Source organism: Anoplophora glabripennis, unplaced genomic scaffold (assembly GCF_000390285.2).
Source record: "Anoplophora glabripennis isolate ALB-LARVAE unplaced genomic scaffold, Agla_2.0 scaffold40, whole genome shotgun sequence".
Classification (NCBI taxonomy): Eukaryota; Metazoa; Arthropoda; class Insecta; order Coleoptera; family Cerambycidae; genus Anoplophora; species Anoplophora glabripennis.
In genome coordinates, this window is record NW_019416268.1 from 1,027,935 (window position 1) to 1,160,365 (window position 132,431).

At 32.8% G+C, this 132,431-nt stretch overlaps 2 protein-coding genes across 2 annotated transcripts; one reads left to right on the forward strand and one right to left on the reverse strand.

Annotated features, from left to right (window-relative positions):
• The first annotated feature begins 20,885 nt into the window (after positions 1–20,885).
• Positions 20,886–68,553, forward strand: LOC108903219 (dopamine D2-like receptor). Its single transcript, XM_023457327.1, is given in 8 exon segments — positions 20,886–20,912; positions 25,732–25,859; positions 42,661–42,913; positions 45,546–45,821; positions 51,715–51,740; positions 57,852–58,022; positions 62,691–62,875; positions 68,339–68,553. Coding segments are annotated over 8 exon segments (1,281 nt in total).
• Positions 68,554–80,865: 12,312 nt separating this feature from the next.
• Positions 80,866–106,590, reverse strand: LOC108903253 (transcription elongation regulator 1-like). The gene is made up of 3 exons (XM_018705354.1): positions 106,526–106,590; positions 103,248–103,568; positions 80,866–81,705 (listed from the first exon to the last, which is right to left on the reverse strand). The coding sequence occupies exons 1-3, from the start codon at positions 106,538–106,540 to the stop codon at positions 80,974–80,976; spliced, it is 1,068 nt and encodes a 355-aa protein (XP_018560870.1). The 5' UTR covers positions 106,541–106,590; the 3' UTR covers positions 80,866–80,973.
• Positions 106,591–132,431: the final 25,841 nt, after the last annotated feature.

Here is a 132,431-nt window from a genome sequence, read left to right on the forward strand (position 1 = left end):
AATGTTATTACTGTTCATTACAATTTTTAATTCTAAATAAACCTGTGTTTTTAACATTTGTAAATTATTTTAATTATTTGAACTATTAGCATTGAAAGATTCAAAGCCAAATATCTCTAAAACGGTGCGAGACAGCTACTTTCACAAAGTATACCGTTTTTGTGTAAAAAAAGTTGCAAAATAAGAATTTGATACCAAAGATGAGACACCTTAAAGTACAAAAAAGTTATGTCGTTTTCAATACATTCAATCTACGGCAGCTACCGCTCTCTATGAACTATAACCAAAATGTGATCAAATTTCAATTCCTCTACCCAAAGATCCTCAAACCCCAAAATCATGTGTGGATATTTGCATTTATTAAGAAATAAATGAAAAAAAAAAACTAAAACAGTATTTTACATTTTACACCCTACATCTTTTTAATTATCAACTTTTGGAGTAAGGTAAGTTCGGTTAAAACGAAATATTTTGCTTCAGGAATCTACCCATGAACTTTGGCCTATTACCTCGGGACCACCCTGTATATCAGGCAGAAAACAGTAAGTATGTTGCTTTCAAAGGCTTTAAATCAATGAATATGTTGTCACATCTGAAGTGCCTCAAGAAAGCAGATTAGGACCCCTACTATTTAATATGATATAGTGGATGTTATTGATATTAAATGTTTGTTTTCCGCAGATATAAAAAATTATTGTACTATACGATCCGTGAGTGACTACGTTCATTTGATTAAACTTAAAACGAATTGAAGTATGGTGTTTTGCAAATCGTCTCAGTTTAAATCACTAAATAATAGCCCTGGAATATCACTAACGTCAGTAAATTTGGTCTTAAAATAATCCTGGCACAAGCGGTTTTCGTGTAACGGCAGAAAAAAAATTGAAAAGAACATTGTCCTATATTTTCCGCAACTAAAGTCCTACAAATAAAGATAATATATAACTCTTGTTACGAATAAGTTAAAATACAGCATTCCTCATTTCATTTTTAGCTCAAAATTTACTACTTGATACCATCATATATCCTCGTCCTCGATATGCGCATGAAAATGTGAACCGCCGGCTTCCGCTATATTTACTTAAAATATGTGCTAAATCACTCCGAATCTATCCAAATCCTTACGAATTCTTCACTTGGGTATTCTCTTATGGGGCTCTTGAGATGGCACGGCTTTGCAAATATCCGTTATTTTATGTTCAGGCTTGTCTGAGAGCATCTTGGGGATTGATGCCGCTCTGACCCCTTACGTCTTCGCTTCTAATAGGTGATCTATATTTACCATAAATTCCTAGAAATTGCTGCCTACTCGCGCCGACGATATCACGGGAATACATATCATAAATTCGGAATTTTAAGAAAATATAGGATACGCACGTAGAATAGTGTTCCTTTTATACCTTGTTCAGGACCGTAACACACGATTGTTGGTTCATATACATATAAAATTCTAAGCCTACAAGTCACTTGACCCCCGAGCAGTTGTTAATACTAAAATCTCACTTTCCTCACTGTCAAAAGTATCCCTTACATCTCGAATATTTCTTTATATCTAATAAAGTCCAATTGATGAAAAAACTATATATTTTCCATAAATTAATATAATTGAAAAGGAAACGCAAGGATGTTTCTGAAGTGAATACCGGGGTTCCAGTTACTAATGAAGGCAATATTCTAAAGAAAATAAAAACATGTATAAAAGTACTTTATTCCGTCCTTAAAACGTCAATGCAGAAACCATACCTTTACAAAGATCACCCTCCTGCGAGCAACTAGGTATAAATAACGTCCTTTCACAAATTTTCTGCGTGTTGGCCCAATTCTGCGACCGACAAATTCTAAGTGATATTTTGGTTTCGGAATAAATTGGATATAAATTCATTTCCTTTTAATGTTACACAGGATATAAATCATTATCCTTCCTTGAGAGGACAGCCTTATTTGGTGCGTATCGGAAAAAAGAAATATACTTCTTTACTCTATTATAATTCTTTGTTGGAAAAAACGTTCGATAAGGAATTGTTCAGGAATTGAAAATAAATTATTCTGGATGGTACTACAGTTGATGGCAGTTTAATACGTTTTACTCTAGATAAAAGACAGAAAACTTTCAATATTTCGTCTGATCGGACAAGCTTTTGAGTTATTCTAACTTTTCTTTTTAGTTTACAATGTTATCTAGATAATTAAATAGTTATGAAATGCATGAAAAAGGAAATATTATATTTGAAATGTGCAGTCAATTTAACTCAACTTGCAAAATTCACTTGAAATACACTGAGGCTCCTCCAGCTCGCCTCTAAATTTGTAAAGTGTTTACAACGGTGGTTATGGTTACCATGACGCAGCAGTGAAAGACGCTTATTTACTATGTAGTTTGGGCTCTATTTAGTCCGCTTCTAATCAGATAATAACTATTTACTCCTTTTTTACAAGCTTTTTTTATATAACTTCACATGTATGTTTGTATGTTTACTCCAAAGCTTACATGACAAATTTGAACCACTTCCTCTAAACTGACAAATTTGAAATTTTGCATACTTGTTCAGTTCTAATGAGTTTTTTTAGTTCCAGTGATTCCCTGAATGCGATAAAATAAAAACTTTTCTCCCTGGCGCATTCGCCAAAATTACGAAAAGCTCCTATAGACTGATTATAGCAAATTTTTAAAAGCTTTTATACAACTTCACATGTATGTTTGTTTGTATGTATGTTTAATTCAAATCTTGAAAGCCAAATTTAAACAACTTCCTCTAAACTTACGACTTTGAAATTTTGCATGCATGTTCAGTTCTAATGACAATATACAGCCAGGATTGTCTTAACTTACCCCCTCAAAATAAAAATTACAATTAGGAAAAAACCTTGCGACAAGCTTTTAAATCGCATGACAACATGAAATTACTGATTATAGATATACACTTCTTTTTAATGCATTTTAATAAAAGCTTGTTTTTAAAATATTTTTTTATTTTTCATTTATTTCTTATTAAATTTTGTTATCTAGGTACTGTTTCTAGTTTGTTTTTTCAAAAGATTGTAAAGACAGACTTGCAATGTTATGTGAAATACCAAACTCAAAAAAGTAATTGAAAAGTTTATTTCGGACAAAAGCAGAAGAATGGACTTTACTATAAAAAAAAATGTTAAGCACATTTTCCGTATATTTCAATATAAATTAAAATAAAACTAAAACCAGTTATGCTTGATTTTTGTTTAATACTTTGTCCCTGTTATTGAACTCAAGAGCCGCCACTGCTCTTATGACATGTATTAACTGTGATACATCGATAAAAATGATGTATTATTACCTAATGTGACGAGAAATTAACCAATGATCTAGTATGTAATTTTACACAACATTTTTCCAGGTACACCGAACATTTCCGTGAATTTTAATTATAGAGCATTTCTTTCTCCTTTACCATAAACACTTTTCATATTGTTTTTTGGTTGTATTTTTAATCTTGTAATCTAATTTGCATTAAAGTTTTTAGCATAAACTAAATTAATTCAATTTCTTGCCGTTATTTGCTCTACGTACATAATGACGTCCCATTGTCGGTGTGCAAATAGAGATGAATATGTCTTTAGCAAATCTCTAAACGCCGAGCGAAACGAATAACAGAATGATGAATAATTCTATTCACACAGGCCACAGGAGTAGAATAGGGACAAGAAATAGGAAGTTGGCTCATAAAATATAGAATAAGGTGCTTGGAATATTTATAGCATCAAAGCTTTGCATACAAAGCGTAAATAAATCTTTAAAGAGGTGAAAAACCTAAAATTCGAAGCGGTCCAAAATTGGTGTTACCTTACACAGGAAATTTACATGTTCTTCATTCATGTTTACAGTGAAAAAAATGTTAACTTTAAAGTAGCAGTAGAAGACGTAGTTGGTTATCAAAAGTAAATTAACAGGCTTCTTAAAAGTTATGGTTTTAGCAGCCCTATAGAAAAATCTGTGGAAATAGTATTCTGTACGCTTATGTTGAAAATATATTTTAAATTAAACTTAGCAAATAGCCCTTTAAAACTACTCACATCAATTTATTAATCTTGTAATATCTCTATTGAAGCAAAAAAAAAACACTTTTAAATATTAAAATAATCCATTAAGTAAATGAAAGGAGTACCATTATGTTCCCGACTATTCTCTACTGTAATCTGAAATTGATCTTTGAAATTAAATAAGTCGGTACTTATTATGTAATGAGATAGGCCATAATTAACAAATGCATGCTCTATCTTTCTCCATTTTCAATTAGCTCTTCAACTTAAGGTTTACCAACAATATCGTATAATTTCGTCGTTGTTACTTTTATATTTAAGTAAATTTTTAATATCCTTTTAAAAATTAATTTTAAAGGAATATTTTAAAATTGTAGCCGATTGCAGCCGAAATTAATTTTAACAACCCTTAAAATTATAAATTAGAAGGAATTGTTAAAGAATAGACCTGTTAATATGTAAGTACATATTTAATAAATAAAATTCTATTAATAAAATGTTTCATCTATCTTTTATTATACAGGGTGGGCAACCAGTAACGCCTTGGTGGCTAGGGACCAAACGGCAAATGTTATAGAAACCTGTTTAGTGTGGGTACGTGTAGGTTGATTACGGCTACGTTTTAAAAATATTTTGAAATATACAGGGTGTCCAGGAAAAGCGTACCATATCAAAGTTATGTATTTTTAAATATAACACCCTGTATTTTATTGCATTTTTGAAAACACCGTAAAAAAATAGGTGAACTTTATTAAAGGTTCTGCATATCTAGGATTTATTGTTTGTGAGGTATTTCAATTTTAGTAAAAATGTAGGCTTTAGCGTAGGTAATTAATATTAGCAATAAAAAAATAATTTTTAGATATGCAGCTTTGGAGGGTGTATTTTAGATCCTTAAAGTTATAAATTATTATATTTGTCGTCACTTAGGATTGTACAGGATGTTCAAAAAACTGCTGAATACTTCTCTCAACTTTAAACAGCAATGACTTGGTTATGGGCCACCTAGTATATTTTTACTCTGGAATTAGGAAATTTAAAACTTTCGAACTGTGCATAGGTTCCCTATACCTATTTCTAACGGTATTGAAGATAATTGTGCCGTTTCTTTTTTATCCAATTTTTTTGTAAGATGTATCCAGGTGACTTTATGGAGATCTTTATTCAATTGGTTTAGGTTCTTCTTGATGGCATCTCTTTAAATATAAGGAGAATTGGAATTAATAAACATTAATACAACAAAATTATCTATAAAAACGCACAACTTTTAGAAAAAAAATACGTTTTGAATCGAGTAGATTAATTATTTATTAACCTGCCTATTTTTACCCTATTCTTTGTTAAACATTTCCTTTGAAGATTTGTCGTTTTTATTTTTACTAGAGGGAAGTTTGGCCTGTTTCGAGTGAACATTTTTGTTTAAATGCACTTCATATAATTAAGGTAAATATATTTGCAAAATTAGAAAATATTCAATTACGTTCCGGACCAAAACACAAAGGCAATCTGTTTATATTATTGAGAAACCGATGAACAAATTATCCATTTTCCTTTTACAGAGGATTTCATAAATTTTAATACGAATAAGAATTTATTCGATCTCCACGAATTTGAATAATGCGAGATTTTTTGTGTTATCAATTCGCTTTGTATTCTCTTCACCAGTCTATGCGTCTTTCAGATGCTATGCCGTTGTTCTAGTTTCCACGTTCCCGTTAAAAAATTCATGTTTAATGCTAAACAATCCGTGTCTGTGAGAAAAGCCCTCCATTCCCTCCAACATTTCGGTAAGAGAGGTATTTTTTACATAGAAAAGAAGCTACTTTATCTAAAAGACTTATTGATATTTATTTGTGAAGAACTCACTCAGACATTGCTTTTTTGCAGATATTTGTCTGATTTGTCATCTAACATAATTACAAGCAGTTGCGTTCTGAATTTTCCTTTTTGTTTAAGAAAATAGGTAGTAGAGCTACCAAAGTTTGTTTAGTTCTAAAGACCTCTCATTCCCTTTCCTTAACACATTTTGTCGGTGATGACTAGTGACGACATAAACACTTATTCTTTTCCTTATTAGCTTGCCGCTAGTTACAATACTGATATATTTAATATGTATTTACGATAGTTCCCATAAATCTATTGATAATATAATAAACATTGCGTACAATTGATAATTAGTCAATATAAGCAAAGCTGTATTATATGTCGTCATCTTCTACTTCTTTGGAGCTAATTTTCATCATCTAATGTTCTGTAGTCTTTTCGAATCGATTTAAATTCAAAGTACCTACTAACTCAAATGACATTGTCTGTAATGTTCTTCTAGTTTCTGCTAAATCATTTTCTGTAATTTCTGAATAACCAAACAATTTTAAAACAAAGAAAAAGGAAAAGGTGGTTTATCGTTCTTCTTCTTATTCTTCTTTGTTTAATGTAGATTCATATTTCGACGCTTAAATCTTCCAACTCCTTTAATCGTTTTGTTTTAAGAATTTCTTGGCTTGCCTCTATCTAGAAGTTCCTTGCCACCATTTCTAGGTCTTAGCTTTCTCATCAAGCAACGTAATTCATGCTCTGGTACCAAGGACATGCCCCTGGTACATTTGATCAGGTTGTTGTCTTGCTGACTAACTCCGTTAACTTACATACTTTCCGATAGTGATCTTTGTTAAAAAGAAAATATTGCAATTTTGTTATAAGTTTGCCTTATACTTTAATAAATTTTAAACAAATCAAGTCTTACTGATTGTGATGAAAAAATGTAAGCTCTCAATTAGCCTATCTTTTTAACACCCCGGCTTTTCTTACCCTTCAAAACTGATACAAATTAAATTTGCTGACGAATTTCAGAACATTTTAATCTACCTTAAAAAAGGCGATAACGGAAATATATTTGATTAAAGAATTCCAAGTAATTTCGTACATCCCGATCGTATCCTCAACAAAATTTACAGTGCTTCAGCAAAACTGAAAAAAAAAACGTAACAAAATCTAATTACCTTAAAATAAGGCTTCCGCTTTACTCGCTGAATTATTCCTGTACTTACTCGGCAAACGCCTGAAGGGTTTAGAGTTAATCGAATTTGCATTTTATTTTGCTAACCGATACTGACGGAGTGGCAGCTATTTGAAATTCTGCCCGGTTCTCACTAGTTGATTTAACGATTAGGCGAGTTCACTTTCTCCAATTTCCTTGAAGAGAGACGTTGCAGATGGTGATTTACACCGGAATCCACAAAACACTGCTAGAACATTTTCAGAAATTACTTTGAATGGGAATTGATATAAGGAGACCGCCTGCCATTATTTTAACAAGCGATATATTGGACTTAAATAAATAAATAAGTAATAATTTAACTATTTACAAATATTTTCGTCTAAATTAAAGCGCAGAACTTGGATAACATGCTCATACAAAAAAAAGTCCTAACCCAAAAGAGCTATATATAATTTCCGAAGGAATTCGATCCGCTGAACACGGTTCTGTAGTCAAAATTCATGACAAATTTCGGAGAAAAGTAAAATGTTTGGGTGAAACTGGTCCAAATATAGGTCAAAATTGATTTTTTACTAAATTTCCGTCGTATTTGGAGGCGCTAAACATGATGCCATTAGTAAAACTTATCCATGATATTTCTCAGAAAATTTTAAGTGAAAACTAGCGTAAATATAGATCAAAACTGATTTTTTCCTAAATTTTGCCCAAATATATCATTTTCGTAGTATTTTGAGGCAAAAAATATTGAGGAATAATGATTTTTTCATCTCTAACCCCCTGCATGTTTGTCATCATTTACTTTTGCACTAGGGTGAGTTGGGATTTCGATTCCAGGAACCTTCCATTACAGTATGGCCCAGTCGTTACAAAACACCCTGTATAAATACATCCGCGACTGCGAAGACGCTCCATCTTTGGAATGTCTTCTAGTTGGAAAGGTCTAAACTAAACAGAGACGGGGATAATCTCGAGAGCAACCTTTCATGCCCCGGCACTGAAGGGGTTGATCGCTTTGCACCGGGTCGGTTAATAGCCGCCCTAATTGAAAATATTACTGACAGCCTTCTAATTTATAGGGCGCTGTAAACGGTCGGAATTGGTTTTACTGCTCCTCTAAACGTAACTCTGCGCTGTCTCTCCAATAAGAGGATTTTAGAGCTGAGATGTCGCTGGAACGAGTCATTACTTTATTATACAGGGTGAAAAATTGCGGTATAAAGATTTTAAAATTCCAAAAGTGAATTGAAATTTTAATAATTTCGTATGGGGTACAGTAATCCAAAACGGGAAATTAAAAAAGATCAAAGACAACATTTGGCATTTTCCTTGTATTTATGCAGGTTGTTTTTGGAAAAGATGAACGTCAGAACATAAGACGATTTTCTTCTATAATAATGTATGGATCTATAGTATTTTATTTCTTAGATATGATTTGAGTTTATTGTTATTAGTTTTTGACTATGTGTTTTAATTTGCTAAGACCCTAGTACTAATATTTTAAGATATAACTGTGTAGAGGTTATGTTTTTGCGAAGGATGTAACTACTATGTATAATGTAAAATTTCATTTCACATTTAAAGGTTCCATGTTGAAAGCGATGACAACGTGCACAAAACGTGATTGACTGATCCAAAGTTAACGAAATTCTGCCACGAACAGGATGTCCAGAAAAGAAAGGTCCGTACTTGAATGCAAATAAAGCGGTTTGGATCATTTTCATTGAAAACTCGTTTTAAGCAAGCAAAATTGCATTACGGTAGTTTGATCTAATGCAGTTTATTTTCATCCAAGAAAGCTCCTTGAAATATGTCCCTTTTATTTTGAACACTGCATACTAAGGAATAAAAGCTGATTGACTTTGAAACAGTCAGATTTTCTTTCAGAAACGGTATGTTTTCAAAAATAAAATATTACATAATACATATACAGGGTGATTAACTTTTTATGATTAGGACTTTAACCATCGATAGATCTCGTCAAAATAATGTCATTTTGAAGTATACACTTTTTCTTCCAAAGACTTCCTTTTAGAAATATAAGCTCTTGAAAAAACATTTTTTTTGTTTTTATTTATTTTTTCTTATACCATGAAAGCCATTTGTTTTATATTTAGTATGAAGTGTACGAATACAAAGTTCCATTGATTTTACAAATTATTGCGAAAATAGATCAATCATAGGCGTTCGTAAGAGGCTCTGTTAACCCCTAGTTTTAATATAATTTCTACGCCACTGGAAATTTTTCAAAATTAATATATTTTTTTACATTCCAGTTTATTCTACAGCAAAAAGGTTTCCTACTATTTTTAAACTAAATGCTTGGTTTTTGAGAAAAATGGCTTCCTATGTATTCATTACATGTGAAATTATTAAATTTTTCAAACAAAGTAATACAGAATAAAATATTTAATATTGAGAAACAAACAGATATAACAATTAACAATAGAGAACAAAAGAAAGTATATCACAACAAACGATCGAAATGTTGTCCTCGAACATTAATGTATTTCTCACATCGCCTAATTAAGCTTAATTATATTGGGGTTGTGTTTAAGAATTTTACAATTATTTTCAATTCTTCTTCTTAACATTTCAAGAGTTCAGACTGGTGAACTATAACCGTTTCTTTAATAAGTCCCCAAACTAAATAATCCATAGGATTTAGATCTGACGATCGCGGCGGCCAAGCAATGGGACCGGTACCAGGTTCTGCATGATTCATTTCCAAAATACACCCGATCCGACGATGTGGATAGTGCTCCCCGAGCCACTGCCTAATTTGAAAACCATAATGAGCCGAGCGCCATCTATCTGTATCCACATATTTCTCCTTAAAAGTAATGGTAAGTCGTCGAAAAAAGTATTTCTTCTATATATATATATCTTCTTCTTTGTTTGAAAAACTTACATTTCACATATAATGAATCGATAGGAAGCCATTTTTCTCAAAAATTTCATTCAAAAATGGTAAGAGAAACTAATAATATTCATATTACTTTTTAACTTATTGACTACTATCTCTCTACAATTTAATTCATGTAATAGTATGCGCTAATTTGAAATTTAACTTATAGTAGCTCCATTATTTTCACTCAATCTAAAACAGCAGATTCGTGGTGAAACATTTGTAATAGCTTCCATTTTTTTACGAAAAACTTAATAGCTTTCTCTTTTCTGATATAAATTTTCCACATGTCATGCTGACGTATTTATATATAAAAATAACGGTGGAGAGGAGGGCTAGGATTGGTATTACCCGAATGTGATGAATTTTGTGCTGTAATATGAAATATAAATCTCTTAACAGTGCCGGAAATAACTTAACAGCTGAAAGGTCTCTCCACATTCATCCCATTCCAAACGTTGTTGAATTTTGGTCTAAACTATTTCGGAAGGCATAATTGAAAGCAGAAATTACGTGGATGCTTTATATTGTACCACTAATTATGTATCATTTTTTACTTTCTAGCTCAGCCACATATTTTACATTTTTTAAATGACATACTGCTAATTCATTCTTAGAGAAAAATATTTGACTTTCTCAGAACACTTTTTGTAAAAGAAATGGCGCAAACTGCATTGAAATCGGATTGTCACTAAGCAAGTTTCAGTATACCCATAAAAACCTTTTAACTGTAACCAAAAGCAGATCGAGAGCATGTGTAGCACTCATCTCTACAATTCATTTCCATCTTTTTCAGACATACGCTTCCGTCTACTTCTATCACCGGTGATTTGATTAGTGCGGCAGCTTTGCTTGTTCTACTTTTACATTTCTTTGAGTCAGTCGCTAATCCGCGTAGACTGCTCTCCACTTAAGAACGTGGGCAGGCGTTGTAAAACGGATTTGGAGCGTTTCATTAAAAAAAACTGCGCGAAAGGAATTATTTAAAAGATAATTTGCGATGACATGAAAGCTGATGCCGAATCAGAGAATCACAAGCCATCTACACAGTGATGTAGAAAATGAGGTTATGACTATTTGTGGGCTGAGTCTGCCATATGGAGTATTAAAAAAAAGTTTATGAATTTGTTGTTAGAATATGCTGATATTTGACATAGACATTTATTGGAATATTGCAAGAATGAGATGAATGTTCCCTAAGAAATACATACCTACGTAAAAGATCGAAGCTAACGCCACTAGATGGATATTCGACATGCAATCAGCTATTTCACTGTAGGTATGGTCAACTTCTCCAGGTTGAATATGACGTCACAACACAGCACTCAAGCCTTGTCTGAACGTGATGTTATCACCTTGTAACTTTTCTGTTTCAAATGTGTACTTTGCAAGTAATCAAAATTGTTCTATTCCGTGCCACCAGCAGTTATCTCTCTGACACAAAAATAATCAATTGGCAATTAATAGTTTTTATTGAAATGGCATGAACAAGTATACGCAAACACGTTAAGCGCGATCCGAAGATTAAAACAAACACGACGAATTATTTCATTAAAACAACCATCCGTTTGATTTGCGTGTAATTAATTCGCTGAAACGTGTAAGCTAAACGGAAAATATAGGCGTGATTTAAATATTCCGCTATTTAGATAGTAATATATTTCTCAGAGAGGGATTAACAGTGCGGGATGAAATGAAATCTGCTATTAGACTAGATTAAAATGGTTAATTAATTGTTATTTATTAAACAATAGATAATCTGTTTTGAAATTTGAAATTGCTACTGGATTATGTATGTAAACAATTACTCTCCTAATTTATAGGATTTAACTTAGCTCGCGTGTACATAATGGCGGATATTCGTTGTGCTTGTAATAAAACACGCCGTAAATATTAGCACCCCTTACTTTAATTTGTTGTAGTGGTTTTCAACTACATGCGAAGCTAGGTGCATAAAATTTAATGTATCTCTTTTAGAATTGTGCTCCTGAATGGCCTTTGTACTTCCTTTGCAAATTTTTATAAAATGCACCTCGTGGTACAGTATCAGGTCCCTTATTTATGCGTTAACGAGGGATTGGTCCAGATGACTTATAAATACTGGTCGATATGTTAAGTTCCATAAAATGGTCACATTATTGTCTAGTTTGGACCTTATAAGAACATGCATTTGAAGGTGTGACAAGTGCTGTAGAAAGAACGAACCATTAAGGTAAAAATTACATTTTCAGAAAATAACTGATGCATTGAAATTCGTTGTTGTTTCAGTAGATTTTGCTACCATTATTTGTTTTTTAGTTATTGCACTAAAATGTTTTCTGTGACTAATAAAAGGATAATTGGCTTTTTGAAGGAATACATTACTGGTATAGTGGTATAATGTGCTTTTCAGAAAGGAAATAGTTCTTTATCTCGCATAAAACTCAAAAAATGTGTCAGTCTTTTAAATCCAATCAGATAAAGTGATATCGGAGAAATATACAATAAAACATGTTTCTGCCTGATGTATTTTCATCACGGAAAAATGAGTTACAAAATAAAATAAATCTCAAAGCTTATTAATTTCTCAACCTCTTGACTTATTTAGGTAATATCTTATATTGTTACGAATTTATATACATATACCGAAGAAAATGTACAAAAATAAAATTGATTTTTTATTATTTACTCTATTTTAAAGGTATTGAAGTATCAAGCAAATCCAAACAATTTTTTCTAGAAAATCTTATGAAGTCAAACAATGCTCGATATCAGAAATCTAGGTATATAAAAGATGCCATAGAATCTAACTGCTCTATAACCTGATCCTGAAAAGTTGTCTTCTTTTTCTTCTAATTCTATTCGCTCTGGTTGACTGACTTTACCCATGCTCTTCTTTGTCACCGTTAGCCTTCTATTCCTCCATCGTATGTAAAGCTTAACATCAACGGTTTCTAATAGAGCACACAAGATAATAATATTTTAAACATTTAGACACGGTTTAAATATGAAAATACAAAATAATCACAAACTATAAAACAGTGAGATACTTACATAACTTTCCACTTCACACAACGCGGTATGATCACGTATCCCACAAAACATGTGTTTACACTGTGTATACTCATCCATCTAGAAGAAGCGTAATAGTCGATGCATACCGGACTGTCGGAAATTTTCATAACCGATTATATACGATCACTTAACCATTATAAGACGAGTTTTACAGGTTGAAATCGGAAACATAATCATTATGGAAACGAATAATTCTGTTACTACAACTGTTATATACAGATTCAGATATTGGTCTTTATACTACAAATCTTCCCTACTATACAAATGGAACATAAAGCCTATGATAATATCCTATGTAAGTAATTCGTTATAACCTTTATGTCATAGATGCATAAGGTGCATTAAGAGCTTTCCAGTTAAACTCATTTAATAATGAGTATGGAGATGAATGTTTTTTTTTTTTTAATAAAAATTGTATAATTTAAAAGTTTTAATATGCGTTACACACATTATTCTGGAGAAACAGTTTAATAAGCCCATTTCTTTCAGTGTAGAAATTTTGTTTGTGGGGTTAGATATTTTTGACAATGTAAAAAATTGCCTTTAATGAGCCAGCTCGTTAAAAGTTTTTATTTGAGGCTATTATCACACGATTTCAATTAAACGATCTATCAGTAAGATCATCATCAGTATGTTATTAAGTTTTAACAATGTGTACATTTACTTTGCAATTAACACAATTTTCAATAATAAGTCTTTGCAAGTAATTTTGTCCTTCTGATATAAATTCTAACTCCTTTTAGAAAATTTTCCATAACTTTTTTGCATAATTGCTTACTTATTTCGCCAATTACACGTCGTATATTGTGTTTGAGAGCTTCAATCGTTCCTGAAGCATTATTGTACACCTTATCCTTCACATAACCTCACAGAAAGATATACAGTGGTGACAAATCACATGATCTAGGTGGCCAATCGGAATCTCCGTGATGCGAAATGGCACATCCAGGAAACTGCTCACGCAATAAGGCTATCGTTTCATGGCTTGTATGGAAGATAACCCTATTCTGCTGAAAATAAACGACTTCCAGATTCAGTTCTTCAATCGTAGAACCAAAATGTCACTCAGCTTATTTCGGTACTGCAATCCATTAACTGTAGCAGCAATACCGGCTTCGTTTTCGAAGAAATAAGGCCCTATAATGCCCTAACTCCAGATACCGTACCATACAGCCGCTCGTTGTGGATGGAGAGGTTGTCTGGCAATCACTCTTGGGTTTTCGGAGTCCCAGATGAAACAATTTCGCTTATTGATATAACCTTATAAGTGCAAATAGCCCTCATCACTAAAAATGATTTTCTTGAAAAAAATCAGCATCAATTTCTTGCATTTCTAACATCCCCGTACGGCGATGTGCATGGTCCGATGGCTTCAAATCTTGGGTTAGTTGAACCTTGTACAAATTCATGCCTAGATCTTTGTACAAAACCCGGTGCATACTGATTTGTGAAATGCGATAGATAGACCAGGATTTTCCGTGACACTTGCAGACCCAACAGCAATATTTTCCTTTAATCTGACTGATCGAGTTGAGTTCTTAACATCGTAATCTGCCCTGTACATCCAAAAGCAACTAAATTCACAATTGCTGTACGACAATGTACCTGGTATGGATTTTTCACCAGACTTAATCTATCTTTATAAAATAAATATAAAACTGTACCTTAAAAAATCCACTTTTATGCATAGAGGACATGAACCTCATTCTAATTATTATTAAAGACACCCTAACAGTCCTGAGGTTGAAATTTCGTTATACAATATTTACACTGCAAAATTCTGTTCTGTCTCTAAACAGGAATTGAATTAAATGCGGGAAATCCATTAGGTATGTTGACTTGAACCCAAGTGGACATCTCCAATTTATATTTTACCATTGCTTAAATTAATGTAATTCGGCTGAAAATTTATTAACCCGATTTACGGTAAGCCTCGAACAACGCTTCCTAAGTGCAATATTACATTTACCCTTTTCTTTATTCGGCTTTGAATTATTAAAATGGTCCATATCAAACCATACCCACCGCTCTTGGCTCTCTAGATTAATTCTACCGAAAACAAAAGAGGAGATGAGATAGTGTATTGGTTTTTATTTAAGCCAGAACACTTTTATCATTAATATTAATTAGGAAATAATGTTGATTTCTATATATATAATGTCCCCCCTACGAGGAAGTATACAAATTTAAGGTAACATTTTTTAAATAAAAATAAGCAAAATATTGATTCCAAAATGGGAACCGTTTAATTTGAAATATAGGTCAATGATATTGTGAGAAATAACTACTCTGCTGACGAATGATCTTAGCTGCTTAATAGATATAGTGGGTCTGATTTATTGCTGGACGGGTCTACAACTTCAGAGCATTTTTTTCCCACAATATCATAGTTAAAATCTTCATTCAGCCTAGTGCTTTCATGGTACCTACAGATTAATACGTCGTTCTCTGACAATAGATGCAAAGCAATGTTTTGTGTCAGTAAACACTAAGTAGCAGCTATAATTAAGATGCAACACATTGTGTATGTTAGGTCTCACCCGTATTTAAAATTTACATATACATGTAAGTATAAGGAAGAGATCACACAGCAGGAGTGGATTCTAAATTTTAAAATATTTCCTGAAAGGTAAACTTATCTTAGTTAAAAATTGTTATTAAGAGGGAAGTATTTTTGCGAAAATGTATAACACAATATTTGTTGAGTCATCGATTTCTAATTTAATACTAAACGATTTTTGGTTGTGCAAAATTTAAATGTTATCATTTTTTACCTATTTTATAGTACGTATAGCATCTTTGTATTAAAAAAATTCTATATTTTTTTACGTAACATTATGCCAAATATTGTTGTTTATGTTAATTGTAGCAAACAATGCAAAACTCATTCTCTTTTAAAAACGACGTTCCACTTTTTAGAATTAGACAACCATTTTGTAAATGAACCTATGCATTGAATGTATAATTTTGTAAAGTTACATTTAATAAAATCGCAATCATGTTGAAAATGAATTAAATATGATTTGATGATTATCCAGGTTCAGGATAAATTGGATAAAAATTAGAACAGATAAAAAGTAACTTATGTATTGAAAATTTTAAAGAAATTAGGCAATCAAAAAAGACATGTTAATTATATATATTTACTATACCTTTACCAATTTTTTTGCTTCTAATTGCAAAATATAACAAAAAGTAAGTTTCAGTCTAGACCATGGTACCGCAATTAAAATTTTTACGTTCAAAAAGACAGTTTTCAAAGGAACGTAAATAGTACTTAATTACGTGAGATAAACACTAAGGTCGTCTCGTTTGTTTGTCATCATTTATTAGGGACTGTAACAAAAAACGCAACTCTAATCTACTTGTTCGCGTAAACTGTTCCCGTCTGCCCACAGTCCTCTGCTGAAAAAAAAAACGTTCATGTAAAATTCATATTTACCTGTATGGCTGTTGGGTTACATCGAATTTTCCTCGCTGCCATACCTCAAATATTTAAACGGTAAATTATTACCGTTGTTAGCATTGCTCCAAATGAAAATCAAATTGACACAGGTACCTATGTAGTCCGAAATTCAATTGGGTACGAATCAATAATCAGCTAAATTTGTGACCAGTTTCAACAAGTGCCGCTTTCTACCGGTTGATTAAAAATATTAATAGACCAGGCGGTATCTGTTTTGGTTTGGGTGAATCGTATATCCACGGAGATTTTTGGCTTTTTGGCTTTCAAATATCACTAGAAATGAAAATTTTTCTATGCGCATAAAAAAAACGTGGGCTTAACTTTTGGCGGCACAATATGTTAAAAAAATTCGAAAAATGTCATATTTTTCTTCCTATTTAATTATGTATCTTTTCAAGAGTTGATTTTAGGCGAAAATGGAAGAGGAAAAAAATGTTTGTAATTAAATTTTTTACAATACATGACTGGTTACAAATCGAATGAATCATGATTATTATGGTAAAAATCGAAAAAATCACAAAAATGGGGTTAAAAAACAATACTTTTTAGGGAATTTTTTTGGTGTATTTAAATTGGGTGTAGGACCTTTATACTTGGCTCAAGAAAACTTCATGTTATGTAGAATCATCACACCAAATTTCATCAAAATCGGTTCGATAGATTTTGCATAATAATTTTGCAATCCAGATTTTGAAAAAAAAATTGCAAATTTTCAAAATTTTGCACAGCAAAAACCAAGGCCCTTAGATACTTGAAAATTTAATCACATATAGAAGGGCTCTCAAGCTTTCAAACTTTTTTTGAAAAATTCGAATCCGTCAATTAGGAGAGCTCTGGCGCTTGTTTAAACATTGGTCGAATTTTTGTACTTATAAACAATTAGAACTTTGTGAATATTCAATCAAATCAAATTTTTTAAAGCAGGTTTTAAAAGTTCTTGGAAAGACGCTTCTTTAAAAAAAAACAGATCGATTGATCAATTAGTTACGTAGTTATAGCCGTCATTTACACTAAATGTACTGGGACATCCGGGCTAATTTTTCGAAAAATACCTTTGGTATTCCGAGTACTTACCAGGTCTAAGATTACAATACTTTTCTTCATTGGCAACCTACTTTAAAACGTGTTTAAAGTTATTTATGCAAGCGAGAAATTCAATAAAATCGTACGGGTGGTGGTGGTGGGGGAAGCAGAGAGCGCGGCCGCTTCGGCCTGCTCGAAATTGAATCGGCTATAACTACGTAACTAATTGATCAATCGTTCCTTTTTTTTTTTTTAAAGAAGCGTCTTTCCAAGAACTTTTAAAACCTGCTTTAAAAAATTTGATTTGATTGAATATTCACAAAGTTCTAATTGTTTATAAGTACAAAAATTCGACCAATGTTTAAACAAGCGCCAGAGCTCTCCTAATTGACGGATTCGAATTTTTCAAAAAAAGTTTGAAAGCTTGAGAGCCCTTCTATATGTGATTAAATTTTCAAGTATCTAAGGGCCTTGGTTTTTGCTGTGCAAAATTTTGAAAATTTGCAAATTTTTTTTCAAAATCTGGATTGCAAAATTATTATGCAAAATCTATCGAACCGATTTTGATGAAATTTGGTGTGATGATTCTACATAACATGAAGTTTTCTTGAGCCAAGTATAAAGGTCCTACACCCAATTTAAATACACCAAAAAAATTCCCTAAAAAGTATTGTTTTTTAACCCCATTTTTGCGATTTTTCGATTTTTACAATAGTAATCATGATTCATTCGATTTGTAACTAAACATGTTTTGTAAAAAATTTAATAGCAAACATTTTTTTCCTCTTCCATTTTCGCCTAAAATCAACTCTTGAAAAGATACATAATTAAATAGGAAGAAAAATATGACATTTTTCGAATTTTTTTAACATATTGTGCCGCCAAAAGTTAATCTCCGTGGATATACGATTCACCCAAATATGGCTTTTTGAAACAAATACCGTCTGAACTATAAGGAGGTTTATCTGATTTGGAATTGACGAACAAATATTCTCAAAAAAATTAATATCAGCTTATTAATATGAAGAAAATCCTCAAAAATTATGAGTAGTTTGGATACCTAAGAGACGAGATATTAATAAAATAATTTTTCACGATTTAGTACAGAGTCTTATAAGAATGCAGATTTTTTTTGTCTTTCCGCTTAGAATGCGCAATAATTGACGAACAGTTTCCACAGCAACTTGTATAAACGGTAAACCGATATCTAAGGAACCGTTTGACAGCTTGTAGAAATCGATTAGGTACTTGTAAGATACATAATTTATAATAATTCTCCTTTAAACTGCTGTCGTTGACTAACTTATCCTCCATATTATGCGTGATAGCGGCAACACCGCGGTCTCGATGTAGCGTATTATTTGAAATTCGCAGGTGTCCAAATGTAAAGGTGGTGGTGGTGGTGGTGGTGGATGATCGTTTCTATCTTTAGTAAATCTTATATAGCTCACTTTTGTCAGTTACATTGTAAACAGGAAAATTTATCTTGAAGAATTTCTATTTATTGGATTTTGTTTGCTTTATTCTCCAAGGCACCGTGATGTAATACTGTACTTTCCATATTTACATTTGACTGTACACCAACAAACTTCGCTTTATTATCGTTAATCTCATATTTCAGCAAGATCCTTTTGTTTTACATGTTTGTTTAATTTGGTGTTCACAGTGTGGGAGCATGGAGATTTTATGTTGTTTATGCTTTGTGCAGAAATATGGAAAACAGGTTCTAAAATGTATTGTATAATGTTTATAAATAAATCTTTGTAGATTTACCACAAATGTATTTAATATTTATCAAACAAATTCACAAATGCTTTACATGAGAATTATTAAACTATCTCTAAATTAACTATTAGTTAATTTAGTTAACTATTAGTTAACTTCGTTCATTTATTATCGTAGACAAAATTGCGATGCAAAAATGTAACAATGACAACCCTTACTTCTCAAGAATATATACAATACATATACGATAGTGTATTTATAGATACATTGCTGATACACAAGCATCAACATGATTACTGTCTGTCAGTTAAATCGAGGAAAATCGTGTGGAAGGAATCGACCGACAACTTGCTTATTTACGTCTCTGTAGATGCTTTTGCTTTATTTGTGCGGGCGTAATGAAGTTAACTCTAACGCGGCTATATTCTGCAAATTAAAAGTTGATTATAATATCACGAGCATTAAACATAAACTTGAAACGTTCAAAGAGAATGAGTTTATGTATAGCAGAGCGTTTTGAACCCGTTTGTGGAGGTCATAAAGAATTTAAGACAATTTGTTATTGAGTGACTCTCTTGTCTGTTGTTCCGGGATATAAGGGAACCTCAGGGGGCATTAGCAGGCTAAAGGACGACTTTATCGTTTCTTATTCAGTCTGGAGAGAAACAAAAGTCCCTTAATGTAAAAATGTGGGAGTTAATAGCCGCTTCCACTGTTAAAGGATTTTGTGCAAATGGACAGTAATGGCGATCCTCTCCACCTCGGAAGGCATTAGTGCAATGAATTTTTCGGCTAGATTTCACAGTTAATAACTAAAAGAACAAAAAGTACCAAGCGATCAAAAAAGAGGTTTTGTAAATTGTGTTTCTGCTGAACAAAACTTTGGGTTACCTTTTGTTAGCCTAATTTAATAATTCGGAAGCTATTACAAGATAATTTTTATTGTTTATTATTCACTGCTCGTGAAAGGTTTTTATTACTCTTTTTCTGAATTCTTTGTAAACGTGTCGAATCAGTCTTTAAAAATGCGGGTCCATAGACAGTATCGCATGATATGCTTGGAATATCTCAAACTTTCATCAAACCACAGACCTAAGTTTTTACATTCATTAGTAATTTTTATAGACTCATTTGCTATTTNCTGTTGAAAACATAAGAGGTAAGCCATCTCAGTAGGTTACCATGCACACCAATTTCAGACAATTTAGATATAAGTATATTATGATTAATTTTATCGAATGCTTTGCTAAAATCGGTATACACGGCATCCACCTGAATCTGGCTATCCATAGCACTTGTAATATATTGGGAGTATATTACTAAATTGGATTCGATAGATCTATGTGGAAAGAATCCATGTTGCTCAATAATTATAGACGATTTAACCGCGCTAAGTAAATGCTTATAACATATACGTTCAAAAATTTTACTAAGAATATTTAATTTACTAATTGGCCGATAGTTGGAAACTTCGTTTTTATCACCTTTTTTGTAAATAGGAATCACAAAAGCTTGCTTCCATGTGTCAGGAAAATCTCCTTCTTCAAGAGACTTGTTGACAAAGTGAGAGGGTTACAAAGGGAATCTGCACATTTTTTATAAAAAAAATTGAGGGAATACCGTCGGGTCCGGCCCCTTTGTTTTCCTCCAGTTCAATTAAAGTATTTAATACTTCGTCTCTTGTTACAATTACCACCAATATGTCTAGTAAGGAAGATGAGTGGGGAGTAACTCTTGAAGGTTCATTAACAAGCTGTTCCAAATTGTAAGAATCTAAAAGATTATGAAAATAAATTGATACCATAGCTATTCGATACTAAAAGATTAAGATTAAAATCTCCCCCGAAAATTATGTTTTCAGCTTGAGGTAACAAAAAGGATAAAGACTTATCTAATAAATCTGAACTAAGTAGTAATTTAGCTTTAGGTGGTTTATAGATAACACCAAAAATTTTGCGTTTACCTGTATAATTAATTGAAATCCACATTTGCTCAAAATCTACACTAATATTTGCAACAAAGGGAATTTCTAACAAAAAATCCCACGCCACCACCTCTGCCCTGCCGGTCGGCTCTTAAAAATACATAATTTGGAATGTTGATATGATCAGTGTTTACATCAGGTGTGGTCCACGTTTCAGACACAGCAGTTTGAGTTTTTTCTTATTATTCTGACGTAGAGAATCCATTCCTAGAGTTTGGTGCGATCCTTCCGACTCACCCTGTATAAAAGTGTCCCATTGAATAAGCAACATTTTGTTGTTTATCTTCAAAACGCAATAAAGTTTCCTAAAACATAGGTCTTTACAGTTTCTTTCTATCAAGAAAGATAAATCAGACAAGGGAGCTGGAATGTTATGTGAATTGTCCTGTACATGTCATTGCATTTCTGTATTTTTTTTATATAAAAACTCTTGCAAATGTGTAAAATTCAACATAAATTTCCATAATCTTATCGGCGTAGTTTCGAGAGCATCATATAAGAGCGAACGCGTTCGGAAGCGCTCTCTATCCTCATACTAATGTATCCAGAAGTTAGGTCCAAGTAAATAAATCCTATCAAGCGGAGTTAAATCTTCCAGACGTAATTTCGTGCTCTCTCCCGCTACTTTTGGGACGTGCAGGAACCGCAGAAGGCATTAATAAATTAAGGGGCGACTTTATCGTTTTTATTCAGTGCCGACGAGCAACAGATACCCCATAATGCGGCCGGCCAGGAAGTTGGGTGCTAATTATTCCTCTATTATTAAACCGTGATTTATAATGGATGCATCGCGACGCACGGCGCTTAATAGCCCTCGAGTCGGTCCTAACTTTGCCAGTTACACACGAGGTGGCTGAACTAAAAGCGAATGTATGTTGGACGGCTAATTTTGTTATTTACGAGTGGGAGCGCACGCTGACAAAAAAATAATTTAATTGTTGTTGTCTATTCTGCGTTCGCAGGCGTTTAATGTTGTTCGTATTTCGGTTCGTGGATCTCTGTGAGAGTGAGCGAGAAGGAATTTGACGAAAGGAGACGAATCCTGTTATCCTGCTGGCTAAATGTAACTACTAGAACTAATGGAAAAAAGTTCTGTATATGTTCATGCAGTGGGGTGTCATCTTTTTAGATATTAACAGAAAATGAAACACTGTGATAAAAAAACTTGACCTATATTGTTTATACAGGGTGTTCCACCTAAGAGGGATTCTTCTATAACTCTGCAACTGTAAAATTTATAAAAAAATGGTTTTAATAAAAGTTGCCTGGAATCATGTGGGCATGTAAAGAAAATATTTTTAGCTTTACAGGATGTTTCATTTCGTTTGGGCGCTACATAAATATGTTCTTTTAAATGGAATACCCTGTATTATTACATTTTTGAAATCCTTGGATAATATTAGGTAGAGTTTAATAAATGTACATGGTGTTTAAAACTTACCGCTTTCGAGATAATCAGTTCTTTTTGAAAAAAATCACAATTTCAGCTCTCTGAATGAGGCTAGATAGCGTCTAAATCGTAAGAGTTAGAAACCTGCAGTTTTCACAGTTCATTTTGGCATAAATTACTCTATCTTGTCATCTGTGAGCAAAACGTGTACGTTATTCAGACTCGGAAATACTGAGAGCTACATTTAATAATCTTACGAGTTGAAAAACTTTTTTTTTTCAGAGGAATGACTCATATTAACTGTCATGGGTGAATGCAAAATTGAATGCCCTTTCGGCTGATTTAAGGTTGTCCATACATGGGTATATCTAACAGTTTTCCAGAAGAATCAGGTTCTTTTCTAAAGTCCGAAAAAGTAGCTATGTAACACCGTCCAGAAGGTCTTGCAAAACTACTTTTCTCTCACATTTTATCAGGCCTGGGACTGATAGTGTCAATATTTACTGGCATGTTTAAAACGTGACTTGACAAACAAAAGTAAACTACTAACGACAACTAAAACAAAACGCTAAACGAAACAAACTGAAACTCGGATTACCACAAGGAGAAGAACACTTAGACCGCTGATTTATTATATATAACAATATTAAATTGTTTACATGGCCCACATGATTCCAGACAACTTTTACTAAAACCATTTTTTTTTAATTTTACAGTTACAGAATTACAGAAGAATCCCTCTTAGGTGGGACACCCTTTATGGGAATTTTTTTAAGTATGTATGCCGCGTCCTTTCTTGAAATACGTTTAAACCCTGAAATATGGAAGATATTGATTTACCTTATTAAATAGGTTTTATTATTGGTCAATACTGCTTCCGTTAGTACGACCAATGTATATTTGATTACATTTTTAGTACAATACTGTGTCGGTTTAATAATATCTGCATTAGTGATCTTATTTCTCCCTTTCCAAGAGAAGACAAATAATTATAGTCAACCTTATACGTATCCACTAAAAAGTATAAGAAACAGTTTTATTTAAACATTTAAAATCATTAATCACTTGATCACTGGTTTGGAGAATAGATATTAAATCAATTTAATTTTGATGAAAATATCGTTAAATGAAAAAATTATTATCAACACAAGTAGTCGACTATTAAAGTGCACCGTTTCTTAAAACTGTTGTCCGTTTACATTATGTTTATTACATTGTTATCGGCTTTCTATTCTTTTATCGAATATAGTATTACTATTTTCGGACCTAGAGAACGTATGCGATGTGTTCTTTCTTCAGTTTCAGTTATGGTGATATGTCAATAAATTAGTAGGTATAATACAGTGATTCGATCACAAGGAGAGGGAAAAAACAAACTTAATTTACGATACTCCGACATACTCAATCGGCGTTCCTGCTAATTTAGTTTAACGAGTTCGGAATTGGAAATGCTGAATCTGGAATGGGTTTGCAACTGTTGGAAGTTGTACCTATTAGTCGAATGAAGAAGGCATGTTGAAAACAAATTCTATACTTAGTGGTTACGTAGAATGTAACTGCATGCATGAAACTGAATTGGAATTCTCTCATTTTATATCTTTGTATCTGATAACTTAGGATTCAACAACTAAAGGTCATTATGATTTTTCAAATCGAAATTGAAATTTGATAGTATAAATACCTTGCTGATGCTTATTTATATTGATAGATGCACAGAAAATTTATAATTGGACTGACCTACTAAATTCCCAGAAGTAAACCCTATAAAAAAAGCCTGTATCGGGTGTGTTTAAAACCAAAACAACTTAGTCTTTTGACAAATGCAATCCCAAGTAAAACATGTTTTTCTTCAGATTTTCCGAAGTTAGATATACTATTAAATAGGCAAATGCATTTTTGCAATAGATTCGTTCAATAATAAAATTAATTTATAACTTTTGTTCCGATAGCTCAATGCGCAATTAACTATTGTCTCAAGTTATTTATTTGTGATATGTATAGTTTTAGTTTTTCCTTGTTTATAGGTACTTTTCTAAAAAAAACAAATAATAATTCAAGGAACTTCTGCGCCAAAATTTAAGTGTTATTTTTATCAAATTATTTTTGCTTGAATTGAAGACTGGTGGAAGAAAATATTTCACTTATTCCGTGCTGTAGATTAGCGCAACAACGGGACAAATAACGTGTAACTTATCATGTTTCTGTACCACATATGCCTTGGTTTTTAGCACTTGATATTTGTTCTGTCAGTTTATTTTACATATTGTTATTTTTGTCTATGGAAGAAAGTTTTGTATGTTATTTATTGACATCTATTTTCCGGCACTAAGTTTTCATTAATTATTTTAAAGTACACATTGTTGAACAAAAATTCAGATCTTTTCGGCATTAACTAACTATGATGTATACTTTCTAAATATTAACTTAAAAAAATATGCTAAATCAGCCCATTAAGGAGTGTGCTGTGCAGATTCAATCGAGTTGAATACGAATCTCTATTAAACTCAAAATTATTTATTTAATGAGATTTGGGAGTGGAGAATATAGATTTCATGTTGTAACGAGAGCTAACGTTTTAGCAGCGAGAGCTTTTAATTTTAAATGAACATTTAACTTAATTACCTCTATATAACGTCTGTCATTTTAAAATTCCATCCGTTTTTAATCAAATATGCCATTCTGCGGTAATCCGTTTACAATTAATAATGTTCCCCTGATTGGTTTGTTTTATTTTTCAGGTACATACAAAAGGTTCGCTTTGTATTTATAATTGAAAACACAATAAAAAAGAGGTGAATAACGAGCGTGTCATTGAAATATATTCTCTTTACATTGACTTTATTAACACATGTTTAGCAAACAATAATGTGGGAAACAACTATTCTGCGCACTGAAGTCCCCTCCAGCGTTGAATTACATCCACAATATCTAGTAAACCGCCAAGACCATTGATCAGTAGAATCATCGGATATAGACCGATTTGAAACTTATTAATTCTCAGCCAATCAGTATGATTAGATGAGACAACCAACGAATGAAGCAGTGCTTGGCACTTCCTGCCAGAGAGCGATCTGCTAATCTGTAATGCAGTACTTGATGTAACTACTGTTCTCAGAGTAGGTGTTTCCCAAACATTAAAAAACAACATCCTTTGTAGAAATTACAGTCTTAGTTTTTGTTTCTTTTTCAGGTGAACGGAACATGGGCTTTGCCTGGATTCGTTTGTGATTTTTACATTGCCATGGATGTGACGTGTTCGACATCTTCCATATTTAATCTGGTGGCAATTTCTATCGATAGGTAAGTCTTAAGAAACATGCAGTTATACAGGGTGTCTCACGGTGACGGCCCAATAGAATTATTTCAGATACTACTTCGACTTGAATTTAGAAAATTTGGGATACCGGGTTTCGGGCATGCCCTTCTCAACTAAAATAATGGCGTCCACGTACCACTTCCGGTTATAACGAAAGTCGCCATCAACTTGCTTATTTTAAATGGAACACCCTATATATTATTGCAATTTTGGATTCTACGTGTTATTTCAGGTGTGGACTTCTATGAAGTTTCCCTATGTCTAAAATTAACCGTTTTCGAGATATTTAATTTTTTTCAAAAGAACGGAGAGAAATAGTGGCTAGCTTCAAACCATGTGTATTTTATAGTCACAAAAATAAAGCAACAATATTTATAGGGGGGATAGTTAGACCCTTAAGCTTCCCATCCATACTTTCAAAGTGGCTTAATTACATACAGGGTGCTAGAAATTTAATGCCGAGTTTAAAACATTCATTCAAACCTTCATAAGTCGGTTTTTTTAAATGGAACACCCTGTATGTTTTTCTATATTCTGATACACAATTTTATTCTCTTTCGAACGGTATCATTGTTCCCTATACCTTCTAGTTTTTAAGTTATCTACTATTTTTTGTGTAATCACCTAAAATCATGTAATTTCTTGGGAGGATAGCTGTGGAATTTTTAGCAAAACTCTTGCAGTGACAGTGTAATTTAGTGTGTATAAAATATGGAAAACAATACTTATTCAAATGCTGATATTTTAAATTTATTATTCATTCACGGACGTTGCAATGGGATTATAAGTAGAACATGTACAGTTTTTAATAAGACATAGCCAAATTTGCCACCAATGATTAAGAAAAATTCAGCAAATCAACTAGAGTATGGTCGAATTTGTGGAGAAAGAATTTAACCAAAACCAATGACTTCAAATGAAGATAATATAATAAATATGTGCTAGCCTATTTTAATGTTCATCCAGAATCCTCAACTCGTGCCGCAGAGTATGATTTAGGCATTTCACGAGCGTCCATTCACAGGATGCTAAGACAAATTTAAGCTACTTTCTGCACTTCATCCGGGTGACGCCGTGCAACGTGTACAATTTTGTGAAACGATGTTAGTGCGATACCAAGAAGATCCACAATTTTTGCAACATATTATATGGACAGACGAGTCAAAATTTACGAGAGAAGGTATTTTTAATAGACATAATACTAATTAGTGGTCATCTGAAAATCCTCATGTTATCCGAGAAAGAAACTTTCAAAATAAATTTAGCGTAAATGTTTTTTGTGTAATTAAAGATAACCAAATTTCTTATCTACGAAGAAAATTTAAATGCCGCCAGATATCTCAATATTTTGCAAACGGTTGTGGCAGATTTTTTAGATAATATACCTTTAGACCAACTGAGGAAGTGTTGGTATCAATTAGACGGAGCTCCACCTCACTGTCACAAACAAATCGATCAATAGCTGACTGAAATGTTTGAAGATAGATGGATGAGACGCCATTAGATTTTTATGTTTGGGAGTAATAAAGCAAAAAGTTTATTCTACACCCGTTGCTTCAAAAGAGGATTTGATTGCTCGAATACGGAGAGCGTTCCATGAATTGCCTGCAGCTGAAATAGCAAAAGCGGTGACTGATGGTGTTATCTCTAGAATCCACAAGTGCTTAGCTGTTAATGGGGGTCATATTGAACACTTATGACTTTTTTAAGTCATTTTTTTTTATCTTAGTGCATTATTATTATTATCAACATACATAATTAAAATTGTGTATGTATGAAGTTGATTTTTTAGAATTCTTCTTAACTTTATTCTGCTCATTGGTGGAAAATTGGGATGTCTCATTAAAAACTGTAAATGTTCTGCTTAGAAACCCATTGCAATGTCTGTGAATAAATAATAATAAATAACTAGTGATAGTTCAGTTGTTTGTTTTGAAGTTTTGCTAAAAATTCCACAGCTATCCTCGCAAGAAATTATATGATTTTAGGTGATTACACAAAAAATAGTAGATAATTTAAAAACTAGGAGAGATAGGTATAGGGAACCCTGATACCATTCGAAAGAGAATAAAATTGTGTATCAGAATATAGAAAAACATACAGGGTGTTCCATTTAAAAAAACCGACTTATGAAGGTTTGAAATTAACTAAACTCGGCATTAAATTTCTAACACTCTGTATGCAATTAAGCCACTTTTAAAGTAGGGATGGGAACCTTAGGGGGTCTAGCTATCCCCCCTATAAATATTGTTGCTTTATCTTATTATCAAATACACACGGTTTGAAGTTAGTCACTGTTTCTCTCCATTTTTTGAAAAATATTAAATATCTCGAAAACGGTTAATTTTAGGAATAGGGAAACTTCATAAAAGTCCACATAAAATAACACGTAGAATCCAAAATTGCAATAATATATAGGGTATTCCACTTAAAATAAGCAAGTTGATGGCGACTTCCGGTATAACCGGAAGTGGTACGTGGACGCCATTATTTTAGTTGAGAAGGGCATGCCCGAAAACCCGGTACCTCAAATTTTTAAAATTCAAATTGAAGTAGTCTCTGAAATAATTCTAATGGGCCGGCACCGTGAGACACCCTGTATGTTATCTCTGTTTATTTGAGTATTTTATCACCTGTGGAAAAAACGAATCAATAATGAAATATACCGGTGCATCGAAAGAGCACTAAAGAATTATTTTATGACACTATGCTTGCTTAGCCAAATATTGCTTGGAATTGTAGAGTTCTATGTTACAATCTTCCAGAAAAAGGTAATTAACTATAAAGTCTTATTGAACTGTAAATTTGATTCCAATTAGATATTATTTCTTTTACTTTGTAAGAAACTCCGCAGGGTTCAGTGACAATACATACAATTGTAACAATTTACAAAAAAAAATTATGTAATTACATACCAACTACAAAAGCGTATTAAAACCACAATGAAATTGCTGTACAATATCGGTACCAAATACCATTTTACGAAGTAATTTGGCGAACTTTCACTATAATTCCAACAGAATCTGTGCGCCAATATAATATTCTATTATTATTTCAATTTCGGGCATTGAATTTTAAAATTAGGTCCTTCATTAATTAACATCCATTTTGAAATTAATTTATTACCTACAGGTATTTGGACAACGTAATGATTTCGATAGAATTAATGTCAAATTACTGATATGGGTCGATAATGTTTGCAGGACCGGACTACCCATTGCGTTTAAATTGATAGAATAGATAGATTAAATTATATATATGGGGCATTCCACGCCAAATCGGACGGTTCGAAAAATTAAAATTTTCGATTTCCTTAATTTTTTTTTATATTTTTTAGTACCCCTCAAAAAATCCTTTCTGGTATATTTTCAGATTTTTTTGATTACTTGTTCAAAAGTTATAAAATTTTCAAAAAAAACGCTCTTTTTTGGTTTTTTGGTCATAACTTTCTTAATAATGGTCCAAATTAAAGCTTTTTTTTATAAAAATCTTTGTTTTTAGATGGCCTTTACAGATAAAAATACAAAAAAAATATTCAAAGTGTTTTTGATTAAGATTTTTGAGTTTGAAATTTTAAATCGTATTTTTGAGTCTTTCGATTTTTGTGAAAATATTTTATTTCAAACTACTATTCTTTTAACAACTTTTAGGACCGGTCCGGTCATGGGCCCTCCATAATTACTATTTTTTTTTGATTTTTGAAAATTAAAAAAAATATCTATATAAATCATAAGTACTGATTTTTGTCACTGTCTACTTTCTTTTTACTTATTTTAAATTAATTTGAATACTTTTTAATTATTAATAGGTGTTTAAAATCAATAATTAAACGTTGTCTATTTATAAACAATTATAACAAACGTGTTTATTTATTTTCGTGTTCTTTTAAAAATTATTTTATCAATGCTATTTTTTGTTGCAAAGTATTTTTTTTATTTAAATAATAGTATCTTTATGAATTTCTATCCAATTTAAAAAGAGTCGCACATCTTATGAATATTGCTGTCAAATTTTCAGCTGAGAAACACTATTTAGATGCAAAAAATATTAGATTTGCGTTACAATACAGCCAAACCCAAACAAACCCAAAATTTCATTCAATCATTCCAAGGAACAAAATATTATTTTGTAAACTAGAATACTCCTTACCTAATATATTTCCATTGCTCCTTAGAATGATTGAATGAAATTTTTGGGTCCCTATATTGTATCGCAAATTTAATTTTTCTTTTGCATCTAAATAGTGTTTCTCAGGTGAAAATTTGACATCAATAATAATCATAAGATGTGCGACTCTTTTTAAATAGAATAGAAATTCATAAAGATACTATTATTTAAATAAAAAAAAATACTTTGCAACAAAAAAAAAATTATAAAATAATTTTGCAACAATTTTTAAAAGAACACGAAAATAAATAAAAACGTTTGTTATCATTGTTTATAAATAGACTACGTTTACTTATTGATTTTAAACACCTATTAATAATTAAAAAGTATTAATATTAATTTAAAATAAGTAAAAAAGGGTATACAAAAATCGGTACTTATAATGATTTATAGAGAAAAATTTTGTTTTAAATTTCAAAAATCAAAAAAAAAAAAGTAATTATGGAGGGCCCACGACCGGACCGGTCCTAAAAGTTGTTAAAAGAATAGTAGTTTGAAATAGAAAATTTTCACAAAAATCGAAAGATACACTCACTTTCAAAAACACGATTTAAAATTTTAAACTTAAAAATCTTAATCAAAAACACTTTGAATATTTCTTTTGTATTTTTATCTGTAAAGGCCATCTAAAAACAAATATTTTTATAAAAAAAAGCTTTAATTTGGACCATTATTAAGAAAGTTATGATCAAAAAACCAAAAAAAGAGCGTTTTTTTTGAAAATTTTATATCTTTTGAACAAGTAATCAAAAAAAATCTGAAAATTTACCAGAAAGGCTTTTTTGAGGGGTACTAAAAAATATAAAAAAATTAAGGAAATCGAAAATTTAAATTTTTCGAACCGTCCGATTTGGCGTGGAACGCCCCATATAAAAAACTAATAAATACTTGCAAGTATTAAGTAGAAGTAAAAACTCGATTTTATATGTATAATTTAAACAAAGCAGTAAAAGTAATACCAATAATAGAATAATATATTCTGGTTCTTTTCCAACTGACCTATCCCATAGTTGGTTTAATATTTAATATCAGGGTCTACAAAAACTAAAACCATCAAAACTTTTTTTATATTAATGGTATCAAGTAAGAAAAGAATGAACAAATCCTGATTTTGATAAAAAGGTGCCGACATGTTGAGAATTGGCAGTTGACAAACAACAAATTTTTTAATACAAAGCATGTACTATGCTTTATTAAGTACAAAACAGGACATTCAGTTGTTTTTCTTTTACCTCTACTGTTTACACCTTCTGCACTGAAACGTTTCTTTAACAAGATCTATTACCACAGTCTTCTACTACTGGACTGACTGCTTCCGTTCAAAAAATATTAACATATGGGGTAGAGACGTCTGGCATGGCAATTTTGATACAATTAGAAACGAATTATAGTTATAATTCTAGACCAAATCTCTATCTCAATCTTCCCAAATCTTGGGTAGAAGTTTTCTGGTATTTTTAAACAGATGATGTAAAGATTTTTTACCGTTGAGTTTATTGCCGACTGAAAGCTGCTTGAGGAGTGCGCTCAGTTTTAAATATTTCACAATATCTATATTATTATGGATACTAAAAGTATTTCTCAGCATTGAGTATTGTATACAATTTTTGAATTTTTGCACCGAGTCTTCCAAAATAAGTTTTTAATGAGTTTCGGAAAACGAGTTTGAGTTTTGGTCTCCATTACATTCCAAAAAGGATTATAAGCGCGTTGGCTTTTTGACGTTTTCCATAATAAATTCAATATTGCCAAGTTTGCTGCTTCTATCGCATTTGCAGGTATCAGATCTATATAATATCACCATCATAATCTATATTAATTATAAGAGAATTATCCCGTACAATTGCTGACAGGTTAATGACATTCCAATAGTCCCTTCATAAATGAGTACAAGCCACGAGTTTAGGCAACCAATATTGCACGACCGTTACTGTTAACTAAAAGCCTTAGGGGTGTTTAGTTCAACCTTAGTGTTACTAATATTAAGGATTCGTTTACAACGAACAATGACAAACCGTTACTGCTACGCTCGAGATAATGTGACCGATGATTCGTTAAATAAAATCTTCTGAAAAATTACACTAATCACCAGCTGGTTGTGTTTTAATGTAATCTCGATTTCATTGTTTTAGTAATTTTTATTTTTTTCGAAATATAATTGAAAATGTGATTGAAATATGGTTATTACAGTTTTATTTATTAAGGCTTTGCATCTGTAATATTCCTCAAACCTTGTGGTGTGGATAATATTCATAGGTCTAGTATTTATAGCTTTCCAAATTGATTTAATATCTCTCTATAGGATCAATATGCACCTTTTTCTCGACTAATCAGTGGGGTTATGCAAAATTTTATGATTCCAACAATTCATTAAGTATTCCTGAAATTATTAATTGTTCGTATTGATATTAATTAGTAATTATTGGTAGATATTGCACATGTTCGTTATACCTTATTATATTAGCTATTTTAGTATATTTTATGTAGAACGTATTAAAACAAGAATATGGTTAAACTATTAACACTGAAATTTAATACATTTGCAGTACATAAATAGGATATTTTCATTACTAAACGCGTTATCTCGAAAACGTTTCATTTTATCTATACAAACAAGTACACCTATTTCACTTCACATAAAAGAGTATGATCCTAAAAATTAAAAAAATTAAAAAGATAGTATACATATACAGGGTGGTCCCGAGGTAATGGGCCAAAATTCATGGTAGATTCCCAAAGGAAAAATATTACGATTTAGCAGAACTTACCTTAGTCAAAAAGTTGATAGTTAAAGAGATACAGGGTGTTAAATGTAAAATATTATTTTAGTTTATTTCCATTTATTTCTTAATAAATGCAAATATCTACACAAAATTTTGGGGTTTGGGGTTCATTGGATAGAGGAATTGAAATTTGTTCACATTTAGGTTATAGTTCATAGAGCGCGCCAGCTGCCGTAAATTGAAGGTGTTGGAAATGACATAACTTTTTTGTACTTAAAGGTATCTCATCTTTGGTATCAAATTCTTATTTTTCAACTTTTTTTACACAAAAAAGGTAGACTTTATGAAAATAGCTGTCTCGCACCGATTTCGAGATTTTGGCTTTGAAACTTCCAATGCTAATAGTGGATAATGAAATAATTAAAATAATTTAGAAATGTCAAAAGCAAGGGTTTATTTAGAATTAAATATTGTAATGCACAGTAAAATAGTAAACATTAGTAAAAAATATGCCTTTTTGACAATAATTGCTCAAAATGTCCACCTCTAACGTCAATACATTTATCAACACGTTTATTAAAAGATTGTCTTATTTTAAAGTATAAATCCTTAAAGCGAAATGACTTTGCAGCATTTAATACCTACTACTAAAGTTCTTCTCAAGTGTTTATAGTTTCTCCATAAACAACTGATTTCATGTAACTCCAAAAACGAAAACCTCGGCATTCTATCTCACATTTATGTATACGAGTATACAATTTAATTTGTAAGCTAAGATGTAATTTTAATTAGATATGAATAATACTTATAGAAATTAGCATACAAATGATAGCAATAAGATAAGTGGAAGATGTCAATTATTTGATTTTCGTCCAAATCCTACTTAAGAAACTTTACGGCTAAATTAATAATACCTGTAGATACTTAACTGTAATTTAATGTAACAGCACTGGAAGTTTCAAAGCCAAATATCTCGAAAACGGTGCGAGATAGCTACTTTAATAAAGTATACCTTTTTTGTGCAAAAAATGTTGAAAAATTAAGAATTTGTTACCAAAGATGAGATACCTTAAAGTACAAAAAAGTTATGTCGTTTTTAACACGTTCAATCTACCGCAGCTAGCGCCCTCTATGAACTTTAACCAAAATGTGAACATATTTCAATTCCTCTACTCAAAGAACTCCAATCCCCAAAATTTTGTGAGAATATTTGCATTTGTTAAGGAATAAATTAAAAAAAACTGAAATAATAATTTACATTTAACACCCTGTATCTCTTTAACTATCAACTTTTGGACTAAGGTAAGTTCGGCTAAATAGCAATATTTTTACTTGGGGAATCTACCCATGAATTTTGGCCCATTACCTCGGGACTACCCTAGACACTTGTAGCTTCAATTTCTTTTTTTTTTAGTCTCTACTACTTTGCCCTCCAAGTTACACCTCTTTGAAAATCACCCAAAATTTTGGGATTTTTTAATATCCCTTAATTTCTGTGCCTAGTGTCAATGCCGTAAGGGTAAGAGACTTTGTTAAAGACGGAGTTATTCGGTGCGTTCAATTTCCGTCTCTCCATGTTGTATTGCAACCAGAACTGCATTCCAAGTACCTCAAGCTAACACAACGAAAACTTCTAGGTTTCTTAATTCTCGAATAAACTTAGTTGTTCAACGTCTGAGACAGTCTTTGTATATCCTTGCTGATTTTCGCATTATTCAGAACGTGCTGCACCAAACCGCGGATGCATGTTGCTGCAGTGCGCGTCGACATAAATCTAATTTCTTACTCCGGGATATTCGCGAAACTTGCATGGTCATGAAACTTATAAATGTTGCACAGATGTCTCTGATTTCGCCCGTACCTACGATTCACATAAATCACCGGCGCTTTCAAACTGGCTCGGCCCTTTTGGCAGGTTAATGCCCCGGCCTGTCGAAACTGGAGAATTTGATTATAGTTTGCTGTTAATGCATAAATCTCGGCACGTTCGAAAAAAGGCACTGCATTTTGATTGTATGCTGACTAGACGGAAGTGTATAGACTCACGTTGGAAGGCACTAGCCAGTTTTTAAATATCCGGTAAAAAGTAAAGTGCTACTGTTTTTATTTAATTGGAATTTCTACCACTCTTTTGTTATATTACATTCTTTTACGCTCTAACATCACTTTTGTCAAAGACCAACATACGTGAAAGCAGCTGTCACAGAAAGATCTTACTGTTTCCACATTTTACTTAGGTTTGTTTCATCAGGTGGCATACTTCGAATGGAATTATAACATTGAGTAATGGAACAAAAAGGATCTTCTGCGAGTAAATGTACATAGTTTGATGGGAGATAGAAGACATCGAGCTGATTGTACCCCCCTTACGTACACTCTGAAGTAAAATTTTTGTCAATTTTTGTTTCCTCATATTTCTGTAAACGTACATCCCTGTGAGTGAAAACAATAAAGATATAGAGTGAATCCAATGAGTGAAATGATTGGCTACATTTTCACTCAATATTGAGCATTTTGATAATTTTATTCATTTGAACAAAACTGAGTATTTTCACTCAAATATAGGTACCCGTTAAATAAATTATCGGAGTAAATGTCCTCATTATTGACTGACCCCACCCTATTTTATGGTTGTCGTGCATTGTCTTTGTCTATCCCCATTCTCCGCATTAGGTTATCTCCTGGCGTAGTGTATGGCGTGTAACGCTGGATAAGTATTCGTTTATCTGTTTATTTTGGTGACAAATATGTTTAAATGCAGTGGTTTGATTACAATGATATATAAATTGAAATTTAAAGAGAATATAAACCAAGCCTGAGTAAAAAGTTACTCAATAACAGTTGAATTTAGAGAAAAACTCAACTCTTAATTGGTAGTTAGCAGAAGCTTGGATTTGAGTAAAATTCACTCACTTATGTTGCAATAGTTTCATTAATAGAGTGAATATTTCAATCATTCAACGTTATTGAGTAAAATTTAGTGATTCTTTTTTTACTGTGTAAGTCAGGTGTAAATAATAATAATAATAATAATAATAATAATAATAATAATAATAATTCTACTCCTCATTCTAACTACGAGAATTAGCCCAGAAGTCGGAGACTTGTGCGGGAGAGGAGGCGGCATATTATTATTACGCAGGCCGCATTTGCGCCCAGGAACGACTTATGTTGGTAGGCCCTAACCACCATTCAGTGCAGGAATGAGGGAAACCTGGAAAACCTCATTAATTAGGGGGGTGGTCAAATGCCAACCGGTGTCAATCTCTCACATTGACCCAAGCCAAGATTCTTCCACCCTACCATACCTGCACAGAGGGGGCCAATCCTCCATACAAGCATAGCTAATCTACGGTCTACCGGCCGCGGGATTCGAAACCCGGGCAGATAGCACACATCGATTTAAGTACTGACGCCTTAAACCGTGCGGCTATCGACCGCTCTCCGTATTTGCAAATATATTAATTATTTTTTAAATACAAGGTGGAAATAAAAAAAACGAAAAAAAAATTAACTGTCCCAAGGTCATCTAGGTTTTACTTCATAATATAAGGAGTGTCCGGAAATAAAAGAACCTTTGAATTTGATCTTTATTTGAAAATACATCGATTTAGATCTATTTTTTTTTTTATAGTTAATATCCTTAAGACAAAGCTTTGTTAAAAATTTAAATATATTAGTATTAATAATGAAATAAAAAGCATTTTTGAATGTCGGTAACTTTTCAAAGAAGCAAATTTGTACTAAGGTAACTTGATCTAAATTAGCTTATTTCCATTGATTTCTATTTCCAAATATTATCATTATAGTATGGCCCACATGGCTGTGGTTTTATTGATATTATTTTTATTCACAAAACTTATGTTCCATTGATGACAACAGTTAGTCTATTAATTCACCTTGTAATAAACCGACTAAGTATATATTAGAAATTGAAATTATTAAACGTTTTGCTGGGTTTTCTGATTCATATGAAAACACAAAAGATTTCCTGGAAAAACTTTCATTTATCAATGTAATACGTCTTTTATTAGTGAGCTTAAATATAGTTAATCTATTTACCAATGTTCTGGTAGACACAACATTAAATATATTCACATAAAATGACAAACTTATACGAATTTAAAAATAAATCAATATTGAAATCGACAATACGGAAAATCATTATTAAACACTGAAAAAGTATAATTGTAAATAAAAATAAAAGAATACGTCTTTGACATTTTATTGTGCCCGTTGCAACAATACATTTTAAATTTCAATACTTTTCTTGTACATATCTAGAACTGTTAGACGTGCATTGTGCTTTATATATTTTCCATTCTGCTTTGTGAACATAAATTGGGCCATATGCAAGCTGACGTTGCTCAACTAGCCAAGAGTCTGCCACATACATAATAAAAGTTCCTGATACTACCACCATATATGACACAAAAGGCGTACAATATACTAGACATATTAAAAATTCTGAAGTAATTCTAAAACCAGTTGCTACATAATATTAATTCAACTGTTTTGTACTACTTTGTCTACATATGAACAAATTGAATTAGTACAGTCATCTGAATATAATTATTGTTAGTAATATCACTAACACTCTATACATATTTTGAAGAATTTTGCTATACATTCGGGAATTAGTTATAATATGCTAAAATTATAAATATTGTTAGTTTTCGATGGTATAGAAGGAATAAGCGTCTTAATCAGGATTAAGTGTTAACTTATTGCTTTCCGTTTTTTATACAGAGTGATTTGCAATTAATCTTAAAAAATTGAGAATATTTGTTTTATTTAAAAATACTGGAAATATATAAACTGGGAGATGCGTATTTATTCAGTATTATTGCGGTTTCTACAGTGCTCTTATTGTTTACATCAGCCTAAGTGTTCAAACTGACCTATGGAAGCAAGGCTTAACAGAAATCATTTTAATATTTTATTGTTTTAATTTCATTAAAACAAGTATATTATTATGTACTTGCATTAGTAGCTTTTGTTTGTATGCAGAACGTTTTTCTTATCGCGGTGATTCAACTAGAACGTGAAAGAGGAAATTTGTGACCGAATAATAGAAGAGATGGAGGTCGCAGCTTCTACATCATATTGAAACAAGAAGAGGAACAAATTTTATGGAAGGAGATCCTCGTATAAGACCAAGGTATTTGAAAACATAGCATAAATGTCTAGGAACTTGTAAATACATTGGGTCGCTTGATTAGACCATTCATATTAACAAACCGAATTTTTTAGCATCTCGAGTTTTTATTTCGAAATTATGAGCCTGCACTTTTTAAAGATATACCCTTAACTTTTCGACAACGAATGTTGTTGCACGATGATTCATTTTTGATCAAATGTTTGAGATTACTCAAATGAAGACCATATGGTCTACTTAGCACTGTAAAGATACTGAAATTTGGAAAGATACATTTTGAGAAATTACAATCTCTCACGTTATGCTCAAAAGTTGACACTACTGTTTTATCAGCCAAAAGACCGTGGCAAAAACCGTGATACCGTTTTTTATTTCTGTCAGACACATGCTTCCAAGTTTGAAAAAGCTACGACATTTGATTGTTTCTATCACAGTGAGATGTATATTCAGTTTCCCGTGCTCTGATGTAGTTTCAGCAGGAGACGCAAGTACTAAAATCTACACCCCCGGCCCACTATTCGCGGCTTTGCCGCTATTTGATTAATGGCAACACCAGCTATTAACTTTGGCTCCTTTGTTGTACGGCGTACGATCCAACAAAGGGGCATCAATCATTCGAATTGGAATAAGCTGTATTGTTTAAAGGGTATACTCGTACGTAAAGCATTGCGATTTAGCCTAACAGCTAACGATTCTCCGTGTGAGCCCTCTGTCGGAGATGCTGTGCTAGAGACAGGGTTCGCTTATTACAATATTTGTCTTCCAAGTCATGATTTATTACTCGTGTCTATTGCTAGTAAATATCTTAGGAACTGGGTGTCAGAGATTTTGGATTGAAGCAGACCCTTGCTGGCCAAGGTCACGACATCTCGAACACATTTTCTTAGTGTACAACAATAAGAAAGTTATGCCAGCATTGTGTTGCGTGGTTAAACAAGCCTACGCATTTCTAATTTGGAAATGACTGCGTAAAAATCAAAGATAATATATTTAACACTCAGTATAATAATACAGTAACAATAATAGTAATAAGCAACATGCAGATATCTGTAATACTGACTACATTGCCAAATTAACAATTTTAATTTTAGATCGTACACGGAATATAACTGCAAGTGGTCAAAGTCGACGTTCGATCGCGTCTCTAGCGGGAACATTTCGAAACCTGGGCGATCTTCGGAACTATGTCGACCCTCGGGAATCTCGCGCTGCCCTCAATTTTTCTTCGCTTCTTACACGACAAGCCTTAGACCTACGCCTAATCTACCAAATATTTGCGAATTTTTGATTTTATTGCAGTTTCGGGTGCTTTGTAATTATTAGTCAAAAGTATAGTTCTCCCAGTGTACCACGATCGACTGCTGCGAATAAATCGCAGCCTCCTGAGAAAGGGACTTCACTGGAGACAGAGACGACTCATTGATCGCTGAGTCTTACCTTGATCACGGCGCATTAAGCCTTTGGGAGACCGAATGCCGGCTGCTGTCACTTATACTAATGAACTCATTAATGCCAGCCAAAGTGTGCGGATAACTCAATGTCAAGCACAAACTCATATACACGAAACGACGTGTAAGAACGAGCAGGGAGAAGAGTATGCCAGGCGTGTTTATATAGCCCTAGGACGTGACATGTAAAGTCATAAATAAGGCAGAAGGGTTCGAGTTTAATTACTTGTACTACGCTCTCCAGAATTTTGATTGAAATTTGAAGTATCTAATCGTCCGGTAGTTCCTATTCATATGCTGAACTGATTATTATTATGTAAGTTTCATTAAAATATTTGTGTTTCCGGCAGAAGACGACTAGACGCTTCCACTGACGAAGGACTATACACTTCCAATTTTAATGTACATCTAATCAGCAAAATAGCCGATTACACAGCCCCACAAAATAAATAAAGTGGGAGGTTCGAAAGACGAGACCATGGTAGCTGTATGTTTTTGGAATCGCTGGGGTTTGACCCGATTAGCTCTGGTTGAAGGTCAGTTCAAGGTTAAATGTAGAGAGAGAATCAAGTGCCAACCAAGTGAACCTACATATCTCTAGATATTTTTAAGGTCAGTGAATACGAATCCGGTGTTCGTTTGACTCGATCTGGTCTGGGTTAAGGTCTATTCAAGGTCAAAGAGAGGGAATCAATTGCCAGCAATGTAAACCAATGTATCTGTAACGTTTTCTGGATCACTGAATCCGAATTCGGAGTCCATTTGACCTGATTAGATCTGGTAGAAGGTCAGTTCAAGGTCAAATGCATAAAATCAATTGCCAACAAAGTAAACCCATATATCTGTATGTTTTTGGGGTTGCTCAATACGAATATGGTGTCCGTTTGACCCAATCAGATCTGAGTTAAGGTCAGTTCAAGGTCAAACGTAGGGAATCAATTGCCAATAATGTAAATTAATATATCTATACGTTTTTGGGGTCGCAGAATCCAAATGGGGGGACTGTTTGACCTGATTAGGTCTGCTAAATACTCTCAAGTTCTAAACTCAAAACACTCAAGTTAGGCATTTATGCGTATTAAAATTTGAGTAATAAATAAGAATAGATAAAGAAAGAAAACAGTATCTCAAAATAGATTATTTGAATCTATTCTACTTAAATACCAAAATGAGTAGATAGTCTACTTCAGTGACGGAAATATGCATTGAAATCTCTATGGAAAAATATTCAAGATGTAAGTAGAATATATTCAAAAGTGATAGAAGGCTCTCCTTCTTCAACATCTATACTCGAAAATCCATAGAAGAATAATTATTCCTTCACAACGATAGCTTCAGTTATAGTTTTAAGAGCTTATTAAGCCTCCATATCTGGAATAAACTTAATGCACTGTAATATTGGGAACCTTAATTTGCAATTTTCTGAAAAAAACAAATTATAAAGATTAGTTTGAGATGAAAAAGTATTTTTAGAAAATTTAAGTAAATTTTCATAAATTACAATTTATATTAATAAGTTTTGGAACTAGAACATAATGCTTGAAAAATTAGTTTTTGTGTTAGTTAAATAATATTTAAAGCATTGAAATATTATTAGTTTTAGCCTAAAATCAGTTTTAAATAACTAAAATAAATTTACTCACAAAAACATTATCATTCTTATTTTTTTGGTATAAGTTTCAAGATTGATCTTTTAACGTAAAAAATTTAATTAATTCGGAGAAACATTATTCTTTGTGTAAAAGCGCTGGCACAACGTAAGTCAGTGCAAATACAATGAAAATGGATAGCACTTAATTTTTTAGAAAGACCTAGTGAACGGTGAATTAAAGCTTGCGTCTGATGTAGCAGGCGGCATTGTTTGCCTTTTACTTTTTTTTTAATAATTATCCTCGTTCTTTAGACATAATTCAATAAAACTAAAGTGTACCAGAGATACGGTTTTTCTTTTAATTTGGGTAATAGCTGGAAATCTGGATTGTATTGTAAAATAGCAGACTTGTTTTTCTTTATTGAATTACAAATATTACTTGAAAGAGATTTGATTTGTGTAACTACGGATATATTTCACCACTACCGAAAATTGCGAACATCAAAACAAGTTACCAGAGTATGCTCTGAAAACCTAGCGTTAGAAACATTCACAAAACAAATTGAAAATATTTCAATTATACATTTCCTTTAACGGTTTAAAGTCACATCAGTAACTACTGTTAAAAAAAATTATACAGTATCATGTTTTATACAAGAATGGCTTTGGAGTGTTATTTTAACAAATAATTCATATACTTACAAGTTTAAGAAGTCCAAGGGTATATAAGATAAGAACTGTGAATAAAAATTTCCCCTGTTGAAATGCAACCAAGCAAAACATTCAAGTATCCAACCCCACTTGCTGCGAATATAATAAACAGAAATTTAACAAACTTCCGGCATATTCAAACCTACGCGTACGAAAATAAACTGAATTGGACATTTTATTTTGCCATTTGGGCATAGAATTCAGATTTATATTAATCTAGGCGTGGAATTACATTTTTTGAAAGCTTCGAATTTCAAATCGGGAATTATGTTTGTTAATTTGGTTCTCTTTTCACTGCTAGTTTCAATTAGTCACAGCAATTTAATCTCAATTTGCTACAGGCAGCAACTAAATGTGCTTTCACGGGTTGGCAGCGTATTCATTAGTTTACAATTAACGGGAGTAAATCCAGTATGGGCTGCTTATTAGTATATCAAAGAGATAAATATCGTTTACTTGCCATAAAAATTCAGTTTGACGTTTTGAAAGATATGTAACTAGATGTTAATTTGGAAGCATCGACGATAGAAGTGTGTATTCTAATGATAACACAGCCCCGCAAGAAAAAAGTATCGGATCTGGTATTCAGACCCATGTATTTCCATTGTAAAAAATAATATTTAATAAATTAAAACTCATTGACTCTACAGATCTAAGTGGACTAACTGTCATTATTTTGACATGTGAGTTCGACCCAAAAAAAAACAAAACAGTACTACACAATGTAAGTTCCAAATTTAAAGGCTTCCTAAATATTGTTGCTTAAATTAAAAGCCAGAACTTGTATAATTCACACAACTTGGCTACGTTGCATTACAGTGTACGATTATCCTGGCACTGAAAAACAGCACAACGCGTGTCAGGAGTAGTGTCAAATAACGTCAGCCAATCCCCTTATACCCTGTGTATATTTTTAAACTCTGTATCCATTTTCATAACAATTTTGCACAAACTGATGCATATTACTCACGGTATCGATTGTTTCAGGTACATAGCAGTGACGCAGCCGATCAAGTATGCCAAGCACAAGAATACGAGGCGGGTTTGGCTGACGATAGCGCTCGTGTGGATGATTTCCGCAGCCATCGGTTCGCCCATCGTACTGGGCCTGAATAATACTCCGGATAGAGTGGCGGACGCGTGTCTGTTTTACAACAGCGACTTCATCATCTACTCCAGTCTTTCCTCCTTCTACATACCATGCATAATCATGGTGTTCCTTTATTACAATATTTTTAAGGTATGTGAATTGAATTAGGACATAAAAATAAGAAACTTTAAATTCGTTCCAATAATATCTATATTTTCCTTCATATTAATTTCGTGAAAACTACTATTAAGTTAAATTCACCATATTATATAAGGAGTCTGCAAATTTTACCGACAATGTTTGACTGCATATTCACAACGAGAAATAAATACGATCTACGAAAAAAAAGTTAAATAAAAACTGTTTGATTTTTGAGTTACAGGCCTTCAAAATTGTCAAAAATAAAACTAATTTAATTAATAACTTCATAACCCTTTTTAACTTTAGTTAAATCGATATACTGGGTGATAGTTTTCTCCCGTTACCTCTCCCTTTTAGCAGTTAAAACATTTACAGTGGTCATATTTTTTTAAAACCGGTAGCAACATTGAAAATGTCGTTTTATATAAAAAAAAATATATTGTCTCTTGAGAAAATCGCCTACAGAAAGCCATTCTTGAGAAAGATGGCGTTATTGGCAGGTCTGTACGTTTCGGTTTGGGTAGCAGTGTCACGGATTCAAAACTTTGAGTTCAGTAGGTGATGAAAACAAGATGTTGATTGCTATGGCTATCTGGTAATGGCATTATTGTCGTGTTTTTTTTAGGATTCTCATCACTCCACACCTGCAAATTATGAAAATTTACAACTTTTGAAATTTAAAACATAAGTTAATAATTAGAATTTGATGATAGGGCCCATTTGGAGACGAACGTATAATCAGCTGTTAGTTAAAATCCAAGGTCATCATATAATTTGTCATTCAAAATTCTATAAATTTTGCTTGAAACATTTTTGTCGAGTTATTAAGACAAAAATGTGGTTGACCTTCAAGTCACCTTGAAAAGGTTGTCTCGTATGGTATGTCTAAGTAGATTTAATTTGCCAAATTAGGATTGTTAACATGTTCTCTCGAAACTCTTTACCAAATATTAATCGGGCATCAGAGTCTAGTGGAGTGATTGGTTGTACAAGGCAGATGTACAGTAGTTGCTTCCTAAGGGTTCCCCAAACAAGTGGCATAGCTACATGAACCACAATCCGCCTAACACTAGTTTTTTTCCAACGTCCTCCAAAACCTATCATGGGTATGGAGAGTCGATAGTTTTTGTTAAATTTTCCATTGTCCCAGAACAACTGATGAAGTCTGAAGAATATGCAGCGGAAGGAACTGGAGTGTTAGGATAAGCCTTAACATACCAACGACGAGCATCAAGTCCATTACCATTGGCACGACCATGCATAAATCGCATGTCTGCTATTATACTTAGGTGTACAATGACTTATTAATATATCATTAAACCAACCTTCCGTACTAATTATAAATTTATTCCAACATAAAATAAAAGTGCTTGTATTCGTATAAAGAAAATCAACATACTTTTTATAAGCAGCATATGATAAAATTGTTAGGTGAGTTGTATCGATAAGAGATGAGAGTACCTTTTCTATGTAGTTTACACTGATCTATTAAAAAATCCTACTATTTTCGCAATTTTTAGCAGCGTAGAAGTATTGCTCAAAAAAAAAAATGATGATACCCTTGAATGTAAGGCCCTGAAACACATGAATATCATTTAACATCTCCATATTCAAATCGTGTAGACTTATTACGTTATACCCTTTATCAAATTTGAATTGATATGGTTAACCGGATTTTTAAGAAACAAAATTGTGTTTTTTTAAGATAATTATAATGCCCTGCTTGTCATAAACGAAACGATTCCGGACATTGTTCACATGAAAATGTTTTCTTTTTATAGTACTCTTTGCTTTTAAGCACACTTTCTTTAACACCACGTAGAAGTAATATACAGAAGTAAATTATAATATACCTAATTAATAAAAAAAATATGTAAAATAGTTAGGAAGAAACTAACTTCTATTCTATTATGTTGCCGTGACTCCATAAGTTTTCATTAAAGTTATGACAATATGACTTTGTGAAAGAGAATTGTCTTTATTTGCTCGAATATATCTCAGCAGTTATGATTTATAACAAAGTTTCAGTGTAATATAAGTTGTTGCTTTGTCTAGATTCTGGATTATTATTTTAATGGGGATATGATTAAAATAAGTTTCCTAAATATTCGGTATTGCGAACTTTATTAATTCCGAAAATATCTCATCGCAAGTTTTAAGAAAACAACAGAAGTGTATAAGTCGTAGTATAGAATGTCTCGAAAATATGTAGGTGTCGTAAGCCATATTTTCTGCACTGGATATCATACAAAAGAAGGTTATGTTCTTAAGAATTTTAAATATATGTAATAATTTTTAGTATTTATCAATTATTTGACCAAAGTAATGAAAAATTGTATTGTTTAAATCAAAGCGTTATGGATATTGAAATGGCTACCAACTTAATATTTAAGAACCTGGCACTGTGGCTAGACAAAAATAAATTTGTTTCAACGCAGATAAAGCCCTGTTATTGCAGTATACATTTAAATAAACATGAGACATACACTAATGAACCTACATCTACCATCATGTTGAGAACTACAGTCTAAAAATGGTTAGCTCTGTATGATCCAACAGATTTACTTAGACCTATTCGTCTTAATATTTAAGAAAAGTCTGTTTTTTTTTACAAATGGATTCACACTGTATACCTTTCCAGGCTTTAAGAGACCGAGCAATGCAGCTGAGGCTCAATCGGAAACCTCTACCCTGCGAGATCAAGCCTGGCTCTGTGATAGAGAATGTGGCCAACACGCGGAGGTTGGCCGAAACGACGTTGGGGCCGGCTACCATAGAGGAGCAGGCCACCAACACGGGTTCGGGTTCCGGGGACGAGGATGACGACGCTGACGCCGAGTGCCACGTCATCTCGAACGACAAGAGCACCGAGTTCATCCTGGCCACCGTGGTGGAAGAGGCTGCGTAAGTATTTAATGTAATTAGTTGTCTATTGTTAGGGCCACATAGAACACTGTGTTCGTTAAAGGGTGATATAGAACGCTACGTTCGATAAAAAGACACACAGAACACTAAGTTAGCTAAAGGACCACTCTATAGGGCCACTCAGAACTCTATGTGTGCTACACAGCGCTACGTTCGATAAAGAACCATACAGAACGATAGAGTCGCAATACCCTTTAAAAGTTTAACGAGAATTAAGACACAATAGCATAGTGTATATCACTTGTCAAATTGCTAAAAGGAACATTTATAGATATAACATAAAAGATAAAGAATTCCAGATTATCTTAGTCGTGCCAATAACACAATAATTGTCAGTTAAAAATCAGTGGATTTGCTGAAATTCTTATTCAACGAATTTTATTAATTTCACCTCATCTAATGTCATCAATTGTAAATATTTTCAGTCATAAATGATGAAATAATCAAGGGTTCTAACAAGCTGAAAGATAAGATGACTTTAGGTGTAGATTACCAAGTTTCATAGTCAAGGATAGCATCAATGTACTCTTGTATCCTTTGCGTTACTTAATCCTATTTTACCAAAAACTCACTCACAAAATTTCAGTATGGTTTTGTTGAAAAAAGGATTACAGTAGCAAAAGATGTACTCTATGTTGACAAACATAAGGCATTTGCTGTATGGTTGTTGATCTGATTATGCTATTACCTCAAGAATGCCAAAGGTTCTAATTTATGACCTCTATCTATATTATATTTATAAACGATTTGTCACTAAAGTTAAACACTACAAATTCAAGTCATCTATTATTTGCTGATGATCTAAAAGTATATGCATAAATGAATAGCATTGATGACTGTTACAAATTAGAGAGAAAGTTATAAAATAGTGCGGTAATATTTCTTTACACCTAAACATATTTAAATAGAGACTGTATTTTATCACAGAACAACACGCCCATCGGTGTTTGAATATGTCATTGGTAATAAAAGTTTAGAAAGTTGTGAGATTTCTATCCCGAATGAGGTGTTGATCAGCAGATTTGCTTTCTGTGGTTGAGCTTGATCGTTTACTATTTATAAGCAATTGTCCTTCATTAAATTCTTTTTTAAAATCATAGCATCATATCGGTTGTCCCAAGTCAATAAAAGAATTTAAATTTTTGGTCCCCAGATAGTGATAGTACACATGGAATCAATATTTTCTCCAGTTTTTAATATATGTAAATTATTTAATTAAATATCTCACTTATGTCATATTAACCATGGCACTATCAATTACATAGTTTCTGAACACAGAGACTTTTGTAATAGCTAACATATCTCAAATTTATAATACGTTGACCTGGGTTTCTTTTTTATATTTTCTCATTATTCTTATATTTGATATTTTTACTTAAACTACTAGTTGATTTTATTTTTATGTAATTTACTGTTCTATCTGTTGAAAATAAAAATATAGCCAATGTTACGACCACAGGGTGCTATTCTGCTATATACAGGGTGATTCAGAACTTATTCGATTTTTTTTATTGTACTCTTACAAATACAATTTTGTAAAAAAAATCAAAAAGGGCTGTTCGAAAATAATTTAAAAATACATTTCTGCACGGTACTGGAAATTGATCCACTGTTACACCTGACCTTGCTCGCAGTCGGCGACCAGCACGGCGGCAAAATGTAATAAAATATGAACGGACAAAAACTTGAAAGAATTTCTTTCCCAAGGAAAGAAATAAATACTATTTTATAACACCTATTTTATGTCAGCAAATTCAACTGCCTTTGCCGCTATTACTATTATTAATTAATAAAATTAATTAGTGGTTATAATTAATAAAATAATTTGACAGACCTGATGTTACAACTGTTTAAAATTTTGTCCACCAATTTGTAAACACATTTGAGCCCGTCTTATCCTGTTTCTACGAACTAACACAAATATTGTCTTGTTTCACCATAACACAAATGTTGTCTTGCTTCACGATATTCATCAATTTCGTGTTGCTATACACGTAAGCCATTTTTGACACTTGAAAAACTAATGTAAACACTATCGCAAAAACGTTAATACCAATATAGGATTTCTGTATTCGGAATCGCCGGAGGCCACGTAGAGAGAGAGAGAGAGAGAGTTGCAACAGCGCACAACGCGAATGACACTAGAGACTACAGTAACCCAGCGATGTAAGGGTTGTAAATACTACAGCTTCAATAATTTTTTTCTCGGAAACTATAATATTTTACAACGATTTTGTTTATGATATTGTGTTTGCGGTACTCCCCAGCTACAATTGTTTTATACACAACACAAAACACTACGTTCTCTAAGTCTACCTAAAATAATGGTGACACCTCGAATATAGTTAATATAGCGCTCTGTGTAGCTATTACATTAATCGGGATCACATTATACTGTACACTCAAACACATCCACATTGTCAGGGGCAAAACGATGGAAGAAATATTCATCGTCAGGCAAAAAGTGAAATTTACCGTGTAACTTCCGTCAATTATTTTTGATTTCAGCGATGGAAACGTATGTTCATGCTTTCCGATGGCGCTGAAAAATAGTGCGCAAACCGGACAGCCGCTGATTGAAATCAATTCGTTATCGGGACCGACGGCGACGCGAAACGTAATTCGTTTGTGTCTATGTGCTCAACGATTCAATTAAGGATTTTGTCCGGGAAACGCTTCTCAATCCGCAGGCGGTCGCGTTTGTGCAATAAACACTGCCGCGATAGTTGTTCGAATGCAGTTAGGGGTAGTGCGCCTCTATTAAATTTAATGTTAGGCCATTACCGACTGCCATAGATCGGAGTTCGGAGGGGTAGATAAGGTTATGTCTGCTTCATGGGCCCTCAAATAAAAATAACGACGCATGGAATTTACTAAGTGGTGTAGTTTTCATCCATGGTTAAGGAATATTGAAAGAAACACGTGAATAATGTTGCTGTCAATAGATGGCGGGTCGAGAAACGGTAGATGGCGCAGCATTAAAGCGCCTGCGCTTTGTTTATATTAACTGCGAGAATAGTGTTATCTATGTTCGTTGAGAATGTTCTAGAACAATGTTAGCATAATTTGAATTTCACATGAATAGTATTAGATTTTAATGCATTTAATCTTCTTTCTAAAAACTAATAGTATCTACACGATATACTGTATACAGAGTGTTAATGAACTTGCCAAAAATTTAAAATGGTGAAAAAGCAGCAAAAACTGAGTTAACTGATGTCACAAATTTGTATCGAAAGTTTAAGGTCATAAAGAAAAAAACTAATTAAAAATGTGTTTAAAACTGTTTTGGAACTGCTGAAATACATGTATTTATTTATCACGGCGAATACTTACAAAAGATTCTGTAATACTTTTTACGAGATTGTAGGTTTCTTATGAAGCCGGACTGTATTCGAAAGTCAATTTGTAATACATTGTTGTAGTGATTGCTGTGCTGTTTTTCGAGAGTACATTTAATAGCCGTATTTCCAAGTTTTCTTTTGAACATGGCGCATTTATTTAGCAATCGCAAATATTATGATATGCTCATAATTTATGGCGAAGCAAACGAAAATGCCCACAGAGCTTGTCAAGTGTACCGTGCAAAATATCCTGTACGACGTGCCCCCGCACCGCGAACATTTGTGCTGTACCGCAAAGATATTTGGACACCGGTGAAGTACAACCGTATCGAGGTCACGACGGTGACCCAGGGCGACCACTAAGAATCTTAAATGTCGAGGAGATGATTTTAGACCTCGTCGAAGAAGATCCGCATCGTAGCACCAGAAATATCGCACAGCAAGTAAATATTTCGCATCCTGTTGTGTGGCGGACATTACGAGAAGATCAGTTGTACCCATTTTATATTCAACGTGTTCAAGCGCTTACTCCTGAGGATTTTCAACTACGTCGAGGTTTTTGCGTTCAGGAACATGCAAGAGGACCCCAAGACTAAGCCGCGGCAGCCTAGTTTTGTGGGGATTTGTGAAAAGTGTTGTGTATTCCACGAAAGTTCGTGACATCGACCAACTGCGACATCGTATTGCCGAAGCTTTTAATACAATTCGAGAGGACGTGGCCATATAGCAACGCGTGCGAGCGAGTTGGATACGTCGCGCTGAAGCTTGTGTGCAAGCAAATGGTGGGTACATCGAACATCTTCTGTGGAAATCAGCAGTTCTCAAAAGTTGTCTCCTTGCAATGTTGCGGTAGGTCAGATTTTAAAATTACAATTTACTGAACACAAATCCGTGTATTTAGCTCATTTTGACAAAGCGGACATGTAGCAAAAATATTTGACATAAGTTCATGAACACCCTGTATATTTCCACAGCCTTTGATTATATCCACAATTAATAAAAAGGAATACAGGTATAGCTACGGTCTTGCTTGAAACTGAAGATATTATACGGGAGACTCCTAATAATGATTATGTTAAGTTATAAAATGTGGCAAATGTTGGAAGAAGTTGCAGTAGAAGAAATGAGTCAAATAGAACAAATAGAATTAGTGTCATACCCAAATCTTGACCTACCGTATTATTTGGTCACTAACCTAGTTTTTATTGCGTTTTTAATAGATACATGAATAAATAATATATTTCTTTAAATTTTAAATGTTAACAAGTATTATTTAATTGTTAATAAAAACAAATGTATAATAATAATTTTTGAATGTTAGGTTATTACAATTTAGTATTTTTAATTGAATGAGTTTTTAGTATTATGTTTAATTAATTATTTAGTTTGCAGTACGTATACCTTAGTGGCGAATTAGTTTTCAAATAGTAGTATGATACCTACCTATTTAAAATGCCAGTACGGCTACAATAATACTCACCTGTCCGTAGCACTTGGTCATGTCATTAATTTTCTCATTTCAATAAATTATAAATTATTTAAGTATGTTCACAATTTTTGTTTAGCGAACGTTATTAAGCGAAATAGTTAACCATGTTTGTGTCATTGTAGACACATTGTGTACCGTCAATGATTTTGTACACTGAATATTTTCGTAAAAATTGCATTACAATTACATTACAATTAAAATAATATAATAGGAAAATTGCTAACCGAATCGTAGATATTTGTTCGATGCGACCGAGATACATCCTCTGCGAGACAAAAACAGATACCAGACACAGAATTGAGAAAATTGTATTTTTACTGTTTTTCTTACCTCTAATGCAATCTACAGGAGACATTCACCTCAGTAGAAAACGAGATTGGAATAGTAATGAGCAACATCTTGTTGAATAATGATGTTAGTTTGATATACGCCATACTGTTTGCGATTTCTTTTATTCTTCCATAGATTCGATTATGGATTTAAGTTACTGTTTTGAAATGAGTTACAGTGCATTAGAAGGATAACAAATTTATCGATTGGTATTCTTTATTTTATTATAAATAGATCAAGAAAATTTGTTTCTGCAAAATGTGCTTTAATACTAAAACTCCAGGCATGCAAAGGATATCTAACCTCACAGACATGATTTCTAATAGTTAGATTTTATTATTTCCACATTTTACTTAGAATTGCTTCTTCAGGTGGTCTCATTGCGAATGGAATTAATAAAAATTAATACTCAGAACAAAATATAGGCTATTTTTACGTGTTGGTCGTTGACAAGTGTGCGATCTTAGATTTGTAATAAAAAAAAATTTGGGGTTAAGTATTTTGAAATTTGAATTTGAATTTGAAATTTAATCTAGACAAACCAAAATTGTTTCTGTTAAAACAGACGAAATATTTAGTTTGTTATTATAGATACTATTATTAGAATATTTTATAAAATAAAACTAATTGGGACCCTTATTCTTGTAAAACATTCTGTTTAATTTTACCACACGCCTTGATAAAGCAGTTACAATTTTATTAATGTTTTTTTCAGAATTCAGCGGTCTGAGCCTATGTACGACAAGGTGTAAGTGAATACCCTGTAGATATATAACCCAAAAAACTGCCTGTTAACATTATAACCACACAGTCACCTTTTTTAAGTAAAGAGTGTATACAAAAACATTCAGCAATGTCAGAAGCGGAAAATTCATTTAAAGATAAGGTGGAATTGTGCAGGGTCATTCTCATGACATTCTGCTTACCTTATCTTTGTTACCTTTCTATATAGAAAAAAATTGATATAAACCAAAGTTTTGAGGAAATTTTCTTGCGATTTGAAAGAAATATATAAAAAACAATTAACTATTGCAAGATACAAACATTTTTAAATGGGATACCCTGTATATTTGTCCAAATATGGATAATCAAAATACAAGAAGGGATATTAAGCAACTCGAATACGACTCACCCGAGATTGTTTTCATTCTTCTGCACTTAATTTATTAGCGAAGATTTTATATCGGAACGCGTGGCTCGATAGATTCGAAGACGTCCTTGTCGAACAATGGAGCTCTCGGAATGTATGGGAAAGGGAGCGAATGAAAAAAAAAGAAGAATAGAGGGGATATTCAGTGGAAAACTAAAAAAAACTTAAGAAACCGTAACACATATCGTTCCTCTTATCACGTAAGGGCGTATAGTCCAAGAAATGGAAATACACATACGCTTCTACGTGATAATAGGGACGATATATTAGGACTTCTTGTGGATCATAGAAATGCCCGTCTACAAGAAGAGATTATTTAAAAAATGTTCTTTGTCTAGAACAGAACAGGGTTAAAACACCTTTTATAGTAGTTATTTTCCTTAATAAAATATTTAAAGAACTATTTACCGTCTTCAGTGGTGGAAAAGAAACGATATGCTCTGATGCCATTGCAATCTTGACATCCACTGTGAAGGATCGGAAAAACCAAAATATTGTGCAAAGTGTAAAAGCAAATATATGACATTTATATATCACTATATTTAGAAAAGTTGAAATGATCCCAAAAACGACAAATATACAGCGTATTCCATAAAAAGAATATGATACGGGGTTAGATTATTATATAAATAAATATAAAATGACCCTGTACATGAACTTTCTATTCTAGAATCCTTCAGACGTACGACGTAGTTTTTTATATTCAAGATGGAAACAATATATAAATATCTATCCCATATACATTCACGTAATTGTCTTCTTAAATATCTAAAACTTTTGTCAGAAATATAGGAAAACGTTGATCTGAATGTTTTTGTTGGTTTTAGTCTTTATATATTGAACCATACTACTCTTCATTTTCAACATGTTTTCTAATCTGGTCTTGGTGTCTTGAGATATAGTAGATGTAAACAATTTCCTATACCTACTTTAATTTTTGACTAGTTTTTATTAGAACTTATTAACAATGAATTTTTCTAATAATCTAACCTACACAAATTCTCATGCTTGCAATATACATTCACTGGAAATACTTTATTAATGAATTGTTACCTTGATCACTTATAAGGATGCTGAAAAAGTTTTTGTACCAAGCAAAGCTTACATTAGTCCTTTTAAATATTTCTATAGAAATTCAGTAAATCCTGTGAAGTAGATATAAAGCAGCATAGTGACCACTCTGTATATACTTTCGTGCCAAATACAATTACAATAAAAATAGTAAAAAGCTCAAGGAAACTATATCGCCTGAGTCAATTATTGCTACAAATTTGAATAATTCTAACATAAATAAACACAATTGGTGCGTGCGAAATATATAATGGCATAATGAACTGCCTTTATATTAAAATAGAAAAAAAAGTTGTTGAATAAAGTATAAGGTATTAAAGTAGTCACACGAAAGCAGAAAGAACTAATCGTGCCTAGGTATTTTCTATTTTCCTTTTGGGGTAAATAAAAGCAAAATTAGTTGTTATTTATTCACCGTTAAGAGAGTATTCATGGAATATTTGAATGTGAACTGATTACTTCCAGTATTCTCTAATGTTAAGGTTACACAGATTATATACTTTCACACACTACTATCTAGCTGCAAAAATATATATCATCTACAATGTGGCTCCGGCTAAGTAAAACGAATAGTTGTTTTACCTAGCCGGGAACACTACTACAGAGTACACTGTAAAAGTCTGAGTCTGAGTGAAAGCAAAAAGGTACTGAGTAAATCCATTGAATGAAATTATTGAGTAGATTTTCAGTTAATATTGGGCATTTTGATAATTTTACACATTTTTGATAATATTTGAGCTAAAAGTAATAGTTTCACTAATAAAATTTTAGTTGTACTAATACTAATAGCGAAAAATTTCACTCATTCGTGTGTGGACAGAAATTGATACATTGTTGAGTCAAATTGAGTGAAAATAAGTCCAATTTTTCTTACAGTGTAGAAAAATGAAGACAAAAAGTATTGAAAAATAACATACTGGGATTCAGCTCTTCTTGTTTGTGAAACATCTGCAAATCTGTAAAATCCAGTAAGCCTAAATACGTATCTAGCGACACCCTAATGCCTGCCCTGTCGGCTTCAGAATCTAAGTTTTTTGCTGAGGGCAGTAGCCGTGCATTTCATTGGTCAAGTGTATGGCATAGAGCGGCACACAGCTTGACCACAGATTTAGCTTATTTCTGCCAATACAACGCGTAATAGCACAAATTGGCATAATATAGATTACTACCGTTTTCGATATCTAGTTATTAAGGAAGGTTTCTCGGAATAAAAAGAGTATTCGTGCAATATTTGAATCTTCTAATATTTTACAGTTTTTTTTTAATTCTTGAAGTATTTTGGATTTTTCGCAGTATATCCACGTTTTTAATTGTTTTTTGAGGGGTTGCAAAGTTTTTAAAAGTTTCCTATGCATTTCTAATACTATTTTAATATATTCTGCAATTTTTTAAATAGTTTGACGGTGCTTCAGACTATTTTAAATGTATTTGACAGTGAACTTGAAGAATTTTTATGCAGTCTTGGAGTACTTTGACATAATAGTATGGAACCTTAATATTTTCCACACATATTCAATTTTTCAAGCAGAGAAGCTTTTCTTAATATGTTGTTCGTCACCAATATATTTGTCTCTTGCAAAAGCAGTTTCGCCCACCTGGAGACACGCTATATATTATGATCACGAAATAGCGTAGATATCAAATACATTTGTTTATAATACACATATATTTTGGTTTGGCCCGAGATCAGGATTTTTTTCGTGTATGCTAAGTTTAAACTGACAAAACAAAAGTTATAACAAAATACGCTTTTAAACTTTTTAAGTTTTCAGAAGTAAGTTCTAATTTCTTATTTACCTAGGTGCTATTTTTAGGAAATTGTTTTTACTTTGAATTTGTGCCCTAAAACTGCTGCCTTGAGACATCCACCGACCTTATCCTTCACAGCCTACACAAAAGCAACTGTATTTTTTATTCACTATTGTTTCAAAAGATATCGAACTTTTTGAATTTACTGTAGATACTTTATATGCAAATATTTACAGAAAATATATAGTCCTTAATAATTTACGTACGTATGTATTTTCAAACAAAGCATCAACAATCGAAAAAACAATCGCAAACAATTCGAGGCGAATAAAAAACGTGAGATAAAATCTGGTAATACACACAACAATTCTCATTAAACTATGCAAAATAGAGGATTTCGTCTACATTAAAGAAAATAATTTCCATAATATAAAAAATGTATGCATAATCAGCCTCAGGCGGGCAGACGGTCGCGGCTAACCTGATTGTATATTAAAATTCTAAGTGCGGCACTAGGCAATTTCCGTAATAGTGTGCTTTCAGGATAACGACGACTGCAACAAGCTAATTAAGCCGCAAAAAAATAATTGTTTCACTAAAAGCTTTATGTAGTGGTGTCGTTTGCGGTGGTTGTTAAAGTTAATAGACGTGGGTAGAGTAGAGAGACTTTTTACCGAGACATTTTTGTTAAAATCATCTTCGCAAGCGTTGGGAGATTAGATGAAAGTGTTCTGTGTTTCTCCGGATATAACACGATGTTTCCGAGCACACGAGTTTTATAGTTTGGAGCTTGAAAAACATTTAGAATGGTGGAATAAAATAATAATAGAAAAATCGCAAAATGTCCGCATCTCAATTGGGTCATGCCATGAAATTTTGACTGAAACATTGAACATACATCGAGTTGCAGCATTTGTTCCTCGTTTGATGACCGATCAACAGAAAGAAAATCGTGTGAACGTTTATCGGCAACTCCTTGAACAATACAATGACGATAAATCATAACGGGCTACGACATTGAGACAAAAGCTCAAGCACCACAATAGATTGGTAAAGGACCTCTAACTCTAACAACTCACGGTTCTTGAACCACGACAATGCACACGCACGAGTGTGCATATGATGTTTGTGCCAAACATCATATTAAGGTTGTTCTTTATCCTCCTTATTCGCCAGACCTGGCCCCTAGCGATTTTTTCTTATTTCCAAAATAAAAGACACCGTTTTCAGACTATTGATGATGTCAAAGTAAATTCGTCACACACTTTAAAGGCCATTTCAAATTAAGCTATCCAGGACTGTTTTGCGAAATGGAAATACCGCTGGAAAATGTGTGTGAATAGGAAAGGGGAGTACTTTGAAGGGGACAAGTACGAATAATGTAAAAATTAATAATTTTGTTAAAAAAATTACGTGCCTTTATTTTCCTTATTTGCATATCGTATTCAGTAGCCATTAATTTATAAAGAGTATTAGATCCAGTAGAGGATCAAGTATGACAAGGTAAAAATGATTTAGAAAAATAATTGACAAAAAACGTTGACAATATCAAAAGTATTATTGATCTGATATCATTGTAACTCAGACAGGATGAAATTGAGGAGAACTTATAACATAATAAGAAGGCCCTCAATAGCGACGTTTTAAACATGCATCTGAAAAACAAATCTGCTTCGATGTCTCTACTAAATAACCGTGGCTATTTCAAATATCAATAGTGAGCAAAGCAAACACAGCTAGCGCTATATGTGATCAGTGATATTTTAAAAATATGTACAGTGAAATCTCCCTTGGGCGGACACCAACGGGGCCGACTGAAAGTGTCCCTTCAAGAGGGGTGTCTGCCTAAAAGAAATACGAAAAAAAATCGTTTTTTAACGAAAACCGCAATTAAAGAAATTGGGATATTTAAAACATATAAATAAAAAAATTAAAACTTAAGGACAGAATCATAATTCGTCATTTTACAAAATATGTCCATACAAAATATAATAGAATATAGTAATACATAAAATGAAATAAAATATCAGTTTTTACGATTTAGGTCTTTTTCTCTATCTAGAAAATCTTGTCTAATCAATATATCAATTAATTTTTTTTATTAAAAATCAAAAAATGCGCAAAGGGACGCCTCGAAGCAAAAATTAGCTGTCTCTTGACACACATACCTACGTAGCCCACCGTAGTATAGGTATAATCCAGCGATTCATATCACATTACATTAAGCTTAACATCCTCTTCCACGAAATGAAGCTGCACTTTGCAGGCTAAGTGTTATTAAGCCGAATATCATTAGATGCTTGACGTAATGTAACATGGCCTGTTGAGCAGTTATTAAGGACGATGTAGTGCTCCTCCTTATCGGCTTAGTACAGTACACCGGGGTATATTGCCAGTTCTGTGTGTACTTTGTATACAGATTGTCCCACGTTAACATATGTCGTTTGCTTGAATAATGAGTTTTAAATTTATCACAGTAAAATGAGGGGAATGTTTTGTTCGAACTATTGCTCGAATTGGCCCCTTCATTTTTCGGATACGAAAATTCTAAATTACTTTTCCGTATTGATGAAAAAAGCTGCTAGATCATGCCGGCGACCATTTTGTTGTTTAGATCATGCCGGCGACCATTTTGTTGTTTCGAAATTTAATATGTGTTCTCTTTTTAAGTTTTTTGAAGAAATTATATTTCAAACGAAATGTTTATTGAACAGTAGCACTTTGAGAAACAAGGCTAGCCTTGTTTCTGAAAATTCTACTATATCCTAAGCATTGTCTAATAGAAATTCCGAAAATAAATCGAATCCAGTAAACACAAAACAAATATTAAAATTGAAAAGATCTAGATTTACACAATAGGAAATCTGCAAATCGCATTTCTCTTTTCAGCATATCAACGGTGGTAGCCAGCCTGGCCTCACCTGCTCCGATGGGCGACCCCAACGGCAACAATGACTCGGGGTACGTCCACAGCCAGCAGGATATCAGGGTGCCCGAGAGCCCGAGGCGAAGCAGGAATCCTGCTAAAAGAAACGGAGCGACCTTAGATACCGAGCTTAGGTAGGATATTCTATAAATATTGTTCTTTGACTGGTTGTTTTGTTTGGTTTTGCAAAGTTGCCTTATCGCGCTTTTCGTTACACGCTACGAGTGCGTTGCGGATATCGGACGGCTCCATCTGGAAAAATGGAGTTCTGAGTAAGATATATGTAGAGGGGACGGTGAATCCTGGAAGGAGATGCGTGAATAGACACAGAAGCGTCACTGGGATGTGTTTTTTGTAAGCGTCTAAAAAATATTGCCGTTGGAAATTACTAACAGTTAAATAAATAACAAAATAATTCAGCAGTCAAAGGAAAATTTACAAAAAATAAAAAAATTCAAATGGCTTAGATTGCTCTAAATGAAAAAATATAAACACAATTATATATTACGATGTATATGAGTCGTAATACGTAGTAACGCAATATTTAAAAAAAGTTTAATTCTCGTAAATCGACATGTTCAATAATCTCTGATTGTTCCCCCACACCAAGAACCAGTTTCTTCCACGAAATTTAATATTCTCTTTAAGTTGTGTTGGTTAGTTTTTTCTTTTTAAACCTAACAACATTTCGCTTGGGATTCTATCCGTCTTTTGTAAAAAAAAACAAATCCGGCACCGAGCGGTAAAGGTAATTCCATTTGCAATGGAAATATCAAAAAAAGAACTGAATTATTCTTTGTTTAATTATTCTGGAATTGAAACCCTCGGGTAATGTAGTAAAGGGCAAACCCCCTAATCCATAATACGCTACAAAAAAAATTACTTGCAAAAGATAGAAAAGAGAAAGAATTTAATACATGTTAAAGTGCTTAAAAAGGTCTGGTTGTGTTAAGCTACTTACTGTTCAAGTAATTAAAGGTTAAAAAACTGGGGACGTATACTTACTGTTTCCATAATAATAGTAGAAGAGGAAACATTTATACGCTTCTGAGGTTATGTCGTGAAATGTTCGAATATCTTTATACGTATTGATAAGTACGACGTCTATTCAGAAAATAACCAAACTTTATTTTTTTAAACTTTGTTATTAATTTTATATTTACTTTATTGGTCGCAGTGTCCTTCAAAGTCACCTCTCCCCTATTCACACACTTTTCCCAGCGGTGTCTCCATTTCGCAAAGCAGTCCTGGATAGCTTCATTTGAAATGGCCTTTTAAAGTCTTAAATGAATTTGCTTTGATGTCATCAATATATGAAAACGGCGTCTTTTCAGCAACGCTTTTAATTTCGGAAATAAGAATAAATCTCAAAGAGCCAGGTCTGGCGAGTAAGGCGGGTGAGATAGGACAGTAATCTGATTTTTGACACAAAACAAACAAATTGACAAAGCTGAGTGCGCGGTCGCGTTGTCATGGGGCAAGAACCATGAGTTGTCTCACCACAACTCGTGGCATTTTTTGGATTTTATCATGTAACCGTTGTAAAACGCCTTGATAGTAACACACGGTACATTCTTTCACCATGAGAAATTCCAAATGCGCAATTCCATTAAAGTCATGAAAAAACAGTGAGCATCTCTTTGACATTGGTTCGAGACTGATGTGCTTTCTTGGCGCGTGGAGATTCTTCGCCAATCCATTGTGATGATTGGCATGATATCAGTGTCGTAGCCATAAACCTTTTTTCGTCTCTCCTTATGATCCTTTGTATGAATGTTTCATTATCATTGGATTGTTCAAGAAGTTGCTGACGAAGGTCTACGTGACTTTTCTCTGTTGTCGATCTTCTTCTTCTCCTAGTGGTTGGTCCTAATAAGTCCCATAGCACTGCGGCCTAGTTAGGTCTATTGTGTGTCCCACTACTAGTCCTATTCAGCAAGTAGATTTGTCCTTTTTACAAAATCCAAAGGCTTCCTTGCTGACACTTCTCTCAGTTTCTTGAGTTCCAAATAGGGTCCCCCAAGGAGCGTCATTCTGCTACGTGCAAATCCCGGGCACTCGCCCAGGATATGTAGAGAAGTTTCATCCGCCGATTCACATTCTCGGCAGACCGGACTGTCTACAAGCTTTAGCTTATGTAGATGTTTCCTAAAGTGACAGTGTCCCGTTATGAGTCCTGTCACTCTCCTGAGCCGGATTCTATTCAAGCTCAGTAGCTCATTCGCTCTTCCCTTCGAAGGATACTCCATAAGCTCCTTAGAATGGCTATGTCCTGGCCTTGAAGTCCAGTATTTCCTATGTTCTGTCTCTGTCCATTTGCCCAGAGCCCGCCTGACCACACTGGGAGATGTGCCACAGAAGGGCTCCGGGCCAATGAACACTGTCTCGGATCCCTTCCTAGCAAGTTCATCCGCTTTCTCATTTCCACAAATGCCTTTGTGCCCTGGCACCCAACACAGTCTGACTGTATTGTTGGTGGCCAGTTCAGTCAGCATTTGTAAACAGTCCCACACCAGTTTTGAACTTACCTTGTGTGCGGCTAAAGCTTTAATTGCAGCTTGACTATCAGAGAATATATATATGAGTTTACGTCTATAACCTCTACGTACATTCTCTGCCAGACACGCCATTATCGCGAAGATTTCTGCTTGGAATACAGTAGGGAACTCCCCCAGACTGTAGCTTGCACTCCATCTGGGTCTGAGTCCATATATTCCTGCACCCGTCCCTCTGGTCATTTTGGAGCCATCTGTAAACCATACTAGGCTCCACCTTTCCAGGGTATTAAACCTTTCCTCCCACTTGCTTTGATCCTCTATTCGAGTCTCAAATGGCTTGTGGAAGTGAAACCTTGGAACCATCTTGTCGGATACCATCCCAAGAGTTGGTTCCGACATAGATGTGTCTATGATCCTGGAGTGGGAACCACCCCTCCAGTCATTGTTATTCCTGAGTCGATATGCTGCTAGCCGCGCTTCTCTTTCCACCACTATATGCAGCGGTGGCAGATTTAGCATGACTTCTAGTGCAGCTGTCGGGGTCGATGCCATCGCCCCCGTTATACCTATACAGGCCAATCTCTGAATTCTATTCAGTTTTTCCCTCGCTGTGGTCTGTTGTGTTTTTTGCCACCATACCACAGCGCCATAGAGAATCCTTCCTAGGTCTTACTATCGATGTATACAACCAGTATGACATCTTTGGTTTCAGTCCCCAGGGTTGTCGATCTTTAAACGACAATCAAATTTTGCTGCAACTCGATGTGTGTTCAATTTTTCAGTCAAAATGTCATGGCATAACGCGATTGAGTTTCTAACCTCTTCTACAATTTCTCCGACAGTCAATCGACGATTTACAAGCACCAGTTCTTTGATATTCTGAACGTGGTCATCAGTTCGAAGTCGAAGGCCTGCCTGGTCGAGGACCATCTTCGGTTGACTGACGACCACTTTTAAATCGTAAAAACCATTCATAACATTGCGTACGACACAGAGCATCATCTCCGTAAGCTTGTTTCAAAAGTTGGAACGTTTCCTTAAAAATTTCCCCCGTTTCATGCAAAATTTTACGTTACATCGTTGCTCCAGAAAATCACATTGCCTCAAATAACAATATCACGAAAACTAAATGTGATATCAACAATCCAAGAACATGTGGTTTCAGAGGAGATTATATTAAATGTCTCCATTAGCGAGGAATTTAAAAAATACGGTTAGTTTTTTAACGGACCTAGTTCAGTGATCTTTTTACCCCTATTTACATGATAGCAGTACGGATATTCGCAACATGAAGGTCACCTCATCTCACTTTTATATTTTATGAACCAAAAAACTAGTTTTATTGAAATGTATTTCAGTTCTACATCATTTACTTTTACTACATAACTCTAATACGTTTTTTCCTAATACGGTGAAAATGAAACTCGAGTAGAGACATTTCTAGACGAATAAAAGAGGTGCTGCAAATAAAACTGGGCGACAACATAACCGCGACAGTAAAAAAAAGAGGGAGAGTCGAATATACTGGCTGTCGGGAGGGCTCTACATTTGAATAAAATAAAAAATAACGGGTTACTTACACCCTCACGTGTGTTCTGAGTTTCCATCTGCGTCTACGGAACAGGTCTTTTAAATGGATTTTACCCAGACGGGCTCACGTTTTGTCTGAGGCGCAAAAATTCCAGTCCAGACTACTAAAATAATACGTCTGGTAGGTCGGGAAATGGGTCTTTTTTTTAAAATGATTGAAATTGCAATACAACAACTAAAACCCACAATACGTTTACCCTTCTTTTTAAACAGCAATATAATATCCAAAAAGTAAACGCAGCAGAAAACCGAAAAAAATTAAATTAAATTAAATTTATTCGTGTTATTTTTACACTTTGGTTCCTCTAATGCACTTTTAGGTTCCTGATGAACCTTTAACACCATAGTAGACACCATTTTGTTATTATTTTATGTTTTCTATTATATTTTGTCAAATTGCGTATGTCTTTTAGTTCTATGAAACACTTGGTTTACTCTAGTGCACTTTTACTACCCTGGTACACTTTTAGTACCATAATACAATTTTATTATTACGATTTTATTTTATTTCTTTTCTATTATCTTGTATCAAAGTGTGAGTACCTTTGAAACTTCTCTTTTAGTGCAGTAGTACACTTGTACATGTACACTTTTGCTATTCAGGTCCATTTTTGGTACTTGATACACTCACTATTATGACATACACTTCTTTTCCACCATTTTCCTAAATTTGTTGAGTGCTTTTGAAACTGACTACCTTATCCTTGTCGACAGGACTGTAGCAACAATAAATTCGGGGATGGCAGTGGCGGCGTCCACGGGGTCGAAGAAGGAGAGGAAAGCGACTGCCGCAGCGCGGTTTACCATATACAAGGTCAATAAAGCGAGCAGAAAGAAACGGGAAAAATCTTCGGCGAAGAAAGAGAGGAAAGCGACGAAGACGCTGGCCATTGTGCTCGGTAAGTATTTTTACATTAAAGGAGCAAATAACTATTTATGTACAGACTGACACAAATATAAGTTTGTGTTTCTGACTCAGAAGAGCTACGTGAGATTGAGAAAGTACGGAATAGAAGGAATAAGATTTAGGCGCAGTGATTTGGAATAGCGACTACCTGGATCTTTCCATTGTCGTGTCCAGTCCAACTTATTTTGTGTCAAGCTGTACGCGAAATAATTCTTTGAAGTTTATTGTGCAAGTGCCTTCGTCTAAGCATTTGACGTGCTTGATACATGCAATATTTTTCAAATTATATTTTTAGAATGACAACTTTTTGACTAATTTTCTAATGCTTTTCGGCATTGTCTCGTTTCATAAATATTTACTGGAATCATGAATCGTGAGTGCCGCCAATCGCTTGACTACAATGTCTATTATGAAAAGAAAAAAAAAAGATGGATAAAAACCATGTAATAAGCAAAGATAATTATGAATGTTGCTCTTGCTACTCTAGTGGTGGGGCGTATAAACCTCAACTATCCTTTATCATAGTCATGCCAGATTTTGAAAATTATTCCCAAGTTCTGGGGTAAAATACTCCAAATTTATGAAACTAGAGAAAGGGGGAATTTACTATATCTGGAAATTTTGTACCTTTGTACAAAATAAGGAATTTCAGAATGTATTAAATTTTTTATAGAAGAAAATATGGTAAATCAATGCAGTAGAATCTGTTTCTGGAAAATTGTTTAAAAGATTCTTTTCGGAAAACAGCCAGTTATTTTTTTTAAAGTCATAAAATTTCACAATTTGCATTATAAAACCCACTAGGAAATTTCTAGCTATTAAAAAAATTAAGGTCACTACTGGCTCTCTTCTTGAGCTGCCCATCTCATGGACATGACGAGTTTGGTGACCAATAACAACTACCAATAACCATAACCAATAAGACTACGCTTGAGACTAAATATAAAATGCGGCATCATCGGAGTTGAGCGAAGATGTTTATTGCTTTCTTTAACAATGAATTGTAAAAATATTTCTGTTTTTATCATACTTACTGGTTTAAGTATTGTAGACAAGGGCCTGCCATCACTATATATTGAAAAAAATCAACATTATACTAAGACGTATTTGGTAATTGCAACTTTTGGCTCGAGGGAACCTCCATGGAACTCAGTCTTCACAACCCCTCTCCCCTCTATAGGAGACTGATCTCTATCAATTTACAACTTCGTTGTTGTACTTTCATCTAAATTTCGCGTAATTCAAGATTTTTTTTAAAGCCGTGATACTTAGAGGCAATAAGAGAAAAGCTACAACACTCAAGGCGTTGTTCCCACCAAGCAGCCATAATTCCACATTAATTAGCAGTGCCAGACCGTTATGTCTGAGGGCGGACCGAGATACGCTGATGTTTAGGGAGATAATGGGGGCAGTCGTAAAAAAATCCTCCATTAAATTCGCTCTAAAAACGAATTACTTCGAAATTGCGTCAGAACAGCTCGGCATTGTTTTAATTCCTGGGGTTTACGAGCGAGACATAAATTTTGTGAATTGTGCGGAGTAATTGTTATGGGTTTTGAGATAGGAGTTATAGATGGAGAAATTAAAAAGTGTACCTATTTCCTAAGACGCATTTTCTATAAATTATGTTTTTTAATCATATCTGGTTCATATTCTATAAGAAACCTTCGGCAGAAGTAAACCGTATTCGCTCAGGATTCAAAAGAAAAATAATATAAACAATCTTTCAAATTGTAACCTGAGGGGTTATTTCTTTATTTATCTATCTATCATTATGACCAGTATCATAACGAGTCTGGATTTCAAAAGAGTTTACTATTTAGTCCTCGAAAGGGAGTTTATAATTATCATTACATTTTAATTAATACGTGGGAACTTAGAAATGTTGTATGTTCAGAGAATGAATTTCAAGCACTTACCATCCATTGCTTACGTAGAATGTAATCCAGTGACTGGCTGTACAGGGTGACATTGAGGTAGGAAGAACAAAAAGAAACACCAAAACTTTCCAGGAAGGGTTTTAATAACAATAAAAACAAAACAAACTAACGACACAACGGGCTCGAACAACATTATGAATTCATTTATTTACACGCGACAGCGTACCGAGATTCAAGGAATGCGCGATCCATAGCAAAATTTGGAATGACTATCCATTATTAAATTAACTCGAGACTCTAAAATTAAGTAGACTACTCAATGTGAAACCCAAGGAAGAACTGCCCTTTTTTCGGATATTTCTCCTGAATTCGACAATTCGCTTCGACACGCCCATTTCTTGGTTCCAGACGTTTCTGTTCTTATCTTACTGGCGGGAACTCTAAATATCGGGACGCTTTGTCATGTTAATAGTTATCTAATTGACTGATTTTACAATTGTCAAAATAATTTCGAAACTAAACTTACATACAAGTAACCCTAGCCTTCCTCTAGTGAGTCCGTGTAGCGATACGGGACGGATTAGTCGATCTCATTTAATATATCCTTATAGCTTGGAAAATCCGCCAAAAAAACAGCTATTTGATCTATTATTTTATTTTCCAATTACTATCAATTTAACAACTTGATTTAATTCTACTTTGGAACCTCCACGCTCTTCTCGTGGTTTCGCGCGTTGTTAAAAATATAGATTTTTCTCTTTATTATGTCCCAGCATAGGCTGGTGCCTCCCGGACGCAACAGATGACTGTCACATGGCCCCGACGGTCTAAGTGAACTTATTAAAAAAATATTGCTAAATTTACTTGAGAGCCCTTAACTTTCGATAATTATTGTTGACTGAAATATTTAACGATCTGAGTTGGCCCCTCCATTCCGGGAACTAACAAATAAATTACCACGTGTCCCGGCTTTTGTTACAAAATTTAAACAAACGTTTTAAATATTTTCTCTCCTAATTTTTTTCTTCTTTAAAATTATCCCGAGAAATCGTGCATAATCAAAAATTTTACAAAAAAAGGATATGCCATCATACGTAAACGTTATCAGTAAATTTAATCTAATTTATATCTTATTATTTTACTTCACAAACACGTATGTGTACTGGGAATTTCAAATATCATTTCCCGGTTAAGTTAACACCGAAATTGGACTGTCTTTCCTATATCAGACATGTTTCGAATTCTGTATAGTACATCAAAAGTGATACGTATACGTACCTGAGTTGTTATTGCAGAAGTTGCGTCTATCTTATAGAAAAGTACATTTATTATTATTAAGTAATTCTTTACTTTCATTTTACGTTTCATCCAAATCTTTTCACAATATTTTAACTAATTAGTTCATACTGCAACGAATATAATACCTTACCTTGAAAAAATCCCAAATGGAAAAAAGAAAACAACTAGATAACTTGTAAATTGTTTTCAATAACTTTTTCGAGACATTATATACAGGGTGTCCCGTTCATGTTTCAAAAAAACTTGTGTGCAAGTTTTTATTTGATATTATTATTATTTTATTTTATTTTTTTAGTCAATAAAATGTTTTACTATTTAACTGTTTCATGTGATACGTAAGAAATTAAAATTATAGTCTTAAATGCAAATACTATTGGTAGTTAAATGTCTTCAGCTCATTCAATGGTAAGGTCCTTTCTCAATTTAATATATTGTTAATGTACTTGTGCCGCTTTATGCGAGCAAAAAAAACCAACTTCATTTTTCTCGAAAATGGTATATGCTACCGAATTTCGACAAGTATACCTTTTTTCTGTAGTATCCTTTAGAGTTTACAGAACCGTTTAGAAATGTAATAAATTTTGACTTTTAACATATTTTTTCTTCGATAGTACCCCTTCAATTACCTGTATCGGCGACACTGCTTTTCAGAAAGAAACCGTTTGCCCATTATTCTTAATGCACAGTTGATGTTTGCTCGTGTACAAATTTTGACATTTTTATCTTTAGCCGTTTTAAAGATAATTAAGGGAAACCATTTGGAAAGTAACAACTTCAACACACTGTATTTCGAAAACAGGGCGTCTAAGAAAAAAACTTTATATGAACTACCCCTATTATTTTCCCAAGAGGAACTTACACACAAGTTTTTTTGAAACATGAACGGGACACCCTGTATACATATTATAAAAAATATCCATCAGTTTGTGTAGATTTGTATAATCGAGATGCACTTCATATTGATCTCTTCCAGATAATGTGGGTGAATATTTTAAAATATATTTCACTGTTGTAAAATAAAGATGAAGGAAAGAAAGTTGGCGTTGTTTTCGCGATCCCAGTAGAAAAGTCAGGGAGAAAAAAATAACCTTTACAAATTATGCAGATCGCGCGCTTTGCCTTCAAAGTAACAGTGTTAATATTTGCTCCTGAATTTAATTCAGCTTCATTACTTTTTCACCGCGGCATTTATTATTAAAACACAAAACCTATTTCGCCAACAATAATTTATTATTTATCCCCCTGAACGGCCATGCGGCTCATTCTGCTCCACGCCANTGTATTCAAGCGTCAGTAACGGCTGAAATTATTTCGTCTGTCGTCCACATGCGTTTCGATTTTAATAATAATATTATTATATTATATTATATTATATTATATTACATTACATTACATTACATTATATTATATTATATATATTCCTATTCTATTCTAATACAACTACAGTGAATTTGAGAATATGACCTGTTTGAGTAGAAAACTTTTATAAGACTGACAAGAGATAATAGATTTGTAAGATTTTGATTTATTTTTTTGGGTACAGTTGGTCTGCCCTTAGATTTTCATTTGCAAAAGCATTGTTTGGTTTCAAATCTTTTGATAATAACACATTTTCAACTTAAGATAGTGTCATAGTCAATGTTGGCATCCGGAAATTCCGTCATAAATTGTTAAATGCAGGATTGCAAAGAATATGTCCATGACCCATCTTCATTTCAAGTTCCATTTTGAAAATGAGCCGGTACAAAAAAAGCATATTATTCTGGAGTAAAAGACATAATACGCTATGAAAAAAGTATATTATTAACCTCAAAATTTTATTTCTCGTACAAGTTACCAGTAATTAGCAAAAAACGAAATTCAAGCAATACCAGACACGGACGACGACACTACTGAAAAATACACAAATGTCAATATAACGATTCATTAGCAATGAACAATAACAGAATGTTGCGTCCACACTTAAGATAATGTGATTATTGATTGGTTGAATGAAATATAGGGACAAATTACACAATTACTAGCTGGTAAAACAGAATATTGTGTTTTAATGTAACTTTGGTCTTATTATTTTAGTAATTTTAATTTGACCAAACTTAATTACCAACTCAAAGGAAATAAAACTGTCAAAATTACTTGCCGCGGCTTGTATTCATTTAGTCTGTATCAAAAAGTGAATTTAGGGGACTCTTCTAACGAAACTAGTTTTCTCAGTGTAGTACTCATACATGCAGAAATTCAAAGCCTCCCGGATCTCACGCAGCCCTTTGTTCCAGGCGTCTTTCTGATATGCTGGGTGCCCTTCTTCACGTGCAACATCCTGGACGCCATGTGCAGCAAGCTGAACCTGCCCTGCCAACCGGGCGTGGCCGCCTTCCTGCTCACCACCTGGCTGGGCTACATGAACAGCTTCGTCAACCCCGTCATCTACACAATCTTCAACCCCGAGTTCAGGAAAGCGTTCAAGAAGATCATGTTCCTCGGGCCCTAATTATTTGGAGGAATGTGCGAATCGCTGAAGTGGTAAACTTTTTAGGCGAAATCGAAGTCAGAAGTGACTTTCGGATAGAAATATACAGTGTCGCAATAAAGTAGTTGGTGTAAATGGACAACAACGTTATCAATTTGTCAAAAATGGTGTTATTTTTAAAAATTTTGAAAAGTGCTAGAGATAAAGTTGTTTATTTTTCATTTTTGTAGTCATGCACTGCACTTTTTGAAAAAAATTCAAATTTGATATCAAATTTTCTCAAATGTGTATCTTATTATAGACGAACGGTCCACCCCTAAAAAGATGCTTAGAAAATCAAGGTCATCGACCACGAGGAGAGGCCAGGATGAAACCTTTTGTAAACGATGCATTGAGTTATTGTGAACAAAAAACCTAAGTAACATCTTTGTGTCCGAGTGGCAGGTAATTTGTTATTAACAAAAAAATTGCAAAATAAAAATATTGCAAAAAAACGCTCTGCAAACAATTTCCTAAATTGATAAATTGGGTAAAAATAAACACTTTTTGTCTCTTGACATTTTTTCGTAGAACGCTTCCTTTTCGAGCTAGGGGCGATTTAAGGTCGAAAAATGGCTCAAATTCATATCTCAGCTCCTACCAAAGCTTTCGGAACATTCAAAAGCGTAAAATGATCCTCGAGACTTATACTTTAATGTAGTATTTTTTTAAAACCCGCCCCCTTTTTTTAATCCGTTAAATTTGCAGTTGAATTTCGGTCGCTAATGCCCACCCCACGCGCCACCCCTACCTATCGCTATACATACTCGTAGATATAGGCGCTGTCGTGCATATAATCGAATAAACGCTATTCATTCATTACTTGTTACAATTTTTACTATTTAGTATTACTAACACTCATACATATTTTCAAATTAATCAAATATTGTATATCATATAATTATTTATAAGATTTATAATATGAATATCATATTTAAATGGAAAATAAATTAATTAAACATTGCAAAAAATGCATATATCAAAGGTATTTATTAATACAAAAAAATATATTTACATTTAAATATAAACTTAACTATTTAATAAAAAATCAATTTTCAGTCTCCGAATCAGTATCATCAGTTTGTATTTCTGCATTTTGACATTTTATAGAGCAATTGCAAAGATCGCAACATTTGAAGCCTTGTGATAAGCAAGAACAAATGTCTTCATCGCTGCAGGGTAACTTTCCACTGCAGGAACATATGAATTTTTGTAACATTTCCATGGCCGTATCTCCTTCAAAATAATTGTAGCACAATACATTATTTTTTAATATCCAGCCATATTGTGTTGGGTCGAAGGATGTTATGCTTGCAGATCTTGCTTGAGACCATTCATTGATTTGCCATTTAACACGCATAACATGTTGTAACAATACAGGCTCTGCCGGAGGTATTGATGATGGTATTGGTATCATGATGATTCGATATTTACTATACTATCATGTACATACTAGCTATTGGGAATAATAAATATTGTATTAAATAACGAATAGCACAAGAATATTTTTCGAAAACTTACCTGCAGTTTTATACAACATTGAATATTCACATACGTTGCATGATTGTTTACAGACTAATAAAGGATTGTTGCACTATGACAGCACACATGAATATTGTAGAAAATGTATTATTTATTTTTTATACATTCTTTGTCAAATGTTCACTGTTATTGCCTGATGCCAGACAATAAACTAATGATCCATGCGACACCCGATCACTGCAGTCTAATCCATTGCGCTTGTTTAAACAAGTTATAACAAGTAATTCGCATAAGCGCACGTTCGCGAAAACTCGGTTAGTTAATATTTTGGTTGACTATCTATGCGTATCCTTTTATAACATTTTATATTCTAGTTCTAAATAATTTTTTGATATAAATATAGTTATATATAGTTATTATTATTGAAGCTACATTAATGAAGATACAGTTATAAATATAAATCAATATATTTGTAACGTAATACATATTATTTTCCATTTAAATATGATATTCATATTATTAATCTTATAAATAATTATATGATATACAATATTTGATGAATTTGAAAATATGTATGAGTGTTAGAAATACTAAATAGTAAAAATTGTAACAAGTAATGAATGAATAGCGTTTATTCGATTATATGCACGACAGCGCTATATCTATATATAGCGATACGTAGGGGTGGCGCGTGGGCACTAGCGGCCGAAATTCAGCTGCAAATTTAACGGGTTAAAAAAAAGGGGCTGGTTTAAAAAAAATACTACATTAAAGTATAAGTCTCGAGGATCATTTTGCGCTTTTGAACGTTCCGAAAGCTTTGGTAGGAGCTGAGATATGAATTTTTAAAGTTGGCAACTTTTAGCCATTTTTCGACCTTAAATCGCCCCTAGCTCGAAAAGGAAGCGTTCTACGAAAAAATGTCAAGAGACAAAAAGTGTTTATTTTTACCCAATTTACCATAGAAAATTGTTTGCAGAGCGTTTTTTTGCAATATTTTTATTTTGCAATTTTTTTGTTAATAACAAATTACCTGCCACTCGGACACAAAGATGTTACTTAGGTTTTTTGTTCGCAATAACTCAATGCATCGATTACAAAAGGTTTCATCCTGGCCTCTACTCATGGTCGGTGACCTTGATTTTCTAAGCATCTTTTTAGGGGTGGACCGTTCGTCTCTATTAGTTACACAGTATTAAAATAAAAAAATTAAATTAAAATAAGTACCTAAATAATTTAATAATTTCTATAGGAATGAAAAATTGTAATAAAACAAAACAACAAAAGTTAAAAATTCATATCAGAATCGTAAGATATTTTTATACAAAAAATAAAAAATATTTTAAGATTACCAGAAGTCACTTCTGAATGCTGTAAAACTTTCCAGTCTTCGGTTTTGCCTATGAACTGAAATTGTTTGGACTTCTTGCTCAATACTTCAATTTTTCAATAACTTTTTAGTTTGTTCAAAAATAGAATTAAAATATGACAGCAGTGGCGGATTTTTTAAAAATTAAGAATTATCATAACAGTAGTACAACAAACAGTTGTTTGTATTGGTTTTATTTATACTTATTACAGTATTGATATATTTTAATTAACATATTATTACAGTATTAATATATGCACAACATTCCCAGATTTCATATACTTATGTTTACAATATTGTATTATTTAGGCCAGGAAAAAGAGCTGGGAAATTACTATTTCTCAACTTTTTGTTTCGGCAAGCTGAATTTATCACTATAGATGCTAAATATTATGTACAATAACATATTAGTTTCTCAGTCATAAAAATGGGGGTAAATTCACGTTTTTCACTTATAACTTTTTTCGTTCATTTCCACGAGAAAATAGTAACGTACTTTTTTTCGTCTTCAAAAGACCTACAAAACTAGCCTCCGAGCGTCAGAAAATATTAATTAGATCAAAAGTTATAAACAGAAGAAGTTTATTTATGACATTTGAATGAAACATTTATAAACTGCGTTATTATTACCAGAACGTTTTGGAAGGGTGGGGGAAGCGAACGACACCGAATCCGAAGAAAATGACGACAATATTCATAGTCCTGCTGTTAAAAAAGCGAAATTCGCTTGAAAATAATATATTTGACAGTCTGTAACTCCGTTGTTTTTTAACGAATCTTGACGATTTTTTTTAACCTAAAGATCTTTTCATAAGTTTTCCAAATATGTAATAATATATAATTATATAACAAGCGTGTATCGTATACAGTTGCAGAAAATTTGGCGGTAAAAGAACCTGGACTCATATGTGAAGGAGGTATAAAATTTGTTTTATTTCATTTTGCAACTAAGGCTAAAAAATAAAAAAACTTTCCAGGTTGCAAATTTGAAATTAAAAAAAATTATAGATTTCAATGTATCATTATGAAATCTACCATGAAAAAAATCAGTGCGAAGATGCTCGGGATCGTCCAGACTAATAATTAGTTAATCTGTTTATAAGGCCATAACTTGTAAACAATTCAACTTACCGATTCCAGATTTCGTGAGAGTTATTAGACAGTGATAAGGAATGAGAGGATTTGATGCCAAAACGTTCTGGTAATAATAACGCAGTTTATAAATGTTTTATTCAAAAGTCATAAATAAACTTCTTCTGTTTATAATTTTTGATCTAATCAATATTTTTTGACGCTCGGGGGCTAGTTTTGTAGGTCTTTTGAAGGCGAAAAAAAAGTAATTTACTTTCTTCTCGTGGAAATGAACCGAAAAAGGTTATAAGCGAAAAACCTTAATTTATGTAAAAATTATACGATTAATCACCCTGTAAACAATCTTCCTCCAATTTTTATGACTGTGGAAACTAATATATTATTGTACATAATATTTAGCATCTATATAGTGATAAATTCAGCTTGCCGAAACAAAAAGTCGCGTCCAACTCTATATTTCCTGGCCTAACTGACAATTCTTTCTAAATACTGTTTTCGAAACATCGGTAAATATTTCTAAAGCCGATTACACGTGCTCTGCTAGTTATAGCTTCGACAGTTACAGCAATACATGTTGGTTTGTACATTTACAAATAAATAATAACAAACAGTTTTTGAGGAGATATTGTCTTTAACCTTTCGTTTGACACATATGGCTCATTTCGATATATTTAAATAGATCTTCAATACAATTTTCATGGACGTTATAGTGGATGATAATTTGTGTCAATAGTTACGCCTGATTCTTCTCATTTATTATAGAAAAAAATACAACTAAATTATCCTGCCGTGTTTCGGAGCTTATCGATGACGCAATCCGGAAGATACTGCAATCCACCCCCTACCAAGCTACATTAACTTTCTAATTTGACAGCTGATGCTGCGTTGTTGATTTCCGTTCCTGTCAGGGAAAGTCTTTGCTCCGCTCACGCTCTTGCTGCGTTTCAGAGGAATATATTTAGAAAACGAGGGGCCTTACTGTCTTTTTTAATTTCATTCAGTTCGTTCGAGAGGACGTCGATGAAAGTTTGCCAACAGCTTTTGTACAAGGTGGCTGCCGTAAGGTGTGAGACTTGTATGTTTTATGCTACGAGCCCAAGGAGCGGTAGAATAGGCATGTTCGCTGTGTTCGTTACATGGAAATATATGCCATCTGCGTTTGCTATGTACTAAAACTCATTGCCATGTTAGCGACGTGTAACGACTGTTTTTTTTAAATCAATTTTAGTAATATTTACAAAGGGAGTTACTAGAAAATAACTATCGAGTCTGCATCAAAAAATTGTGTAGTGTTGTCTCTGAATACTATTCCACGACGAAAGTTAATAGGAATTGTACAAGCAATTTCACTAATAACTCCAAATTTCTAATAAATAAAGCTAGTACAATAGAATATAGTGTGCAAAGGTGCAATAATATAAGGTTTTATCCATAAATGGTATCGCTAGGAATGTCACATTCGTTGTTTTCAGTTGTTGCATCCAGTAAAGACTCTTTCTCTATAAAAACCTACACGATTTCTTGAACATGCTAACATCTTGATGCACATTCATCACATGAAAAAATTCCCCGAGTAGCTTTCAAACAGTTTTCAAATTGAAGTCTACTTTTCGGTATGTAACAAAATGTTTCACAGTTGTTTAAAACAGATCAGATTTATATCTGGATGATGTGGAGGTGACGAATGTAAATTAGCTTTTCGGGTATTATTAAACCGTATAATTCGGGCTTAAATAAATTTTTTCAGCGAAAGGGACATTTCTTCGAGTTAACCATTCCTTCATGATTTAATTCCATGAACTCATATTCGGACATTTCTTACTTTGAACGTTATACTACGAAGCATTGTCTATTAGTAACACGCTTGAAGATGACAAGTCAAATATCGGTTTTACTTTCAACCATTTCCTCCGTTTAGAAGTATTATTCCCGGTCCTTTCGAGGTCGACTGATCCAAGTCTTCTTTTGTTTCATAGCTTCACGCTTTAGCATGCTTATGCGAGGAATGAAGGTAACTTTCATCCACACACTTTATCGGACAATTTTTCTCAAGGAATGCTATAGCTGTTGCTGAATATTTTCCTGGTCTTGGTACAGAGGAATCCCATTTGCTTTCAACTTGGATATTCTCACGAGTTCCTCCATAATCGTTGTCCGAGAAATATGGACAATGGATACGTTTTTGAATGGGTACAATCCTTCTAGACGAGGCACCCCTCGAAAACACCCAAATAAGTTTTGTAGCGTTTCAAAACCGCTTTGTTTACCATCCTAAATCTTTTTAATTTTTCTGCAATGTATGAAAGCTTTCTTCGAGTCAGCTTCGTATTGCACGAAGTGATTCCTATGTTTGGAGCGTTAACTTCTACATAGATAGATATAATGATATTCCATGATAAAAATGAGACTCACTAATGTCGAACTGCTTGACAATTTGTAGGAAACTGATGATTCACCAAATAAATATACCTGAGTGCGCTAAGTAGTAGTAGACTATGTGGTGTTTTCTTTAAAAAATTTATACTAAGAGATAGGTATGGGAATCTGTGGGCGAGTTGAACTCATCCGCAAACTTATTCCTATCATCACAGACTTATATCATAGGCATTTGGTATAGCTACGTAATTTAAAACATGTTGATTATTTTTAACATGCATAGTGAACATAGCTGACTAACATAATATTGTATGTGGCTCTGGCATTACAGTGTGTTTTAGATAGAAGAGTCTAGTAATATGCTTGAAAGTTTATTATTATCGTTTTGGAGATAAAAAATCCTAGTCAAATTAGTCACTGTTTTCATATAATTGAAATGTTATCTTGACAATTCCCAAATCTGGATATCTCGCAAATTTTAATACTGATATTACTGGATACGAAAATATGCCAAAAATCGATATTTCAAGGCTCAGAAAATATATACAACAGTTAGTACGGAGACACGATCCAAATAACTGTCAAATTTTTAATCTGAGTGTCAGTTATGTTTTGTTTTAAATGAGCTAGTCAAACTACAGTCTAAAATTAACACGCAACAAACGTCCTCCTTTTCATTCACTCTAGTACACATTAAATATTGGAACGGTTGTCTGTGATTGATTGAGATTGCAAATTTTAATACAGATATTACTGGTTACGAAAATATGCCAAAAATCGATATTTCAAGGCTCAGAAAATATATACAACAGTTAGTACGGAGACACGATCAAAATAACTGTCACATTTTTAATCTGAGTGTCAGTTCTGTTTTGTTTTAAATGAGCTAGTCAAACTACAGTCTAAAATTAACACGCAACAAACGTCCTCCATTTTCTTTCACTCTAGTACACATTAAATATTGGAACGGTTGTCTGTGATAGATTGAGACTATGAAGACATTTATAGCATCATTGTATCTCTTTTTAGCGCATTTAGCGCAACGATTGTCTTTGATATTATGACACACTCGTGACGTAATGGCAATCTTAAAACGGTTCTAGTATGTTTGAGTACGATGTTTTTTAGTTAGTAAAACATTCATTTTTTCTGTAGTATTGATTTTATTGCAATAGTAAAATATGCTCACAAATAAACAAATAATTATACATATTTTTAAGTAGGAATTGGTACCTAAAACATAGAAAATAATTTTATGATACCTTTTTCTTCATTTTCACGCCGCCACTGCTAAGGACCCGTCGTATTTTGTCCCCTGTCTTCCCTTTTATTTTGCGGGTGTACATATACTCGCTCATGAAATTTATTATTCCTTTTATTGGTTCTCCGCTGCCATTTTCGGATGATATAAGAGTTGTATACCGAATTTATTACAGACATATCATCGAGGCCATTAGAGATATATTTTCCCCGAACCAAGCGTTGATAATGATTAGCGGTTTGCCAATAAGTTTAGAATTTAGCGAGCTGCAGCTGAGAGAAATTAATTTAAAACAGAATTAAGGGGAACTACCAGAAATTAAGATATTTCATAGTTTATAGATATTGATATATTTTCCTATTCTTTTTTTCGTCTTTCCTTTACCCGGTCTTTTTTGGATGTAGATAATATGAATATTATAGTATTTATATACGTAATATTAAAAAAGTACATAAGTTTAACTCAATTTATTATTAATAGGTGCTTAATTGGACTGTAGATATCATTGTCATATTCTACAATGATGAGACTTTCATTCGAGTATTCCAATAAGAGTGAAAGCATGTAAAAGTTTTTTCAAAAGTGAAAGTATTTGTATCATTACGTTTTATATAAACACTATAAATCAATAGTCAACTATTTATTAACATATCTCAGCTGTACGCTATCACTCTTTGAAACATTTTTTAAATCCCAACTCAAGCAACTTTCTGTGATGGTTTTGAACTTAGGTAACCCTTATTTAGCTTTTTTATACGTTCTCATTTTTACTAAAATAAGGTCAAAAAGACATATTATGTAAGATATGGGCTGTTTAAGTACAATATTAAAAAACTTAGAATAGGCTAAAAGAATTGAAATAATTAATACATAAATAAGGCAAGTTGAAGTTTGGATGAATTGCTATGACATTAAAGTTGTAAATATTGGTAGGATCATGTACATATTCAAGCAATGTATATATGTTGAGTAACCGTAAGTAATATACAGGGTATTTATTTGTATAAATGTGAAAAATATCATACCTGTATCGCTAAATACTTACTCCTTGTCCAGATTTGGCTCTATATGTGCTAAGTTTGTGAATTTTTCAATAAAGCATAATTATATAATTTGAAAAATCAGTATTTAATGATGAACCTCTACAGATCTAGTGGCTGAAAAGTATTTAAATGTAAAAGATTTTATGATTTTCTCAAACAAAAATCGGACTCTACAGATGTGTTCAATCAAAGCCATATCCCAAAAGCACTAGAAAAAATTCACAGATACTGGCCTACTTATACTTATACTTATACCAGTTTTGAAGTAATACTTATTTTTTACTGAACTGTATATGCGCTGTCGGAAATTTTTTCTGCTCCGCCTTATTTTTCTATTTGAGAACTCCATTTTTATCGAAAAATAAGACGGCGCTTCTCGACTCTAACCTTAGTATTTCCTGTTAACTCTAAAGTGACTGTATATTTCGTGTAAATAACAATTTGATGTATGTGTACACTTTTATGAGTGCAATATTATTAAGTCTTGTTGCAAACAAGCAAAGTTTGTAAAAAATTTAGTGTGTTCGTCGCCAACCGCGACCAACATACAGTTGAGCCCCTTTTCTACGAACATTTGCTTTTTGAACTTCCATCCCTTGTACATATACGAACCTTACGCTTATTACTATAAAGTAACATAGAGTTCTACTGTTAGGCTGCTATTGATATGTTAAATAAAGCTATTTCTTATACCTGCTGACTTTTTTATTCACCTCCTACACAGGGGCATCATTTCGATGCCTACTGAAATAACTGTTTAATTTCAAAAAACAAATGAAAGTAACTAGAGCGTTATAGGGGAAGTAGGCGTGAGGAATTTTAAGTATACACAGAAAATTTCTTCCTTGTATACTAACAATTCCTTCTATTATCACAAGTCATATGACGATCACACATTCTGTTGTTAACTCTTAATTTGTCAGGCCTGCCATTGAGTGTGTCTGCACAGAAAAATATGATAGTGTAAATTCAAAGTTATTTAGTCAAGAACTGATTTTAGTTAATATTAGGTGCATACCGTGAAAAACCAATATGGAAGGTTATTAGTTCAACATGATTGGATGTAGACCTGTTTTAACAAAAAAAAAAAATGTTTAGATTTTGAGTGAAAATTTACTCGTTTTTTTACGGTGACGTTTTTGCTCTCACACGGTATGCAGTCAGCGTAGGAAGGCTACAATTCTCACATTATTTCCGAACGCTAAAATTATACTGATTTGCCTTTATATTGCCAGTTCACTTTGTGCATTAGATTTACCTCGGGGAATTAATTACTTAGAAACAACGTGAAATGCAATATGAAAATGGATTATCAAATTTCCCTCTGAAAGCAAATTTTTTGTCGAATGTAATGGTGAAACTTGGTACCTTGCACATATGACGTATAATCCCGATTACTTTGGAAAGGATATAGGAATTATTATAATGAAATGAAATGGGAAATCGAGGATTAAAAGATTAGCAAGTATGAGCGAGCAAGAGAGGATCTACAGAATGAAGTAATAGGAGAATCTCGGGCAAATGTATGCAGCTAGAGGCATTGTTCGAGTTATGTTTTTCAAATGACGTTTAAATTTGCAAGCTGCAATTAATTTGCTTTCAAATGCATTATATTTTGTACCCTTTCCATAATTCATCAAATTTGAATTCCACGCAGATTTGAATATGAACAGTGAAACTGCCTCCCTATTAAGTCACAATAACACCAACATGATATAATCAAATATACAGAAAGTTTTAAGAACAGATATCATAAATTCGAGGGTTAAGGGGCATAAAAAAGGTAAGACATTCACATTTTAAGAGGTAGAATTTTTTTTTATCGAAAATGATATATTTCTAAATCTAAACTAAATTTATATTTTAAAATGTCACTGAAAATATTGCAGCTATATCAGATTTGATTTGCATTTTGTAAAAGAAAATTTAAAAGTCGTCATTATAGACTACAAGCCCATCGGAAATTTTCAAAGGGTCATTTGATCCAGCATGAATTACTTATAAATCAATACTACCACATATAACAATAACTTTAGAAACTATGCCGTCAATACTTATTGGTACAGGTGAGTACACAGGTAAGCTAAACCTGTCCACCAAGGGAGGTGGTTTTCGGCAAAACATTTTTGTACGTCATTTCTAAAGTATATAGGTTATAAAAAAAATGAACCTAGACCTAATGCCGTACAAAAATAGCAATACCAGAAGCCAGGAAATTTTTAGATTTTCTGAATATTTTGGCCCGGTTTTTGTTGATTTACTACAACACGGCATTTATGCCGCAAGTTTCGGATTGACACGTAGATAACATTTTTAGTGACGCCGTACGTATCTGCTGATGCCGTACATTTTTCATGAAACATGTGCTTACTATAGGAAAATTAATTTCCCTCTGAAAGGTAGGATTTCACGGTGAAAAATTTTTGTACGGCAATAATATATTTTGTTAATACTGACAGCAATAATCAACAAAAACAAAATGTCGTACTAAATGGTTCTAAATGGCTTGAAATATAGTTTTGGAAATAAGTATTACTTGCAAGAATTGATTTTATTTTTACTACTATTTTCTCCTTAACACAAATTATTTACTACTGTACGGCCTTTCTGTAATAAGACTTACAATATCATATAGCAATATTTTTCAGTAACGCTGTACATATTTGTCGATACAGGAGTGAGAAACCCCGGATGCAAACCCCTATATTCAGACCCTTATGGTTTCTGAAACAATGGGGACTAAAATAGAGGGTTACGCCATGCATTTCTAACCCCTGTATCAGCAGATATGTACGGCGTCACTAAAAAAGTTATCTACGTATCAATCCGAAATTTGCGGTATTAATGCCGTACTGTAGTAAATCACCAAAAACCGGGCCAACATTTTTAGAAAATCAAAAATTTTCCTGGCTTCCGGTATTGCTATTTTTTACGGCATTAGGTCGAGGTTCATTCTTTTTGTATAACCTACATACCTTAGAAATGCCTTACAAAATTGTTTTGCCGAAATCACCCCCCTTGGTGGACAGGTTTAGCTTACCTGTGTACTCAACTGTACCAACAATAATTGACGGCATAGTTTCTAAAGTTATTGTTATATGTGATAGTAATGATTTATATGTAATTCATGCTGGGTCAAATGACCCCTTAAAAATTTCCAATGGACTTGTAGTATATTAGCGTTTTCGGTTCCTTTTTTCAACACACTCACCTCAGTGTCCGAATTGAGTATTACTCAAATACAAAGTATTCATGAGTGGCATTCAATACAATATTTGTGTAATTGGTATTCAAGTAGGTACTGAATACTTTTATTCGACAGTATTCAGTATTCATTTACCACTCATATATGTATTTAGAATTCAATATTTGCAAATAGAATTCGTTAGTGAAAGGTACCTGTCCAACTGTCAAGGTTGAATTTCTTTGTCTAATAACAATTGCTCCATTTCATATGTTTTAGCTTGCACATTATGACATGCTGCAATGTCAATTATTAATATGGCAGAAATTTTGGTATAAGTTTCGTTTGAAACCATTTTTTGTAATTCGTGAGTGAGTCGTGAGTATTCAGTAAATCGTAGATACTCAACTGTACTCAACCTCTATAGGTTAAGAAAATAGGAAAATCATACAAAGAATATAGAAAACGTTACATTTATTCGCGCTTATACAAAAACAATAATATGATATACAGCCTGCCTTTTCTCAGAAAAGAAAAAAAATATTTACAAAAGATTCAAGAAATAGTCACCTAAAGCTAAAAAAAAATAAAAAAATTACTGGGCGTAAGTGATTCCTGCTCGGAGGTACTTAGCACCTTGGGGCACCGAGTAATACTGGGGTTGAGCACCTGGCTGAGAATAGGAAATTTGGGGTGCGGAATGGGCAGCGGTTTCATAAGCTTGAGAGGAACCTTGTGGTGCACTGTAAGCGACCTGCTGTGGAGAACCCACATAATTCACTTGTGCGGAAGGCTTTTGCAAGGCTTGGATGGCTTGGTAGCTAGGGGCTGAGGAATAGGAAAGCTTCTGAGCTACAGGAGATGAAGTTTGGAAGGTAATAGCATGAGCCTGAGACTGTTGCTGTTGAGATTGAGCTTTAGCTTGGGCCTGGGCTTCAGCCAAAGCTTGTGCTTGTGCTGCTTGGGCCTGAGCTTGAGCATAAGCTTGGGCTTGTGCTTGGGCTTGGTACTGAGCTTGAGGAGATTCAGAATATGCAGCTTTCTGAGCTACGCCTTGGTAAGCGTTTGAAATGTCATAGGTGTTTTGGGGTGCTGAATATTGGCTTGGGGAAGAAGTATATTGTACTTTTGGCCTTGGAGCTGCTGAGTAAACCTGTTGCTGTTGCTGTTGTTGTGGTTGTTGCTGTTGAGCACCAGCTCCTTTTCCAATGATCTGATGAAGGAAGCCTAGGTTGTTGTAAGACACTACAGGGCTCGAGTAGCTGAAGGAGGAAACGTCAGCAGCAGAAGAGTATTGTTGAGGTTCAGGTTGCGATGCGAAGGAGTACTGCAAAAACAAATAGAAATTAATAATTGTCCCGCATGCATAGAAGCTAGTAAATACTTTTACTCATAGTGACTCACAACCAGAAGTTATTAGTCTCTTTACAAATTACCAAAGTCTGCCCTATATATCATTTACAGTAAGTGCGAAACGGTTCTAAATTATTTTATTTGAAATATTAGAATACTGACGTGTATAAAGCTTATCACCATTATAAAATTCTTTTTTTGGCGAAAGAAATGACAGATTAAGTAAAAGAAAAATTACTTTCCAATATTTATATTTTTCTTTGATTCGTGTAAATAATTCCTTAAATCTTAAGATAAATTTTGTAAATTATTACGTATAAAAAATATCAACATAGTACGATAAAAGAATTACAATAGTCCACCACGAGTCGTTAGAGAATAATTTACTTTCGTATCATAGTCCGGTGCTTCCCAGACTTTATAAGGTTGTCCATACGTATCTCTAACCGTTTTCCAGAAAAATCAGGTTCTTTTCCAAAGTCCGAAAAAGTAGCTATGTAACAGCGTCAAGAAGGCCTTGCAATTGTATTAGTACAACGTCGATACATAGGATTTTACGAAAGCACAGCACAGCACATCCTTATCGCATGCAATTACACCAAGAGTTACTAAAAGTAGACTTTCAACGGAGACTGGAGTTTTGTCAGTGGGCACTTGAGATGTTAAATCAAGATGATGATTTTTTTGATGGTCATTTTCTTTGATGAGGCTACTTTTCATAAAAATGGTTTCATTAATAGTCATAATTGCTATTATTATGACACAGTAAATCCTCACCAATTCCAGACAACTCATAGCCAATGATGGTCTTTGAACGTGTGGGGAGCAATTTTGGGACCCATCTCATTGGACCATTCTTTTTTGACCAGCATCTAACTGAAGCAGTTTAGGTATTTAAACTTTTTAACAAACACTCTAGAAGATTTGTTAGGCGACATTCCTTTAGCTACACTTCGAAGAATGTGGATGCAACATGATGGTGCTCCACCTCACAGTACTGCTGCGGTTCGTCAGTGTTTACACGAAACTTTTCCCAACAGATAGATTGGGTTTGGGGGACCAGTGAGTTGGTCTTCAAGCTGTCCAGATTTAACAAGTTGCGACTTCTTTTTATGAGGTTTTATAAAAAGCAAAGTTTACGTTACACCACCAACTACCGCGGAAGATATGTGGCAGCGCATTACAGTAGCATTCCAAGAAATTACGCCAGACATGCTAACCAATCAGTCTTTTAAAAACCGAATTGGTTTGTGTATTAATGAAAATGGAGGACACTTCGAGCAATTGATGTAAATCAGCGGTCTAAGTATTATTTTCCTTGTTGTGTTCAGGTTTTAGTTTGCTTCGTTTTGCGTTTTGTTTTAGTTGTTGTTAGTGGTTTACTTTTGCTTGTCAACTTTTTAAACATGCCAGTAAATATTAACACCGTCAGTCCCAGTTTTGATGAAATGTGAGAGAAAGGTGGTTTTGCAAGGCCTTCTTGATGCTGTTACATAGCTACTTTTTCGAACTTTAGAAAAGAACCTGATTTTTCTGGAAAACTGTTAAGATAGATGCATGCTAATATTTTGTAAACCTTTAACAATCCCCTGCGACCTCTTTTGCTGTATTCGAGAATCATAAATGTATTGTTGTGGAAGGTTGTCATTCGGTGAGTGGCCATGAATATCAGGTCTGCAGTTGTTGAGGAAAGATTTGAAACTGTCAGAAATACTCGTATTTGACCATTGGTGTCCTTAAACTCTAATAGCACGTGACAACTTAACTAACATAGCATATCTGATAGTTTGAAAACAGTTTGATTGCTGCAAAAACAAACCTATCATTGCCAGTTTTCGATTGGCAAATCTATATAGTTTATTAACTAAATATTACAGTCTTATATTTAATCATAACTGAATTTGCAATACTTATTTTGGCCACAGGATTATTCCCATTTTATTTGTGTTTAATTTAAAATAATTTTTAATTCATATCGTTCTACTGATTATACATATCTATCACCACTGACGTGACGTCATCCGCGAAGCGGACCATTTATATTCGGTACTTTCAAACCAAACTAACCGAACTTATGTGTACCAGTTTGATATTCGATTGAAAAATAACTCTGTATTTTGCCCTAGTTAATTAAAAGTTTGGCTATACTGCTTAGAACTCCCAAACTTCCCCGGTATTTTACTGGGGCATATGAAGAAGCTAGCGTCCGTCCTTATTCCAACCCCAAAGAAAACACCAACTTCTGCAAATTAGTAGTTTACTTTCTGTAGCTCTAATTCCCCTAAACTCCGTTACGTAAATCACCAAGGGGCGTTCCCTCGGAACAATACCTCGCTCAAAGTAAGAAGTTAAACATTGAAAATTCCAATTTCACGAAGCCCGAAAGTATGCGAGTTACAGACGCTCCAGGCAATAAAAGGACACCTCTTTGACTTGGAATGTCATCACGCGTACAGCTTTTGTTTCGCAGCTGAACAAAGGAATCGGGGTAATGATGCAAGGTAACCAGGATGAAACTACAGAGCGGCGTCTTATACTTAGCAAATGCATAAAGTAATTTTTTATTCTAAGTACGGATTTTGTATTCAAGAACGATGAATTTTTTTTATTTTTCGACTTCGAAAACTATGTTTTAGAGAATAATTTTTTAAAAACTACAGAGAGTTATTAAAATTGACAAAGATGAGGGTAAAGAAAGTATGAAATGTCCAAGTGATGAAAAATATTTGCTTCTTTATATATCTAAAGCCGCAAAAAGTGCAGTCTCACAGTAGTAGGTAGCATTATTATTACACAGAGAAACAGTATTGTAGGTAGGTAATTCATATTTCTCTATGCCAGGGCTCATTAGTTTTTCTAAGTATAAATTTTTTTTTAATTTTTAATAAGAGAGGTTATCAGGAAATTCCCTGAGAGCAATAAACTACATTAGATCGAAAATGTGCTAATAGTAAATGTGTCTTTTTAGAAATGGAACACTTCAACGTTTATTTAGTTCTGACAACATTTTCAAAATCATTGAACAAATTAAATTGAAAATTTAAGAATGTGAATATATGTTTTTTGGTAGAGTATTTCAACAACAAAATAGATTTTAGGCTCATTCAAACCCGTTAATTATGAGTGAAAATAATACGCTACATTGAAGCCAAAAAAACAAACAATTCCGCAATAAAACCAACTTGTCATTGAATTATATTGTAACACATATATGCAAATTATTTTAGGAATAAATAAAAACTTGAAATATTATCAAATCAAGAGATAGAGTCTTAAAATTAGCTATTTTATCTACAATTAAAATACTTCTGCCAAATCCTCATTTGCCCGTTTTTGGCAATTTACCTCACTCAATATGTAGCATAAATAACAATGATTTTAAAAGAAAGGATAGTAATTTTGAAAATCTAAAAATGTACCAAAGATTTTACTTTTATTTAAAAAATGGTGCTATGACACTAAACTCAATATTTGCATGAAAAATTTATTTTATCAAATTAAAAAAAAAATAGTAACAAATAAAAATATGACGTTTTAACCAGACTGTGATAATTTCTGGTTGTTAACTCTAATTTTAAATGGAAGGCATAACAAGTTCAATATGTGCACAAAATATCATTCACGCTTTTGGCTAATAGTAACAGAAAACAATCTTCAGAGTTCAATTTTGAATACCTCGCATATTGAAAACCAAGCATTTTATACGAAGCTTTCTTCATAAAATCTCCTTAGCAACCTCCCTTAAAATATCTACATGTTATTTTGGAACACCGTCTATAAACTATAGAACTGGATAAATGTCAACCATTCTATGACCAGCAGGCTAAGCTAAATGTCATTGTTAACACTTCATAAATTATTACAATACTAAATAAACTAAAAATCCCAAAATCTTAGTGTCACCAATATAAGTGATTCGCTTACAATGAACAATGACAACCCGCAACAAACTGACATTGTTGAAATTGTACACATCGAATCTGACCCTTGTTTACTATTTATATAGATGCTATAGAAATGAACAAATTCAAATTAACTTATTTTTACAAGGATTTAGAAGTATTTAAGAAGGGCCAACACATGTTTCGTAAAATAGATGCACCAATGAAAGAATATCATTAAATGTAAATAAAGCAAAAATTTTACATTATCCATGTTATTCCTAATGCTCTGGAAGAATAACCTCATATGCAGGTGAGATCTTGTTGATATGTCATCGCTGTCATTATTAGCGTTTTTTCTCTTCTTTTGTTTAATCTTGACATTTTCTAGTTCTGCTAAGTATTTTTGTTGTTTTTCTTGGTGTTGTTCCGAGTCAGTCTGTTTATTGAGTGTTTTTTTTCAAGTGATTTATTATAGACGTACTCTTAACCAAAACCAAACTTTCCTAGAATGATATCCTGTTGCGAGACTACTTCACTTACATGAAATTAACTTGAATGCGCTTGCTCAGTAACATTAATATAATTTTAGTTTATTAATTACTGTAAAAGTTAATATTGCTCTATAAATTTAAAAATATAAATTCTATAATTCTTTTAGTTTGTCACTTGTGGTTTGAAACTGCTTAAATATATATATTACCAGAATATCGCGATATCAGGACAAAGAAAACATTTTTTTGGCACTTATGTCCGATCGATCTATTAAAAATACTGAGAAATTCTTTATGACAATGTATACATGGGGTTGCCTACTAAAAAGCTCTATTGGTATAATGAATATATGAAAAATTATAGTAGCCACAAATAAGAAGTGGATCTTATTTGTGGAAGGGCGAAATAGGCGGTGACTATTAGACGTCTTCATTATAGCCATCTTTCTCTATCGCACGGATTTCTATGACTTTCTTTATCGATCTCACGTAACGGCCGATGAACCATGGGGACTTTCCGACCCTGTAGATAGCTAAGGCGTTGCCCCACCATTACATGCACAAACCGGTTTGTGCTTGAAGCTTAAGCGACAAATTTTACGTATAATTCCCATTACAACCGGTTTGTGCAATAAGGTTGTCACCGAATTAGGAAACTTAGATGGGAACAGAATCAATCTGGATCGGCTCTTTAGAATTAAGTTTTTAATTAATTTAACTACTTCATCTTCTCTCGGGAGGAGGAGGAAGACAGAAACAGTCAGAGCAGGTTGTTTAATTCTCCGTTTTAGAGCAATCCCAATTCGTCAAAGGAAATTTCTTTCCAGAGGCATTATAGGCTCACAGACGTGGGCTGATACTTATCGGAGAGACAATTAGATGTCTAGTTATTTTATATTTATACTTTAAAGCCTGGGGAACTTTGATAAAGCCTACGTTACGTGCCTAATTCGATAAGTGGTTTTGCGAAGTCAAAGGGAAAAGTTGTAAGTAATGTAATTTCACCGAACAAAAAAAAATTGAAAAACATCAAGTATTTTTCAAAATTTGGCACTTCTTGTTCTAATATAAAAAAAATGGTGCATGTAATAAATTTCATACAGGGTGCGAAATAGTTAAGTAAGTGTAGATACAGAGTGATTCATAACTTATCCAAAAAAATTTGGGAATAGATACATTGCGAGTTAATATCGCAAAAATTTTTGTAAGATCCTTACAGTTTCCGAGAAAAAAGATATTGATAATAGTATTTTCAACCTTTACACCGCTGAGCTACCCCAATTTTAGTATTATCGTTGTTGCGATAGTGTTTATATCAGTTTTTTAGGTGTCAAAAATTGGTTACGTGTATAGCAACTCGGAGTTGATAGATATCGTTTTAATTTACGGTAAAGCAAGACAACATTTTCTATTATAGTGAAACAAGACAACATTTGTATTATGGTGAAGGAAGACAACATTTGTGTTAGTTCGTAGAAACTGGGTAAGACGAGCCCAAATGTGTTTACACGTCGGGGGCAAAATTTTGAACAGTTCTATTATCAGGTATGTCACTCAGCCATTTGGGGCTGACTGGCAACACGATTTGTGTCGTATTTTTCATATTCTCTATTGTAAACGCTTTTATTTAAAATAACGTAATAGATATTTCCGCAACAAGTATTACTAGTGTGTTCTAAGTTTAAATACTCGATAACTGCCCGCTAACCTAGATCTGGCAGTAGCTAAAAAAAGTCTCGAGTCGCTGTCAGACCGTTTTCAATAGAAGAGATTTATTGGTGGAAGTCAACAGGTGCCCTCTGGAAAATTTCTAATTACCATGGCCAAGGTGGATTCTGGGTTATCAATCAGATCAGCCGAAGAAAAAGTCGCCGACAAATTAAAGCAGCCACTCCTCGGCCTGTTACACTTTCTCTGAAAGTTAAAAGTCGAGTAAAGGGAATGAGGACCAGTGGCGGCGAGGTCTGAGTGAAATTCTTTCATAAGATGACTTATTTGGGTCGCTGAGTGAAAGTTTTTTTGTTAACGACATAACGGTTGGAGATTTTATGCAAGTCATTTGAAATGCGTTTCGATGTCTCTATTATTTTACAATCATCATCTACAGTGCACGCCATTTTTGTTTGTTCTTGTTCTTGACATGGATATTTATTGCATTAAGATCGAAGAGTAGTTTTAATGAAAAAAATGTATTCCTTGACTTGCCTTAGGTGATCCTGTATTTTATCAACATACTATTCGTCAGAATTACAATTATGTAGACTTCAGGGGGCTGTAACTCCGAAATAGGGGGCCAGTTGGCAAAAAGAAAAAATATGGGTCCCCTAAATTTGTCTTAAGAATCTATAACCAAATTTTGTTGCATGAATTTCGGGAAACCCTGTATTATAAGGATATTAACAATGGTAGCTGAAAATATTGTCTATAACACGGAGTGTACCATAATGATCCGTTATAATTCGAATTACATACATCAATTAGTATACTATACGGAATATGGAAGGTCGCCATAAACTGAGATTAATGTGTCCTAATAAGTGCAAATAAATTTATAAAATATCTTTTCAAAGCGTTACTTACATTAATATGCACTATAAACAGAAATGGACTCAATATGGTTCCCTGTGGTACCTCAGTACTAAATTCTTAAAAATTTAAATTTGAATATTTGCAATGCATAGGTAACATTTCAAAATAATAGGTTAATATACCGTACTATCAGAAAAATCACAAATTCTATATCAAATTGCGTTGTGTACAAGTAAACATACGAAGAATATGACACATGAGGAAGATTTGCTGACGTACTTTGTTTATTTATTTGCTTAATTTTTGTCAGATCCTGGTTCTGATTTATCGACATCTTCAGCAATTTTTGGAGGTAATACAAATACAACAAGAAAATTAATCAACTAGTTTTGCCATTAATTTAACAAACTGTAAACTGTGTAAAATAGATAGTTTAATGCGAATAAATTTTCATGAGGTGATTTTTTTTCTATTATAGTACTAGTACAATAACGAATTTCATTATAGTCTTAGTATTATAATGAACAGCTTTATATACTAAAAAACAAAACTAAAATCAATTCTGATATGGCAGCAGTTGAAAGCATTTACTGAACTTTCAACAACTCATTCTTCTGTATTAACTTTACATTTAGAACATAAAACTTCAAGGTTATACCATCCCACATCCCTTTTGTTCTTTTTGTATTTCGAACTCGACACTACATTTTAAAACCACGCATTGACACGAATATTTGTACCCCTGGAATCTCCGACTAAGTGTCCTCCTCTCCAGAATTAATTATTCCCTTTATTGTACTCTGAGACATTTGTTTCCAACGGTTTATTAAAATCCCCTTTCAACTCTTTATTATGACTCCCGGAGGATTCCCGTTAAATATTTGGCCTTATGAAACGCCGCTCCGGACGATTAGTTTACAACGGAACTGGCACCGATGTAAAAATGCCAACTTTTTATCCGGAAAAAATTGTTAATTGAATCATTTAGAGGGGCGAGGGACTACATTATTATACTTAAGAGGGTAATTAACTTCATCTGTATAAGGTAGAAAAGGGCAAGTTAGTTGTTTTTCATTTATTATTATTAATATTATTAGTATTACTATTATTATTGTTATTATTATTGTCCTTATATTCTCATTCTCACGTGGTTTAGTTCTATCTAAAAAATGTGCTGATAAGCTCATTTTTTTGTTAAAGTTTGACGAAAAATTCACAATTAAAAAAGTAATTCATTGGCGTAGCATACATTTCAATTATTTTCGCTGACAGAGTTAGAGGTTGACACAGGTTTAAAGTCACAATTTTATTTATTTTTAACTTCACCATCCTTTAACTTCTAAACCGTTAATAATTGGACAGAGGATGGTGAGACAGACTTGCAACAATTTTGATATCCTATCTTCTTCCATTTTTTTTGCGTAACATGTTGTTTACCTCGTTAGACCATATAAAATTAAACAATAAACTTTTGTCATAAATATCGAGCATTGCAGAAAATGCATTAGAAATATGAAAAACGACTTTGATATACACGGTGGCCCAATAATATTGCGAAAAAATTCAGGGGGAGTTTCCTTGACTAAAACTAAGAAAAAAAGTCCCTATAAACCTATATCCTAAAATGCTTCGTTTGGGAGATACAGGGTGTTGATATTTAGAGAAAATACAAGGTTTTTACTAATATCTGGCGAACGCTAATTCCGATTTTTTTGAAATTTGGTATGTTTGTTTATAAAAACGGTAGACGCCTTCTGACGTAATTTGATAAGACGTCACTGCTTTTTCTTAGGTGTCATATTTTTTTCCAATTATGCGATTAAAAATACAAGGTTTTTGTCTCTTTACTTTTTTTGATATCTTGCTTCGTTTTCGAGCAAAAAATTAATAGCTTAATTGTGTGATTGCATGGGTAGGAATTGTGGAAGATCACTTAATAGGCCCATTTTTTTACCACCGAGGCTTATTGGAGATGTTTATCTTCGTTTTCTTGAGAATGAATTGCCCGTACTTTTGGATGACATTCCATTTCAGTTTAGCTGCACGTGAATATTTGAACAATATCAACCCAAATCGCTGGATAGGTCGAAGAGGCACTCAACCCTAGCCTCCGAGTTCTCCCGACTTAAATTCGTTGGATTTTTTCCTTTGGGGTCACCTCAAACATTTGGTTTATATGACTCCAGTGCAAACCATAGACGAATTAAGAAACCGCATTGTCGCATCCTGTGAAACAATTAGACACACAGCCGGAATATTTGAACGGGTTCGCCAATCAATGTGTCGTAGGATAGATGCCTGTATTAGAGTTGAAAGTGCACATTTTCAACAACTGTTGTAACGCCTGTGCATGTATTGTATGCATTGTTTCTCAGCTTGTTACATTGTTTTCCTTCAAATGTATTGTTAAAGTTGATTAGTAAATAACTAAAACATTGAATTTCTATTTTTGTTTTCAACTACCCTTAAGAATATGCATATAAAAGGACATTAATTTTTTGCTCGAAAACGAAGCAAGATATCAAAAAAAGTAAAGAGACAAAATAGTTGTATTTTTAATCGCATAATTAGAAAAAAGTATGACACCTAAGAAAAAGCAGTGACGTCTCATATGTTTACTTATTAATATCAACAGGAGTGAGTCCCCGGACGCCGCTAAAAAAGATAAAATATATGAAATTGAAAAAAAATTGGAATTAGGGTTCTCCAGATATTAGTAAAAACCTTGTATTTTCTCTAAATTTCAACACCGCATATCTCCGAAACGAAGTATTTTCGGACATAGGTTTATAGGAACTCTCATTATTATTTTTGGTCAAGGAAACTCCCCCTGATTTTTTTCGCAATATTAATGGGACACCCTGTATAATGAAAAACTGACAAACTATAGGTCTGACATTTAAGTTTAACAATAATCATTCAAGGAATAAAAGAATCATTCCAAGCAAGTAGAAACTGTATCATTTTTACTAGCAGCGCTTCGCAGTGATTACAGAAAAAATATTATGACCCATTACTGAACTGCCAGTGACTTTATATCAAGGCATCAAAAACAGATTACGAATTTCATTCCCCACTTGGGACGCCAATTTTATGCTACCTGAACTATCGTCAGATTACTCTTATTAACAACATGTTGACTAATATGAATCGTGTTTACTCCACGGTGCTGCAGAAACGAAAGTAAACTCGGCATTCTCCCGGCAAACCAGTTTTAATTTCTCCGGCGTACGCTTTGGTAGCTCGCCTCATCATTAAATTATTCAAGACGCAATTACCCGACAAAGATATCGCTCGTCGTGTTCCCAGTACGACGCTCGGCTTTCCAGCAAGCGGAATCGGTTCTGAGATGTTTAGTAAAGGCTCAGAACCCGTAAATTTGAAAGGACACACGCTGAGTCGGTATAAAATGTACACGGGAAGTTAGTTAGTAAGATTATTGCATGACCTCTTGGCCTTTGAAAATTGGAAATTGTAATCCTTATTCAGGATTGCCAAAATTCTAGAGGTTCTGTCATCCCACATCAAGAACAGACCAAAAATAGAAAATAAAATAGGAGAATACAAAATATTTAGCTTAAGGGAGGTACAGGCAGAGAACGAAAGAAAGCACATGTGCTTTTCATTAATTTCAAACAAACGTATGTTAGAGTCAGAAGAGGTCAATTGGTATGGCCCTGAGAGAAATTAATGTAAGCCCTAAAACAGTGAATATGATAAACCTGACGTTAACACAAACAGAGAAGATTCGAAATAGCAGAAGCTCTCTAGAGAAAATACGCAACAAGGCAAACATGCATAAATGGCTTAATGTACCGCAAACAACATAGTCCGGTCAAATTAGTCATAAAAATAGTGGTCAAATAACAAAAATTTCGACAGAGCTAAATTTTGTTGGAGACCATTAGAAATAAAGTGTCAAAAGTCCCCACCGATCCCATGTGTGCCAAAAAAGTTATTCGGGGTCAAAAGTCAAAATTTGAGGTTTTTTGGATTTTTTTCGAAAACAGTAAGTTTTATCAAAAAAGTATATCTCACAAAAATTATAGATCTAAAAATTATCTACAAAAATGGTCCTTATACTTTGTTTTCTAAGAACCACCATTCCTGAGATATCGCAATTCTAAAAGTTGAAGGAGTCACCTTCTACATGATATGCGCATATATGCAACGTATATACATAGTCAGGCACTTAATGCAAGTAAAAATGCCTATTTGTGTCTCTTACATGTATAAACTATACTATTCTGAGAATATACACTCAAAAGAAACTCGGTCCCTTAGTCAAAATGACGCAGATGTCCTTATAATTGAAACAGCAATTGAACAATTTATTGCAACAAATACAACTATTGTAGTCGGTGAAGATGTTGACTCACTGCAAGGACTCCAATTGATAAAATTATATACTTTTTAAAACCTGGAAAGGCTCAACAGCGAACATAAATATATTCTTCAAAAAGTTTATCTGCTTATCCAAAATGCCAAAACCATATCTTATTTTTACATGCGATAACCGGCTGCGATACTACATCAGCAATGTTCAGGAGGGGTAAAACATCAGTATTAAAATTATTTGGAAAAAAGATTTGATTGATTGCAGAAATTGATTTTTCACCTCAAACAATAATCACAAAAGGAATTCGCTTTCTCCTTGCTGTTAAGGAGCTCCAAAAAAATGATTGTGTAGATAAATATGGATATTTAACTTCTGTAAAAAATACACGAAACAAGAAACAAGTACAACTATCTTATCTTCCTCCAACATCGGCTTCTGCTAATCAACACTTGTATCGAGTATACTATCAAATTCAGACATGGTTCGGCAATCAACTGAACCCAGAAGTGGAAATTAACAGATAATACTTTGGAACCGATTCAAACTTTACTTCCACCTGCTCTGGAAAAACTTCTAAACACTATTTTTTGTAATTGCAAAAAAGGATGTAGTGCTAAATGTGGTTGTAGAAGAGTAGGGTTACCGTGTTCTCCAGCGTGTACTAATTGCCAAAGCCAGTCTTGCTCAAATGTATACAACAGACGAAGATTCATGTGATTTCGATGAAGAGACAGCTGATTCATCTTCATTTGAAGAATTTATGAACATCCAGCAAGAAGAAGAGGAAGGAGAAGAAGAAATTGAAGTAGACATGACTGTTGAAGTCTACTTTGAAGAGTATGAATCAGATTAAAATATCAAAAGAAATCAGGACTACAGTTAAAGTCAATAACCAATATCAATGTCAATAATCATCATACAGTTAAAAGAGTATTATTCCTGAAAATTCCGTCATAACAGTTCGTGGAGTAGGCCTGTCGGGGAAACCACGTTAAAAAAACCCGTCAAAGTACACTACCTCACAGGTGGTGTGGAAATGTGTGCATATCATAGAGAACGTGATTCCTTCAACTATTAGAATCGCGATATCTCAGGAATGGTGATTCTTAAAAAAAGTATAAAGACCATTTTTGTAGACAATTTTGCAATCTATAATTTTTGTCAGGGCTACTTTTTTGTTAAAACATACCGTTTTCGAAAAAAATCCAAAAAACCTCATATTTTGACTTTTAACCCCGAATAACTTTTTTAGCACACATGAGATTGATGGGGACTTTTGACACTTTATTTCTAATGGTGTACCCAAGGTCTCCACCAAAATTTAGCTCTGTCGGAATTTTCGTTATTTGAAATGTCTATTTTCACCGGGCTAACAGTAGTGCCTAGCATTTCTGGATGATATTATAATTTCAACGAGAAGTAAAATCCAAATAGCACAATCAATCAATCAATCAGATGGTACTAGTAATTATCCAAACTAAGACTAAATATATGATATGGTCTGACAGGTAATTTGTACGAAACGCAGAACTAAGAATAATAAGATAAATAAGCTGAAATGTACAAGTTTGAAGAAGTTGAGAAAATGTTAGTTACAGTATTTACTAGGCAACCGGATTACAAATAATTTTTAAACTCGTGTTACACATTTGTTGATGGGATGAAAAATATTATCATGTTTCTTAAAAATACGATGAACTGGGTTGGATTAAGAATTAAGACCGTATGGCTATTTTTATTAAAAAATTACGTAACACCAATTTGTTGCCATATTTATGCACTAAATTTTATTGTCGTGGTCATTTTGTATTCAAATAATTTGAAGCAAGGACATTTATTATAATTTTATTACTCTTATTACTATGGACAAAAAAATGTGGTACTATCAATAAAGGGTAACTACAGTGTACCTAATGTGTCACAAGGGCAGAAAATGAGCATTTGTAGCCCGTGGATATTAGCTGCCCGAGGCAAGCAGCTGTTTTTCGCCTAGCATTAAACAAAACCAAAAAAAATTATTTTGGTTTAATTTGACATTTAATGAAAAATTATGTGTATAAAACGTCAAAGTACGCAAATGACAGGGAAAGGTGCCCTGATTGTAAAAAACTGTAAAATCGTTGACTATTTCTATGATTTGCCGGATGCGCCAATGATAATACAGAGTTTCTCAATTTTGTTTTAATTACAGTATTAAAGAATTGATATCAATACAAGAAAGAAATGTTTAAACTCATAGATTATAAAAATGAAATTTGAGTATTATTTAACGTTAAACTTACTTTTTATTAGAAATTTACGACAATGAGCATATCTCTTGTCAAAGCAGTAATTATTTATATGAAAACTTGATCATAAGCCAGCATAGCAGAATAATAAAATAAAGCACATAATATTTTACCGATATCTGCTTATTCACCAGATATATATTTTAAGCTCAATGTTTATCAATTTTCTATATATTTTTTCTCACTAAATCGTGTGCATTAGGTATATACATATTTGTGTATTGCAAATATATAACATGATTATAAAAAAGAATTTTTAACATTGTTACTAATTTAATATAATAAGATCTATATTATATGTTTTAATGGCGCTCTGGTCTTCAGGTACAATAATTATCAAGACTCAAAATTCCCATCAACATTCTGGAAAATTTCAGGTAAATATTACATTTCTGTGAGCTTGTCTATTTCGATTTTGTTTATCTTTCTTTATAGTGTATGATGAAATATAAGTTTTAATTTTTATAAATACTTACAATACAATTATATGGAAAACGTTGACTTAAAACATTATTTTTATAGGTAATTTTGAACAGATTGCTATTATGAACACTACTAAAACAGAAAGTAATTACAATTTTGCGGTCTGTCAGATTTAATAAAGAATGCCCTAAAAAAATCAAGGATTCTTTCATTCATAGGCAAAGTAAACGTCTTTTTGAGAATTCCACCCCTATTTTGTAACTCATCAAGTGAGTTATTTTAGTTTATTAATTATGACAACAAAAATATTCTCTTGGCCTGACCCTGGGGGGAAATATACTGAAAATTTTTGACATTTACGGTGTTATATGATTTGAGACATTTTATATAGTATACTATTTATTTTTGACAGAATTCTCTTCACTACAAAATGAGGTTTAACTATCAGAATTTTGATCAGTTACTTAGAACGTAGGTATACAAATTGATGGTTTAAAACTAATAAACTTTAAAACGTTAATCATTGTGTTTAAACGAAAATTTATATTACAAGTTTTTCAGTTTTGTGCATACCACTTGCAAATTTTTTACTATATGAGCAAATGTTCCGTTTCCTATATGGTCCCAATCGTCCCATACAAATATTTTTTCATTAAATATGTACGGAGTATGTTCCGCAAATTTTAGTAGTGGCATGTGAAAACATTTACATATTCAAACTACGAGAGCACGCCGTATTAAGTGTATTTCAATCAAATTCCATACATAAATATTTCACTGGATTGCGGTTAACCATGTTGATGGAATACTCAATGGAAACAATGGCGTTACATGGAACTTAAAATATTTAATATGAGCAATTTCGTTAAACAAATATGTAAAAAGTCTCAAGTAATTAGAATATATAATCAAAAAGGCAACTGTGCAAAGATATGGAGAAACACTGATTTAAAAATAAAACACCCAGTATTTTTACAAGGAGAATGATAAAGGAACACACAGGCAACATTTCTGTGAATGTGCAAATCAAGCTAAATTTCTGTGTTAGTTGAATAGTAATTTCTTCACATAAATAAAGCATATGTTAATTCATATCCATTATTTGTTCAACAGTGTGATTGAAAAATAATTTAATCTGTATTAATTTTAGACTAATCTCATTACAGACAATTGAATTGTGAATCCGACAATATACAGTAAGTCAAGGTTTTGTGGTTTTGTAAGCAAAACAATGAAAAAATTGAAAATATATTGCCTACAAACTCATATCACCGAGCACAATTACACTGTGATGCTAATTTTCAATTGCTATATTAATTCTAAAATGCGTTTCGCATGTAAACACGACTCATTTATAAATAAATAAATATAGGTAGTACCAAAAGAGACTTATGTGCTGAAATGTATTCTAACTACTGGTAATTTTTTGATGAACCATTTCTGACAGTCTCTTTTCAAAGTTACGGGAATGAATGACGTATTTGGGTTAAATCAAAGACCAGGAAGGACAGAAGAAAATGCCATTCAGGTTTCAGGGTATAATGACTGAGGGGAAATTAATTTACCTTCTTAGACACAGATTTGCATAATGTTGTTTACATACAAAACGGCAGTTCTATCCGAGATTAAATCTAAAATCCCGCAAAGCCTTCGTGTACCCATATTACGAAACGTTTACCTGTTTAAGGGAGTCTCCCTGAGACACTATAATTGTTTAACGAAGTAAAATAATCGCGTCATCTCTTCACAGAACCAACAAGGCATGTAATGTTCGCCTTCGGGGGATAAGAAAGGGTAGACAGGTAGATGAGCACATCAAATCCGTCAACCCAGACGCCGTGAAAATTAAGCGAAATGAATACGGGGTGGGGATTTGGAAAATAGTATTTCCGCGCGACGTTTGGGTCAGAGATAGGGGCTGCGAATAGGAATGACGTCATATCAAACAAAATGAATGAAATTTGATGGATTCGACAATGGAAATTATATAAGTAGGCTATAACAATAATAAACATACGACATTAAAATAATTTTTTGGTTTTTATGTAATGGGTGAATTATGATGTCAGATGAGAAAGTGCGTTTGTTATTACAAAATGATACATATGTATACCGAAAATCAACTTAATATATTTCTAGTCTACGGTGAATACCAGCAAAATGCTATAGAGGCATCGCATGAATCGTGAAGGGTAGAAGCATGACAATCACCGCACTTATGGAGTTAAAAGTTTCCCACCTAACAAGCAAAATAACTTTTATTTTGGTTATTAAAATGTTGATTTCAACAAATCTGGTTATTAGAGTAGAAGATAATGTAATTCCCTGTTTTTCTTTAACATTTCCCCTTGTTTGGAAAAATTCTTATTTTTTTTTCACTAAAATATCTGTTATTATATTGTATTGCTTTGTATTTGTTATTGTATATACAGGGTGATTCACAACTTATCCAAAAAAATTTGGGAATAGATGCGGCATGAGAAATGGAGTCAATATTGTAAAAAAAAATTTTGCAAAATCCTTATAGTTTCTGAGAAAAAAAATATTGAAGTTATAGCACATTGAACCACTACATAGCTGGACAACTGTAGTCTCTAGCGTCATTCGCAATACGCGTGGAGAGCCATGTGACTCCTAATACTGAAATCCGTCGTTGCGGTAGTTTTTACCCGTTATCTGTCGTATTTATTTAGTAGTTAGTGTCAAAAATGGCTTGCGTGTATAGCAACTCAGAATTGATGGATATCGTTTTAATTTATGGTGAAGCAAGACATCATTTGTGTTAGTTCGTAGAAAATGAGTAAGACGGACCCAAATGTGTTTACACATGAGCGGATAAAATTTTGAACAATTGCTGTTGCAGCATCGGGTATGTCAAATGATTTTATTATTTAAAAACACAAATTAATTTTATTAATAATTAAAAAAGCATTTGAATTTGCCGATATAAAATAGGTGCGATAAAATTCTATTTAGATATTTCTTTCATTGCGAAAGATTTTGTCCGTTTTTATCACGCCGCCATACCGGTCGCATTGTGCGAGGTCAGGTTTTACAGTGGACCAGTTTCCAGTGCCGTACAGAAGTGTATTTTTAAATCAATTTCGAACTGACCTTTTTGATTTTTTCTTTACAAAATTGTATTTGTAAGGGTTCCCTGTACATCCAGAATGTTTTTTTGGATAAGTTTTGAATCACCCTGTATTGTATAAAATATCTGTATTCTTTGTTAGTAAGTAAATAATTTAGAAATAAATCTAAAAAAATATATGATAGTAATAATTAAAGTAACATTTCCAAACAAACGTCAGTATATTAAAAAAATGTTTTTCAAAAGAAATTAATATTTAATTCTGTACAACAAATATTTTAATTAATTTTAGCTTTTTAAATTATTTTTTAAAACTAATTATTGAGCATTTTAATTCAATTTAACTTGCAAATACAAGTAAATTATTTAATTGTATCTAATAAATTTTATTTATCTCAATCCTTTCCGTGGAGTATCTAATGACTTTAAAACCATTATTTTAGTGACATTACTCTTTCCATATACTTTTCCTGAAATTTAGAATGAATGCACCTTCAGAGCCAATCGTAGACAGTTTTCTGATATAAAACTTTGAAATAACATGTTTTCGATTTTATTCAAGTGTACTATGTGAAAAACTGTTAAGTCTGTTTTTAAGAACAACCAAAGAGATAACAAAGGCAAAAAATGCCCATACATAAAATCACATTTTATTCAAAGCAGCGATATAACTTGTCTATTATATTTTAAATGTTTTTGGCTCATGTATTTTTCAAAGTTTCAGGACTATCGAATTACTTTCCCCTTAATAGAAAGCAGTCTATAACAGTTGTTCCACCTTTGTGTTTATGTTATCTTCTGTAACATACAGATTCCTTAAAAGAAATCTTATAATACCATAACAGGATCTCAAGAGAAAATAAATCGAAAGGAAATCATACAAAGGAATCACATGTATTAGGTATTCAGCATTGTAAGATTAAAAGCACCTTCAAGGCATATTGCTGAATGTTTTTAGAACGCCTGGGTAATATATTGAATTCATCAACATGCATATATTTTCGCGCCACTTCACGCCGTTGCTTGATAATAAGGTCTCTTTTAATCAAACTAATTACTAATTAGTTTTAGTAAGTTACATCAAAGAAGCTGAAATCTAACCGTTTGTTGCTACTATCAGAAGTAAGGCTTTATAACCCAGGCGAAAGGATGAACGAAGGGCCCTTTGGATGGATCCGGAACTTCGAAACTTCGGATTTGAATATCTTTCATAACTTACTAGATCTGCAACATCCCACGCTTGCCGAAATAAAAGCAACAATATTTTTCTTGGGAAGTTTGTCGTTTCAATAGAACAGTCCATTAGGTAAAAGCGTATTTTTTGTGAAATGCTTAATTATTCAAAGGAAAAAATTGTGCGACTATGTTTTCAGGGATTTATATTGAACATACCTGGACTAGTAAGTAATCATCAACATCGGATAAAGTATCAGTTGTTATTTGCAATTTACGAATAAAAGAAAACAATGGTAAGTCATTAATTTGTAAAAGTTGATGAATTAAAGTAAACACATTGTCAAAAATAAGTACCTAACTGTATTATTGAGGTAATTTGTCATATTAAATTAATGAGCAACAGCTGTATGAAAAATACTTTCTCTTTTCCATTTCAATTAAGTGTATTTTTAAAAAGAAAGAGAATTACTAGTATAATATCAACATTTACTTTAAGTAAAATAATAAAATACGATAGCAAAAACTGCATTATTCAACCTGCTTATTTTTAGAAAATATGAAATTTGAAATTTATTACTTCGTGGCCTTAATTATCCTCACGCTCACGTTGACTACTAATTAACTCACATTGCGCCAATGCATGCTCTAGTTCATTTTATTATTATTCGGGTGAGTCAGGTGAGGTGAGAAATTTTGTTTGTAAAAAATAAAAGTCCACAGATGCACGTAATAAATAAGAGACATTTGTTACTTTCTCCAAAATTGTGAGGCAACAATATTCGATATCGACCAATTATTTCCGTATCATGATCTTCAGGGAGATATTCGTAAATTTATCTTTTCATTTTTATAATAACAACATATCTGTTTCTTTCTGCTTGTGCAACATAAATATGACTGTTATTAGACTGGTTTTCCCAAAAAACAATTTTTCCCAGACGGTGTATTTTCTATTTGGTTGTTAGTCATTGTTATAATTCAAAAAAATATACACCAAAACTTATATGTGATAATGTTTGCATAGAATTAAATATATATTTTAATAATTTGCTCTAATACTTGCTTTTTGTATATCAATTAACAATAACAGAAGGTAACACAGGCCCACAACGAAAAAGTGGCCTGTTCTTATGTTCAGACCCTGTTGTTATGGTTTCTTATTAGTTGAATAAGAATATAACTAACATAGCACCCATAACTTTCGAGAAAATGGGTTTTTTGCAAATATACTTTGTAACGTGGAAGAACATCCTTATTTTCGAACGCGAATCTGGAAAGGAAACTGAAAGAAAGTTACGGTAGCTGAAACAGTGGCGAAGTTGTGGAGGTATCAAAATAATTACTATTATCTTGGGACAGCAATCTGGATTTACTAAGTAGGTATCCCTGTTTTCAGTGTGTCTGGGGCAGTAGAAATAGGAAGAGTCACTATGAGCAAAAAACTTGGCCTAACTGAAATATAAATCCAGGATTTTTTAACGTTACTCAAGCTACTTTGCTAGATCCATCCAAGGTTCTGCTTCCTCAACTCCAAAGATACCTAACTAGGACCAATGAAAATAATCTTTGTTGGTTTTGGCAAAGAAGGTGAAGCTTCTTCCTCGAAGTTACTATCCCTAAACATATGTATTCGCAAATAATCCGATTGTTGAGAATTATGGGGCATTTTCTCGAAAATAATGGGTGCTGTCACCTAATTAACTTCAGATTCATGTTCAGTGGGTCCGAAAATATGGCAATAAAAATGTCTGATCAAACGAACAGACCGCTTTTCTTGTTTTGTGTGAATATGACACATGTCCTGGGCAATTTACATCAAATCCTTAGAATTAGGAGTTGATATTACAGCAGCGGTGCATCTGACAAGATAAATTAATTAATTCTAGACGAATTAAAGTAAATTATAGCTAAAATGTAATTACTATATAATTAGAAATATAATCTCTATTTTTGGAAATATTAAATGCATATATTGGTTTTCTAGATATTTACAATAGAAATTTGTTTATATTTTGACTGACTAATTTGGGAGATTCAATCTTTTAACAAATTCTATAGTGTCGTTATATCTCACTGCTGGTAGCTCGATGCGGTTTAATAAAAAATTTAAAATTCGGAAAGATTAAAATGCTGTGTGGATTAAAATAACAGGAAAATATCCCGAAGTTCGGCACAATTTCTAGGTAAATGAAGACTATTATGAATGACTATTATCGTCAGCATTCAGCTCGAAGCTTCATTCTGAACCCGTCGACTTCCTAGAGAGGAGATTGCCTTCGGCCCCTTTCCTTACAAGAAATCATCCAGTCCAAAAAATCGTTGTGAAAGGGAAAGCGCTCTGACAGGTTAAAAACGAACTTCTTATTAAGTTTGCTGCCTATGTCCGGCCTGAACGGGAACATCGATTTTTAGCTCGATTGCCGTCGCTAGCACAGTCAATGAATATACTTTGAATCATTACAGTCGACTTGTGATAATAACCCTTTGTATGAAATTGTAATAATCAAATGTAAATCTCAATTATTCTTATTTAAGGAGCATTAAATTCGATGAGAAACGGTGTTTATAATTTCCAGAATGGAGGAATCTAAAATGATCACAACAAATTTTATTAAATGAATTATATATATAGTGACGATATACTGTTATTTTGATTTTAGATAAATGTCATAGGTAATTGGAAATTAGTTTACCTAACTGTTTATTTAGATCAATAGTAGAACAGTAGATATTAAAATATACTGTGTGAGAGCCAATTTTACAGTGAGGCCCGGATTGCTTTATACGACGAGCCGCCACTGAGCTAGTGTAATATATGTATAACATTGCTTTACTGTTAACATTGCGGTTTTGATGGATGAAAACTGGACAAGAATGAAATGAGACTTAATATGCCTCAGCTTTACCCATTTTGCAGGGATTTTACGTATAATGCAGTTAAACATTACAATTTTATTGAAGACAGGCTTAACTTCTGACGTCATCTTAAAAAAAATGGTAAAAAAATATAATTTTGAATTATATTGTTATTGGTTTTTTAATTTCCATTTCCACTTTTTTCTACTGTTTTATTTAAGTACCTTGAAAACGTTTTTAAAAATATATATCTAAATACTAAATGTTTTATTTATTTATCTTTTAGCTTTAGTTTTAGGAGTTAAGTTTAGGAGCACTGTTAGCTAAATTTCGTCCATTATTTTTAAATATTGAAATTATTTTTTACATTCGATCAACTCTAAAAACGACTTTCTCGCACGCCACTGTCACACTCTGGCACTTTCGCTCGCACTCTTACCTTCTGCGCGGCTGGAGAAGCAGCGTACTTGCCCCCTGTAGGCTGTGAATAGGCGACAGCTTGAGGTTCAGCCTGTTGGTAGTACTGCTGGGCGCTAGGGCCGGAATACGACGGAGCAGGCTGAGAGACGTACTGTTGAGCGGCAGACACAGATTTCAGTTCAGGAGCGGACCGGAAGGCCTTCGTGTAAGACGGCTGGCCGGCGCTGGCAGAGGCGTAGATCGGGGAGGCTGTGGTGGCCGAGTAGGTGGGCAGGCCGCGCTTGAGTTGTACTGGTCCGCCGCTGGTGGAGGCCAAGGCGGACAATACAAGAAGGGCGGACTGGAAATTAGAAATATGTTTCATATAAGGTGACCAGAATTTAGAAATTGGTATTTACATTTTTTGCTTTAATAAAGCAGCAAATACAAACAAAATATATAAAATCCTAACGAGACATGTTCCTTTATACCTTAGGACAATAATTATAAATTAATAACGATCAATTAATATTTTCCCAAATTTTTTAATTTTAATTTTAATCATATATTTAATATCATTATGTATTTATTGTATTTACGAAAATTATAAATGGATGTAAAATTGTTTAAAAAATACAAATTTAACAGTTAAAAAAAAATTAATCCTCCTCAAAGGAGACCATCTGGTTTCCTAATTTTGTAATAGTTTAATACTAACTAGGTGAAATGGGTACAGATCCATAAGTTCATCACAATTTTCAATTATTTAATTCTAGACCAATATCTCTTAAAACTGTAGTAAAAAATTGTGTAAAACATTTTCTTCATTCATTAGAACTTCATCAATTTGTAACATTTCTTATAAAAACGAATAATATTCTTTATTAATAAAAAAATATAATACGCGATACACCTTTTTGATAAAGCAAATGTTTTCTAAAAAGTATTATGTCAGAGCGGTGTTACTATAATTTGAATACTGTCAAGCTGGCAAAAACCAATTTATAAAACAGGGCGTCTCTCATCCCTTAATTCGACTGTCAAACTTTTATTAGGAAGCATCCTAACCTTGACCAAAACTAAGACAAAAGTTCAAATAAAAATGGTTTTTAAGACTCCTTACGAATATACAAGGTGTTAATGAAATACTCTGCTTTACTTACTATATACCAAGGGTCGGCAACTGGCGGACCGCGGTCCAGGTCCGGAAGGTAAAATATTGGACCGCCAAAAATTTTTTGAAAGTATAAATTACTCAATAAATTATTTAAAAAATGTTTTTTACGTTTAAGTGTCAATCTTATCAGTTTTCCTAGTATTTTACAATTGTGTGAGTGTGCGAGTTCTTAATGGTTAGTAAGCAAATTAAATTTGAGTCCAAATTAAAATAAAAAAATAAGAAATATGAATTTTTTTCTGGACCTCGTTAAAAATTTTCAAAAGTATCCGGACCCCACCTAAAATTACTTGCCGACTCCTGCTATATACTATAACTTTAATGGTCAATTCTACGTCATCAATAACACAAATTCCTATAAACGTGCTGGGAAATTTAAAAATGTCACGTTTATCTAAATATATCTCAAGATGCTTCATTTTGTTATATGTTTTTGTTTGAAATATCTACCGGAATTAAATACACATATCTAATTTTCAAAATAATCAGTAGGGTAGAATCTACCATTAAAATTTGGCGGAGTTTATCATTAACATACTGTATGATCCTGCTTGAAAATCATCTGTATCAGCAACAATTTTTTTTTTTAACTATACACACTAAAGACTTATAATACTACATAGATTTTTTTTGTAGTTACCTTTATAAAGAAAATTTTTTTGTTTCTTAAACAGTGTAAAATCGAACCCCTTTAACAAAATTTAAAAAGCACAGTAATGTTTTCAATTACCACCATTATTTTATGCTGCGCGTCCAAAACTTTTTTATCCAAGACAGAAAAGAAACTCCAAGTTTTTATCAAAGTGGCTGTTAAAAGGTAAATTTCCACGGAACTTATCAATAATTATACACGTGTACCAAATTTACAGACACAGCACTTCAAATCGTTTAAAAGAAATATAAAAATACTTCAAGCTGCCACAACTTCGTAAGTGTTATAATTTATTCCCAGTTCATTTGAACTTTTTGTTTAATTTTGACCAGTGTGCATTCTGCTTAACAGTCGAATTAAGGCTCAGTACATATGTAGTCAGAGGAAAATAAGTTATTTAGTCCCACTGTACCACATATGCTTCTAAGTTCTAAGGCTTTTTTTAGGGCACTGTGATAGTCTAGTGGATCATTAAACTTGAACTTTCACATTCTTTAATAATCGACATTATATTTGCATTGACTGGTTGATGAATTGATTATAATTTCAATTTCTACTATGTTAGCATTAGAAACTGGTTTTTTGTAGCGCATATCCAATTTAATTTACATAAAATGCATGCATCAGCAATTTACAACAATATATGTGAATGAAGTGCCGTTATTTTAATATATAAGTAATGGCTTTGGTCAAAATAAAATTTATGCTATTGAATGCTATTCCGTTAAAATCGTTGAAGAGGTGTTTTTGGCAAAGTCACCGATATGCCTCGTATTATAAATGTATAAAGTACTCAACTACTTAGAGAAATGCTATTTATTTTATGTTTATTTTTATTTTAACTCAAGCCATCAATTAATTATTAAGATAATGGCATATAAACTTCGACAAACTTAATACAAATATTAAGTCACGCCAAAAATGCATAAAATATCACCATTTCCAATAAAAACAACAGTTTGAGGTAAAGCCCTCACCAAAACGTAAACTATTACGTAAAAAACTATCAACTAACGGTATTATGTATGTAGTTAAAATATTTTCTCCAAATTTATTTATTTTCCACTTTTCTAAATCTTCATTAAATAATAAAAATTTTGGAATCATATTATTTAGAAATTTTCCATTGCTAATTGCTTATTACCTAGGTCAGAACAAAATTAGATTCATTCAGGAATTAAAAAAAAAACATTTAAAGAAATGTGGAACTACAAATCAACACAGTTAATAAAATATTTAACTGTATGTATAACAGATGGTTATTTATGTATCAGAATAGTTTTTTTAACATTTTCTGCAGTATACCAAACAAATTAATATTATTTTCTTTACGTGAACATTTTTATGTGTGTAAAAAACTTTTTTCAAATAATCGCATTTTCTCAGTGTATCTAAAAAGCTCCTTATCATGGTAAAAAACACTATTCACGTTCACAAAACAACACAATCCTCAGACCCGGCACCCACATTTAAAAAATTGATTACTCACACTGAAGAATTTCATGGTGATGTATAAAAACGTCGGCGCACAGTTGCAGAGAGAGTGTATGCACTCCTAGGGGTCGAACTCGTTATATATCTTCAGTTCTTGCTGATCTCCTTTCTCCATGCACGCCTTCTATCCCTTCTGCTACACTTTTTGCCTCAGATGAGTCCGATGGACCGATCCGCATTTGTATCACCTTCATTTTTTTTTCTGTCAGAAGGCACAGAATTCGGTAAAAGTAGACAACACCTTTCTTATGTGAGAGATAGCCATCGTGTTCCAATCACTTGTACCGCTAAAAATTTCCTAGGAAGATGTACAATCGAGATGCCCATGTAAAAAAGTGATGGTGTGCATTTTTTGTTTGCCGCGAATTTAATTGAGTAAAGAGAGCAGACGCCTTGTGCCGCAGTTTGAAAATGTGTCGTTAGTCAGATCTTTAGGTTTTTAGTAAATTTAAAAGTACCTAACCGCAATTATTTGAAACATTAAAATATGATACAAAGAGATATTTTTAAGTGGTGTAAATAAAACATTTACACTTTCATCTTCGAACATTTTGTAGATATCTGGATGTCAATTCTCGGGATAGATAGTCATCAGTATCCATTCCCAAAACATGTAATAAACCACTATTATTACTTTTAACCATTTTATTTGGCAGAAACAATTGCTGAGTTTTATCTGGATTAAGTTATATTATTTGCTGATAACCAGTGCGACGCCATCATACTTGTAACTAAAATGACTGACACTTGTATTAAACATTTATCCATATGCCAGAGTTAATTTCGTTAATTGAAACAAATTGTATATATTTTAAATATGATTTCAATAAGTTGTCAGTCCCCTTAGCCTATAATATTCCAATTTCTAAGAAGATTACTTTAAAAAAAACTGGAGAGACTTTGCTTTAGAATAATTTCCATTATTTTTGCAACGGTAGATAGGAGAATAATTTTCCACTTTATTAGTCACTTTTTTAAAAAAGGAATTTTAAAAATGCCAGGAAAAGTGCCCATTCAAACACATAAATTAATTGAAGATATAAGTGGCTGTAATAATATATCAACTGTGTTTTTTATAATTCTACTATCTATGTCACTGACATTCGGGCAGTGAGAATTCTTTAACATATTAATAGCCTCATTTACTTCAAGAGGAATAATGAGATGTAAATAAAAACTATTTTTTGTGTACCATTGAGGAACTCTTCAGCATCTCCGTTACCTACAATGGAATTAATCGAAAGTTAGGCAATATCACATAATCAGCGGATAAACTACGACTACGCTAGGTTTATTTGTAATATAGAGATATTTACATAAATATAATATATAACGCAGATATTTACATAATTTTATACGCTTCATAACCTTGCATTGGTGTACCCAAATTTTATAGCAACTAAGAGTTGTATTAATTTTAGACAATTGCAGTAAATAATTTCTAATTTTTATTGGGTGAACAATGAGTTTAGATATATTTTTAGTACGAGTATATTTTAGATAATCTGAAAATATTACGTTTTTTTATAGATGGTTTTAGAAGTTTTAAATGTCAACAGAACGCAATTTTGAATAATATGTTTTTCTTAGGAAATGACAATAATTAAGCAAAATTCACTAATAGCGAAATTGGGACTTCTAGCATGTCATTAAATTTAACTATCTATCCATTGAATGTATTGTAGTATTATTTCGAATCCTGTAATCCTGCTTGATATTGTAACGGTCTTCAATTCATAATACATCCATAATTTAACAATGGAACAGGAAAATGTAGTATTTTGTGGAAGTTCTATTTTCAATGATTCAATAAATTTTTGCAAAACAATTAATACTTCATATATTCGAATTAAATTTTTAATCTTATCATCATGTTTGCCTGATTGCGGGTTTGCCAAGTCATGTGTGAAGCAAATTATTTAGAAAAAGACCTTAATTTTTATTTTCATACTGCAGATGATAGTTATTTTTTTAAAATTGACAGGCAAATATGTTAAATTAATAAAAAAAAAACTTAACAAATAAACAATTTGTCATGTTGTCCTAATCTTCTTGTTCACATGTGTACAACTATACTAAAAATAATTAATTTAGAACAGGGCACTATGACTGAAAACACAAAACTCAACACTTGTAGTAAAAATAAATAAATTAATTTACAAAATAGAATGCAAATAACATTGAGTTTATACACTAGGATGTGAACAATATGATAGAAACAGAAAAATACGAAAATCACTAAATCAAATATTGTCAAATGATTCATCAGGAGAACACATCGGATTCATCAGTCACGATTTAAAATTGCGTGATAATTTTATACAAAACCTTTTAATGAACCTGTTTATTATATTTAATACGAGTATTTGCATATTTTATGACTAAGCTTATGTATATTTAATATTATAAAAAAATTAAATTATACTCAAATTTATTGATATGGTGTGTGTGGATTATAGCATATTCAAGAAAATATGTCGGTTTACACAAATGTTAGAAGCGTACATTCTGGGCAATGGAAGTGCACATTCCACAAAAAAAATAAATTTTAATTATATCAGTAATCTAAAATTCTAGACAATTGTGAGTAGATAACCTGTTTTATGCTTTCAGATTCTGGAACCTAAATTCATAAATACAATAAAAAAAAAACAAGGGATCCGCCATCTTGAACATGTAGTACCTATACATATGTGATAATGTGAAGGAAATCTTCCAATAAAAACATAAAAATAGTTATTGGCGAAGATAGTGTCTTGAGACACATTACGAGCAAGCTTATCAAAATTTTCAATGTTTCCAATCCAAGAAGTTACCCGTTTGGCCAGAATTTTCTGGAAAATTAGCTCGAATTACACAGAAACCACACAGCGAACACACCATCCAATGGTGCCAGTTATCTGAAACCAAAAGCCGAACTCCCCCAACTCAAGAGCCCAAAATGATATATTTTATATAAATATATATAGTTTAAATGTTCTGTGTAACATTGCAACACTATATAGTCCCTAATAAAGTGACAGTCAAATTATGTTACGCGTAAATACAACAGTGATGTTAGCAGTTCCGAACAAATTTTCTATTAAGAAATCGTGCACATTTATTTTTAATTTGACTTTTTCTGTACGTACATATTTGTAGACATTCAAGATTTAAAGTGTATGTGACACAAAGTTCATACTGAATGTAGTTTTTAAGACAAGCCGACTTGGTGCTCACGTAAAATTATTAATACTGGTAATTTTTCAACGAGCTATTCAGATATATGTTAACCCTTGCAAGCACTCTCCGGGATTTAGGATAAACGCTTAAGCTACCTTTATTTGTTAACGTCAACAGAGAAAAGGGGTCACAATCAGATTATATACGGGTAAAGATTATACGGGTCTTTTTTAGTAATTTTTTCGTGGACTCCGTTCGTCATTTGTTACTGTTACGGCCCATCCTTACCTGACAAATGACTTTTTTACATACGACTACAGCCACAGAACGTCTGGATTTCATTCAGACATAGTAAAAGCTTTAATTTATTTTCCGGTTTCAATTTGTTACAGTGCATTCGGAAGCGGCACGGATCCATTAATTTATTTCACAAGCAGAAAATTTATAAATGGCCAGTTCGGTGACAGTTTCGCTTAATTAAAACTAGAGTATTCTCGAAATTAATTGATTTAATAGCGTTCGTTTGTTATCTGCTATGATTTATGTGATGGAACGTTTGGAGGTCACTGGTTCCTCATCTTTCAGAGTTCCAGTGAACCTCAAACTTTCTTGTAACTGTTAATATAATTTGCAAATAAAGCACCTTTGGCTTATGGCATATTTGGCTCAATTACCATATTTTGGTTCCAACATCTGGCTGTATTTGTGCTCCTATATCCTCTAGAAATATTCGTCAAACTGTTTTATAATCACGTAATACATAATTAACATGGACCCACCCTGTAAATTAGTCTATGTAATAACTAAATGATCTCACAGTCTTCCTAATGTTTGGATTTCCTCGTATGTAATCGTATTAGAACAGAAAATATAACCTCATTGGTGACGAAATATGTTTAAACTTACACTCTTTTAAAAATCGATAAATAAATAATGGAAAATCAAACTTGTCACTCAATATTACTCATCTGAAATCAATTACATTTATTTCTGTAAGGTATTGTCGAAAAATTGTTTTTGTTTCTCGCCGTTCTTCAATTCGTAACTTTTAATCATTGTTTCTAGAAATCCAGAATACGGAACAATACGTGTTCCTGGTTGTGAATTATTAAAATGCGTTTTCCACAGTCGACGATTAAGAGAACCTAGTGTTTCTGTTTGTTCCGCTGTTAATATTTCAATAACGCTAACGCTGAAATATTATTTGACAGATCGGTATCGAACAATGGTCTGAAATTCCTACACTCACAAAAATATTTGTAACTGTCAGCGGAACGATTTAATCACGCTTACACACTGAAAAAAATAATATCTTTTTATGTACAAAATTTATCGGAATCACGGAATGAGAATACTCGTGTATATGACAAAAGGGATACAGAGGATGTTGAATTGCGTAAGCCACAGTAAAACTCACAAGGTGGTAAAACTCCTCAAAGTAAGAAAACATTTCTCATGTAAAAACCACTGCATGAAATCAAATATCAGAGCTTTATTTAACAGTGATTTAAAAAATGAATATTTATGACTCTTTCATACATTTCAATAACACAGCAAATTTTTGAAGACGTAAAATTATACAGGGTGTTAAAAAAAGAGTGTAAAATATTTAAGGAGGTAATAGTATGAATCAAAATAAGCAGAAAAGTCTCAATAAACATGGGTCCGCAAAGTAACGGTTGCGGAGATATGGAATGTTTTATGTTTTTTAGCCCCTTTTTTTATTTTGCAAAAACGTTGTGTATTTTCTTATAATAGTTGGTTGATGTTTAGTGAAATAAACAGTACGTATTTGACAGTTGTTCTCAGTGCACAAGTTTTCTTTCGCTATGGCTGGTTACTCTAACGCAGAATTAACAGACATGCATTTCATGTATGGTCGTGCTAATGGGAACGCCACCGAAGCGCGACGTCTTTATGTTGACGCTTATCCAAATCGCCAGATTCCTTCACAACGCATGTTTGGAAGAATTCACCAAAGATTGCGTGATACCGGTTCCTTGAGCAAACAGTGCCATTTATCCGGAAGACCAAGGTCGGTATCCACTCCTAGAGCAGAAGAAGAAATTCTAGCACTGGTAGAGCAGAATCCAGGTACGAGTGTGCGGAGAATATCAGCCGAGGTAGGAATTAGTGGTCCTCTTGTTTGGAGAATCCTTCACGAGCAACTGCTTTATCCATACCATGTGCAACGAGTACAGGCCTTAAATCCAATAAATGATCATCAAGCACGTTTGGTTTTTTGCCGCTGGTTTCTACGTCATGATGCTGAAGACCCTCGTTTTCTTGCAAACATTCTTTTTACTGATGAGGCCGGGTTCACAAGAAATGGAGTGTTTAATTTTCACAATACGCATATTTGGGCCGACGAAAATCCTCATGCTCTAATAGAATCTGGACATCAGGCACGTTTTTCATTAAACATTTGGATGGGTATTGTAGGTGACAGGTTTCTAGGTCCTGTTGTTTTACCAAACCGATTAACAGGCGCTGCTTACCTCAACTTTCTGCAGAACACACTGTATGAGTTTTTGGAAGACATTCCTTTGAATCAGAGGCAACAAATGTGGTTCCAGCATGATGGTGCTCCAGCTCATTTTTCCATGGCCGTTAGAGAGCATTTACACCAAACTTTTCCACATAGATGGGTAGGAAGGGCCGGACCTGTTTTATGGCCTCCAAGATCGCCTGATCTGAACCCTCTAGATTTCTTTGTTTGGGGATATTTGAAGACATTAGTGTATGGTACTCCTGTAAATAGCCTGGAAGAGCTGCAGCTACGGATTAATCAAAAGTGTCAAGAAATCCAAACCAAGGAGGGTGTTTTCGAAAGAGTTCGAATATCGTTGAGACGAAGATGTCGTGCCTGCTTGGAAATGGACGGAGGGCACTTTGAACATCTTCTGTAACTTTGTTTTTTGTTTGTTAAAAGCTTCCTTTGTCGGTTTATTCCTAATAAAATAAAATGTTTGAAAAACGAATAGTGGTCCATATCTCCGCAACCGTTACTTTGCGGACCCATGTTTATTAAGACTTTTCTGCTTATTTTGGTTCATACTATTACCTCCTGAAATATTTTACACTCTTTTTTTAACACCCTGTACAGAAAATTTTAAAAAGAGGGGGGGGGGTAATTTTAATAGGTTAAAGCGAAAATAAAACGTTAAAAAAAATATTCTAATAATTAAACAAATATTAAACTCATTCGTACTAGCTTGCCGAAATAAATCAGTGTTTGCTGATATTTCTAACATCGCTCTTTAACATTTTGATAATTGTTTTTGTTCTAAGTTTTGATCGGAGTATTTGATTAGATTACTATTAATTTAGATGTCAGTATAAGCTTGTTGTGGACATAATTATTAGTAATTTAACAAACATTTTAACTTTTTGTGAGTAGTGATAAACATTTAGTTCAAATTGGTACACATATACAATATTAAGGAGCTTGTGGACATAATTTTAATTTATGCAGAATGTCTTCGAAATTCTCACTCTACAAACATATTGCCTCTTTGCGAAGTGCTATCTCATGAGGTCCAAAGAACGAATTTTTGATATAGGTACATGTTTAATCTACTTATGGGAAATTTGCATGTTTTCCAAATGATTTACTTGTGCTTTCGGAGAATTATCACTTAATATTCTAGAGAGACGTGGTTTTTGCATGATGGTACTCAATAACTATGATTACGCGAAGTTTGCAATTTTTTTGCCTGATTGGTGAATCCATCCCATGGATCTAATTTTATTTGATTAATTTAAACTTAAACCCATGGTATGAACGTATAGAATCTTTACTATACAACTCGGATGGTTGAAGTGTTACGTGAGAGAACTAAAGTCGCAATAGAAGCAATTTGACAGCCAGTAGCATAAATTAAACACATAATTTGTATCAACATTTGGTGTTTTTGTTCATATTGTTTTATTCAGATATAAATAACCAGTTGTTAAAATTAAAACTCCACTTTCAAAAACACTCTGTACAAGTAAACAATGACGTTATCCTTGATAATTGTAAATTTTTGACGCAAGAAATGAGAGAGAAATGATGTAGGGAACAATCCAATAAATTATTTCAAGTGAACTGCTTTTTTCAGTGTAACTTATCAGCGGTGCTGAAAGGTATTTTCGTAGATCGATATCGAACAATGGCCGTAAATTACCTAGTGAAACACTGTTGAAACTTCGCGCTAAGGTACAGTTCCCGCATGTATATTGTAGGGGAGCAGAGAATTCGTATTGTTTTTATTTACGCTCTACAAACGACCGAGTTGAGGTAACGTCGGTTGATAAGTATTTGCGCAAAACCACGACCATGTCAATTTAATGTATTAGCAGTCCGAGTTCTCGTTAGTAATTGAACACATTATGAATAAAAGCTAATTATCGGTAATTTGATGACAAAAAATGTATTTTTAATTAACTCTGGGAAATTCCTAGAGAGAAAGTCTGGTAAAAATAAGAAAGTGTTACACGATTGTCATATAACATGAAAATCAACTTTTTTACCTACAAATCAATATCACAAGTTCCATCAGCCCTTGTCAAACGGCGTCAAAGGCATATTTAATATATTCTTTTTAACTTTAAACCTTGGAACATGAGGCATACAAATGTTTCTTCTTAAAATGGGAGCCTATTAAGGCAGGCGTTTTATAGACAAGAAATCGCACTTTTAGCAGGACAGTGATAGAACAAGTAGATCCATCCAGGAAGTGATGAAGCGTAACGCTAAACTAGAACTTCCTTTAATTTTTCGCATTGAAAGATCATGGAGAACATGTAAACATCAGAAAATGTACCATTCCTGTATTGTCCAGCAAAGTAACGATACTCAATAATTGTGATTAATGCATGTGTTAATAGTTTCCTAAAAGAATTCAGGAAATGTAAGATAAACATGTTTTTTTCCTTTATTTTGAATTTATTGTCAGTTGTCTTATACCCTGAAGAAAACTTATATATCTGGTACAGTGAAGAGATATTGTTTCTAACTTACTTAGATTTTCTAAAATGCTGGACAAAAAATTGCGCATATAAACGCCCCCCGAAAATATTTTTACATAAGTTACATAAACACACAGTCGCAATCCTTATGTTCATTCTATCAGCTGAAGCTGAAGTGCATTCTGTAATTTTTTAAAAACGTGTGACAATGTGAATTCGTTTAACTATGATTTAATAATTAATTAATTTTAAGAGAAATCGGACTAATTTCGATGAGATCTCGTTTTATTATTCGGGCAATGACTTTTAAAATTCTTATAATTTCTATCATAATGGCATCAGCAAAGAGAAAACAGATGAATAAATAAACGAGTTGCAGTCCTATTTTAAATTCTATAGCTTTATTTAAAGATATAATCATTAATTCTAATTCACAGAGGTCTTCTCTATTAATTACAATTTAAAATTATTGGAAAGTACAAGTATTTAACTTGTTTATGAGTGTTCCTCTTTTACGTTATAATCCATAAAAATAAATGAATTAGAAGCTATAAATTTTTAATGCGAAGGTGTAAATATTTGCTTTTTACAAATATGGAAACTATATATATCCTTTTACTTCTTACAATTAGACATTTTATATTAGATTGTTTCCTGTCCATAGCTGTACCGTATCAATAAAAATTTAAGGTTTGATATACGAGGGAGGTCATTAAGTAATTCAGGATTAATAAAAGTGGCACTTGACAATATGCAAAGTTAGTTAAAGTTGCACGAATGAGGAGTGACTTTTTTTGTTTAAATTATGTATCTCCTACAAACTTATGACATTATGTAATATTTTCTTCTGTTGCTTTGCTGCTTACCTCGTTACAAATTACAAACGTTTATGGATATATAATTTTTTTAGATCTATCTTCCCAGAAATACATTCTGTTCACGTGGAACGTAATCATTTATGTATGCTCTCCAATAAATTGAAAGTTTGCCAAATTATGGGTCAGGGAAATTATTTAGAAGGAAGCCTCAATTTTTTCATACTACATGTTAAATTTGACTGGATTCTGATTTAAAAAATACTTATTTAATTAATTAATTAAAATTAAATTAAGCATTAATCTTATACCAAATTTTAATTTCATAATAAGGAACATTTTAAACGATAGAAAATAAATTTGATCATGTTAAATGCTGTCCTAAAATTTAAAATTAAACTATTTAAAAGTCACTCAAAGAATAAAGTTGACAAATAAATGGTTATTCATTTACACATTTCATTATTTATACATTAATGATTCGTCCTCGCAGATCTTCCAAGGTATCAGGTGGAATGCTGTAAACTTTGCTTTTAATGTGCCCCCAGAGAAAGAAATCTAAAGGATTTAAGTCGGGTGACCGAGGGGGCCACTCAATTGCACCTCTTCGTCCTATCCAGCGTCCTGGAAACGTCTCATTTAGGTAATTGCGCACATTGAGCGAGTAATGTGGAGGAGCTCCGTCTTGCTGGAAAATCAGTTCGTGTTCATTGTAAGCAGGGTCGTCCTCTATGATATTTGTTAGAGCTGGGTCGATGACATTTTGTAGTAAATCCAAGTACATATCGCCTGTCAAATTTCCATGAAGGAAAAAAGGACCTACAATGGAATTTCCAAAAATACCTGCCCATACATTCAACTTCTGGGGGTGTTGGGAGTGTGTCTCATGGAAAATCCTTGGATTGGTATCAGCCCAGTAACGACAATTATGGCGATTCACTAAACCATTCAAGAAGAACGTACACTCGTCCGAAAAACACACATTAAAGAGGAAATTATCGTTTATCGCTCGTTCAGTCATTATTTCGCAAAATTGCAAACGACGATCAAAATCGTCTTCATTTAGCTCTTGCACTAGCCGAATCTTATAAGGATGGAATTTGTATTTTTTTAATATTCGTTGGACACTTGTACGACTCACTCCTGTCGCAGTAGCCAATTGCATTGTACTCAGCGTACTATCCATTGCCACTTGCCCCAATACCGCTATTTCCGTAGGTTCATTTAGTACCGGATTTTCAACCTGCCTCTTTTTGTTATGAACGGAGCCAGTTTCGCGAAATTTGGCCACCAATTCGCGAACAATTTTTCCAGACGCATGTTTCTCAGGATGCCGTTGGTTGAACAGTTCGGCGACCCGATTTCCGCATTCATTGTTTTTGAAAAAAAGCTCAATAATTTCTACTCTTTCTGGAATTGAGTACACCATAATTAATCAATTTAAAAGACTCGGCAGTATTGGTACTCTTCAACTACAAGTCACAAGACAGTTATCTAGCAACTTCTTGTGGCCTATCTAAATACGAAACAAAAAGCGGACAATTTTTTGCTCACCAAAATCAGGCTAAAGAATTCGCAAATCAGAAAAAAAAACAGCGAATTCTTTTGAAGGAATTTACCAAGCTAATACCGTAAGTTTTGAAGTAAAATTAAATCGATTTTCGCATTTCTCGTCAAAAATATTGTTCGTATTTTCAAAGCTGCATATTTTCTAAAATAATGGATCGATTTTCAAAAAGTAAGAATCGATGTATAGAGAAATAAAAGGCCTTTCTAATGACCCCCCACTTGACCCCCATTCCCATTTAAAAAAATTTGGGGGATGGCACCCCCACTTAGGGGGTTGAAGATTTTGCTATGCTTTTTGCGCCAAAAGTTGTCCCCCTCAGAAGCAAACTTTACCTGTTTTTGGATTTTGCTGAAAAGTTCATTACTACCCTGTAATGCCTTGCGGTACGTTTTTGATGGGCTACCCTGTATAATGTACGAGCAACAATATCTATTATTAGAAATTCTGTCGTACATTGATTATTCTGATATTTTTCGAAGTATCAAGATCTCTAAGGGAATATTCAGCAGTTCTTACATGATGAAAGCGCTTTATTCTCGGCCAGACTTCAGCGGCGCCCATTAGTGTTATTGGAGGCCTCGGCATTGCGGAAGCATCAGCGAAACCGCAGAAATTTTAAAGACTTCCTCCCTGGTTTGGGCCTAATTTCAGGGAAATGTTTCGCCATGCAAGAAAACACAGCACGTAAAATGAACCAAATTAAAATTCCTGAATAACAAGGATAAATTGTTAATAGTGGAGCCCCTGCGAGCCATTGCTTAATTTAGTGGAAAACTTGCTGGAGAGGGCCAAAAATTCGCTAATTTCCCGTAATAAGGCCGCCGTAATTAAGACTGTTACATAAATTAAAAACTTTACCGTACAATCAAAGGATCCGAGATAACCACTTGAATACATTAAGCCTTCTTTACTTACAGTTCGGGGTTTTTTAAATTAGGATAACTGCTTTGCTTAAGGACCTTAATGTCCTTAATTCCTTACGGTTATCTCCCGCAAATTGGCCAAACTTTTTTTATTAGCGCGAACGAAAAAATAAGGCAAATTAACGGAGCAGTTGTAAAGGGTAGTTACAATAAATCCAGGAGAAAATTATTCTGTCAAATTCAGTAGTACCAGTTAGTAAATTTTACTAAAAGTTTTTATCAAATAAGACTAATTTTACTTTCTTTAGCAACATGACATGTATATTAATAGTCACACCTACAGATTTAGAATTCACTTTTAAATAATTTTAATTGGACATGTAGTTTAATGTACATATTAGGTCCCGAACAATTTGTAGAATTAGCGGTTATTTTAATTGTAACAAAACATGGGCCATGGAAGTCCAGAACTTTATGTTGCATTGTTCTTTGAATGAATAACACAGACCCACAAAAAAAAGTTTGAAAATACGATACTACCTATCCTTATGTATTTTGACACGGTGAAACCGAATCCGGAGTCAAAATTGCTCCATCACCCTCCAGTTTTTTTTTAAATCGCGAAAAACTAGCCCAAAAACACGGAAAATCTTCAAATTCCGAAGGTCCGAATCCTCAGATGCAATCCCTGTTTAGAAAATTCAAATTTATAGAAATGGAACGCCGGTACCAAGGACGATGGGATGTTAATATGATGGCAGATTTTTGTTGGATGCTTAAAAGGGAATCCGAGCCAGATAGCAGAAAAAGAAAAAGGTATCCACTACACAGATCTTTTGAAGATAAAGGAGTACGATAAAAAAAAGAGAGAATGTTAAGATCCGAGACAATAACACGCGATTTTCCGTATTTTTGGGATGATTTTCGCTATTTAAAAAAAAAACTAGGGGGTGATAGAGCAATGCTGGCTCCGGATTCAGTTTTAGCTTGTCAAAATACATATAAAATAGTCTTATTGTGGTGGTTCTCACGTTTATATCAACCTTCGGACCCGTGTTCAAGCGAGAATTTGAAGATTTTCCGTGTTTTTGGGTTAGTTTTTCTCGATTTTAAAAAAAACTGGAGGGTGATGGAGAAATTTTGACTCCGGTTTCGGTTTCAACGCGTCAAAATACATAAGGATAGGTGGGTCTAGTCTCTGTTATTTTCAACTTTTTTTTTGTGGGTCTGTGTAATTATTATTAGAAACTTCTGTCATACACCTCACAACCTTTTCTGGCTAACAAAAACATGAGCGGAAGATGTGTAAAATGGACCTTAAATTACGAAACAGGTTAGACAACAGAGCTTCTTTGTTAATACAGAGAGAAAGAGAATATTTGACATATTACAATTCTTTTGTGATATTTCAGAAATCCATATTGTTAAAATTTCTCTAAATTCTTAGTATCTGTGTAGTAATTAAAGAAATTCATTAGCAGAGAGGTAAAATATACAGGGTGTAAGAAGTTTGACTGTCATTACTTCAGCATGTGTTATAGTAAACATAAATGAACAAAAAAGTTGTATATTACAGGGGCGTAAGATTGACAGTTTTCAAAATACAGCGAGTATTATTATTGGGGAGTTTCATCACAACGTGACAACAACGCTTAACCAGTACACGCGGCAGACTTGTCCTACGGAAAAAATTTAAACAGCTATTATTGTGAAACATTTAGTAAATTTCAAGACAATTGTTTTCCAGTTTTTAAATAAATAAAATAAAATGTATCGATTTCGTAGTACGAAGACAGTGTTGTGCTTTTTTACCTCGAATTTTAGTAATTGTGAATCTCTTAAAACTTAACTTTTAATCAAATTACGTATTTGAAAAATATGCAATTAAAGTACCCAAAGATTCACGTCGTCAAATAATCATACGTACTAAAAATAATGTAGGTACCAAAAAGCAAAATTCAGTAATTTTTAAACGAGCACTCGCTGGGAAGCACCTCAAGAAAAGGAAATAGTGGTATGCAAAAAACACTCCGACACGGTCGAATCCAGATACCAACTGAATTACGTACTGGTGGTTGCTGGACACTTTAGTACCTCGTGTTAATAAACGGCCGCGCCGTTGTCACCTTGCTCGATATGAATTTTATCGAATTTTAAATTTATTACAACGCTAATTATTTTTTAGAATTAAGCATAAAGAAGTTCAAAAAAGTGATAAACATTGTACTCTATGCACACAGTTATGTAAATATTCCTTAATTAATCGAACTTTTGTACATTGAGTTGGAGATTTTGATAATTGTTTTCTCGGAAATGGTTGAGTTTAGGACTCATGTCAAATAAGGTTTTTTTGTTTATTTTAATGTATTTTCTCGTATGTTAAAATTAAGGCAATCAAACTTCTAACATCCTGTATTTAATAAAATGATAAACAGTCATTTACATAAATTAAAAGAGGGAACTGGGCCTAGAACTGGACCTTATGGAACACCAATACCTACTTTTTGCGGCAATATATTCCAGTTCCATTTTCAAAAAATATTTCTACTTATTGTTAGAATAACCCCTTTAGGCTATAAGAAATCAGCTCAGATAGCTGATGCAATCGAAATATAACTGTTCAGAATTCAGTCCTACCAGAAATTGTTTCGGATAAAAATTATAGGTCATCAAGAATAAATCAAGAAACAGTCTTTTGTTTAGTATTATGTAATGTCATCATGTTCAGACGATTCAAAAGTACCACAAGGGTAGTAGGGAAGTTAAAAAAATATTAAAATATGTGACAACAAAAAAAAATAAAAATAAAAATAGTACCACTACCAATTTCTATATAAAACTGATATGTAAGTATATGTTTTATTAACAAGTTTATACATTTGTGTGGCAATATTAGAAACAATTTAATTTTCATGATTATATAGAATGATTCACGGTAAGTGTAAAAATCGAAAAATATAAATTCACTATACTTAAACTGCTCGTTAGGTCGTAAATATTGTTATTACTTATTTATTATTTGAAACGATAGTCGTAGGTAAATATTTAAAACATCGCAGGCGTTAATGTAATAAAGAAGTAATCTTTTACCTAAAATATCTGAGAATTCATAAAGCGACATTCAATTTAAAACTTGAAACATTAACATAAAAAAGAAAGCCAGTGAAGTTCAAGTACCACATGTAATGGCAAAATCATTGTTCAAGCCTAGACTTCAAGTTTTAGAAAGCACGGGTCAAAACTAAATTATTTAATGAGGGAAGTATGCACATGTTTACAATTTGTTGTGTATTAAGATTCCATTAAAATAGATATGATTTAAGTTTGCTGTGAAAAATAGTTGTGTACATGGACAATGGATAGTTTTTTGCGAGCGCCATGGAATAAAAAAAAATCAGGAAGCTACTTCGCAACTGTGTATCAAACAGTGATTGATTTTTTCGATTTTTTTTTTTAATTGGTAAAAAAGAGGTAAACAATTTGACATTTTCGATAAATTAATCTGTAAGTAGTAGTAAGTAAATACATATAACTAGTAATCACAGAAATCATTTCTCAAAAACAGGAAGACAATATGACTCAACTATAATGAGTTCAAAAAGCGGTGTACTAAAAAGCAAATTGAGAAAATAATTGAAAATGTGTTACTCACCTCTGACTTGAAAAGAGCAAGTCGCCGTCGACATCCCATCGGTTTTATTTATGAAAAACAGTTCCCTCCATGCCGAAAGGAGTGTGAAGGATGAGGAAACTAAATCACTTTGTCAGTTGAGATGGTTTGATCCTTTGTTTTAGAAGGGCACAACGCGGAACAACTTTTAAAGAAAAATTACGGAGGAGTCGGCATTATGCAGGATTTTATTAAAACTCTACGCTGATCTCTCGCAGGAGAATTAATAGAGTGTATGATGGCTGATATACTTTACAGAGAAGTCGATAGCGTGGAAAATGTTACGATTATTCTTAATTAGAATTACATGACATAGAATAAGTGTCGTAAGTACTGTTGTGCTGAAGAAATTCGGATTTAATTTACTTGACTTTTTTTATCAAAATTGTCTCAGCGTCACCTAGTGGCGAATAGTAGAATTATATGAAACAAGTAATACTTTGTTATGTTATGAAGAGGGTTATTTATTTGTTAATTTGTTTAGAGGGGAAATTCATTAAGTTCAATGTAAGACAGTACAATTCCATTATTTTTCAAAAAAAAACTTCTGAACTAAGTATTTCTTCTTAAGTCTTTTTCTGCTTCAGATCAAAATTCTTTCAAATCCCTAAAACAGAAGACCATTTTAGACTTCAAAAGTTGATCAACAAAAAATGCCACAGTTCAAAGGTTCAAAGGATTCTAAATAGGACGAAATTAGAAAGTTCTGCCACAAATACAATGCAATATATACAATGAGCCTCATATATCTTTTATTCTTTGCGACTTCAAACTGTTAGTTTTTCAGGCACTTGACTATTTCCGCAGTACGCGCAGGGAATTAGTCTCCTCTTTAAAATTTCACACGGAAACACCTTCGTTAATGTTCGCAAAAAGAGATCAGTGAAGTGAAAAAAGCTCTCGACATTTCTCATATATGAACTACGTGCCAAGTTTATATAATATAGACTGTAGCGGGGACCCAGTTTATGATGCAGTTTTTTTGCTGTTGAAAAAACAAATTAATTGGTGTTGAGGACGTCTCCGTGATAATGTCTAATTCAGCGAGCGTGTGCACAAAAAAAACGTTAATAAACAACGAGCCCCTTAGTCTGCGAAGTGAGTAGAATAGTTAAATAGGATGTATCAACAGGGTTATTTGTCTAAATTATCGAATACGTTTCTCACCATTCTTTAATTTTTGAGCGTACAACATATATTTCATTTCAAATTACAGCATTTCACAAACAATTGTTGAACAATTTCTTTTTGACTTTTCAAGAGACATATCCCTATGTTCTTCAAGAGAAATTCTGGAACTTGAGATTAAGTCTCCTGTTCGATATTAATAAGTGCACTAGTCCATATATTTATTTAATAATACACAAAAAGTGTTGACCCACGTCGCAGAAAAAAACAGAAAGAACTGTGGGTTTAAGGCTTTTACGGCTTGTACTGATATTTAAAGTATCATTATGTTTAGGGTTGTTTTGCAGTTGTCTATGTACCTGGTTCATTGTCCTTTGTCTTAGCTAAAAATCTTTAAACTGGCCTTGTTGTTCTCGAGCTAGTGTCTGTGGGGACGGATCCGGTATCGGAACCCTCAGGCTCGCCTTAATGTTGTTATTTCGGTTCTTTGTGCAGAATTTCGGACATAATTACTCCTTCAAATTTTGTTAACGTATCATTAAAAAAAAACTGTATACTGTTTAAATTGTAATATTCAATCTGTATATAGTAGATAGATTGTTATCGAATATTACCACTTTTCCTCTAAGTTAACTTTTACTTTTTCCTTAATACAAACATTATCTTTTATATAAAGAAGTAAAATCTCTGGTAAAATAAAACTAGCCACTATTACAAAGAGGAAATTCTCTTTTAGAAAGGACTGCTGTCACGAAAACCTATAATTCCTCAGTCGAATAAACATATTGGAAAGGTTTTCGTCGAAATTTGATTGTCGATATTATACTTCCTCTGTAGATTTTTTTGTCTAACAAAGTAGCCGATATGTCTAAATATTAAAGTTAAACCTTTGTAGAACGTTGCATTTCGATCTATCAGCTTTATTTTGAAGTTTGGAGTAAATAGAGACATAAAATATTTACGAGCCAATGTAGAGTTAAAACGGTATGAGTTTCGCATAAGGCAGCAGGAGTATAAAAAAAATAATAAAAGCAAGCTGATGCAACGAAGCTGCTCAGGGAATTCAACATAAATTTTAATTTGAATTACTACAGCTTTTTTTTGAAGGCGTCAAATATGCAAATATAAACATTGGCAATAAAAATTCAGCAATTACGGATTTTAATAAAGGATTTAGTGAAAGGTCCTTTTTATGAAGTAGCATAGATACGTAATATCCAATGAGCATTTTTTCCAAATGACAATTACATACTTCCACTTCAAGGGAAGCTTTATATTCTTCGCAACTCGACTGACTTTAAACTACTTTTCCGTTGTAAATATACAATGGTTGCAACAGATTGTCAAAACGTATCTAGTGATACTGCGATATACTTTTAATGTAACTGATAAGTTATGACAATAACACAGGCATTAAAACGAAAGCAGTGCTGCACCTAAATTACACATACCTACAGATATGTCAAATTCGATTGTTCTAAAGAATACAACTGAGATTAAGATATGATCTAATTTGAGCACATTATAGGTGGATTAATATATATACACCTATCTGGCAGTAATATATTTCTTAGTGTTACTTTCGTTGAATAAAAAATGGACATTATAGCACTGCTTTTCGAGTATTACGATTTATAATCACTGTGATAGATTGACAGTCGATATAAAAATATATTTTATGTAAGGGTTTGCTTAATTTTTGTGTTCATTAGAACTTGACATATGTACAGTGCATTCCTCCGAGAGGTAAAACGATTCTTGTAATAGAGCAAAATAAGTTGCTGTTGAAACATGGGAATTCTGAGATACAACTTGTTTATGAAATAAAATTCAAAAAGACTAGGAAATTAAAAAAAAATATTTTATTCGCCAGTAAAGTGTCATTTCAGTATGTTATTGAGAAAAATATTTCAATGTGAAAATTGAGTGCAAAATTTCAATGACACAAATTTTGACTCTTTGCTTGATTTCGCTAATACACTAAAAGAGTAATCTTAATTGAAACTAGTCGAATCTTTAGTGTTTTGTGAATAACAAATATTTACTGTTATATATGGTATTTAGTATACAGTGTGTCCAAGATAAGGATGGGATAGCATTAGGATCTAGGAAACGGTAAGAGATACGGTCTGGCTCAAATTAGAAAAAAGTTGTGTTTTTATACCTAACAATAGCCGTTTAGAAAGTTTTAAAATTCCGGGTAGTTCCGGATATATCAGGAAAACCCCAAAATTTTGCAAAATCGTTTTATTTTTTTTTTCTGGCTTTATTTGAAAGCAAATTTTAAAGTAAATTGCATATTTACAGTGCCACTTTTTTCTCTCTATCCAATGGCGTCAAAATTTTTGCAATCCGACGTTTCGTCTTCGAGGGATGATCATCAGGTTAATTTTTTTAAATACGTTTTTATGACAAAATCTAAAGTGATTTTTAATTCTGAATTAGATATTACTGTTGTAATTGCTTAAAAAGGTTTTGAACGCTTTCAAAATATTTATCGGAGGAAGTCATAACAGTATAAAAGTCAATACAGCACAAAATATCCAACATTTTTTTTACTACTATTAGCAATAAATTATTAGAAATAATAAAGCCTTACATACATTCGTACTATTTTTTTATTAGGTACAACTTTTTTAAATTATTGATTAGAAAAAATTGTTGAATATTTTGTGTTGAATTGACTTTTATACTGTGTACAATAGATAGGTGTTTTGAAAGCGTTCAGAGCCGTACCTACTCAGGAAAAATTTTAAATTTTAGCTAAAACAAGCTAAAAACCTTACAATAGTAATATCATCTAATTCAGAATTAAAAATGACTAGATTTTGTCATAAAAATAGCAACAACGTATTTAAAAAATGAACCTGATGATGGCCCCTCGAAGACGAAACGTGGGATTGCAAAACTTTTGACGCCATTGGATAGAGCGAAAAAAGTGGCAATGTAAATATGCAATTTATTTTAAAATTCGTTTTCAAATAAAGCCGGAAAAGAAATAAAACGATTTTGAAAAATTTCGGGTTATTCCGAAAATCTCCGGAACTACCCGGAATTTTAAAACTTTCTAAACGGTATATTATTAGGTATAAAAAACTAAACTTTTTTCTAATTTGAGCCACTCCGTATCTCTAACCGTTCCCTAGGTCCTTATCTTGGACACGTTGTATATCATTAATAGGTAATTTCCAAAATTTGTGGGAACATAACAATAATTTAAAAAATATATATGATAGTAAATTGTTAAATTTTCATATACCTCGTTTTTTTTCATTGTTTTATTTACCTGTGTCAAGAATTAATATTCAATAATACTCTTCTCTTTTTCAAATGTGTGATAAATATAATGTTTCAAAATCAGTTTGATATTTTCAATTGTAATATAGCCATAATTAAAAAAGTTACATTTCCAAATTAAATTATATTTGTTTTACATTTATCTACTGTTTTGTCTAATTGTTTAGGTATGTAATGTTTTGTATTGTTACTTATTCCATATCATGCAGTGTATGATTTAGTTTTCTGTTTGTACCTACCTACCTTGTACCTTGTAAATTATTAATTGGAATTTCTGTAGGGTAGTGTATTGTCTAAATAAATAAATACCTAAATAAATAAATAAATAACCCTTATATCACAGCAGCAACATGGTTTTATGTCCAAACTATTAACAACTGCGACCTTAATAAATTTTGTATCTGAAAACTTTAAATAAAATCCGAAATGTATGTAAATTTTACTGATTATTATTATTTTTGTTTAAGTACCAGTTTACTCTTGCTGTTTACTTCATACCTTAGAGGCAGAAGATAATATCAAAATTGCAGTTCAGATGTTTTTGAAGCAAAGCTAGGAGTTCTGCAAGGTTCTAACCTTGGGCCTTCTTATGTATTCAAATTCCTTGCCCATTGTAATCCAATGTTCCCAGTGACATCTATTTCAGGACGATTCTAATCTACAAAGAAATTAATTGTATTAATGACTGCATTGAACTTCAAGATAACCTAATGGAGTATTTTATTGCACAGAAAGAAATAAGTTTTACTCATTATTGTTTAGCCATCAAAAAGATCCAATTGAATTTAGATAATAATATTTTGAATAAAATAGATGAGACAAAAGCTTTAATAATTATTATTAATAAAAAGTTAACGTTTAATATTTTAAATATTATAAATGAAGTTTACAAATGTTTAGGTTTCATAAATTGTACTTCATTAAATTTCCCCAACATAAACGCTTTTATTGGGTTATGTAACGCATAAGACAGAACGAACTTGCAATAAAATTCTGTTATATAATCACTTTTTTATAATTTTTACATTTAAAAAATTGAAAAGATTTAGAAGAAACTTTTAAGATTCCTCTTTGATATACCATAGGTATTCCCATTTGCTAAAGAAATTTTGGACATAAAATTTTGAAATTGTCTTTTTATGATAGTATATGGACTAATCAATACTCAATTTCTTAACTTATTTAACTTTTCAGTTACACCGTATAAAAGACGTGTTAATATAATTTTATTTAAGCCTAAAAGCGCGACACTTTTGATTGAATTTTTTTTGGAAACGGTGCAAATTATCGCTTTTCTATAACTTTTAAGATGCTCTTTAAAAAAAAATTAATTGTCTTACTAAATGCCATGGAGAAATTTCGTTAAATAAAAACGATGTTGGTATTTAATTTCAAATAACTAGATATCACTTTCTTCATATAGCACCATCTGAGCAAGTGCTCTCAAGACCGTAGTAAGTTCTAAAAAAAAACATATGACTTTTGAATGGGAAAACCTTACATAATTTCACCAACCTCTCGATTTTCTATTCAAGGCAAAACAGCAGTGATTTTACCAGCATGGCTCAACAAGTACGCATTGAAATATCGCTCCCAAGCAAACACTCACGTTGAAAGCAGCGGTTTTCTAACTAATAAACCTCTCCATCTCCCCCGGCCGTGCATCGTTGCAATATATCGATCAGAGAATTTGCATACTTTATTACTACTAGATACATTTGACATAGTTAAAATTGCTTCGACGAAATTGTTTCGAAATTGCTTAGAAATTATTAAACATTCAGAATACTACGGGGAAGGAAATAAGGATTTATCTTGAGTAAGTTTAAAGGAAGAAAATACGTCATTAAATATTTATGCGCAAACTTGGCTGATAAAGTTAATTATGCAAATGTAATTTTAAATGAATTTAGCTGCATACAGCTTACTTCCAATCTAGTTACACTAATGAGCTTAACTTTTATACGTCATTTTCTCCTCAAAATGTGTGGTGATTAAGCCTGATTTTTTTTTTTAATTAAGAATATCTATACTATAATGAAATATATTTTTAACATGTACCTACATACGAATTAATTTAAACATTTATTATTTACTACAAAAAAAGAATTATAAAATTGTTTGAAGAAATATATGAAATTAAGAAAATTCCAAAAATGTAAGAAGTTTTAGTTTTACAATTTTTTTAGTGACCTTTGGAGTTATTTTCGATTTATTTTAAATTAAAACAAAATTATAAAGTACCTATTGAAATGAAAGGAACGTATCCAATGTTCGAAATACTGACTAGCGTAAAAATTCTAGAAATTCTCCGACACTGGTTGACAGAATTGTGCACCAACTCAGCAAATATTTGACTGTAATTATTTAAGTCACTAACCCAAATTTTAACAAACTTGGTCAAGCGTCTTAAGAGATATTTAAATAAATGTGATATTTTCTTTTAAATTAAACATCTCAAAAAATGATCGGGCGCATTTTTATAAAAACTCTTTATTATTCTGTGGCGTAGAATCCAACAATAAAGTTTGACAAAATAAATTCGATCCACCCAATATCAAATAAGACCATTCCATACAGTTTAATGCAAAACATAGCCATACATTTTTCAGGTTAAATGTCCAGCGTAAAGCGTAATGGTAAAGAGGCGAAAGAGTTGTTAAAGAACAGAAAAAATTAAAGTTGTAGATATCAATACAGATTAAAAAAAGACTGATGTTAAGACTGAAAATCGTATACAATAACGTTAATAATTTATTTATTTACAAATTTGTTGAGGATATTGTTGTTTATCTCTAATAACCACCTTGTGAATCTGTTGCTTTGATTAAGAATTTAATGAAAAATAAACATCAAGTTCCTTTCGAAGATAAGTATTCCTGATAAACACTAAACCAATATGCACTTATCTAATCTATGACACAAAAATGCCAATTTATATCCTATTTCAAAACCAAGCAAGTTAAATGTCAATTATAATTGCACTCTACCTTGCAATTGGTGGTGCACGACATACTTTGCCAGTTAAATTAAAATCAGCGACATGCGGATACGATATAAGGTACACAGACCACTAGAAATTCAGTATAGCGAAGTTCGCAACATTACACATTTAATCGAGTTGAATTAAATTTATAAAGAAAAGTACCAACAAATAAAAGAAAGCACCTTAAGATGCAATTGCGCTCTCCTATTAATGATATACCTAAGTAATTTTGTTGAAATGTGTTGAACGAAAATTTTATGATCGAAAACATTAGTTTATATGCAAATTTGACAATTAACAAGTTTTTTTATTTCACTGCACTCAAAATAGTATTAGCTGTTGTACAGAGAAGAAATGCCTACTTAAAAATGTTAATTGGTGTTTTACAACATTTTAACTGACTCACAAAGTCTAAATTTAAAAAATATTAGACCCATATTTTCTTATTTTGACCTCATTTAATGTTGTTATTTTTAGGATATTTTAGTCTATTGTAGTGGCAACATGAGCGCGTTAGCATCACTGCAATTTTATGAGTAATTCCTTCACTGTTGTCAGATTCACCAATTAAACCGACAGACAGAAATAGGGTCAATCTCTACAATAGAGTAGTTATAGAATGTTATAACTATTTGTAAATTGAAAATAACGCTATTTATTAGATATTGATGGTGTAATTCAATGCTATTTGAGGCATGTAGTCCATCGAGTTTCTTGCAATATCAACTGTTAAAAGTGTAGGCTATGCGGTTAAATATCTTTTGCATATCTAGATTTTTGGTACTCAAGAACACTGTCTGATTTCATTTAATAGAATTTTTTGGAAGAATTTTTCTGAATTTATTTGAATTATCTTAATATATTGAAAATAAAGTAAAAATATGACGAAGTTTGTAACAAAATATGCATTTTTAACAACGATACAAGTTGTTGTATTTAAAAAAGTAGGGTTAGTTAACATCCATAAGAAATTCGACACCCCGTATGGTTTGGTTTTTCTCACAAAAACATTTCGTGTATATTCATCTGTTATTCGTCGGATCGAAGGTGGTTTAGTGGAATTTCATGTAATATTTAAATATATAAATATTATATTGTAATTAGTACATCGAGCAAATGTTAAGTACACTTATTTCACGCATCCGGTGTTTAGCTTGGTTATTTTGTTAATTATTAGTAACCAATTATATGCTCCACATACGGGGAAAATTGCCCAGAGTTGTTTAAATACCAATAATCTACAGTGAACCCGCATAAAAACAATACAAAGTATACAGTTCGTCCCCCTGATAAGTCAAATGGCAATCGGATTGTATTTACCAGTAAAATGCCTTCAGATAAGACAAAATGTTATAAAAAAAGTTTCTCAAATAAAAAACTGAGTGCTTGTTCAAAATTTCACTGTCTTGGACCTCGCTGATTTTGTGCTTGATTCCAAATCTTTTTTCTTTGGATAGTAAAGTGCTATTTCTGTTTGAGGTACGACAAAAAGTTGTTCAAAAACAATTCAGAGTTGAAGCCTTGTTATGTTGGTGGTGTTGGATAGATATACGAAAATACCTTTTACACATTACATTACAAATGTGATAGTTTTTCTGCACATAATCTCTATTTCTCTCCTATCTACCTGTGTTAGTCCAATAATATAATAATTTTTTGGAAGGCACTTTTTCCGAGATACTCTTCGAGTTGTTGAAAGAGAAATTAACAAAAAAATGTACTAATATCAATATAACTCTCGTGTCATATAAAGCAGTACCAGAATAGTTTCACCTTTCCTATTTCGAGTTTTTTGTGCTGCATCCGTTTAGAAACTATTCCCCATCCGCAAGTATTAGCGGACAGGGCGTGCCGCAATAGGTAGACAGACAAACGCAACAGACATCCAATTCCATGCTACAAAAATACAGCCCTGGGCACGCGATCCAATTATATCTTCAATTTAAATATTCCGATGACATGTTATTTTCAAACAGATGCCTCGGGCTGGGCCCTCGGGTTAGGCAAATCGGAAATAAGATGTTTTTTCTTTGCCGGGAATAAAGCTTCTGCCGATTACGAAACGTGTAAGCGAAATTTTGCCTTTGGGAGAGACCCTCCTGTTCAAAACATTTAGATGTTGCCGGTCTCCATTAAATCTTATAAAGAGAAAAAACAATTCACCTGCAGTACCTTGGAAAACATATTAAACCTGTAGAAAATAATAAGGCTATGAAATATGGATACAACATATTGCAGAGGAAGCTTGACCAAATTCTGACTCGGTTGTTAGTCGTTGGTTTGGACTTTTCTGTGCTTTGAAAGATATTATATGGCTTTCTTCTTCAAAATAAAATACGAAATTGTTCAGAGTTCAATGTGATATGCAAAACAAGTTATCACGTGAGGAAAGTAGAAACGTTTTAAAGTTTGAAACGATTAAAAAATTAATTAAAAATGATGGAGATATCAAATAAAAAATCAATTTCAACATTTGGCCTAAAAAGTATTCTGCTTTATACAATTATAAAAAAACTCTAATACAATTTTCTACGTTCCAATAAAATGACGTATCATAATATGACATTAAAGTCTAGAATATTATAATAGGTATAAAGCTAATTCAAATAAATCCTAAGCAGTGTTCTTACCAAAAATCTAGGTATGAAAATTATATCCAATCTCACAAGATTCCTAGCTGTTGATATTGCAGGAAACAACCCCTTTATGGGCTACATGATTAAACTAGCATTGAATTACAAAATCAATATCTAGTAAATCTCTAGTTTATTCTCTCGAATTTAATTAACAAATTAATAGAACAGATAAAGTATGAAGAAACCAGTTTAATTTGGAATGTGGAAATTGTAAGATATAATTGTGTAGAAGCTGTATTTACGTGTTGGCCGTTGACAAGGGTGATGTTAGAACAACAAAATAGAAGATATTTTTTGAAAGATTACTTTATTTAAAAAACAACTGATGCCGGGCCTCTCTGTAAAATTTGGCTCTCACACCGTATATTTTAATACCTACAGATCTACTATTAACCTAAATAAATAGATAAACTAATTTCCAATTACATTTATCAAAAATCAAAATAAGAATGAAATAATTGTTTCAATATCTAGCCGATTCCATCTGAGCGGCATGATATACTGTTACTACTCCCCACCACAATGAGGCCACAATATCCTGGCTCATAAGTTCGTCACACTTGCTTATAAATATACTATGGTTCCCCCTCCACGCGAGACGGTTAAAATAACGTATTTACGCGGGTAACCTGAGGCCCATTTCATTCGGCTTGCAGTGTCACTTTCGCAGTACCCATGTAACGTGTGGATGTGAGTGATGATAGTACAAAGGCTTTAAGGACAAGGACAAGGCAGGTATTAATTTAAAGTATATTAAAAACAACTTCCTTATAATAAAACACAGGAAGATTAAATTTAACGTAAGATAATATATATATATA

What these genes read in the sequence shown, in the direction of transcription:
- LOC108903253 (XM_018705354.1), bottom strand. An exon ending in CTTCTCCAGCCGCGCAGAAG is followed by an intron (nt 81,706 to 103,247) that starts GTAAGAGTGCGA and finishes TTGTTTTTGCAG; the next exon opens with TACTCCTTCGCATCGCAACC.